The 121,896-nt window shown below is 49.9% G+C and overlaps 3 protein-coding genes across 12 annotated transcripts; 2 read left to right on the top strand and 1 right to left on the bottom strand.

The window, feature by feature from the left end:
• The first annotated feature begins 430 nt into the window (after window positions 1-430).
• Window positions 431-39,475, top strand: ABCC3 (ATP binding cassette subfamily C member 3). 2 transcript variants are annotated; one of them, XM_028521089.1, is made up of 31 exons: window positions 431-545; window positions 9,238-9,414; window positions 9,778-9,903; window positions 10,123-10,260; window positions 11,038-11,163; window positions 11,362-11,423; window positions 12,075-12,206; window positions 13,374-13,565; window positions 16,515-16,692; window positions 16,791-16,952; window positions 17,491-17,583; window positions 18,752-18,955; window positions 19,070-19,216; window positions 19,631-19,718; window positions 20,078-20,144; window positions 20,374-20,500; window positions 20,576-20,752; window positions 25,217-25,384; window positions 25,708-25,900; window positions 26,944-27,061; window positions 27,248-27,395; window positions 27,496-27,703; window positions 27,922-28,232; window positions 29,327-29,526; window positions 29,678-29,804; window positions 30,802-30,903; window positions 32,530-32,676; window positions 32,866-33,024; window positions 33,634-33,800; window positions 36,318-36,512; window positions 38,616-39,475. In XM_028521089.1, exons 1-31 carry the CDS (start codon window positions 501-503, stop codon window positions 38,722-38,724), a joined length of 4,593 nt encoding a protein of 1,530 aa, XP_028376890.1. In that variant the 5' UTR covers window positions 431-500; the 3' UTR covers window positions 38,725-39,475. The 2 variants fall into 2 exon arrangements, with proteins under 2 accessions (XP_028376890.1, XP_035889629.1); XM_036033736.1 differs by having other exon boundaries at window positions 455-545; window positions 13,380-13,565.
• A 1,259-nt stretch (window positions 39,476-40,734) lies between these two features.
• On the bottom strand, window positions 40,735-51,580 carry ANKRD40 (ankyrin repeat domain 40). Of its 2 annotated transcripts, XM_028520519.2 has the most exons (6): window positions 51,308-51,377; window positions 51,006-51,266; window positions 46,185-46,333; window positions 45,329-45,808; window positions 43,643-43,824; window positions 40,735-43,155 (listed from the first exon to the last, which is right to left on the bottom strand). In XM_028520519.2, exons 2-6 carry the CDS (start codon window positions 51,137-51,139, stop codon window positions 43,009-43,011), a joined length of 1,092 nt encoding a protein of 363 aa, XP_028376320.1. In that variant the 5' UTR covers window positions 51,140-51,266; window positions 51,308-51,377; the 3' UTR covers window positions 40,735-43,008. The 2 variants fall into 2 exon arrangements, with proteins under 2 accessions (XP_028376320.1, XP_035889630.1); XM_036033737.1 differs by lacking the exons at window positions 51,006-51,266; window positions 51,308-51,377 and adding an exon at window positions 51,429-51,580.
• A 4,434-nt stretch (window positions 51,581-56,014) lies between these two features.
• Window positions 56,015-80,266, top strand: LUC7L3 (LUC7 like 3 pre-mRNA splicing factor). 8 transcript variants are annotated; one of them, XM_028521849.2, is made up of 12 exons: window positions 56,015-56,272; window positions 64,849-64,915; window positions 68,119-68,158; window positions 68,677-68,821; window positions 69,189-69,263; window positions 70,292-70,396; window positions 71,570-71,731; window positions 72,338-72,621; window positions 73,259-73,419; window positions 76,780-76,920; window positions 77,026-77,125; window positions 78,479-78,979. In XM_028521849.2, the coding sequence occupies exons 1-12, from the start codon at window positions 56,174-56,176 to the stop codon at window positions 78,510-78,512; spliced, it is 1,413 nt and encodes a 470-aa protein (XP_028377650.1). In that variant the 5' UTR covers window positions 56,015-56,173; the 3' UTR covers window positions 78,513-78,979. The 8 variants fall into 8 exon arrangements, 6 of the variants coding, with proteins under 6 accessions (XP_028377650.1, XP_028377651.1, XP_028377652.1 ...); XM_028521850.2 differs by having other exon boundaries at window positions 77,583-78,976; XR_003685112.2 differs by adding an exon at window positions 66,017-66,102 and having other exon boundaries at window positions 56,024-56,272; window positions 77,026-78,976.
• Window positions 80,267-121,896: the final 41,630 nt, after the last annotated feature.

The raw sequence follows: 121,896 nt of genomic DNA, 5'->3' as shown, positions 1-121,896 counted from the left end.
AGATAAGGAGACTGAGCTCCGGAGATGCACGTGACCTTTCCAAGGATCTATTCCCAGAGAGTCTTGCTAGGTCCCTCTCAGGTCTCAGTGACTCATCAGCCCCCACAGAGCTGTGCATGGTGGGAGTGGGTGTGAGCCCCTTGAAAACAGACCCTGTTCCGGTCCTATCCATCTCAGTACTTGGAGCGGCATCTCTCCCATGTGGCTCAGTGGCCACTCCGGGACACAGTGGGCACAGTGGCCACTGTGTCAATGACCTTTCCCCACCCACCTCGTCTAAAGTGCCTCCCAGAGCTGCAGGTTCAGCGGGAGCTCTGTAGCAATTGCTGGGACCGGAGAATTAGACCCAAGGGCCTGAGGGTAGGGCTTGGCGGGGCGGGGATAAGGGGAGGGGGCGGAGTGAGGGGCGGGGGAAACTTCTGGCCCGCCCACTGCATCCCAGGATGCCCTGCGATTGACTGCTTCGGTCTTCTTCGCCGCCGCAGCAGAGCATTGGGCGGATGGACTCCTTGTGCGGCTCCGGGGAGCTCGGCTCCAAGTTCTGGGTAAGGAGGAGTCCCAGGACCGAGGTCACGCACCAGTGAGCCCCTGAAAAGGCACCGGGGAGGGGGCCATGCGATACCGGGAGGGGGTCATCTCGCGCCCAGAGCCGGGTGGCTAGAGGCAGGCGGGAACCGACCTGCCCTGCCCTTCCTCCGTAGCGTGAAGGAGCTGGGAAAAGACTCCCTAGGTCCTCCCGACACAGCCAGTGGCGTCCCAGGAATCGGAAGATGCTCCCGCTTGCTGCCTGGCCCCGGCCCCTCTCTGGGGCTGACCGCAGGGTGCAGAAGGGGCGTTCCCCATTAACTGCAGGCTCAGTTAAGCACTCCTACAGCTCCCCTGTGGTCCAGGGCACCCGGAGTTGTTCAGCCAGGTACTCTTGGAGGTTTGTTCCGCTGGACTCTGCTGTCTTTTGAAAGGGTCCCTGCCACCTTCTTTTCTGGGAACAAAGGCAACAGGAGAGCAGGTGGCCCTCACTGCCCTGGCCTTAGGAGGGAGAGGCAGACCTCACTCTGGAGGCAGGCCCCTACGGGTACAAGGATCCCAGAATTCCCTGGCGTGGAAGAAGAGGGGCCACATATTGACCTGACAAGCTTAGGGGAGGCGTGCAAGGCAGCCTTACAAACTCTGAGACTTAAAGTGACCACAATGGATGGTCTAAAATGAAAACTTATTAACTAAAAGCAGTTCATGGCGGATAGTCATGGTCCTGGACCGGTATTTTTTCCTAACAAAGGTCAACCTTTAACTAAGCCTGTCTGTTGTCTTTTCACATCTATGGTAACATAGCTTTGGAATGTTAGGGTAACTTCCCTCTTTCCCCCCAAACCCCTTGGGCACAAGCTGAGACCACAAATCCCCCTCATTGTTATTGTTATGTTAATTGTTGATTGTTAACTATCCTTTACCCACCTATGTAAAAGAAGTATGTGTGCATCATTTTACCTTTTATCCAATCCCAGAGGTCCCCCCCCCACCTTTGCTTTCTCCCACCTCCCTAATCTGTCACCAGTGGACTTCATGTAACCCCCTTGTGGCTTCTCTTTTGATTCTAATGTATAAAGTAAGTTGCTAAACTGCCATTCCGCGGAGCATTTCTCAGTCCGTTGAGATGTTGCTTCCTGGCGATTGTTGTCAGTTTGGTTCAAATAAACTCACCAAAAAAATTCTCTGCAGGTTTGAATGTTTCTTACGGACTGATACACCCAACCCCCTTTCTCAGACATCAGGGTGCTTTCCAGGTTGCCCACTGCAGCCCCCGGCGCAGCTCAGGTGCACTGGCTGTGGGCAGCCCCAGAGCCTTCCTGCAGTTTTCAGAACCTCCTCCCAGCAGCTGCCTTGATTCCATGGCAGCCCGGGGAGGCAAGTGGTAGTGTCTCCATTTCACAGATAGGCTCAGACTTAAAAGGCTTGTCTGTGGTCCTCCCGCATAGGCTGGTCCCGAATCCAGGGCCTCGAGTATTTGTACATATGTGCTTAGCGTGTGTGTGCCCATGATGTGTTACCCACGGGTGTGTACATGTGTGTATGCACACCAGTGTTTCAGCAGTCAGAAACCCCGCTCATGGGCTGTGTTTGGAATGGGCCGTGAGGGTTACATGGATTTTTGAAACCCGGGGTAATGGAGCACCTGTAAAAAAGTATCTTTGGGAAATTTCTCTTTTTCTCTGGGTGACTAAAGGGTTAATCAGATTGTGTAAAGTTTTTGAAGCTTCCCTCTTGCCCAGCCCCGAGTCAACACCATCCATCATCCATCCTGGACTGGTTACTGGTCACCAGAATCTGGAGGTTGCACCTTTTGCTCATGAGTATACAGTTGACCCGTGAACAATGCGGGGGTCAGTGGTATCCACCGCCCATGCGGTTGAAAATCTGTGCATAACTTAAGTCATCTTCCAAATACATGAATTTCCAACTGCCAGGTGATCCTCAGACAATGTGGGTTTGAACTGCACCATTCAATTGAATTGAGTGGGTCAAGTGAAAATAATCTATCAGTGGACCCATGAAGTTCAAACCCACATTATTCAAGGGTCAACTGTATTTTCTTTCACTGTCCACTTGAGCCTGGCTGGTGTGTGGCTGTGGCATGGCCATGATATCTGGGAGACCAAACAGAGGGCTTGTGCATCAAGGGGGCAGATGTGTCCAAGTGCAAGGGCCCTCTCTTCCTGGGTGGACAGTTGACCCTGAGCGCTTAGGACTGTACAGAGACAGGCTTCGAGGAACTTGGAGTTGGGATACTCAGGGTCCCCTTCTTGTTCCAAGCTGAGATTTCTTTTGGCTCCACCCTTCATGATATTGGAGAAGTCAAGAATGTCAGAGCGTGGGAGCTTGGAGGAGTTCGCCCAACCCCTCATGGTGGACCTGGGGAAACCAAGGGCCGGGGAGGGAATGGGCTTGTCAAGGTCGCACAACAATCAGTTGCAGGGTGCTGGGCTGGAAAGCGGGATGCCCGAGATGTGGTTCCAACTTTGCCATTGCCTGACTGCACCATCGGGCTTCTGGGCACCCTTGTCCCTGAACTTCGTGTGGCTCGTGAGCTGCTACCTCCTCTGAGGACCTCAGGGTCCGTGGGAGTCGACGCATCTATATTAGGTCTCAGCGATGTAGTCCATGTGGGGTGTCTGCTTGGATAACTCAAGGGGCCAGGAAGGTTCCTCTTCCTCTCCCCTGTCTCTACACACCCTCCATCTTCCGATTATCTTCTTGGCTCTTGAAAGTTGTTCCAGGCTGCACCCAGTGTGGCCCGTAACTCGGGGTGGGGTAGTTAGAAAGCAGGAAGGTTCCCAGCTCATCCCGGGAGGTTTGCACAGCTGAGACGAGGGAGGAGCTGGGGCCGGCAGGCTGGAGCTAGAGCCTCAGTTCTAGCTCAGTTCCCCAAAAGGCCTGGAACTTGGGGCTACTCTTTCAGTGGTGTGCTAGTTTGCATTTCATTTGCATTGTATGTGATTCAGGTATACCTGCCCCTGAATCTTTTATCTTAGGAGCCTGTGGTTGACCTACCTTGTGGGAAGTAGTTTAGGGCAGCCAGGAAGTTCCTGAGCCTGGAGTGAAAAAGTGGGATGGGGTGAAGGGGGGTGGGGGGGGAGGCGTGGTTTAGGCCCCTCTGAGCCACTTGGCTACCAAGTCTTTTCATGAACTTAGTCTTACAGCCACAGTTTCTCCACCTGGGAAATGGGGGAATAAGCCATTTCCCAGCCGCCTCACAAGATTCTTGCGGAGATCAAAGGAGACAGAGAATGTGAAACGATACTGACAGCTGAAAAATTATGGCTGACGGGTCAGGCTGTTCCTGGGAAGAGAAGTGAAGAGAAAGAGAAATGAGGTTAGAAAGGGGTGTCAAATCTGGCAAGACCTATGAGAAAGGGGCTGGCTGGGCCGTTGGGTCAGGGGCTCCCTTTCCAGCTACTTGGTGGGGATTTTGTAACTTCAACCCCCGATGAACCTGAGGGTAGCAGGCTTGAGGGGACCCGTGACCCCTGGACATGTGTACACACACACTGTGTACCAGATGAATGATTTAGCTAATTTTTTTTTTAATCTTTCTCTCATCTCTACCTGGTCTGGGTCAGATTACCAACATCTTTGAGCCAGACTTGGGAGTAGAAATAAATTCCAAAAGAATAAACTATGACCAAACTGCCCAGGGCCCATAAAGCTAGGGATACCTCTAGAACCAAGGAGATGGGGTGTTCCTTTACTGCACCCTGTTGTCCCTTGCCTGGAGGGTTGCTCTCTGTTCTGAGCAGCACCCAGGCGGTGAAGACAGGGTATAGAGAAGGGCCCAGGGCTGCTACCGTCAGGACGTCCTGACCTGTTGCAGAATCAGCCTTGATCTGAGGGCCCCAGGAAGCTCCCGGGAGGCTGGTGATGGCTCAGAAATCGGAAGGTCCTGCCCAGGAGAGCCGTTTAGAAATGGCAGTGATTGCCTGATGAGTAGTGAGCTCCCCCATCACTGGGGGTATGCAAGCACATGGTTAGTGACCACTTGGTAGGGATGGTGGAGAGATGATTCAAATCAAGGAAGGAGTTGGGGGTCCCACTCTGAAGTTCTGTGGCCACCTAGGGAGAGGGAAGATGTGGCCAGTGGGAAGTTGGCTGGGCCCTCCTCTGATTTTCCAGACCTCCCTTCCCCTGGTGCTCTCCTCACTTTAGACTTGGAATTTACCTAGTGGCAGCTCTTAGTAGAAGCCTGTGGATCTCTCACTGCTCAGGTGCCAGCACCTCCACTGCTCCCTGGACTGCTTACTCACCCTGGGTTGGGGCCGAGCCCTAGTCCCTCAGAGGCTCAGCTCCCCGAGTCTCCTGCTCTGCTCTGACCTGCCCTGTTCTGTCACTCACTAGCCGTGTGACGGAGCAAATCTGTCTCTGGGCTCCAGCTGAATTTAGGTGGGCTCTGGGACCCTGTTCAGGTCTAGTTGCCCCGTTTGGGAGTCTGGGCCTCAGGCTTGGGGAGGGGGGCTGGCAAAGCCGGGACCAGGGCCTTCTGAACTCTCTGGCTCCTGGGTATCACCGCCTTCCCAGGCTCTTCCTCCTGGCTTGCTTCCTAGCTTGAGTAGGTGACCACTGGAAACTTATGAGTAATGGATAAGACTCTGATGTTGAAACCGGAAAAGACACCACCTGTCATGTGCCAAACCCCATAGGCAGAGACAGGGATTGAATATGGGCCCTTTATTCTCAGATGGCCGGCGATGTGAGAAGATGGTCGGTTCATACCCGAATGCAGGGGTGTCAAACTCATTTTCACTGGGGGCCATATCAGCCTGGCAGTTGCCTGCAAAGGGCCACATGTAATTTCACAACTGTATACATGTAACTGCTCCTTAACAGCTGAGCAAGAGTTCAGCGCTGCCCCTGAGTAGAAACAGGGTGGGCCCTCGGGCCTTGTGTTTTGCACCTGTGCTCTAATGGACCCATCTTACGTTTTCTTTCTAAGCCAGCGTTTTTATGACAGGAACAAAGTGTGGTGAGGGGTTTTGAAATTCAGGGACAATTAGATTAAAAACTGCAGTATGGTTGCCCTGGGCAGTTAACTGTTCCCAGGGGTGGGTGGTCCTCTCTCGCTCCCTGGAACACAAAGGCCCAGATGCCCCCACTTGTCCCCAGGCGGCAATCTTTAGCGGTGCCCCAGGAGGTCGGCTGTTTTCCCAGGAGCCAGGAGGGGCGGGCCTTATCTGTAGTTTCTGAAACAAAAGCTTTAACAAATGCATTCCTTACTAGACTTATAACTATTTACCTTAAACTCTGATTTCCCAACTCTTGAGTCCCCTATCAATTGCAACGCACGTTGGTTCTCGAATAAACACGGCGACACCCGAAGCTATGGGAAGCTGGCAGTGGCAGGCCCCTGAGGTAGCCAGTGGGCACCCAGGCTCCTCCATCAGGAACCAGTCCTTCCTGCCAGGCCAGGGCCCTTAGAGCCTCCTTCCTCTGGCCCATCTGGGGACAGCGAAGTTGGTGCTGGATGCCTTTAACCTCTGAGCTCCTGGCTCCTGGCGGGAGGATCTGGCCCCTGTCCTCCTGGGCTGGCTCCTTCCCACCCTGCTGCTCTCGCGTCTCACAGAAGGAAGTGAGGGGACTTTGCCAAGCCCACCTGCTGGCTCCCAGTGGGGACTGCCGGCTCACCCACCCAGGAGGCAGGGTCGCAGTGCCTGGGCTGTACCCACCCTGCCCTGCTGGGACTGTCCCAGAAGCAACAGGCAGAGTCAGATCCCTGGAAAGGGCTGAGACCTGGGTGTGCCGCTGCTGGGTGGCAGGGCCTCTCCCTCTTTGACTCTTTGACTGGGGCTCATTCCCACAGGGCTTGGTGCTGGGGGAGGGGACTGATGGGAGCTTACTCCTCAGTTGGATTTCTCCTCCTAAGTGATTAGTCCAAGGGTTCCCAGAACCTCAGCCACTGTTACTCTGGGGCGGCATGGCAGCCCCTTTGCCTCAGCTCTCTGAGAAGAGCCTAAGCAAGGAGGCGCTTGTGGGCGGGTGGGCTGCAAGGCTGAAAGGAGATTTTTCATGTTTCTTGTGACCTGGACACGTATGTCCCATCCCCAAGGTGGGGTGTCCTGCTAGAGCCCTGCAGGGTATAGAGAAAAGAACTCTGTGGTTTGGGGTGGGCACTCTGGAGCCAGACTGCCCAGGTTCGAGTCCTCACATCAGCCCACTCGTGGGCTGGGGCTGGTCACTTTCCAGCCATGAGTCTCAGCTGTCATGAACATTAAGTGATAATACTGGGCCCTGGCCGGGTGGCTCAGCTGGGCAGAGCATCGTTGCGAGCGCCAAAAGTTTGGGGGTTTGACCCCTGGTCAGGGCACACGGCTAGGCTGCATGTTTGATCCCCCAGTCAGGGTGCGCATGGGAGCAACCAATCAATGTTTCTCTCACGTCCGTGTTTCCCTCTCCCTTCCTCTCCCTCTAAAAATCAATCCTCAGGTGAAGGGGAAAAAAAAAGATAATCCTGGAACAATGCGGTGCTGAAATAACCGAAGTTGTGGGCTGGCCTGTGTGCTCCAGGCTGGCCCCCACCCCCACCCCTGGCCCCCAGGCCCTTCCTTCCAAAGGCCGCTGTTTCAGCCCCCTTCTTGGGGAGGTCAGTGTAGGTCAGTGAGTGGGAGCTGGGCCTTGCCCCTTCTGCACCTCCATTTCCGCTGAAATAAACGAGCATGTCATGAGCGTGTCCCTTCTCCCCTTCTCCCCACCCTGAAGAATTGAGGAAGTCATTACTCTTATGTCAACAAGTCTGGGGTGGCTGGGAAGCTGCGAGGTCACTGACAGAGCCGAGGCCTCGCTGGGGCAAAGGGACCTCGGGCCCTCACTCCCACCTGCCTTTGCGTGGGTCTGCAGGGATTTTAGCCTTCATGCCGTGAGGTCCTTTGCGGGCACCAGAACTTACCGGATCCATCCAGCTGTTTAATCCCATTACTCAGGAAGCTGTTGTTGCTGTGGGAGCTGTGCAGGTGACAGCTGTGGGAACTGTGCGGGTGAGGGAGAAGACTGGGGGAAATGAGGTCAGAGAGGTGCGGGGAGGCAGGTAATGAGGGTGTCACGGGCCACGTGGGGACTTCGGCTTTCACTGAATGAGCTTTGAACTGGTGCAGGAACAAGGGAGCGTGGTCTGGCTTAGATTTCATTAAGATCTGCCTCTCGCCTCTGCGCTGGGAAAAGATTGCCAGGGCAAGTGGCAGGCGTGGCAGCAGGAAGACCGGGGCAGGGAAGTACAGGTGGGAGAACAGGGCACGGAGAAGTGGTAGGATGCTGTGTCCATCAAGGAGAACGAGCTGAGGTTGCCTTTTTGTAGATAAGAACGGTTGAAAGTAGCACTCTCGTCTAGCTCCGCCTGATCATGTGAAGGCAGAGGGATCGGGGTTGGAAGGAGGGTTGGATGTGGCGTGTGAGAGACAGAGAAGAATTAAGGATGACTCCAAGGATTCTGGCCTGGGAGAGGGAGAGAGTTGCCATCCATCAAGGCGGGCAGGCTGGAGAGGAGAGGAGGGGGTGGGTGGGCGTTCTGTGCTGGGCCTGCCGTGCAGGTCCTGTCCCGTGGGCATCCTAGCTCTAGAATAAGTAGTCTAGGGACGTGGGCATGGCTGGTGCCCGCTGCCTCCCGCAGAGGGCTCGGCCCAGTGGAGACGTGCGTGTCTGAAGGAAAGAAGCCAGGGCTGGACTTCCCAGCAGGTCAAAGCGGCCACCCGAGTCCTCACACCCCCGTCTCTTAATTTTTTTTAAAGATTTTATTTATTTCTGTTTAGAGAGGAGAAGGGAGGAAGAGAAACATTGATCAGTTGGCTCTCAGTTGTTTATATTTTCCGAGCTTTCTATAAAGAACATCTAATTCTTTGCAAAAAAAAGGGAAGAAAGATTAGTTGATTGCGGGTCTTGGAGGCAACAATCTTAGTAAAATATGTGTTTGAATGTATTCCCCCATCTTTTCCAAAAAAGTTCTTAGGTAGAGTTATAGTCAAAGACAAGGGAGGGGTGGCTTGTCTGGACTCACGGGGTCCCCAGGACGCCAGGCTTTTGGTGCAGGACCAGGACAGCTGCACACAGACTGAGGCAGCTGGCGCCCGAGGCTCGGCGACTTACAAAGCTCTCCCCATCCTGTTGTGCCTCGGAGCTTACACCCCCGGTGAGGTGGGTGGGGTGAGGGATGACCTGCCCCGTTTTCAAACAGAGGCATGAAATCTCAGGGAGGCTTTCTGTCCCTTCCTGGAAGAGGCGTAGAGAGGAAGTGGCCTCTTCACCCATGTGCACATATTGTTTTGATAAAATAAAAAATTACTTTACACAAAAAAGAGTAGGAAACTAGAATGACAGAAAGCAGACCAGTGGCTGCCCAGGCAGGACGGGCTGTGCAGGGCACGGGGAGCTCCGGGAATGATGGACACACTCGGCCCCTTTCCGTGCCCGTGGTTTTGCAGGCGTGTGCAACCGTCACCCCATTGGATCGTGCGCTTTAAGTGGGTGCAGTTTGTTGTGCTTAAATCACACTGCAGTTGAGAGAGAGAGAGAGAATATAGGGAGACGGGGATAGCCATGTCCTCCGAGGAGAGCTCACACCTGGAACCACACCTGCTCGTTTGCCCACTTACCCTCTGACCCCGTGGCGCGTGGAGCGTCTCTCCGGCCTAGCCACTTCCCTTGAGGGAGAGCCCGGTTCTGCAGCAGGCGGCCACAGCACTGATTTGTGCCCTCTGTCCCCAGGACTCCAATCTGTCGGTGTACACAGACAACCCAGACCTCACTCCATGCTTCCAGAACTCCGTGCTGGCCTGGACCCCCTGCATCTACCTGTGGGCCACCCTGCCCTGCTACCTGCTCTACCTTCGGAGCCGCCACCGAGGCTACATCGTCCTCTCCCACCTCTCCAGGCTCAAGACGGTCAGGGGCCCAGGGCTTACCTTGGGGTGGGGCTGGGACTGAAAGGTGGGGGTGGGGTGGGGGTGCTTTTCTTAATGAGTCCCTTCCCCCACCCTCAGCAGCTGGACAAGGTTCCTTAGCCTCACCAGCAGGCCCTGGGGCCATGGCAGCTTGCCAGCTGGGTTTGCAGCCAACTGAAGCATTCCCTTCTTGGGGAGGTGCAAGCAAATTTTCCATCAAGGTTCTCCCACCCTTGAGAAGCTTCTCGCCAGCGCCCAGCCCAGCTCTCAGGGCCAGGCTTGGGCAGGTCTGGCAGCCTCAGGAGCAGGAAGGGACTGTCCCTTCCTCTGGGGACAGACCCTCTAACATGCACCTTGTCTGTAGGCCGTGGGCGTCCTGCTGTGGTGCGTCTCCTGGGCCGACCTCTTCTACTCCCTGCATGGCCTGGCCCACGGCCGGGCCCCTGCCCCCATCTACTTCGTCACCCCCTTGGTGGTGGGGGTCACCATGGTCAGTGTGGGACCCGGGAAGCTGAGTGGGGGAGGGTCTCCCATGGGTGTGGGATGGTGATGGGGGACCCATGGGCTCGGAGGAGAAGACTGGGCACCTCAGCGATGGGAAGGAGATGGGGGTGACCCCACAGACATCCGGCCGCATGGGATGGGGAGGAACGGGGGCACGGCCAGAGGTGCGTGCGCTGGCCCAGCTTCCCCCGCCCTCCCTGCACAGCTGCTGGCCACCCTGCTGGTCCAGTGTGAGCGGCTGAAGGGGGTGCAGTCCTCGGGGATCCTCATCATCTTCTGGTTCCTGTGCGTGCTCTGTGCCATCATCCCCTTCCGCTCCAAGATCCTTTCGGCTATGGCAACGGTAAGGGGGAAGGGGCACCTGCCTAGTCCAGCCCCATGCACGGGGTAACCTCAGGGCTCGAGGTCACTGCTGGGTCCCAGGCTCCTCCCCTCTGCCCCTCCCAAGGTTCAGTTGTGGTGTTCTCTCCTGGCTGTATCTCTGCCGGGAAGCAGAGTGGGGCGGGGGTGGGGGGAGTGCTCAGGCTGAGCACCAGTGTAGTTCCGGAGAATGGGGCCATTGTTGGATGTTTGCAGGAGTGCAGGGGGCTTTCCATAGCCACCCCCAACTGCAGGGTCTGACGGGGTTGCCCAAGGTCTGTAGTGAACATGTGTTTGCAGACATGCATGGGTAGGTCTGGCTCACCTGGACTTTCCATGATGTCATTTTGCCCGCCCTTCTCACCTTCCTCGGTTCCCAGCCTTCCTTTTGATCTGTGGTGAGGCTGATAGTGGGTGGTGGGAACACTGGGGGTCAGTCCAGCGTCTCCCCATTTCTCCATCTCAAGGGGAGGTAGTCAGATAGACTCATGAGAGCCGAGGCTTGGGATAGTCCACTTATTCTGTGTGATCCTGGGCAAATTCCTTAGTGTTTTGGAGCCTCATGTCCTCAGGTGCAAACTGGGCGTCAGAGATTTCCTACCTCGCAGGGGTGACAAGGAGGGTCAGACCAGGCAATGAAGGCAAGCCCTCAGCACAGTGCCCGATGCAGGGCAAGTCCCCCCGGGACAGTGGCCTCCTTATGGCCCACCCCGCTCCAAGGAGCCTGAGGTTCTGACACTTTTCCCCGTGGTCCCTGCAGGGTGAGATTGCGGACCCCTTCCGATTCACCACCTTCTACGTCTACTCCGCCCTGGTGCTCCTTGCCTTCGTCCTGTCCTGCTTCAGGGAGAGGCCGCCGCTATTCTCCCCGAAGAACTCGGACTCGGTGAGTTTCCCACGGAGGCCGCTGGGAATGGAGGCTCCACGCCCACCCCTCGGCTGGCCCTCACCTGCATTCCCAGGTCATCTCCACAGCGTGCCCCCTGGAGCTCGCAGCTGGAAGGCAAGAGGGCCTCCTCCCTCTGCTCTGCCTTGAGAGGGGGTGGGCATTCCCGATTTCTCCCTTTCCACTCTCACCTTCTAGAACCCCTGCCCAGAGGCTGACGCTGGCTTCTTCTCCCGCCTGACCTTCTGGTGGTTCACAAAGTGAGTTGGCTCTTCCTCCAGCCTGGGCCAGAGGGAGGGGTCCGGGAGATGGGGGTAAGGGGAGGAGGGGGAGCAGGCTGGAAGTTTGGGGGCCTGAGGAGCTGGGCCTGGCTGGCCCCTCTGCTGCAAACCCCAGCCCCAGTGGCCATGGGGCGAGAGAGGATGGAGAAACTTAGGCTGGAGGCTGAGTGCAAGGGCCGGGCAAGGCCCAGCCCTGACCCCAGGCCAGCCCTGTGTCTAGCAGGTGGTGCGCAGAGGCCCAGGGGCTAGAAGAAACCCGTAATTAGTTCTACACTCTTCTGTCACCTCCTTGGCCACCTGTCAGAGAGGCTTGGGCAGGATAATTGTGTGTCTGACCTGGGTGACAGCTCAGTAACTGTGCTGCACATACTGAAGAGGGCCCCAGCCCGTGTGAATTTCATTGCTAGGGCCCAGGGGTCAGTGGGGCATCAGGGGAAGAGGGAAAGAAGGGGCCTGAGATGGGAACTTGGGGTGGGAGGCAGTGGCCTTCAGCCTGTTCTCACATGGCAAATAAAGGAGACCTCTCCCTTGGCCGCAGCACCCTAGGGAGACCTTCCTTTCTGGAGACCTTTGTTCCAGCTCCAGGCCACTAAACTCTGACTCCCATTTGGGGCCATCTGCCTGCCTCAGGTTGGCCATTCTCGGCTACCGGCGTCCTCTGGAAGAGCGAGACCTCTGGTCCCTGAACAAGGAGGACTCCTCCGAGGTGGTGGTGCAGAGGCTGCTGGAGACCTGGAAGAAGCAGCAAAAGCAGGCAGCACGGTGAGGGTCCCCCGGTGCCCACGCCTCTCTACCCAGCCCCTTCATGCACCTAGGTCTCCTGCAGAGGAGGCTGCTGACTGAGGAGGGCTCCAGGGCTGGGGGTAGGGAGAAGAGCAGGTGCAGGGGGTCCTGAGGTGGGAGGCTCAGGCCTGGGTGAGGCCAGCTCTCTCCAGCTGCCCTGAGGCCGGAGGACGGCTGCTGCTTTTGCAGCGCTTACTCCACCCGAGGCGTGGCCCTGAGCACGGAGTGAACTCGGTCTCCAACCCCCTACAGTGTATACCCTGCTGTCCCCTTGTTGTAGAAGGGGACATAGACATTCAGTGTGTACCCAAAGTCCCCCAGTTGGGGGTGGCACAGCTGGAATTCACACCCAGTTGTCTGGCTCCCCTGCTCTTACCCTGCACCACCTTGCCCAGCGTGGAGGTAGATTCCAGGGACGCCCCTTGGCGGGGGGCAGGGTCTCTAGTCCTGCCTCGTCCTGTTTGAAGGCAGCGGCTGGAGCAGACAACCCTCCAGCCGAGGGGCCTTCCCCCGGGCAGCCCCCCATCAGGGACCCCATCTCCGGCTCACTGCCAGCCATGAGAGACAGGGCTCTGAGTCCTCCTCTCCTCCACCTCCGACCCTGGGGCTGAGCCCCCCACCAACCCAGGGCCCGGGACTCCGGTGCTTTTTCAGTCAGGAGTCCCTGACACCAGCCGGCTTTCAGAGGAGCCTGGCACTTGGGTTTGGTCAACAGCGCCTTCGCTTCCATAACGTGGAGCCTCTGGGAAGCCCCGTAGCTCCCCAGTCTGCCTGGGCACCCCTTCTCTGGCCCTCCACATCGCCTCTACCCCCTCCCTGCACAGCTCCCCGTGACGAGGCTGCTAGCCTTCCCTGCCCGTGTGTCCCTTCCCTCTCCACATCCTCCCTGGGCAGGCCAGGGCAAGCCAGTGGTGGGGCATTGCTGGGTTATAGTCCTCAGATGTCAGTTAGACACGGCTTACATACCCTCTGGCACCTGAGGACAGTATCTCTTGCGGCATTCACCTGGAAAGTCATGTTGTCCATCCCCCCGGCCCCGGCCCCCAGTCCTGAGAGCCCAGAAAGCAGCGCCCCTCTCCTCCCCACCCATCCCAGGCACTTGGCTGCACGGGGCCCATTACCTACTGCTCCTTCCTCCCCGACCAGACACAGGGTCGCAGGGGCATCCGGGAAGACAGTCTCCGGTGAGGATGAGGGGCTGCTGGGGAGCCGGCCCAGGCCCCGGGAGCCGTCCTTCCTGAAGGCCCTGCTGGTCACCTTCGGCCCGGGTTTCCTCATCAGCACGTGCTTCATGCTGGTCCAGGACCTGCTGTCCTTCGTCAATCCCCAGCTGCTCAGGTCTCCGCACGCTCCCTCTCGCTGCAGCCCTTCCCTGGGCGGGCGGTGGCTGGCTGTCCCTGAGGGCTGAGCCCAGAGGAGGGGATGACGAGTAGTGAAGAGAGCCCCGGACCAGGAACCGAAGGGACTCTCTCCACTCTCTGTGTGCCCTCGGGCAGTGGCAATGGCTCTGCACCTCAGCTTCCCCAGTCACATCCAACTTGTCTTTACCATGCTGTGTGCCAGGCTTCCTTGTGGATGTGTTAAACAAACATTTTTTCTTTTTTTTTAATTAATTAATTTATTTTTAGAGAGAGGGGAGATAAGGGAGATGGAGAGGGAGAGAAACATCAATGGGTGGTTTCCTCTTGCGTGCCCTCCACTGGGGACCTAGCCCGAAACCCAGGCATATGCCCTGACTGGGAATCGAACTAGTGACCTATTGGTTCACAGGCCCACGCTCAATCCACTGAGCTATACCAGCCAGAGCACAAACATTCTTTCTTTAAATCCCACAGAGAAGTGTCCCTACTCCCATTTTACAAACAAGGAAGCAGAAAAACTAAATTAAAAAATAAAAATAAAAACAAGCGAGGAAGCAGCAACTCAGAAAGGTGAAGTGACTTGTGGGGGAAACCAATGAGTCAGTCCATCAGGGTGCAGTGCAGGTGGAGGTGCACTCAGGTGTCTGGACCCCAGGAGGGGCACAGAAGCCAGTGTGGGAAAGAGCAGGTATGTTTGCCAGCCAGGGAGGGTATAAAAATTGGGAGCACAAGCAGGGGTTAGTTAACCAGGGGAGGAAGGAGGGAAAGGTGCAGCCGAGCCAGAGTCACAAAGGCCTGAGGCAGCAGGATCCGGGCGATCCAGGCATTCCCGATGGCGGCCGCGATGCTGGAGGGAAGCATGGTCAGAGGGAAGGGCAGAAAGACAAAGGGAGAGGGGGAGAGCGAAGGAAATCCTTGAGAGATTTGCAGCCAGATGGGGCAGCTGGTCTGTATCTTGGAAGGATCCCCTGGCAGTAGTAGGTCAGGGGACAATAGAATAGGTGGCCAGATGAAAGTGGGCCGACCGGGGCAGATGGGAGCCCAGGCCAGGAGTGAGATAGGATTCAGAAGCTACTCTGGAGATGAGGGGTGTGCCAGGAGAGGGAGGGGTCCAGGGTGACTGGAGGACGAAGGATCTTTTGCTGCGATGATGAACTCAGTGGGAGGAGGGGGCTGGGTAACAGACAAGGTAGTGAGTTGAGTCGTGGCCACATGGTTGTATAGCTCAGCTGGGCCCCCCAAGGTGAGACTGCCAGCCAGCTGAAGGTCACATTTCAGAGCCATCGGTGGAAGCCCAGGGTCTCACCCTGTGGCTCAGCTTTGCCATGCAGAGGCTCCAGACAGAGCCCTGGGGAATTCTGATGGGTAGGGGGTAAGCGGAAGCCTGGCGGGGAGCAGCAGAGATGGAGGAGCAGAGCGCTTGCAAGGCGGCCAGTAAAATGGAGCCCGAGCAAGGCCACGTGGGGTTGGTTGGTGACTTTGCCAAGAACAGAGACTGGGACCGAGGGAAAGGCCCTGAGAGCAGGGGGTCTACAGGGGAGACAGGGGCCGTGGAGGTCTAGAAACTTCCTGTACAGAAAGATGCATTCATTTCCTGTGGCTGCGGCAACAAATTACCATACAATGGGTGGCCTGAAACAACAGCAGTTTATTCTCTCCAGCTGTGGAGGCCAGAAGGCTGAAATCAAGGTGTCGGTGGGGTCGGTTCCTTCTAGAAGTTCTGAGTGAGAATCTGTCCCTTGCCCCCTAGCTTCTGGGGGTTGCTGGCACTCCTTGGTGTTCCTCAGTCTGTAGACGCAGCACTCCTGTCTCTGCCTCTTCCTCCTCCTCCTCCTCACAGCCCTTTCATGAGTGTATCTGTGTTTCTGTGCAAGCCTCTCCTTACAAGGACAGCAGCCATCGGATTAGGGCCCACCCTCGTGATCTCATCTTAACTTGATTCTGTCTGCACAGACCTTCTTTCCAAATAAGATCACATTCACAGGTACCAGGGCTTAGGACTTGAATATATGGTTTTGGGAGACACGTCCAGCCCTCAGAAGGAGAGGCCTGGCTGTGGCTATGGAGGTAGATCCCCATGGTCAAGGGGAGGTGTGTCCCATCGTGGAAGAGAATTAATTGGTCACGTCAAAGGGAAAGGTACAGGGCTGCCAGCAGAGATGAAGGTATTGAAGACCAGGAGAAAGGGGGGCGATGATGGAGCATGTTCCCGAGGAGGTGGATGGGATGCAGAGCTTAGCGGGGCAGGGGCAGGCTGGGGGAGCTGCTCCCTCTCTCCTGAGGCAGCAGAGAGGGAAGAAGGCAAGTGTTGGAAGGAAAGTGTGTGGTCGGTGGGGGGTTTGTAACAGGTGAGTTAAGTGGGAGGACTCAGTGGGCAGCCGCTCAGAAGGTAAGAGAAGAGAGGTGAAGCGGGTGGTGGAAGAGGAGGTGACGTAGGGCCCGGGGGCAGGTCACCAGTTAGCACTGGCGCCGGCTGATGTTGGAGAGGATGGGTTTGAGGGGTGAGAGCCTGTGTGGTCAGGCAGGACACTCAGCCCTCAGCAGCCTGGGAGAAGGCACAGGAAGTTCTAACCAAGAAACATGTAGCATCACTTCCTGCCGTGTGGTCTAAGCAGGCAAGAAAGGCAGGCAGATGAGGCTGGTGGTGAGAGAGCCAGAAGGGAGGTGTAGCCGGGGGCGTGGCAGACAGAAAAGGAGGTGAAGGCAGAAGGGAGCCAGGAGGGAGGGTCAGGGTCTTGAGGCAACAGTGGGCTGGGTCCCCCTGGGTGGGGGCCGGGAGGAGGGTTAGCAGCTGCCACCCGCCCCCTGAGAGGTTTCAGGGGAGGGGGCAGAGTGGAGGCCGAGGGTGAAAGGGGAGGGAAGCAGGAGAGGGAGCAGCCTGAGGAGCCCCCCCTCACACCTTCATGCCTCTCTCCTGCCCTTGCAGCGTCCTGATCAAATTTATTTCAAACCCCATGGCCCCCAACTGGTGGGGCTTCCTGGTGGCCGGGCTGATGTTCACGTGCTCCATGATGCAGACGCTATTCTTGCACCAGGCTAACCGTTACATCTTTGTGATGGGGTTGAGGCTTCGTACGGGGATCATAGGTGTCATCTACAGGAAGGTCAGCTGGAGCAGGGCTTGGCGGGGCCAGGGAGGCTGGCCCTGGGGAGCTTTGGAGAGTGTCACTGGCCCAGTTCGTCACCCACTGTCTACCTGCAGGCTCTGGTCATCAGCAATTCAGTCAGGCGTGAGTCCACCGTGGGGGAAATTGTCAACCTCATGTCAGTGGATGCCCAGCACTTCATGGACCTCACCCCCTTCCTCAACCTGCTGTGGTCAGGGCCATTGCAGATCATCCTGGCCATCTACTTCCTCTGGCAGGTGATTCTCCGGCCCCTTCCTCTGACCTTGACCTTGCTGAGGAAGGGCAAGAGAGGGTTACTACTGGTCAGCAGAGGTGCGGCATCATGGACACAAGAGCTTCCCTAGATGCTGGGGTGGGAGTCAGGACTGCAGGGGTGCTGATGCTGGTGTGTGCAACCGGGTTGTCCCAGCCTGGGGGACTGCCCTTCGCCGAGGTCCCAGGGGAGGAAAGGGGGACTAAGAGGCAGGTGTGTGTGACTGCCCGTCACTGTGTCTGTATTTGCCCTCCTGTGTGTCTGGACACCCCTCCTCGCCTGCCTGTTTGTGCCTGTTTGTGCCTGTTTGCCGTCACTGTCAGATGGCTGGTGGCCTCTGCAGATGTTTTGGTCATTTTGGCTTTCTCTATGTGTCTCCTTTTCGCTGCCTATCTGGCTGATCATTATCGATTGCTTCCTGTCCATCTCCGTGTTTAAGATCGATAAGCCTCTGTCTGTGGGGTTCCATCGATATACACACTGGTTTAATGTGTCCTTTCTGACCACCTGTGCCTCCTCAGAACCTGGGTCCCTCCATCCTGGCAGGAGTCGCTTTCCTGGTCTTGCAGATCCCACTCAATGCAGTTGTGGCCATGAAGATGCGTGCTTTCCAGGTGGGTGCTGTCACAGGTGCACTGTGTCTGCCTGGAGCACCTGGCCAGGTGCCTGGGAAGGGCATTCACTACCCTGGGGCCCCTCGGTTATTTTGTTTACTAACGATGGGTGGCTACAAGCCACTTTCACAAACACTAGCTCACTCTATCCTCACAACAAGGCTGAGAGTGGTTCTTATTTTGCACCTGAGGAACCAATGCCCAGAGAGAGGCATGGCAGTCCAGAATCAGGCAGACTTGGGACTGGAACCTGCATCTTCTGGTCTCTTATGAGTTTCTTCTGCCACACCATGCTGAGTGTGAATAGCCAATCACCTGGTCCCTTTTTTTTTTTGCAAACATTTATTGTCTTCAGTAGCTTCCCACTGTATGCAGAATGAATGACAACGTCCCTAGGTCCATACACCAGGCCCCTGCTTACCTTGTAAGCCCTTACCCCCTGCGGTGTGGCCAAATTTCAGCTGGTCTGGCCTTCTTACTTTTCTGCAAAGTGCTGAGCTCTGCCTACCTCTGGGCCACCACCCACACTGTTCCATGGAATGTTCTTCCCTTCCTTGCGTGCCCAACTCCTTCCCTTGTCCCACCTCCCAACATAAACTCTGATTTCCTAGACTCACAGAATCCTATGGTTTCCCTCAGGATACACACGCTGATTTATTAAGTATTTATTTAAGTAATCGCTCACTTCCTACCTGCCTACCCATCAGACTAGATGCTAGGTGGCATCAAGGTGCTGAATGATGACCGGAGCCTTGTTTGAGTTGGTCACGGCTATCTGCCCCACGCCTGGCATGTGGCCTGGCACACAGTAGGCACTCCATAAGTGGGTTGAATGAATAAATTCATTTGGCGTGCTGCATCATGGATTAGGGTCAGGAAGCTGTCAGTCTAACTGGGGAAGCACATTGTGCCTTAGAGACCCAGGGAAGGGGGCAGGGGATGCTGCCTGGGAGGGACCATGACCCTGGTGCTGAGGTTGAAGCTAGATTTTTGGGGACAAGGGGAGGCTGAGCTGGGCCTTCCAGGCGGAGGTGCGGCACAGGCCCAGAGGGGAGGAGTGGTGAGCAGCCCCGGTGGCTGCAGTGTGTGCCCGTGTGGAAGGTACCAGCCCCCGAGGGTGGCAGTCTGAGGAGGAGAGTGGAGCGTGCCACTGCCACTCTCTCTGCAGGCAAAACAAATGAAGTTCAGGGACTCGCGCGTCAAGCTGATGAGTGAGATCCTGGGTGGCATCAAGGTGCTGAAGCTGTATGCCTGGGAGCCCAGCCTCCTGCAGCAGGTGGAGGGCATCCGGCAGAGTGAGCTCCGGCTGATGCGCCGGGCTGCCTACCTCCACGCCATATCCATCCTCATCTGGAACTGCACCCCCTTCCTGGTGAGGCTCTCCTGCCGGGGCTGGCCTCCCACCTCCCGCCCCCTGCCTCCCACCTGGGCAGCCCGGGTCTCTGGGCCCAGCATACTCCACCCTGACACTCCCACCGCTACGCAGGTGACCCTCATCACCCTCGGGGTGTACGTGTTCGTGGACCCAAACAACGTGCTGGATGCCGAGAAGGCCTTTGTGTCTGTGTCCCTGTTCAATATCTTAAAGAACCCCCTCTGCTCACTGCCCAGTTTAATCAGCAGTCTGACCCAGGTAACCGCAGGTGGGGCTGGGGGTTCTGCTGGAGGAGGGCAGGTGGCTGGGGTTGCTCAGGGTCAGGAGATAATCAAGGAGAGTTACTGGAACCAGGAGAGGGTCACCTGGCATTAAGAAGAATTGTTCAAAGTTGAATAAAGTCATTAGAATCAGGGGTCATTTGGGGTCAGAGGAGGTCAGGTGGGGGTCCCTGAAAACCTGAGTTCTGGAGGCAACCTCCTCTTATCAACCTGGACTCTGTCTTTGGCCATGGATCCAGGAAAGACAGTCCTACAAGGGGCCCCCAAACCAGTGTCTGGGCCTTCAGGAGGCTCCGCCACACCCAGGAAGTTGGGGGCCATCAAGTGTAAGAGGGAACGGAGGGGGATAGAGCATGCACGGCTTCCAGGGCTGACTCATACCCTCCTGCAGACCAGCGTGTCCCTGAAACGGATCCAGCATTTCCTGAGCCAAGATGAACTTGACTCCCAGTGTGTAGAAAGAAAGACCATCACCCCAGGTCCAGACACCGCTACCTGGGCTGCTCTTGCAGCGGCCCCTGCTCCAGAAAATCCTTGTTCCAAGCTTTTAACTTTCCTCTTGTGACCCCTTTTGTTCTTCCTCTTTCATACCTTTAATTCTGTGCCTGCCTTTGTCCTCTCTGGCTCTCTGCTCCCCGCTCCTTCATCCCTCCACCGCTCTCCTTCCTTCCCTCGGCCTCCCCACGCCCCTGTCCCAGGCCTTCCCGCCCCTTTTCCTGGTGCGCCAAGCTTCCCTGCCTTCTCCCCTTGACCCCTTCCCAAGCTTCCCGCCCCTCTCCCTCCTAACCTCCCCCAGGGATCCTGGCCCCCCTGACCCTGTATACCCTGACCCTTCCAGACCATGCTGTCATCATAGAGAATGGCACCTTCACCTGGGCCCAGGACCTGCCCCCAGCCCTGCACAGGTACCAGCTTCCCCTGTGCCTTCCTAGCTGCCTAAAGTGGGTCAAAGTTCAGATCAATAGCAAAACCTGCCCCTAACCCTTACTCCCAAGTCTCTGGCCTGGAAAGCAGGAAGAGACAGCCTCAATTGCCAGGGTGGTATCTGGCAGGGAAAAGGGCTTGGGTCTCCGGGTGGGAGGTTGGGAATCAAAAACCTGACCTGTGTCTTTGACTGGGCTCCTGGTCTCCCAGCTTAGACATCCAGGTGCCGAAGGGGGCACTGGTGGCTGTGGTGGGGCCCGTGGGCTGTGGAAAGTCCTCCCTGGTGTCTGCCCTTCTGGGAGAGATGGAGAAGCTGGAAGGCAAGGTGTATGTGAAGGTGAGAAGGGTAGGGACTCCTGGGAAGGGAAGCTTGGCGAACCCCAAGGTAACTCTGGGCTTCTCCTATGGCCAGGGCTCCGTGGCCTATGTGCCCCAGCAGGCCTGGATCCAGAACTGCACTCTTCAGGAAAATGTGCTATTTGGCAGAACCCTGGACCCCAATCGCTACCAACGGGCCCTGGAGGCCTGTGCGCTGCTGGCCGACCTGGAGGTGCTGCCTGGAAGGGACAAGACAGAGATTGGAGAGAAGGTACATGGTCCCCTCCCATCCTCTGGGGAGTCAGCATACACAGCTGCCCACCGTAACCCAGCCCGGGTTCCTATATGCACTCATTCACACATTCATGTAATACCATGCCCAGCTCTGCGCTAGGCCCTGGGGAAACGGGTCTGTTGCCGGGGGTGGGGGTGCTAAGCCGTGAGCAGGTAGATGCTGAAAAATGTCTGCAGATCAGGCTGAAGGCCTGTGCAGGGACAGGGAGGGCAGTGTAGGCAGGGGAAGTCTACATACGGAAAAGCGTCACTTTGGAGCTACATTGTAACAGCCGAGGAAGAAGGGCTCGTCATTCATCCATTCATTCATTCCTCAGATTTTACTACACACCCACATCCCAGACAATGCTATACAGTAGTGAGTACACGAGTCTTAAAATCTCTGCCTTTTTCTCTCCCTGTCTTTCTCCCTTCCTTTTCCTGTCTCTGAAAGTAATAAATAAAATCTTAAAAAGAAAATGCCCTGACCAGCCTGGCTCAGTTGGTTGAGCATCGCTCCACAAAGGGAAAGGTGTTCGGTGCAATGTCCGGGCAGGGCACTTGCCTGGGTTGTGGGTGTGGTCCCTGGGTAGGGCACTTAGGAGAGACGACCAATTGCTGTTTCTCACATCAGTGTTTCTCCTTCTCTCTTTCTTCCTTCTTTCCTCTCCTCTTAAAAACAACACGTAAATAAAATCTTTAAAATCTCTGCCTTCAGATAGCTTACATTCTAGTGGGGGGGGGATGATAAGCAAGATAAATACATGTGTAGTATATATGAGATAAATGCTAAGGGGGAAAGAATGGAACAGAGAAGGGACATAGGACTGTGCTTAGGGCTGTATTCTGTATTGTTCGGGTGCCTTGGGAAAGCCTCACCGAAGGTTGCAAAGGAGGCAGCGGGCCACTTCTGGGGACACGGAGCCTTGCCTGGGAGAAAGGCCCCATGAGGCAGAGAGAGCAGTAAGTGCAAAGCCCCCGAGGCAGAAGTGTGATTGAGGCATTTAAGGACCAGCTGGGAGGCCAGTATGGCTGGGGCGCAGTGAGCTGGAGGAAGGGGAAGAGCTGAGGCCAGCGAGGTGTCCAGGCAGCCATTTCCCATGCTGCCTTGCAGGCCACTGGAAGAACTGGCTTTACCAAGAAGGATGGAAAGTCTTTGAAGGTGTGAGCTGAGGATGGTGGGTAGACTAGTTAGGAAGGGGCCGGAGGGTACAGGGCAAGGCAGAGCCTGGAAGACCTTGGTTAAGGTTTTGGCATGTACCCTAAAAACCATGAGATATCAGTGGAAGTTTTTGTTTTTTAGTTTACTTATTTGTTTTTAATTGTTGTGACATGTGCACAACAGAATTTACAGTCGTCACCATTTTTAAGCGTGCAGGTCAGGGTGTTGAATACACTCGCGTTGCTGTGCATACAGCCCTCCATAACTCTGCTCAGCTTGCAGAGCTAAACCCGTGTGCCTCTTCAGCAGTAGCTTCCCATCCTCCTCCCTCCCCAGCTCTTGGCAACCACCTTTCTACTTCCTGTCTCTGCGCACTTGACTCCTCCAGGCGCGTCATATAAATGGAATCACATATTGTAGTATCTTTTTTTGGTGACTGGCTTATTTCGCTTAATATAATATCCTCCAGGTTCATTCATGTCATAGCATGAGTCAAAAGTTCTTTCCTTCTTCAGGTTAAATAACGTTCCATTGTGTGTGTAGACCACGCTTTGTTTATCCCCTCGTCAGTGGGCACTTGGGCTGCTTCCACCTTTGAGCTGCTGTGAAGAGGGCAGCTGTGGAGATGGGTGTGCAAACACCTCTTCAAGACCCTGCCTTCAGTTCTTCTGGGCGCATGCCCGGAAGTGGAATTGCTAGATAATACGGTGGTGCTGGGTTTATTTGTTTTCTTTTTTATTTTCTGAGGAACTGCTGTCCTGTTTTCTGCAATGGCTGCACCATTTAAATGCCCACCAGCAGTGCACAAGGGTTCCAACTTCTACACACCCTGGCCAGCACTTGTGGGGGTTTTTTGGGAGTGGGACAGTGTTCATGTTTCTGACAGCAGCCATACTGATGGGTGTGAGGTGGCACCTCATTGAGGTTTGGGTTTGCATTTCCCTGGTGATCAGAGGTCGGGCATCTTTTCATGCGCTTATTGTCCATTGGTGTGGACAATATCCTCAGATAAAGGTCCATTGAGTCCTCTGCCCATTTTGTGGTGGAGTTCAGCATTTTCCTTGTTGAGTTGGAGGAGTTCTTTATATATATACAGCAGGTCCCCAAATAACGTCATTTCATTCAGTGTCAGTGCATTATAATGTGGTGACATGCTGTAGGAACTTAACTCTTATTTATATCAGTTATATCCATTGGTTCCGTTATCCATCATTTAGCTTGAGTCACAATGACTTGCAGTAAGCGAGGACTTACTGCGCTGGACTTGAACCCCTTATCAGACATATGCATTGCAAACATTTTCACCCAGTCTGTAGGTTGCCTTTTTTTTTTTCACTCTGTTGTGCCCTTTGATGCACAGAGGTTTTAAATTTTATGTGATCCCACTTATCTATTTTTACCTTTGTTGCCTGTGCTTTTGGTGTCATTGCCAAATCCAGGGTCATGAAACTTTTCCTCTCTGCTTTCTTCTAGGAGTTTTAGCACTTTTGTTTTCCATACTGAAGACTTCGGTGTACATTCCCTCAAAACAATGACATCCTCTTACATAACCACAGATGAATTGTCAAAATCCAGAAACTGAACGTTGGTACAATATTACTATCTAAGTCACAGTCTGTGCTCAAATGTCATCATTTGTTTCAGCAATGTCTTTTTTTAGCTATTTTCTTTCCTGGGCTAGGATCTAATCCAGGATCATGAGTTGCGTTTACTTGTCATATCCCTTTACTCTCTGTCAATCTGAATGATTCCTCAATCTTTGTCTTTTAGGACCTTGGTGACACTTTCGAAAAGTACTTTGTAGAATGTCTCTCATTTTGAACATAGTTAGATGCAGATTATGGTTTTGGGGGGGGAATACCAATGAAGTAATGTTGTGTCCTCCTTGGTGCACGCTCTCTGGAGGCAGGTGAGGTCACTTTGTGCCTTGTTAACACTGTGAACTTTGACCACTTGATTGAGGTGGTATCTTTCATTGATCATTTTATGTCATGACTTTCATTGATGAGTCTCGCCTGAGTCAGTGTCTGCTATGATGTTTGCCAAGTGGTAATTTTCTGCCTCCGTTCATCCCATAGTTATTAGCTGGCATTTTACTCTAAGAAAGAGCTTTCTCCTCCTTCCCCTTTTTTACTGATTCATTAATTTCTTTATGTCACATGGGCTCATGGATTCTTATTTGATCCAGTGTGTTATAATCCTGTACCATCATTATTTATCTTGATGTTCAATCTGTCAGTGCTGAGCAGGGGCAGCTGTAGAGCTGCTCTGGCTACAGTGTTGGGGAGTCCCAAAGGCACAGGCCCCCAGTGAGGAGGCTCTCGTGGTGGTTTGGGGGATGATGGCGGCCTGAGCAGAGGGCATGAGGGGAGTAGGAGTCCAAGGTTGTAGGAACCCCGGGAAGACCTCCCCATGTATGACATGACTTCTCTCTCGGATGCATGCTGACCTCACACACAAACCCAATGAAGTGCCCAGCACACAGTAGGCACTCAGGGGAGATGGGTTGGTTGAATACAGGCATGCCCACATGCCTCAGTCACTACACCTGATTCTTGCCAGCAGCTCCCACTCCATCCCACGTTTGCCCTCCCCAGGGGTCAGCCTCTCAGGGCACCCCAAAGAGTGGGCTGTGTTCCTGAGGAATGAAGAAAGCTGGTGGGAGGAGGGCAGGCTACACCTCTGGCCTCTGCCCTCTGGGCCAGCCCTGCTGCTATGTGCATCAGTTTCCCCGTCATGGGTTTAAGGAGAGATCTCCCCTCCCCTCTGATGCCTGAACGATCTCAGAGTTGATAAATTCAGGGGTTGATGCTGGGGTTCTGTCTTCACTTTGGACCTTCGTAGTTCAGGACCATGGACAAAGTCATCAACATCTTGGGCTTTAGTTTTGTGATCTAGAAAGTGGGGCTAATGGTACCTCTCTGGGAGGACGGACGTGAGGACCAAATGGGGTAATTGCTGGGAACATCATCTGCAAACCGTGCGGGTGATGGACGATTCAAAGGTCAGTTAAGGACCTCCTTTATCCTCCCAGAGGATGAAGGTGGCAGGCAGGGGGGCCAGTTGGGCCGGGCGATGGAGCAAAGGGAGCGGGATGTCCTCACGTGTCCCAGGCGGACTCCGAGAGCCACCACCCATTCTCCATGGCCTTACAGCTTCACAGAGACAGGGCCAGGCACATGAAATGTGAATTCAGAGGCCTGTCGTGCTGAATGATGGTGGACAGGGCCTTTACCCCCCTTGAGCCTGTCTGACCCCCTTCTACCCAGTACCTACTTCCCACTTCTCTCCTCCGTCCAGGGCATTAACTTGTCTGGGGGCCAGCGGCAGCGAGTCAGTCTGGCCCGAGCTGTTTACAGTGACGCCGACGTTTTCTTGCTGGATGACCCACTGTCAGCTGTGGACTCCCACGTGGCCAAGCATATCTTTGACCAAGTCATTGGACCAGAAGGTGTGCTGGCAAGAAAGGTGAGGCCTCCAGGAGGCTAAGGGGCTAAAGCGAGATCTAGGGCCCCGGGAGAGAACTGGTGGGAGGCCAAGGGGTTTGGGTGAGACCCGGAGGTGTGGGAATCTGAGAAGAGGAAGGAGAGGATGGGTGGCTAGGGAAACCCATGCAGAAGTCACAGCCCAAATGCACTGAGCCAGCTGCGGAGAGCATGGGGCGCGTCCCTGATGTGCCCATCCATGCAGCCTGGCACACAGGCTCCTCCCACTTGCCCCGTGGCCCTGTGCCTGTTACAGGGGTGTGTGCTGAGGGCGGTGGGGGTGACAGTGTGCTGCCTTCTCCCCAGACACGGATGCTAGTGACGCACAGCATCAGCTTCCTGCCCCAGATGGACTTCATCATAGTGCTGGCTGACGGACAGGTGTCCGAGGTGGGCACCTACTCAGCCCTCCTGCAGCGCAGTGGCTCCTTTGCCAACTTCATCCACAACTACGCACCCGATGCAGGCGAGGAACCCCCAGAGGAGGACGGCAGGACGGGTATCCCTGGCTTTCCGTATTCCTGTGTCCCCTGTCTTGGCTGGGGAAGGCATCTCTGAGTATCTGTGGACAGGCCCAGTGTTGTACAGGGGAGGTTCTGGGGGTCCCGGACCCTCTGTGGATGGTCAAACAACACCAGGAGGGAAAGGGCAGGGGGTGTAGCCAAGTCCCTCCCTCTTCCTCCTCCTCCTCCTCCTCTTCCCTAACTGCCACCTTGGAGCAGCAGCTCCTTTCTTAGAGCCTCAGTTTTCCCATTTGTCAAAAGGGCATAGGGCCCAGGCCCAGCTTGTACAGCCAGGCTGTTTCATAGACGAATTCTTGGGCGTATATGTAAGCCCTTAGAGAGGTCATTGATTTATCAACAAATATTTATCAAGCAATGGCTGTGGCCAGGCACTATTCTAAACACTGAGAGAAGAGCGGACAAACAGACAAATCCCTGTCCTCGCTGAACATGTGGAAGTCCTCGGGCTTAGGAGACACCCCTGCCCCGCCCGCGGCTTGCCGTCCGGTCCCTGCTCCCCAACCCCAAGCCCTGGGCTGGCTCACTGACCTGCTTCCCGGGTTTCTTACCTGCTGCTCTGTGTGCGGCCTGCACGTCTGCAGCGTCTCCTCAGGGCCCTGTGCCTTGCCGAGCACTTGACACACGTCCGTTTCTGTAATGCTCACAGTGGCATGATGAAGTGGCACTATTATTATCCCCATTTTACATGCCTGCCTCACGTCGCGCCGTGAGGCAGCAGGATTGAAGCTCAGCCAGTCTGGCGTCAGGGCCCAGGCTCCTGACCCTCATACTGGAGTCCCCTGCGCCATTGCTCCTGATGGGAAGTTTTCCTTCTTTTCTAACCTCAGCCTTTCTGGCTGCCCTTTTCTTGTGCCGACACAGAGTTGGTCACTGATCTTTGTCATTATGGTCCTTGCTGCCCCTTCAGCCCTTGTCATCTGACTTATCTCATGCTTGTCCACTCGGGCTCCTTCACTAGAGTGGGCACGGGGGCTCGCAGGGAGCCAGCTGACCTTGCCTCCTTCCTCCCGCCCCGCAGCAGCTTTGGACAATCCGGAGGGTGAGGAGGTGCCGCTGATTGAAGACACGGTCAGCAACCACACAGACCTGATGGATAATGAGCCAGTCACGAACGAGGCCCAGAAACTGCTGAACAGGTAGGCTCCTGAGAGCTCTCAGCTTCCCTCGAGGCTGTGTCAGGGCTCCCTACGCCCTGCCAGCTGGGGTATTCCCCCTGACACTCGTACCCCGGGCCTCCGCTGCAGCCTGCGCCCTCCCCCTGGGCCCTGTCTTGTGAGTGCACCGGAGGCCTCCGCTCCAGGCCTGACCAGCTGCCTCCACAGGCAGCTGAGTGCCATGTCCTCGGATGGGGAGGGCCAAGGTCAGTCTGTGCCCCTGAAGCACCTTGGCCCAGCAGCAAAGGTAGTGCAGGCAGCCAAAGGGAAGGCAAATGGGACGCTGATTGAGGAAGAGAAGGTGGAGGTGGGCAAGGTGAGTAAGGTGGACTGGGTGGGCTGGATAGGGTGGGCAGGTCCCCAGCAGTCCTGGGGCTCACGGGAGTCCTCTGCCCCTGACCACCATGGCCATGCAGGTGAAGGTGAACGTGTTCTGGGATTATGCCAAGGCTCTGGGCCTTTCCATCACCCTGGCCATCTGTCTGCTGTACGCGGGTCAAAGTGCAGCTGCCATCGGAGCCAGCATATGGCTCAGTGACTGGACCAACGAGGCTATGGTGGATGGTGGACAGAACAACACCTCCCATAGGCTGGGTGTCTATGCCGCCTTGGGAATTCTGCAAGGTGAGGCTGCAAAAATACCTGGAAGGGGTTCCAGCGGTCCCCTTTCTCACCTCTGAATTGCTGAGTCCCCCAAACCATGCCCTTCTCCCCACCATCGCAGCTATTGCCCCACCTCGAAGCCTCCCTAGCCCACAGTAGCGGCCCCCCTGCCTCTGAGCCTGCCCCTGAGTGCCTGCCACCTGGGCCAGATGAGCGAGCACCCCCGCCTCCTCCGACAGGGATCCTGGTGGTGCTGTCATCCATCATGATGGCAGTGGGCAGCATTCGGGCCGCGCGCTTGCTCCACCAGGCGCTGCTGCACAACAACATGCGCTCGCCACAGTCCTTCTTCGACACGACGCCCTCGGGCCGTATCCTCAACCGCTTCTCCAAGGACGTCCAAGTCATCGACATGCTTCTGGGCCCCGCCATCATCCTGCTGCTGAGCTCCTTCAGCACCTGCATCTCCACACTTGTGATCATTGTGATCAGCACGCCGCTCTTCACGGTGGTCATCCTGCCTCTGGCTGCCTTCTACATCTTCGTGCAGGTGCTCAGGGGGCGGGTGGGCGTGGCTCTCTGGAGGGGGAGGGCCGGAGCTCCTGTGAGCAGGACCAGGGGTGGGATGCAGGGAGGGCAGACTCAGGGGCTTCGCAGCTGGGCTTGGTTAGGGACAGTGGTCCGTTACTGTCCCTCTTGGAAACTTATTTTCCTCACCTGTAGAGTAGGGAGAATCATAAGGCTGTCAGTAGGATGAAATGAAGTCCTCGTGAATCGTGGCTGGACCCAGAACTCCTTCCTACGGGCTATTTTTTTAATACAATATTGTTCACAGTCTGAGACACATTATCTTTTCCTTCACTTTATACATTTCTAAACACATATGTGTATGTACGTTTTAAAGATGGGCTGACAACTTTCAGTATAGCCAGCGATAAAAGGCGGTTGTGTTGCCAGGCCCCCGTCCTGCCATGAATCAATCAGTAGATGAAGGTACGCACAAGGTGGCCAGAAGCCCCGCTGTGCAGAGACTGTGACGTGGGCTGCGCTGCGTGCTGGGACAGGGGACTCTCAGATGCACGTCGTGCACCGCTCTGGCCATCTCGGGTCCTCAGGGCAGAGGAGGGGAGCTGGAGGCAGAGCCATGGTTTTGTGGTGCTGAAGCTTGAACGGCTGGATTGGGGCATGGGAGGAGGAAGAGGCTCTTTAAGAAAGAGTTACAGAATTATCTTATTTTTGCAAATTTTGCAAAAACATTCGACCGTGTGAGCACACCGCTAAAGCCCCTTAGTGAAACTAGGCATATTCACGGACTTAGAAGGCCAAGCAAGGTCTGTGCTGTAATCTGGGCCCCTCAGTGAGTGAGCGGGGTCAGGAGCTCAGAGGGAATCCGGAAAGGATTTGTGGACGAAGCGGCCTTTTGGGCACCTCCTGGGCAGTGCCGAGCAGGGGGAGGGGGTGGAACAAGTTCAAGCAGCCACATTAGGCCCCTGCGTCTTAGATGCTTCCAGGCAGGGGGAGGCAGCAAGGTCTTGTGGGGGAGTGGGGAAGGGTGGGAGGAGCCCGGAGGGGTTCAGAGGGTATGCAGGACTGAGCTGGCGTTCCACAGTCCTGACCCCAGGCTTCTCCTCCACCCTCCGTCAGCGCTTCTATGTGGCCACATCACGGCAACTGAAGCGGCTGGAATCTGTCAGCCGCTCGCCCGTTTACTCCCACTTTTCGGAGACGGTGACCGGCTCCAGTGTCATCCGGGCCTATGGCCGCATCCAGGACTTCGAGGCCATCAGTGATGCTAAGGTGGACAACAACCTGAAGAACGCCTACCCCAACTACTTCTCCAACAGGTCAGAAGGCTCCTCCCCACCCCAGGCTCCTCCAGGAGCTCCCATTAAGGTCTCTGCAGGAGAGACCTTGGTGTTCTGGGTCCGAGCCCCTCCTTCCCCCGAAGCCCCCTTCCTGCACCTGCCCCAGTTCCTCCTTGTCTGATCCCTGCAGGTGGCTGGGAGTCCGAGTGGAGTTCGTGGGGAACTGTGTTGTGCTCTTCGCTGCACTCTTTGCTGTGATTGGGAGAAGCAGCCTGAGTCCAGGGATGGCGGGCCTTTCTGTGTCCTACGCCCTACAGGTATGCAGGCGTCTGGACCCCAGGGCAGGGCCACCACTGGGGCAGAGGCCACACAGGTGTCACGAGCACCTCCCGAGCACCTTGCTCTGCTCACTGTGGGACCAGCCACAGGTTCCGCTCTCCAGCATCGAGAGCTCACAGTCAAGCATGGAGAGACACTCCCACCAACAGGGGATTGTGATGCCGGGTGAGCAGGTCTTGTGGAGGGAGGAGCAAAATGCAGTTAGACCCGGAGGAGATTCTCCACTTTGGGCAGTTAGAGAAGTTATCTTGGAGCTTGGCCCTAACACACAAGCAGGACTTGTCCTTTCTGTGCACAAGGTCCAGAAGGTCCACCCTGACAGTTCCTGGGGCAGGGAAGTGTAGGGCTGGAGTACGCTGCATTTCAGGTGCCTGCAGAGCAAGTACCTGAGCTAGAGGGTGGGCAGGTCAGTGGCCGCAACTGGAATTTTGTGAGGCAAATCGCATTTTCAGCACCTTGGGAGGCTCAGGTCTTGAGAGCTTTGGCAAACGAAGGAGAGCCCAGGCAGATCAGCCTTCTCAGCCTGCCAGGTGCACATGGACCACCTGGAGGTCTGGTTACAGTGTGGATTCTGGGGCAGGAGGCCCAGGGTGGGGCTCAGGGTCCTGCGTGTCTGTCGAGGCTCCTTGCTGCATGAAGTGTGGTCTAGGGACCCACTGTGTCAGCATCGTCTGGGAGCTTGTCAGAAATGCAGGATCTCAGGCTCCGCCATAGACATGCTGAGTCAGAAGTGAGGTTCTCTGGGAAATCTTATATACATTAATGTTTGGGAGACTCTGGCCTAGGGGACCCTTGGTTGAGTCTGCATTGTCCCTGCCTGAGGTGCAGTTGTGACCAGAGCCCCAGGTGGCACCGCTGTCAGCTTGCCCAGGCCCGCGTGGCTCATCGGTGTGATAGGAGCATAACCAAGGGGCCACTGGGGGAGAGGAGCGATCCCCCCACTTACAACCCAGTCCCTTTGGTCCCTTTGGCCAGGTGACATTTTCTCTGAACCTGATGGTACGAATGCTCTCAGAGGTGGAATCTAACATTGTGGCTGTGGAGAGAGTCAAGGAGTACTCCAGGACGGAGACTGAGGTGGGTACTGGGATGGGCCTGCGGTTGGGGGAGTCTGCCATAGCTGGGGAAGGGGGCTCAGTAGCCCACTGTCCCGATACCCCAAAGCCGTCTACGCAGGGGGCTCTTTATTCATTCATTCATCCATTCAGCCCTAACTGAGCATCAACCAGAGGTCTATGGTGAAGTGTAGAGGTTTCCCAGTTCGGCAAGACAGGGTCTGCCCTCCTGCAGATTCTGATGGAGTGGCAGAGGTGAGGCACACGGCAGGGTGCTGGGGTGGAAGGCCAGAGCTCGGGTGATGCACCCAAAGGGGATCATTCAGTTGGGGTGATCAGGGAGGTGAGCATCCAGCCAAAGACGTCAGCCTGGTCAAAGGAGCAGCGGTAGGACAGCCTGCCCTTTGCTGGGGAGACAGAGTTGTCCTCTGCGGGGAGATTTCTCCATTCACACCCTCCCGTGGTCGGGCTCAATCCATTGAGCCACACCAGCCAGGGCTCTACTTTTTGAGGAACCTCCCTACAGATTTCCATAGTGGCTGTACCAGTTTACGTTCCCACCAGCAGTGAATGAGAATTCCTTTCTCTCGCCAACCTCTCCAGCCCTGGTTATTACTTGTGTTGTTGATAACAGCCACTCTGACAGGTGGGAGGTGGCATCTCATTGTAGTTTTGAGTTGCCTTTCCCTAATACTGGTGACGTTGAGCCTCTTTTCATAGGTCTGTTGACCATTTGTGTGTCTTGTTGGGAGAAGTGTCTGTTCAGGTCCTTCCAGTTTATTTTAACACCCTTCCACCTAGTCCTTCTGTTTCCACTCCCCCCTCTTCCTTCACCTGGTAGCAGCCAAAGGGGTCCTTTAAAAGCATCAAATCATGTCATTCCTCTGTGCATGGTCCTCTAATGGCTCTGCATCTTAGAGTAAAAGATCTTAGTCTTTAAAATGGCCTTCAAAGCCTTACATTACGGGGCCACCCAATACCTGTCCCTTCCCTCTCACCTTTGTCACTGTGCTCCAGAACACACCTGGAGGCATTTGCATTTGCCACTCCCTTTGCCTGATGTGCCCTACCCCCCAGATACTTACTTGGCTTGTTCCTTCACTTCCTTCAGGTCTTTATTTATACATCACCTCCTCCAGGAAGGCTTCCCTGACTACTCTGTACAGAACAGCAACACCAAGCACTTCTCAGCACTCACTCATCACCTTCTTACATTATGCAGCTTTTCCTGTTTGCCGATCATATGCCCCTGTACCAGAATTGAATCCTCAGGGGAGCAAGGACTCTGTCTTGTTCACCACTGTGACTCCAGCACCTGTCACGGAGCACACAGTCAATAATAATGAATGGCGATGGGGGGGGGGCTAGGGCAGGGAAGGAGGGACAGCTCGGAAGTGGGGAAAACAAGGAGAGAATAGGAGAGGGTGGGAGTGGAGGGTTTGGAGCAGCATGCGGAGAGTGGAGGCAGAGGGTAAAAGATTCACTGAACCACCGAGTGGGCCGCAGAGGCACCGGTGACTCTCCCCCCAGCGACTGTGGCGGGTGAGGACGGAGGGAGCCTTAGGAAACAGGGAGGCTGAAAGTGGGAGGGGCCAGGCTGGTGAAGAGGTGCCACCCTAATGCAGAACCCATCTTCCCCCCACGCCAGGCCCCCTGGGTGATAGAGGGCAGCCGTCCTCCTGCAGGCTGGCCCACCCAGGGCGAGGTGGAGTTCAGGAATTACTCTGTGCGCTACCGGCCGGGCCTGGATCTGGTGCTGAAGAGCCTGAGTCTGCACATGAGCGGTGGCGAGAAGGTGCGCATGGGCTGGGCTCGTGCCTGGGACATGGCTGTACCCCTCGTGGGGAGTGTGGGCCTTTGGGAGAGCAGATGCTCCATCCTAGTCGTCTGCTTGGCCTCTCTGGGGGAGTCCAGCAGATGTCCCCAGCAGATGTCCCCACCGACCCCTATGCCTGCCCCTGACTGCCCTTCCCCACCCCTCCAGGTGGGAATCGTGGGCCGCACTGGGGCTGGCAAATCATCCATGACCCTCTGCCTCTTCCGCATCCTGGAGGCCTCAGAAGGTGAAATCCGCATCGATGGCCTCAACATAGCAGACATAGGACTCCATGACCTGCGTTCCAAGCTGACCATCATTCCCCAGGTATGACCCTGACACGGACTGGACACTCTGGCCAGTGACCCTGGGGGTCTTGGCCAGTGACCCTGGGTGGCAGACCCTACCCCTGTTCTGCTGCTTGAGGTCCCAGACTGGCTGGAGAGCCAGACCATAGGAGCAGAGCCGCAGATCAGCCACCTGTTATGGATCTGGAAGGGTCAGGCGTGCCTTGGCCCTGTCAGACCCTGCCCTGCAAGCCCCTGGGCCAGCAGACAGAGCCAGGACCATAGGACCCCAGCAGCACCCCACTCCAGAGTCATTCCGTCCTGGCCTCCTTGTTCCTCAGCTCCGAATTACATTTCACTTTTTCTGGCTCCTCTGGGGGTTTCTTTTTTCTGCTGACTGGACACTTTGGAGTCAGATTAGCGTTCAGGCCTCTGCTTTAAGCGGAGGACATTGTGATTGGCAAAGCTGAGGTTTATCATTTCCCCACAGACATAGTCTGTCTCCTTGGCCATTGCCTCCCTCCTGGAAGGCTGGGGACAGAGTAGGAACGCGTCCACCCCAAATCCCGTTATTTTTCCCTGCCTCTGGGGCCCGTGGCTCCTCATGGGGACCAGGCTGCCTCCCTCTAAGGCCTTGTTGTATTCCCAGGAACCCATCCTGTTCTCGGGGACCCTGCGTAAGAACCTAGACCCCTTTGGCAGTTACTCCGAGGAAGACCTGTGGCATGCCTTGAAGCTGTCCCATCTGCACACGTTTGTGAGCTCCCAGCCAGCAGGCCTGGACTTCGAGTGCTCTGAGGGAGGGGAGAATCTCAGGTAACTGCTGGGAGTGGGCGGGTCAGAAACAATACCCCGTGGAGCCAGGGGAGCTGGCACCAAAGGACCCGGAGTCCAGACCGGCTGTCTCTCGTCCTCCCCACCCCGACCTGAGCCCGGGTGCCCTTAGGGGGTGTCATCTGTCTCGAACAGACTCTGTGTGCCTCTGTGTGCCAAGTGCAGAGCACCATCTCACTGACTCCTCCCACAAGCTCCAGAGATGGTCCATCGTCCTGCTTGGAAAATGAGGAAACTGAGGCAGGCCCAAAGTCATGTCCCTGGGAGAAGGCATGCCTGGGATTTGAACCAGGTCTGGGAGATTCCAAAGCCCTATTCAGAGTCTTATCCTGTTGGCTTTCAACGCCACTCTGGCCTGGGGCTTGTGGGAGCGTGGGCTGCACCTGCAGAGCAGGTGAAAGGAAACCGCCAGTGCTTTCGGCAGAGCATAGGTACTTTCCAAGATGGATGCGGTCTCATCTGTAGTTGAGGAATGGGCGAGGGGCGCTCTCTAGGCTCTTCTTTGCCTTCTTACCGCCATAGACTCTATGTGCCCAGCCTCTGGGCTGTGCATCAAGGAGAGCCAGGAGTCTCTGCTTACTGAGTCTTGAGGCTTCAGAGTCCCACAGCAGTGCTGGCTGTGTGATTTTGGGCAAGTTGCTTAGCCTCTCTGTGCCTCCTGTTCTCTCACTTTAAAATGGGAATAATAACAGTCCTATACATCTTGGCACCATGCTGCCCAGTACAAGTTTAATGGGAGCCATGTCATGTGTAATTAAAATATTTTCTAGTAGTCACATTTAAAAAAAAAGGAAAAAGAAACAAGGTGAAATAAATCTTAATAGTGTTTTTTATTTAGCCCAATATATCCAAAATATTATCTTTTCAACATGTAATTGATGTAAACGTTATCAGGGCAGTTTACAGTTTTTCTCACTATGTTTAAAACGCCGTGTGCATTTTTCGATGGACAACATGCCCGAGTTCAGAGGGCACGCCCGAGCACTCCACAGCCACAGTGACCAGGGACCGGTCACATGCTCTGTCACATGGGGCCAGAGCAGTCTTAGGGTCGTTGTGACTGATAGAAGGGACTTAGCCAATATATACTCCTGAGAAATCCAGCTGTTCTTCTTTACTCATATTCTTCTACTTGGTTCATACCCATGGACTCTCTCCAGACCTCAAAGACGAAAACAAAAACCTTTACGTTCGCTCAGGACTTTAGTAGTGCTTGAAACGCTTTGGCCCCCACTATCTTGTTTAATCTTGACTGCAGTCCTGCAGTCCTGTGGGCCAGGAATGAGGCTCCAAAGCGTGCAGTTATTTGCCCAAAGCTGCTCAGCGAGCAAGGGGAGGGGCAGGAACTCAGGCACGTGGGGTGTTTTGCCCAGATCTTTCTCTGCTGCACTATAGCCACCCGTGGGATGCCCCTGCCTTGTGAGACTGAATGTGCATTTTAATAGGATGTTACTCCCACAACTGTGTGGAGGATAGCTGGCAGACAGGCCTAAGCATCTAGATCCTGTGCCCCAGAGTTGTTTGGGGGCCCATTTTCCTGGGCCTGCTCGCCATCAGCAGCACCCCCAGAGCACCCCTCCATCCCATGCACACCAGGCTCTGAGACAGAAATGGGCTCCCCTCCTCCCTCCCTGAGCTTGTTGCCTCTTTAAGTATAACCTGTATCCTGCACCAGTCCCACCATAAATCAGCCCTGAATTCTATCTGGCGGCTCATTCTGCTGCCAAAACCTTCATTAGTTGCGGGAATGGGCCGGGGAGGGAGCCTGGCCTTCACTCCGGCTGTGGTGACTCACCCCTTTGGGAAGGGCCGAGGTATTTGTCCTTGGGTGTGGGGGTGCTGCCGCCTCTGTGGCTGGGAACACAGCCTGGCTTTGTTCACCCGCTCTGGCTCCCAAGGTGAGAGGTTGAAGGTATGCATCCTGCCTCTCCTCCACCTCCCTAGCGACCTGACCAGACCGGACTCAGGGAGTCCCCCTGGGTCTTTCCCTGCCCTGTCTCTTCTTCCCATGGCCCTGGCCTGGATTTCCCAGGGGGGCCGGAGAAGACTCTGAATTGTGTGGTGTGAGCCTCAGCAAGACGGCATAATGTGTGCAAATACCCGGGAAGGGCTGTTCAAGCGTGTTCTCGCTAAGGTGTAAATGACAGAGTGGAGCAGCAACGTCCCGGTGCTAGTTGAGGAGTGAGGAGTGAGGAGTGAGGAGGGGGATGCAAGCAGGAGAAGGGAGAGAAGGGGAAGCTGGCGTGCCAGAGGCAGACGGAGATTTTACTGTTGCCGAGCACTGGCTCTGCCCTCGAGGCCCCTCGTTCAGCCTGCGGTGTCCAGACCCCCACTCGACCCCCGTTCCAGCAGGACAGGGCTGAGGGGCCGTGAAAGAGCTGAGACGGAGAGCCGGTCCTGGGCCACGGGGAAGGAGTAGAGACAGAGACAGTTGGGAGGGTGAGGGCCGGGGGCAGGTTGGGGGTCCCGGTTGGAGATGTCTGCCTTCTCCGTTCTCAGTGTGGGTCAGCGGCAGCTCGTGTGCCTGGCCCGAGCCCTCCTCCGCAAGAGCCGAATCCTGATTTTGGACGAGGCCACAGCTGCCGTTGACCTGGAGACAGATGACCTCATCCAGGCTACCATCCGCACCGAGTTCGAGACCTGCACGGTGCTGACCATCGCACACCGGCTCAACACCATCATGGACTACACCAGGTGGGGCACTGGGACCCAGGCGGGAAGGGACCTGGGGGGGGGTCCCCTGGGCCACTGGGGAGAGGCAGGCAGGTGAAGGTCATCTGGGCACGGGACAGATGCGTGTCCTTGGGCAATGCGATACACCTTTCTGAACCTCTGACTCTCAGGGTTACAGTAAACTGAGTCGATGAAATGAGATCCTGGGAAATGCCAGCTTCCTCCCCAGCTCCTTACCATAATCCTCCCTATACCGGTTTTCTCAGAGGATCAGGGAAGGGGCCTCGCCCTCGGGACCTTGAGGCTTCTTTGGGGAGACAGTGCACTCAGCCACAAGGAAAGACTGTGACCTATTCCCTCATTGTGCCCAATGTCAGAGGGTGGTGTTGGGGAGCGAGGGGAGGGGCCGGGTGACTCAGAAGCCTCGAGGAAGCGAGCTGGCGTGGGCCCAGCAGGCCGGCCCCCTTGGGGACATGGAGCTCAGAGTGAGAACGAGGAGGCAGGACACGGCCACAAATCCACGCTGAAGCAGGGCGGCGAGAACGCACGGACAGGCCTTCATTCACAAGATAAATGCCCACAGGGCATGCGGACGCAGGGCCAGGGCCGTGGGTGTGGCAGTGTGCAGCCCTCGGTCCTCTCTCTGCAGTGTCCCCACACAGCTCCCCGCGGCTTGGGCAGCAAGCTGAGGATGCCCTGTGCTGTGATCTGTCGGTTCCACCTGCCCCACTCCCCACTCCCCATTCCCCACTCCCACCCAGGACCCCACTGGGGGAAGAGAAGGGAGGGTGGGCAGGAAGGGCTTGGCTCTGGGTCCAGATAAAGGACGGGGTTGGGCTGAGAGGGTCGGTTTTCAGGCCCAACTGGAAATGGCTTTCACCAGCAGCCCTGAGGGGAGAAAGCTCAACCTACCAATGGGGTGGGGCAGTATTTATTCTAGTGGGGCTGACAGACATTAATCAAATAATCACGCAACCCAGTGTGTAATGAAAGCCCACAGGAAGGAAGCGGGTCTGTGGGAAGGGGGCAGGGCGAGAAAGCCAGTTTACCCAGGGCAGCCAGGACACCTCCTCTCCTGAGGAGGGGAAGCCCAGCCAGGCCCTCAGGAGTGAGTAGGAGTTGGGAAGTGGCGGGGGGGGGGGGGGGGGGGGGGGGTGGACACGGGACGGGGTAGGGAGGGAGCTGGAAATGTCAGGCAAAGGACACGGCCCATGCAAAGCCCTGAGGTAGGAAGGCACGTCAGGCTGGAGTGCAGGGGTGAAGAGGGCAGCAGAACCAAGGGGAAGGGGAGAGAGGGGTGGGCCCAATTACGCTGTACTTCGAGGACCAGGGTAGAGCACCCCATACCCCACATGCAGTGAGGGGCCCCTGAGAGGAGGGCGCAGTCTCCTGGGCTCCAGTGTGGGAGGTGTTCAGGCAGTGATGTCCACAGACACGCTCCTTCCCGGGACATGCTTCGGGCACCCCATAGACGGGGAAATGGTGTGGTGTGCACCCTCCTGGCCGGGACATCTGCCCAGGCTTGGGAGAGCCCTTTGCACTCCTGCCTCACCCTGGCGGCCAGCCTGTTGGCCTCGTACCAGGTGCACCCTGTGATTAGTCAGTCGGTGGGATCGGCAAATGCCAGGCCTACGCTACGTGTGTGGGTGGGGGAAGATCGACCCATCAGCAGCAGCCAGGTTTGCAGCCAAAGCCCCAGATTCCAGTGTCGCGTTTACTGCAGCCCGGTCTCCTGCTGGGTGCCTTTGTGAGTCGGCACAAAGCAGATGGAAGCACACAGGGCCCAGCGCACAGACCGTGGCTCCCCACGCACAGTCCTGTGACCCCGGCTAGGGGAAAGGCTCATTAGGGAAGGTTTTCGGATCCCTGACTTGCAGAGATGAATAGGAACCTTGCGTTTGATCCCAGAAACCGCCTCATCTGCCAGGAGAGCAAATGGAGCGGCTAAAATAACCAGGCTTGCAAGTGTGCACATGTGGCGTAGCGGCCGTGTTGGGTGGGTTGGCTGAAGTGGGAGGGTTGGCATGGCACTGCGGGGCCCGAGAAGTACCCAGAAGGGCAGGGTTGGGCTATGATGCCAGGGCTGGACCGACAGAGACCTGACCACTCCTTTTCTTTGGCTAGGGTCCTGGTCCTGGACAAAGGGACAGTGGCTGAATTCGATTCTCCGGCCAGCCTTATTGCAGCCAGAGGCATCTTCTACGGGATGGCGAGGGACGCTGGACTTGCCTGAAACGTATTCCTGGGATTTCCTGTTCTTCTTCAGAAAGGGAAAGGACACCAAATATGTCTGCAGAGTGGACTTGACAGCAACTGCCAGGAGCATTTGCTAGATTTTTGCCCTTGGAAGCACTTCTCAGGATAACTGTGCTACATGCTTTAGAAAAGGAAGGGAGGCCCAGGAGGTGCCTGGCATGCCCAAGGTCACAGACGGTTTGAGGCAGAGCCCGGACTAGTCCTGGGTCTCCAGATTCCGAATCTCGTGTTTTCCCACTACAGTGCTTGCAGACATGTCATGGAATGACCTCCGTATCCCTGTATGATTCATCGTATTTTCTAATCTGAAGGGGGTTTTTTTGTTTTTTGTTTTTAAATTAAGCTTTTCCCTCCTGGAACAGAAGATTGCCAGGTCAGACTGTCCCCAGGAACCGAGTCCGGTACTCTGGAGTGCTGGCCTGAATCCATTAAAAATGGAGCACTGGTGAAATGAAGGTGGCTCGTGACATACCTCGATGCAGGCTCTCTCTGCCTGGCCACAGGTGCCAGGACCAGGGCCTTTGGGACCGGCGGGGAGGAGGGGAGCGAGGAGGAAATGGACTTTCATACACATCTGCGTGGCTGGAATTTCTGAAGACTTCAGACCCAAGAGCTTTGGGCTGGAAATACTGTCTTTACAGCCAAAATGCAGTGGGTTGTTGCCAGCAGTTCCTGTTCTGCTGTGCAGATACTATAAAAAGGTGAGAAATAAAGCCCCTGCAATCTGACCCGGGGCCTCTTGGGAGCACTGCCGTGAACACCTCCACGCTTATGTCATCCCTCAGACCTCTAAGCTTGCCTCCCCAGGGGCTGAAAAGTGCACGGTGCTGTATTTCCTTGCTCCCGTAGCCGTCTGTTCCAGACAGGTCCCCGTAACCCGTGAGGCCTCCGAGTCATTCATTGTCCTCAGTCCGGTGAAGCTGAGTGCGGGAGGGGCACGGAGCAGCCCCAGAGGCCACCCTGCAGGGACAGCCCCAGGCTGGTAAAGGGGATGGGGGTGAATTCAGTTTGCTCTCTTGAGCAAGCCAGCTGTGTATCTCCTGCCGGCCTGTCTACCTGCACAAGACCTTGTATTTGGATCGGATCTCTTCTCTTTGTTACCTTCCGGAGTGTTCTGGTCTCCTCTCTCATTTCTCCAGTCTTTATTCTGGGCGTGATGGGACCAGCCGTGAGGGCCGGTTTTTCCTTCCCCCACCCAAAATGGTTTGCCGTAGGGGTGGAGATGGCTCCTTTGATCCGGTTTGCCGAGTGCAGAGGGTCAGCCTATGCTGCGGGACCATTTGTTAAAGGTTAATCACATTTTTTTTTGGCAGGCTCTTTTGGCTCAGGGTGTTTTATGAGTGTATGGAAGAAGACTTCCATCCCTGTGATAAAACAAGTATGAAAGCACAGATGCCCAAATTATTCTTCCTCTGCTTGGTGCTAAGAAAAGGTCTCTGCTATATGCTCCCTGATTTATTAGATCAATTTGGCATGACACCTGCTCTGAGAGGCTCTAGCTGCCCTCACCCAACAGAAACGCAGATTCACTCAGCAGCATTTTCGGCTGAGGATCCGAGGGTGGAAAGCTGTTATTTCCTCCCCGATCTTGGGAGTTTGCCTCTGAGCTCACTGAGGCCCTGACAGGTGCTGACAGCCCTAAGGAGAGGCTCAGTTGTGTAGAGGAAATAGGATAATCAAAAACTGTGGTTGATAGAGGATGACCTCCGTCTAGCTGGCTCAGCGACTCCGGGGAGAGGAAGCTGACAGCTGTGAAACCGGGGGGAAAGGCACCGCACAGGTATCTGTCGCCGCTGCCACTGACGGGGCCTGAGCCCCAAAGCTGCAGCAGGATGGAGGTGGCTCGGATGGGGGACGGGTAGGGGACGGTCCCTTTCATCCTTCCTCCAGAGCATCTTGCCCCTGCGACTGTCCGGTGGCTTGTGCCCCCTGTGATAGAGATGCAGTGCTGTTTGGGAGGCCGGCCACAATGAAAGACTATGGGCTGGGTCAGTTAATATTTAATTTTAATAATACTTATTATATTTGAACAGTCAGCGATGCACAAAGAAAATTATCTTCAGTGAATGTTTACGCACAGTGTGAACACATGCTTTAAATATGCAGTGGAGGGGGAGGGGTGAATTCACAGTTAACAAAGCTAAAAAAAATCTTTGTTATAAATTACACAAAGCATATAAAAATATTTCTCTGAATGCATAGATTTAGACTTTAAACTCACCCACAAGCAACTGCGCAGTCGCATCCTACTGCCACATATAGGAGCCACTGGACTAGAGAGGACTTGGTGCAGGAGAAGAGAGACCAGTGTGGGGTCCGTCTCTCACCTGAGATGCCACGCGCCTGGCTCCCAGGGTTTCTGAAGCCCCCGAAATGCCCTGGGTGAGTCCTCCGTAGGCCGCCTCTCAGCCGGGGGCCCCCACTGCTTCTCATCGCTAACTGATCTGGACGGCTGCAAGGGTGTTAACCCCAGTGATTAGACATGAATTAATACTAAATTGATTTCCTTCAAGATAGAATGAATCTTAATTTTATCATTTAAACTAACTTTTTTTTTCAAAGGTAAGGGGATAAAAAGGTTAGTAAGTCTGGATAAGCTAGCTTCTGATTGGTTGGAACACAGGGGAGGTCTCTTTAAAGGACTTCAGAGAAAGGGAGCAGGGAGTCACCTTCACTCCGCCATGTAGACACTGTACAAGGGTAAGTCGCCACCAGGAATTGCTGGGACACACATTAAATCACTGAACAGAGCGACTCCGTGAAGCTGGCCTTGAAAACACCTCGACCTCAGCTCGACATCTGGGCAGCAGCGGGAGGCCGGCATCTTAGCGCCACATTCTCTTCCCCTGACATCTTCTGCACATTCTCTCTCAAGTCGTGTTCCAATAAAATTAACACCGGAGGTTGAGTTTCTTTGGAAACTATAGGCACTATGGGAAAAATCTTCTTAAGACAGCAGGGGTGCCCTGCAACAGCTGGCTTCAAAGCCCTGCTCTCCTGTCTGCCTGTGTGCTCGTCCTTCTTTCTAAAGTTAAACTGTTTATTTCAACAAGACAGTGGCTTTCCTTTTCACATTAATGACACTGAAGGGAAGGAGAGGAATCCTTGAAAGCATTCTTTTCAAAAATTCTTACACCATGTTCAAGAGTTTAATCAGGTGTGTATTTGTTTTTTCCAGGACAAGCCCGGCAGACTCACAATTGACTTTGTCGGGGATGGTAGTAGATTGGCGGGGATCGTGGGGGAGTCCTAAGATCAAACAATTTGTTTACAAAAGCAACAGATTTCAGAGTTGTAAAAATCCTAATAATTTCAAAATAACCTTTATCTTTGATACAAAAATAAGTGTGTTAACTCCTTTAGCTCAGTTTCCCACAATAACCTCTAAAACAGCAACAGGTTCAGTCTCAAAAACTGCTTTTCATTTCTAGTGGAAAACGAAAGTGCAGAACACGGACAGGCAATGTTTGTGCTCTTCTCATACAAGTAAACCCGGGGGTGGCAGGAATCACTTCAGTGGAAAAAAAAAAAAAAAGTGGTTGCTCTTTTGGAAGGCATCGGAGAGCCCTCTAGTGGCCACAAAGGGAAGTTATGCAGAGGTGACCGTCTAGGCGATGGCTGGCTGGAGACAACGGAGAAGCAGTCATGAGTGTTTACAAAGGGAAAAGTGAGGGAGGGCAATCTCTTTTGGTTAACAGCCTATTTACAATTAGGTAATTGTATTCTTAAATACTTTGAACCTGAGTAACATTTATAAATATGTTATATGAAACCTCACAGCCACAAGTCACACTGAAACCCACTTGTCCAGTACCTGTGTTTCGCAGTTTTCCTCCGGAACCAGTTCCCAGTTCGGGAGAGTTGTGAGCATGCGACACGAAAAAAGCGCACCCGGCCCTTCAGGTGCACTGTCAACAGGGTGACTAGAAACAGGCTCGCCCTCTCTCCGCTCCTGCTCAGACAACTCCCTCACGTGCTGCGTGTAAAACACTACGTACAGAACCGTCAGCTTCTGCCTCTCCAGACCACTTTGCTGTCACAGCTTCGAGCAATAAGTTTATTGTGCACCAAGAGGCGTGGGAGAATGGCACCACTGCTTGGGGGTCAGGGGCTTCCTACCTTGGCAGAACAATGTTAGTGTGTACTACTCGGTGGCACTGGGGGCCTGCAGGGCGCCCAAGGCGTGTAGATTGATGGCTTGTCCTTGGCCCAGAGGGGACGCGCACTGTCACAACACTCGGTGGTGAGAGTCCCTGCTGCATCAGTAAGTCAGTTTGGAAGCTCTCCTGTTGTAGCAAGGCCTTTCAGGCAGTGTGGACGCAGCACTTCTGAACAGAAAAGTATTTTCACTTATCGTGAGAACCAGTTCCAGCTCTTGGAAATCTTGGAGTCGAGCAACGTCTTTGTCCTGAAACAGAAATAGGCTAATCAGATTAAGAGAAGCCACTCGTCTCTATATATTTGATATGCTGTGTTGAGTTGATATCAGTGTCTTGGCTCATTTTAAAACCTAAGCAAAAAAAAAAAAAATCCCCATGGCAGGCTGTCTGTGGTAGTACAGGGAAGTCCCCAGGGGCGCGAGGCCCGTCCCAGCAGCTGCTCTGCGATCTGCAGACCTTGAAGGGAGAGGCAATGCAGGTCAGTTTCCCTCGGCTGCTCTGAGAAGCCTGTTCAGAGAGTCCCCTCTGCTGTCCTTCAACTTTCAAAAATGCGATGTCTACAGACCCAGTAGAGGGAAAGAAAGCTCAATGATTACATTTGGAAAACCACCCTTTCCTCCTTTTCTATTATCTATTCATTTCTTCAACTATGGCTCATATGACCAAGAAGGAAACGGGGTATTTTCCAAATGCAAAAAGCAACCAACCACGCACGCTTAACTGACCTTTCCTTACCTTTCTTACCAGAGTATTGGGCAACTTTCTGATCTTCTCCACCTGATCCGGGTTAATGCCCAGCTCACAGCAACTCACTCTGAGCAATTCTTGGTAGGTGAGCTCCTGTCGGTCCAGCTCAATTTCAATGAAATCGTTTTCCCGAAGAGATGGGTTTTGAATCCGTACCTTGAGGACCAGCTCTAGAAAAAAAGAGGGAGACATATTAATGAATGGTACTGGCATAATCAGTTTATGTAACGGAAGATCTTTTCCAGAAGATGGTTATACTTAGTCATGTCTGTGCCACCCAGTGAGCAAGACTAAGCGCCATCGGTAAGATTTCCTCATGCCCAATTCTGGCTTTGCTGCCACAGCCTCCTGCATTGTCTTCTCCACACCTAAGACTGTGTGTGGTCCACAAAGTAAAAAGGGGGTGGCGGTGGGTTGGGGAAGGGACAGCAATCCCAACTATATAGAGGATAATTTCTGCTGCTAAAATTAAGAAGGTAAAGGCTTAAGTATGGGTTTGGCAGTTTAACTACATATAAGCAGGAGGAGGAGGAGAGAGATAAAAGATATGGTATATGGATTACTCTAAAAAGACTTAGCAATTGTGGATCTCAAGATATTTATGAAATACAAAATTCTTTGCATTAAACACTTAGTAAAGGGCAAAAAGCCATTAATAAAAATTAAAGTCTAATTATAATTTGAATACAGGACACCTTCATGAGGAAGGAGTTTTGGTTTGGGGAGTAAACATCTTGCTGGACAAGAAAGTAAGGTAGTGCTTGCCCTGGCCAAGTAGCTCGGTCGGTTAGAGCGTCGACCTGATGTGCCAAGGTTGCGGGTTCGATCCCAGTCAGGACACATACAAGAATCAACCAATGAATGCACAAGGAAGTGGAACAACAAACTGATGTTTGTTTCTCTCTCTCAAAATCAATTTAAACACAAAAAAGGTAGTAAGGCCAAGAGTGATGGGACACGCCCAAGGGACACAAGAACTGGCTTGAAGAAGCTCCCTCTGGGCAAGCGCGGCATAATTTGAACATCAAAATAACAGTAATGAACTATAACCCAATAAATAGGAATCTGCGTTTACACTGATATAAATGGAGTGGGGAGAGCCCTTCTTTACAGTAGAATACCAACTAATAAAGAATGGCAGGAAATCATATTCCACAAAATAGTTGCCCTAAACTCCTTAAAAATATTGAGGTCCAAAATGATAAAGGCTGGGGAAATTTCCTAGATCAAAGGGGACTAAAACAACATGGGAACTAAAAGTTGTCAGTGATTTGGGGCAAGGGGCAGCGGTGGGGCCAGTGAAAACAGACACGAAGGACATCGTTGGGACAACTGACAATTTAAATAAGGACTAGGGATTAGAGAGCAGCGTTATATGTCAAGGTCACCTTGCCTAAATCTGATCATTGTACCGCAGGTAATTATGTTAGAGACGCTCCTTGCTCTGAGGAAACACGCACACTGTTCAGGGTGAAAGGGCAAAGGTTTTAATAAATAATGTGTGAATCTGAGTAAAGAGAGCTCCTTATTACTGGTCTCGCAACTTTTCTGTAAATCTGTAATTACTCAAAATGAATCAGTAAATCCCGCACCTCCCCCAAACCAGGAAGTAACGCGCTAGGCCGCTGGGTATTGTCTGCGCATGTGCAGAGGCTGTTTGGGGCGAGGGGTTACCTTGCATATTAAATGGAAATGCTCCGGTGAAGAAAAATGGCTGGAACGCTGGCGCCGGTCCTGTATATGTCCCATTTTGAGGCTCCATCGACACAGGTGGCTTGGACGGGACAGAAGAGAACAGAGACCGACTCTGACTCACTGGGGGCTGACGGACAGGACCTGGTTTTGTGCTTTCTGGTGTTCTGAGGATGGCAGAGGGGGCAGACACATCCCCATTCTGAACCAGCGCCAAAGAGGGGTGGTCCCGGGGAAAAGCCCCTAGCAGGGGCGGCTCCTCAGGGGGGAGCAGCGGAGGAGAGCCATCTGCAGGGGGTGAGGCAGGAGGCAGGGACGGGCCCCCATTCTGCAGCAGGGCCGAATCTTCCGCCGCAGGGGTGTAGATGAAAGGGAAGGCCGGGTTGGCCAAGTAGTTGGGAACGAAGGGCAGTTCTGACTCCTTCGTCTGGGGGAGGTTGTCGCCATCATCCTCATCTTCCACTTTAAAAAGAAGAAAACACAGAACCTTCACATAGCCCTTTAAAAATTACCAAGAAAAGGGTGTCTTGGGAAAGCTACTGTCCTTTGGTATGTAAGTCCTTTGGTCAGTGTTTAGTGCCTTTTCAAGCCAGAAGAAAAGGAGTATTTTATCAGGTTTATGACTACCATTTTTATCATCTTAAATTTTACAGATTATAAAAATGAAACCTTACAATGCCTACCTTTCCAGCAACAACACAGAATTACTATCTTGGCACAATAATTCAGTCTTTGCTTTTAGAAACAGACTGCTTGTCTGGCTCCGAGAATGCAGCCAACACCTCAAGCCTCAAATCAGCGTGACAACACCCAAAGCTGCCCCCAGACCCTGACTCACCTCCCATGATCTTTCTGATGTCTCTCCTGGACGTCAGCTGGGCTGGCATTTCTCCTTTCGTGGTGAGAATCTCCTTGTCCGCTCCAGATTTTAACAGGTAAGAGACCACCTGGCCATGATTGCGTTTACATGCCCAGTGTAAACAGGTCCTGTCCCAAAGAAAAGGGGCGAGAAGGAGGGATTTATAAAGAGGAGAGGTGACTTGGGATTTAAAATTCTACAGGTTAGTAAATAAATATATGTGAAAGTTCAGCTAGAATCGGGAAACCAAGCTGGTAACCTCAACTTTTTTCTTTTCAGAAAGTAGATGATCAAAATATTTAGCATGCTTAAAATTTATTTTTGAATTTCATTTCTGGCCCTTGGGAGAAACTAATTTGTCCTGAGAGCCGGGATTTCAATGGCCTCCAGGAGGCTGACAGGCTGGCTGGCTGGATAACTCTAATGGTACTGCTGAGTGTTACTCTAGCAGTTATTGCTCATTAGATTGTCCCAATCTCTTCACAATATTTCTTCATAGTGCCACACTCCTTTTTTAGACACTGTTGATGCTTGCTTCGTGTGCACCAGTTCCTTGAAGACTCAACATTATCAGGCAAATACCCATCTCTTATCCACAAGTTGCTCTGACACTAAAATTATTGTTACTACAGAAGATATTACTATCTAAATCTCAGTAGCTTACTCCTTTCTCCTCTTTTTTGTTCCTTTACACTCACAAAAAAAAAACGGTTTCCACATTTCCATTTTCAAAAAAGTTGGCTTCTCGTTCTCTCCAGAAGGCTACAAACATACCTTCATCTGCTTAGACGCAGGGCGCTGCACAGGCCTTAATTTCTAAGGTGTTTTAAAAATGTACATCAACGACCGAAATTTCAAGAACTCTTCTACCATACCAGACTCATTCAAGTAAAACTGGTTATTTAAGAGTGTACACATAGGGGCTATGCATGCACCGAAGGACAATTATTTTAACACCGGCTAGAAATATAATTAGTGCGCCAGCAAAAACTCCGTTTTAATAACTGAAAGGAATCAGAGCTACTAAATTCATCCCCAGTTGCCAGAGGTGAATGACATTATGGACGGAAAATCTTTATCCCAACTCTGTTTTGAAACGTCCTCATTCATCAACTCTAAGTGAACTGAGATAAGTATCTTCAGAGCTTCTAGACAAATGCAGATATGGCAAAGACTAGAACATGTGTTCCATAGTGAGGAGGAGGCCATTCACCTGGGAAATGTAATATCTAGAAAGGTCATTTGGTTTCAGGAAAAAGCTGATTTCACCCTGGGTACCCTAAAATTTATGACTTACAGAAAGCTAGCTTATCTGGCTGGCTGGCTGGCTGGGAGCAGTCCCACTGATGTTTCAGAGTGACATTCCACCAAATTATTCATTAGAATCAGACTATTCAGGTGTCTTTACGGTGCACTCTATGACAAAACGACTGCCCATTTGGGAAAAATAAGGGAAGAGTCTTGATCGAGACTTCTACAGCATAAGCTCCATGAAGATAAGGAAGTATCTGCCTGGACAAACAAGTGCTTAATTAATACTCGCTGAATGGATGAACCAAGAACAGGTTGGATGTCGCTAGGAGTAGAAAGATCCAAGACATACTTGATTCTAGGCCAGCTGCAACCAAGAGTGTGTTTGTGTGTGGATGTCTGTAGCATAGGCTTGAAAAATAAATAATTGTAATAAGCCGGGAGGTATTTCGCACCAGAGGCCCTGGGCATCACTTGTCAGTGCTGAAATTGTGGTTACTGAGCAGCTAAGAACTGAAAGTGATAATCCTCCTGCTTTTCTATGCTAGAGAGTAAGTTTTTCAAGGGTAATCTTCCTACCCTATCAGCCAGCACACTGCTTATAAAATAAACAGATATAATGCTTTCCATGCTGGACATTGGTCTCAAAGCAATACATATATTAACTTATTTAATCCTCTAAACAACCCATGAGCTAAGTACTGTTATCAGTGCTCCCTCCATCTCACGAGCGGAGAAACTGAGGCAGTCAGCAAACAAAGAGGCAAAACAAACCGTGTGCTTGGTGGTTATGAAGTGTTGTCAAGTGTTCCAGGCACAATACAGCAAGGAAAGGAATTAGGGGATGCCAGAAGCAGAGAAGGACATGGTGTAACTTATTTTATTTTATTTGCTTGTGCTGTCTCTCCCCCCACCCCAGCTTTGAGATACAGTGGTGCAATTTTAAATTGAGCTCCAAGGAGAGGCTCAGCCAGGTGACATCTAAGCTAAGACTTGAAGGAGGCGAGAGAGCAAAAGCATTTTAGATTGAAGGAAGAGAAACCACATAGAGCTTGAATGAGTTGTGCCTGATGTTTCAGGAAGAGCAAGGAGGCCAAGGGAGCAGAATGGAGAAAGCAAGGGGGTAAATCCAGAGAGGCACAGAGGTCAAGAGAGAGGATCAGGGGACAGGAGTGGAAACTGTAGCGTCCTGTGGGCTTTTATTGTGTGAGATGGAGCCACTAAAGGGTTCTGAGCAGAGCAAAGGGATCCCTCTGGCTGCTGTGTTGAACAAAGACTATCGGGCACAAGGGTGGAAGCAAGGAGACCAGTCAGGAAGCTACTGCTCCGACCCAGGTGACAGACTGATGGCGGCTCTGCCCCAGAGGTGGAGCAGTGGAGCCAGTGAGCAGCAGGCAGATTCTGACAGTAGCTGAAGGAAGACCTGGCAGAATTAGCTGAGTGGCTGGGGGTGGGGTGCAAGGATGGCCCGAGCATGGGTTCTGGCTGGGGCGCCTCAGATGCTGCAATGAGGAGGACACCCAGGAGCAGGCTTGGGGCAGTTAGGGGGTGGAAGGAGACCAGGAATTCAACCTTTGACACGTTGAATGCATGGTGCCTACTGGATATCTGTCCCACTTAACCTGTGAGAAGCCTCTTCAGGTTAACTGAGCACTGTTAAAAAAAACAAATTCAACAGAGTAAACCTGAAGGTCTAATTGGCTTCATTAATTTATGAATCACACACCATCCCATCTAGCAAACAGAAGGGAGCTCTGAGAAGTTGCACAGAATGGAAGGTTTTTGTAGGCAGAAACTGGCCAGGACAAGGAAGTTATTAGCATAAGGCAAGAAAGGTTTTTTTTTCAAGCAGTGAACTTTTCTTTGGGTGCAGCAGGAGTCTTATTAGGTAGAGAACCTCACTAGTGTTGATCAGGAAACTCCTGCTCTGATTGGTTTAAGGCCACATTTCTGGGAGAGGCTGAAAGTGCAATAAAGTCTTGGTCTGCTGTACTTGGGGCCTTGGGCTGGCAGTTCCTTTTTTTTTTAACAGCACCTATTATGTGGCAGCACTGCAGTTCGGGAAGGGGCCTGGGGTCCAATGTTGGGTTCACGCCCCAGCTGCTCTAGTTATTATAATTTACAATAACGTACTTAATCTTTCTGGGGAAATCACTTGATCTTTCTGGGTCTCGGTTTCCCCATCTCTAAAACGGACAGAATAATAAAAGCTATGTCTCTGAGTAGTGAATAATACATGTAAAGTGCTTGGAACCTCATTTGTGCTACTGAACAAGCTCAGTAAATGTTAGCTATTTATATTATGCTTCATCTCATTAAGTGCTCACAACACTTTTCTGAAATAACTGGAAAATAAAGTGACTCCAAGGAAGTTCCACTTAGGCAGGAATGGAGAAGAACCTGCGAGAAAAGACCAGGCTCATTCATCTACCCAATACTGCCTCCCAGTGCCACAACAGTGGTTCACAGCTCGTGAACCACCCAACAAGGCTCAAAAAAGAAACACGCTGAACTGCAAATTTGTTTGCAAACATTTTTAAGCAAAACAGCAGTATCTCCTGTTTCCTGGCTTTCTCAAGTGCTACTCAGGCTTTTTTCTTTTAGAGTAAGGAGAGGAGAGAATTGTGAAGAGTCAGAAAATCACGGTTCTGGTCCTGGCTATCATATTAATAGCTGTGTGACCTAGGGCAAGGTATTCTCTGGAGTTGAAACCATCTGCAATGTCCCTTTCAGTTCCAAAGGTATGATTCCACTTAAAAAAAAAAAATAAAACACTTGCAAACTCACTTTAAGTCTAAGCTAGCAAAATTAATGTAAGTGGAAGAGGGCGGAATAATACTGCATTCGGTAACTTAACACTAAAATTTTGACCACCAACACATCTTAAAATGAGACTCCTTAATTTAATTGGGGAGGACTCAATTGCAGGTAGGCATCTAAAGCCTTGGCTCAAATCCTCTATTGAAACTGTAACAGGAAAACAAAGCAAAACTCTCTATAGCATCAACGAATGCATCTTCCCTCAACAGGCTGCTGTAGGCAGCAGCAACCACTGCTGCAGAGACAACAGAAGCAGAATAGTGATGCAAGTGATTTCTTTTTTCAGATCTTGAGAAAAGAAATCGTGCTAGTTTGTAAGAGTCACCTTTGCTCAGTTGCATATGATTTTTGCTCTACAGATATGTTGTTCTTCAGAAGCACCTATAGCAAAATAACTCAACACTTGAACTGTGGTGAGCTCCAAAATAGCGTGAGAACCACTGCCAGCACCATTCAGGCCAAGTTAGCCAGGGGATGCAGAGGCGGCGGGGACGCCAGGGGTCAGGTGGGCGCTGCCAGGGGAAGCCCACGTGGGCCAGGATTTCGGCATTTCGGCAGGTCGCGTGCCTGACTACACCAGGCGGGGGCCTGGACTAGCCTCAAGAGCGCACAACCTTGGAGGCCCCAGGCGCCAGGCCACGCCTTAGCTGGCGTCGCCGAGGTCACGGGCGACCGCCCCACGCTCGGGCCGGCTGCTCTGACCCTGGTCTTCCCCCGCTCCCCACTTACCAGCCGTTGACCTCATTTTGGGAGTTCACATCCACCCCGCTCTCCACCAGTTTCTGCACCTCCCGAATGTCCCCCAAGGCCGCAGCCTCCCGCAGCCTCTCTTGCTGCTCCTTCTGCTGTAGGAGAGCGCTCATCTTCCCCTCGGCCCCAGTCCCCGCCCGCGCCGCCCCGGGCCTGTCAGCGCCGCCGACGCCGCGGCCCGCTCCGGGCCATGGGGGTAGAGCGCCGGGCTCGGCCGCCCTGCTCACGCCGCCGCCCGCGCCTGGCCCGGGGCTTCGGCTCCCTCCCGCCGGCCGCCCGCCGCTCCCCTGTTGCTGCCGGCCCGCAGGCCCAAGCCTCCTCCCTGACCGCGCCTCCCGCCGGCCGGCTCCGGGGGACCCTATTCAGAGTGACAACCCTGACCCAGATATTTTCCGTTCCTACCCTCGGTCCGGGCGCCCGGGCCGGCTGTTTATGTAACTGCTGCACAATACGATCTGCCGTGATTCATGGACTATTTTTAGATCTCCCCATCCCACAGCTTCAAGGGAGGACAGACACATGGAAAGAAAAGAAAGCATATCGGAGAGCCAGAAAAGCCTCTGGCGCAGGCTGTTTACCAGGCATCAAAAATAATTATGGGGTGTTTTCTTTTTTCCTTCCAGTTCGTTTGCCTTTTTTTCCTTATCGGAGCCAGGCTTTGCCCAGCAGGATGGGGAACTGAGCTGAAAACCATCCTATTATTATATGCCCATTATTGCAGAGATAGATTACACTGTCCTTTTTCTTTTGACAGGGCTTGGACCATTCAGTTCGAATACTTATTTCCATGGCTGTTGCTTTACATCTCATTTCTTCTAACAGGGATTTCTTATAACTTGGCTTTCAGGGGAAATATTATTATCGTGCCTAGAGTCTTTAAACTGTTTTATTGATGCTTATAAATCAGAATGAATGACTCTTCATGAAGGTCATGTAAAGAAAAAAGAAAGAACCCCAAAGAGGCTTCTTGGAGCTGTCCCAGTCCTGATGGCAGGATCTCCAGGGGGAGCTATGGTGTGGATATACACAGCATTTCGCCTCTTTGCCTAGTCAGTCTAGTGAGGTTCAGAGTCTGGTTGGCACTGAAAAAAAAAAAAAAAAAGAAAATACTGTTTTGCTGAGCTCAGGTGCCTCTGAGAGGTTTTCCAATGTGGCACGGAATGGAACTTGCAGATGGGGTCAGGAGGATTAAGGAAATAACCCTGCAGTGAAAAGGAGGAAGGCCTGAACAAAGAGAGGAGATGAAATAGGAAGGGACAAATCTAGGCCTGGAGTTTTCGTTTCCCTCTCTTGGGGCTGCCCAGGTCCTGCACAGCAAGCATTTTTCTTGCTACTGTTTAAAAAAGCCAACACATCTCTGTTTATTATGATGGAGTAATCCACATAGTACACAGGGCACACCAGGTGGTGCTGAATATAAACTAACTGCAAACTTAAATTGACCCCCAGGGCAAATGGGAACTCTGAGCTTACATTTTTATTTTCCGTCAATTTAAATATTAGTTCTCAGACCCAGCATGGTAATTCATGTGCATGAGACTGCAATTGGGTCCCTTAACACAATTTGAATGATGTGGAAGTAGGTAGTAGCCTCTTAAAAAAAAAAAAAAAAAGCAGTGTTAAAAAATTGGTCCTGGTTGCACTCGAAAGCCTGTGAGTTCTTGTTATAAGAATTTGTTTGTCAAATTTCCCTTCCTTAAAAGGATTATAGAATGTGCCCTCCGATAACTGTTGAACCAGTGAATATTAATATCTTCTTAAGCTCATCCTCTACTTAGCTCTGACTCCATTTTTTTTTGCTTGTTATTCCCACATATAAAAATAAAAACAAAAGCAAAGACGTTCTCTACAAACAAAATCTCTACTCTTGGCCATAACTGAATGCAAGCCAATGGCTATTCTATTGCTTCCATTTATTCATACTTTGTCTTATCTCTAGGGAATTATCCGATTCACTGGGTGCATTAATCAGGCACCTTTTGCTGGGCACTGATTTAGTCACTGGAGATGCTGCTGGAAACAAATCAGGGTCCCCGACTTCAAAGAACACACAATCTGGCAGCGGGGAGGACGCAAACAACAGAATGCGATGAATATTACAATAGAAACAGTATGGCATATGGCATAGTGGTTTCGAGCAAGGAGATTTAAACCAGATTGCCTTTGTTTGTATCCCAGTTTTCCCTTTCATATAATCTTGGATGAGTTACTTAATCTTTCTGTGTCTCAAATTCTGTATCTGCAAAATAGGGATGGTAACAATAACACCTATTTTGCAGGACTGTTCTATGGGTCGAATGAATGAATATGTGTGAAGCTTCATTACTACTATTATCAACACATTGTTAGGCACTATGCTCAGTGCTATACATGAATTATCTATGAATTATCTTATTTAGTACCCACAACAATCCCATAAGTATCACTATCATTATTATCTGAAGCACAGAGAGGTAAGTAATTTGCCCAATGCCATGCAGCTTAGTGAGGGAGAAAAACTTAAAAAAAAATTAATTTAATTTAATTTTTATTGATTGATTTGAGAAAGAGAGAGAAGCATCGATTTGTCATTCAACTTATTTATCCATTCATTGGTTGCTTCTTGTATGTGCCCTGACTGCAGATCAAGCCTGCAACCTTGGCATATCAGGACTATACTCTAACCAACTAAGCTATCCAGTCAGGGCAGGAAGCAAGGCTTTGAACTCAAGCAGTTAGACTCCAGAGCCTGTGCTTTCTTTTCTGATTTTCATTTAAGTGGAGATGCCGAGTAAACAGCTGTATGTATGAGTGTGACCTTTAAGAAGGAGTTCTGGGCTGGTGAGTTGGATTTGGCTGTCATCAGCAAAAGGTGCTAGCTGAAGTCATGGGAATGGAAGAGGTGGCCCCAAGACAGTGTGTTGAGTGCTGAGAGAAGACAGCCAAAAATAGAACCCCAGAGAATACCCAACATTTTAATGATGGACAGAAAAGGAGAAATCCTCAAATGAGACTGAAGAGGAGCAGTTGGAATAGGAGGAAAAGCAAAGAAGTGGGAAGGCTTGGAGAAAAGAGGGGGATCCACAGGGTCAAATGCTGCAGCAAAGACAACAAAGAAAGGACTAAAAAGTATAGAATGGGCTTATCCACAGGGAAATTGCTGGTGGGCTTGGAAAGGAAATTTACAATGGAGTAGTAGGGATGGCAGCCAGAAAGTCAATAGGGTTAGGAATGAACTGGAGCTACCTCCTACATGTTTTATACTATGTGGGAATCTGGGTATACAAGGATGAATGAGAAATGATACCTGACCTAAAGAAACTTTTGCCTAGTTCTGTAGGCTGAGAGTCCAAGATCAAGATGTCAGCAGGTTGGGTTTCTCCTGAGCCCTCTCTCCTTGGTTTGCATATAAGTTACCTCCTTGCCACATCCTCACACAGTCTTTTCTCTTTGTTACTTATCCCTGGTTTCTCTCTGTGGGTCCAAATTTCCCCTAAAGACACCAGTTAGATTGGATTGGGGCCCACTCTAAAGGCCTCATTTTAACTTAACTGCCTCTCAAAAGGCCCTGTCTCAAAATAGAGTCACATTCTGAAGTACTGGGGATGAGGCCTGGAATTCTTTTCTCTCCACTTTCTTGGCTGGAGCCTTGTCATCTTTTAGGTCTTAAGTCATTTCCACAGAGAAGCCTCTCATTTACTCTTTGACAGAGCCCTGCTTTTCCTCTTCATCATAATAGCTGATGATCAAATGGACTCAAAATGTGTTGGGCCTGTTCTTCACACCTTACATTGTATCAATTCATTTAATATTCACAATAACTTTGTGTGTGTGTAGGGGACATTATTATTATAAACCCCATTTTGCTGTTGGAGAAAGAAAGAATGGCAGAACTGGGATTACTAACCCAGGGGATCTGGGTGCAGCATCCATACCCTTACCACGATTTATATTGACATATTTGATATTATTTCCTTAGTGACTGTCTCCCTCACTAATCCTCAAGGTCTGTGAGAACAAGTACTGTGTCTGAAAAGTTCACAGCTTAGCATCAAGCTTCAGGAGCTTACCTGGCACATGTTAAGTACTCAGGTAATTGTTGAATAAATGAATTAATACATATATATTTTTAAGACTTTATACATTTATTTTTAGAGAGGGAAGGGAGGGAGAGAGAGAGAGAAACATCAATGTGTCATGGGGGTCATGGCCTGCAACCCAGGCATGCACCCTGACTGGGAATCGAACCTGCAACACTTTGGTTCGCAGCCTGCACTCAATCCACTGAGCTACGCCAGCCAGGGCCAATACATATATTTTTAATTTGAGACTGGGAGGCATAAGGTACAGGACTGAATCCTCATACTTTGCATGACTGTAGAAACTGCCTTATGGTAGCCTTGATTTCCCACCCCGTGAATCACAGGAATCTGGGTGGGAGGACCAAGCCAGGTAGAAGATGCTCTAGAGCAGTCTAGTAAAACGGGGTCTGGCCCCAGCCCTGTAGTCCAATTGGTTAAAGCATGCCTCAGTATGCCAAGGTTGCGGGTTGGGTCCCAGTTAGGGCACGTACAGGAATCAACCAATGAATACATATAAGTGGAACAACAAATGGGTTTCTCTCCCTCTATCTAAAATCAATTTTTAAAAAATGGACTCTGTATATGGAATGAGTTTCTTCCACTGGAAGATGGCACTAAGTGAATTGCGTGGGACAAAGGGATACACCACTCCTTCCTCCATTTTGGAGCGGTGTCAAAGCTTCAGGACCTAGTCTCCTCTGACTCCCTGTGAAAGAGCTCACGAAGACCCTTCCGTGCTCAGGTGGACTGAGTCAGCACGCTGCTTAACCTCTGGTTCCGCTAGGCGCGGAGTAGGGCGGTGCCACTAGACAGGGGCGGAGCGAGGCCCAGCCGGCAGGCTCCGCCCCTGGGCCGGCGGAAATGGGCTTGACCTCGCCTTCCAGACTTGGGCGTGCCCCGTGGGCGCACGCGCGTGCACGGCATGCTGGGAAAGCGCCCGCGCAGCGGCCATTTTGTCTTATCGGCTCCTTTTTAGAGGAGGCTTTTTCGGCCCGCGAGCCGGCCGAAGAGGTTGGCGACGGTGTCGCCGGTGTTTTCTTCGGCGGGTGCCAGGGCTGGTGGGAGTAGCCGCCCGAGAGAAGCACCATGATTTCGGCCGCGCAGTTGTTGGATGAGTTAATGGGCCGGGACCGAAACCTCGCCCCGGATGAGAAGCGCAGCAACGTGCGGTGGGACCACGAGAGCGTAAGTCCCGCGGGCCTTGGGCCTGTGCCCGGGCGCCGTGGGGGAGGGGAGCGGCGCGGGCTTGGGCCCGCCGTGCCCGCTGCGCGACTTGGTGCCAGGGCCAGGATCGGGACACTGTGGAGTGTTTGATCCCCGTGGCCGGCGGGACTCGGGAGCATGGCCGGGGAGGGAGGAGTCCACCGTATCCTGGAATAAGGGATGATTTGTTTTTGTTGTTTTAGTATCGAGGAAGCCTAGAGGGCCCTTAGATTTGAAAAGAACCTTAATGAGGCAGGCAGGGAAACGCGAGAAAGAAAGGAGTGTTTTATTATGTCAAAGGCTCCAGAGTTTCCATCTTATAATGAAGTAGGGAAAAGGACACATTTTTCCGTTATTTGGGTTGAGCGTCGTATTCAGACCGAAAATTCTGGTTGGAATTAGTGGTAAAAGTCACGGCAGTATATTATTTCAATAACGGGCCAGTTTCTGAATGGACGCTTATATGGGGAAATAAATCTTTATAAAGAGTTTATAACTTGGTAGATTTTATACGTCGTGATTTACAGATATTGTTTGATAGGAGTACGTTCTAGTAAGCCCTTCGTGTAGATGGTTGTCAGGACTTTTTCACAGAAACTTACTTGGTTCTCTTAACCCTGCGAGTAAGGGTAAATATTACAATCCCAGTTTTACAGATGAGACAACAGAGGCTCACCCAAGCAAGATCTGTGGGCAAGTGGCGAAACTAAATCTTTGTGATCCTGTTCACTTTCAACAACTCTATGCAATTGCTTCTCTGAAAATACCGTAACGTATTTCAGGTGTTTTGAACCTGCACCGTAACGTTTATTTTAGGTCTTAACCTTACTTGGCTTGCGGTTATAATCAAACAACATGGTAATTTAAAGGCAGTTGTTAATCAAAACATGGAGGAATAAACAAATATACATTTTATAAAAAGTTAGTTGCTTCCTCTTTAAACATAGGCTTTGGTCAGAGTAAAATCTTTTTTGCAATACATGAAAACAAGATAGTCCTGCACGAGTCCTTTCAGCGCCTTGAAAGATAAGTGTTGTTTTTAAAGTATTGGGATGCTACCTGATTCCAAAGTAGTATGAAGAGTTAGGGTAGAATTCATTGAGCGGGGTCAGATTCACATATTTGGCATTGACCTCAAGGGAGGTGAAGCTTTGAAAAAGTTTGCAGGTTTTTAATATTTCAGATTCCCCTCCCCCCATTTGTCTAAATTGAAAACGGTAATTGTGTTGCTTGTCTTGACTCTCTTTTCTGTAGGCATTTCTTTGTCACAGTGAACTTTTTTTTTAACATTTAGCTCAGTAATCTTTTCACCTAAGGTTTGTCAAAAAAGAACATTATGATTTAATTGATGTGCAAATAGGACATTTGCCAATTTTGAATTGGCAAAGAGAAAATTGCTTTTGATTGCCTCATCAACTGGAGCAGCCTATGCCTGTGCCTCCTTGGTTTTTTGAACGTGTGTTGTGGAGAGACTTTGTTTTCCTGGTGGTATTTATGGCCACATTGCATTATGTGTTATGGGTTTATAACATTAGCAGTGAGGTGCTCAGAATAGCAGTTAGGTTTTATGTCATCTCAGCTGTAATAAATCTGCTTTCCTTTCCGTTTTAGTGCTGCTCCCTGATTTAAACTTCCAGTGCTTGTCACCAAAATATTTTATACCTTTAATGACAGATTGCACTTCATTGTAGATTCAGGGATTTAAAAAGTCAATTACCGGTATTTCAGATTCAGGGCTGCAGGGGAAGGGTTGGCATTGACTAGGAAAAAAGCACATGGTCTCTTTTAAATAAATCCTACAAAATTCCTGTTGCCTATTTAGATGGGTAACAAGCTACTAATAAATTACTGTGGGATATAAAAAGCTGGGGAAGTTTATGGAATCACTTCCGGGTCATTTCTGTATTTTATGCTGTTGGCAGTTGGTGCTGAAATCTTGGGTAATGGACAGCCCGTGTATATATTGTGACCTGATACTTCAAAATATTTTTGTATTCCAATTGCATCTGAAATTTTTTCTATGCCAGACTTACAGTAGTTAGGAAAAGCAATTTCAGCGGGGTGGGGTTCTTTTGTTTAACAGTTGAAATGGAAACTTTAGTGTTCAATGTAGTTCCAGGACATCTGTATCTGAGTTGTGGAGTTTGTTTTAAAATGCAGATTGTGCATTCTAATTCAGTAAGGCTGGGGGAAGGCCCCAGAAATCTGCACGTTTTAAAATGGACCCTTAACTTGTTCTACTGCTTCCTGACACACCTCTTAGTCCTAGGTTCTTAATTTTGAGTAGCACTTGGAAAGCTCATTTTTAAGTGAAGGATGTATTTGTGATACAAAGTACCCCAGACTGGGGTACTTGGGAAAGGCCTCTTAAAGTGACCCTTAAATACTGGGACCTAAAGGATTAGTAGGAAGTAGACTGAGGGAATGGTAGAGAAGAGGGATTTACTAGAGGCTAGAGAAAATCAGGCCTTTCACTTGTTTGTAAGGATATATATATGAACCACTGTCAAAGTTGAATCTTGGAAAGTACCTTTCTGAGGTTAGTATTAACAGGCGTTTCCAACCTTTTTGCAGATTGCTCTGGATCTGAAAGTGGTTTTCAGCTGAAGTGAAATATTCCAAGGGTTCATTGGCACACCTTCCTGCCTCCTTTGTTAATATTTTACTCTTTGAGATTATTAGTATTTTGCATTAAGCAGCTTGTTTTGCTTTATTAAGTTCTAACGAACCACAGCAATGACAAAAGCATATGATTTTAACTGCCTAGTGTGAGCACCTTTCAGTTAGTGTCCACATAAGAAAATTGCAGCGTTTGCCAGATGCTAGAAGCTTGTTACCCACCTAAGTAGGTAACAGGAATTTTGTACTTCAAATTGAGGATTTTACATTGTAGATCTCAACCCATACGTGAAATTATATAACGATTGGCTTAACTCTAATTCTAATAATACCTAAAATGAGATTTCTTTCATCATTTATCAAATTCAAGTATGCTTTCTGTTCACTGGAAGTTTAATGATTTATGAAGGGAATTGAATTAAACGTTCTTTTCTAAAATCCTCAGAATATTACCAAATATTGTCACCGACACTGGAAGTTATTTAGAGAAGAAAAAAAATCTGTCGCTTCTCATCCTTTTGGCTAAGATCAAGTGTAGAAAAGAAACAGTTAAGGTTTCTGTCCACATTTTCATTTTTGAACTTTTAAGTATTTTACTATTTTAATTCAGTCCCAAAAATGTTCTTTCTGTTGGAAATGTAGGTATTTCCTGCCCTGTCCTATAATACATAGTGAGTGTTAGGCTTCTCAGAAGTTCTAGCAGTCAGTGTTAATATGTATATTTAACTACTGTTGCTTTCTCTCCCCAAAACAAACAAAAAGTAGGTGAATGGTGTAATGAACTTTCCATGTACTCATACCCAATGCAACCTTATCAACACATGGCCAATGTTATTTTTTCTATATTCCCTGCTCCTTCCATTATTTTGAAGAATTCTGTCACTTAGACCTTAAGTGGCATCATTACCCCCAAGTACTCCCTTAATATTTGATTGCTTTAGCAGAAGAGTGTGTGTACTTAATTATCTTTAGACTTGATTTCTTTACAAGGGAAAAAAGTAGCTTAAGTTAGTAATACAGTGCTTTTATTTTGCGAAATGTTTACTTTTTTTATTTGTTAGGTGTAAGTTGGGGAAATTCCTGTATTCATTTATTCAACAAGCATGTTTCACTCTGAAGCTATAGTAGTATAGCTTAGTGTGGATGATGGCACTTGGCCTGAGAGCGCCACCAGTGTGGTGGCAGATATGAAGGAGTAAATGTGCTTTTATAGCATGATGTGGTGGTAAGTGCCACAGTGGGAAAAGGGTGTATGAGAGGTGCACCTGACCCAGACTGGGGCACTTGGGAAAGGCCTCTTAAAGTGATCCTTAAAACTGGGACCTAAAGGATTGGTAGGAATTAGACTGAAGGAATGGTAAAGAAGATGGATTTACTAGAGGCTGGAGAAAATCATAGGCCTGATTAATGTGGTGTTATAGCTGGGGCCCTTGTGTGTTTTCATTGAAGGAGGGGGGATGTGGCTAGATGGGCAGGAATATGGTTTTGAATGTTTTTTTAAGTTTTACTAAAAGTTGTGGCTCAGTTACATTGGGAAACAATTGAAGGTTTCTAAGCAGCAGAGAGATTTTTACTTTCTGACTACTATGGGAAATTGATTAAAATTTTACCAAAAGTTTGTGGAGGCAAGAAAAAGACTGAGCTGCGATTGCAGGGGTGTGTGTGATAGAAGGCACGGAAATGCGTGGCGGTGGAACGAGCGGTCCTGGCCGTAGCTGAGACAGGAGACTGGGGGGTGGTTACTGAGGACTGAGTACTTTTGTTATGAATTCTTACAGTACGGTCTTTCTCTTTTGTATTTTATCTTTTTTTAATCAACTCTTTTAGCTAAGAAGAAACATTTGTTTCTAGCCTGTTGTAGTCAGTGAAATCAGCACTTTCAATTTTTTTTATCTCATGGCACACATAAACTAATTGCTAACTCTGTGGCACACCCAAAAACATATTTTTTGCTGCTATGACCAGACAGCCTGTTGGTTATTGTCATTTTTATTTGACAGTCTAAGGGAAAAGCTATCAGTCCCTGACTAAATAGTCCGGTATTAATTATATTTTAAAAAATTCTTGCGTCACAGTGGTTGAAAGTCGCTGAGTTAAACTATTAATGGTGCAAGTAACTATAAAGGTTACAGAATGAAAGGTAATCCTCCTTTTCCATTAGTAAAATTTCCGGGTATTCCTGGATTTTAAATGAAAAAATGTATGTGACAGTTTAAGTCCCTGTCATCAAATACTAGGTTGACTGTTGCCAACATGGTAGGTTTGTTTGTTTTACTTAATTTTATAGGCACCCTCGCTGATCTTAGGGGGACGTGGAGGGGGGGGAGAAATATGGATATGAGAGAGAAACACGGAGTGGTTGCCTCTCTTGTGCACCCCAACCTGGGATTGAACTGCAACCTCTAGTATGTTCCCCCACTGGGGGACTGGGGGTGGAGCCTGCAGCCTGGTTTACAGGCCCATCCTCCACATACTGAGCCACCTAGCCAGGGCCCACCATGATACATTTAAAATGGGGGTAGATTACCAAAAACAGAAATTGAATAATAAGTTATCTTTATATTGTTTATAAAATGGAATTTGGTACCTGGTGAAACCAATTACTTAAGGTTATTAATAACTTAAAATACTAAAAGAAGCTCTTTAAGTTATCCACAGGGTTTTAGCTAGGAACCTGTGTTTGTAGGTGTTTGTAAAGACATCCATATGTGTTTTAATGATTTGAGGGCTTTACTATTTGTAAACAATATATAGCCAACCTGACCATTGGGGTGAGAAACTAGGCATTCAACTGGTTTGGGGAAAGCAGTTTAGTAAAATAATGCAGACAGCATTGAAAATACTTGGTTAGCTCAGGGAGAAATATGCTGCTTACTGTTGGAAGCAAGTAGGAATAGGAAGACAGAAATATTCGTAGCGTACTTTTGTGATTGAAGTGATCTAAATTGATGTCCAGAATTGATAGTGCCTTGAAGAGGTAGATACCAAAATATAGGATGTTTTTGTGAAGGTGCAGGTTTTAGCTAACATTCTCTTATTAATATATTTGGAATTGCTTTTACTATTTTGTTTTCCTTCTGAGTTTAGAACCATTAAAATTATTTATGAAAGTAAACATGCTTGCTTGCTATAAAAGATTAAAATTGAACATAGAAGTAAATAGTGAAAGTCATCCTGGCCTCCCATCCCCACAGCCAAACCCTTGAAAAAAAGTAAAAATTGGTATGTTTTCTAATCTTTTCTAATAATTTACAGACACATATACCTATAAGTGAAAGTTGTCATAGGTACACTAATATATTTAAGAGCTTTGACTTATTCTGTGGAATCTTTTGGTTGGTATAGAAATCGACCTTAATTTAATTAGCTCTTCGTTTCCTGGTGGATATGGAGATTATGTCTAACCCTATTGCCAATACCAACCAAGCTGCAGTGAGTATTCTGGTACATACAGCTGAGTCACTTGGGGGATAGGTTCCTAGAAAGATAATTACTAAGTTAAATGCACATTTCATGCTTTGGCGGTTGCTCCCAAATTGTCCCACAGCCCTCTATTATTGTGTGGAATGTCATTTTTCCCAACGCTATCTAATGTCAGATACGTTTTAATTTTTTATTTAACTTTGTTTGTATGAGGAAAATTTACAATTAAATTTTTCTAGTCAGAGTTCCAAGATTGACTGTATTTCTGCATTCTGTTAACTGGTAGTGAATTCACTAAAGTATGCTATTGGGATTGACCTCCTCTGTCACTGGTGTTGCCTTAAATTTATCAAGAGGATAGGTCACAGAATTCTCCCCAACACACCTTTGGGTGTCAGATTGTAAAGTCTTGCAGAATAAAAGATTGTGTTAATATTTTTAGTTAAATATCCTCAATCCCTGGGAAGGGTGAAAGGAAGCAGTCTTAAGTAGCCACAGTTTATTGGATAGAAGTTTATAAATATTTTGATGTACCATTACATTATAGTAGTATTGTAAGGAGAGTTGGAGTGGAAATAGCACACACAACTGTGTTAAGAAAATGGGTTCTAATTTAGATTCTGTAAGTAGCTAGATTCTTTCAGGACAGGTCATGTGATTTGGTCTCAGTTTTCTTGTCTCAAACCGGGTGATTAGATTAAATTATAGGTAACACCTGCTTAGCCCACAGGCTGGTCTACATAGTGCCTAAAAACTTTTTTTTTTAAGTGTTGGGTCGTATTTTAAAAATCAGAATAACTTGCCTGTTTCTACAAATTTAACATACATAGTTTATTTTTTTCTAAAGATTTTATTCATTTCTTTTTTTAATATTTTATTTATTTATTTTTAGAGAGGGAAGGGAGGGAGATAGAGAGAAACATCAATGTGTGGTTGCTGCGGGTCATGGCCTGCAACCCAAGCATGTGCCCTGACTGGGAATCGAAGATTTTATTTATTTCTAGACAGGGGGTAGGGAGAAAGAGAGGGAGAGAAACATCAATGTGTGGCTGCCACTCATGCACCCTCTACCGGGGACATGGTCTGCAACTCAGGCATGTGCCCTGACTGGGAATCGAACTGGTGACCTTTCAGTTCTTAGGCTGGTACTCAATCCACTGATCGACACCAGCCAGGGCTAATTGTTCTTTATGACCTTAGTTTTTCTGGAGACAGCTTATGGAACCACATTGCTTCAAACGGATATAAAACAACTGGCCTTTGAGACAGAATGCAATATTTCATGATTAACATCTATTTCTAAGTAGAAAGAACTCTCAATCATAAATTTAACATACCTTTTCTTTTTATATGTCATGGTTGTACACCGATAATTCATCCAGGAATAATGAAGTTATTAGACGAAGGGAGTTATTTTTTATTTTTCTTACCAGGTTTTGGTTTTCAGAGTACAGAATTAAATACAGGGTAGTATTAGAATACATCTGAAGGAGTTACAAAAGCACCACTGGGAGAGAATTAAAAGTTGGTTTCATGTTAAGTTCCTATATCATAGGAGCCCATCAAGAGTCATTCAGTAGTGTCCTGGCTGGTGTGGCTCAGTGGGCTGAGCACTGGCTGGCAACTTGGTTCCAGGTCAGGGCACATGCCTGGGTTGCGGGCCAAGTCCCCAGTTGGGGGCATATGAGCGGCAACTGGTTGATGTTTCTCTTGCGCATTGATGTTCCTCTCTCTTTCTTTCTCCATCCCTTCCCCTCTCTCTAAAAAAAATAAATTTTAAAGAATCATTCACTAGTCCTGGCTGTTGTGGCTCGGCTGGAGCATCTTTCCCAAAAGTGGAAAGGTTGCGGGTTTGGTTCCTGGTGAGGGCACATACCTAGGTTGCAGGTTCAATCCACTAGTTCAGGCTCCTATGGGAGGCAACCAATCAGTGCTTTCCTCTTATATCTTCTTACCCTTCCTCTCTCCCTAAATGCAATGAGAAAATGTCCTTGGGTGAGGATTTTTTTTTTAAGTCAGTAAAGTGCTGGTATATATGAAAATAACCAATACATTTTAGGGCAGGTTACAGGATCTCTCAAGTGAAAATACTGAACCAGATTGCTTTAAATGAGTATTACTTGTAATTTAGACAGTGGTTCCCAAATCCTAATCTATAAATTGGTTCTGGTCTTTAACATAATGTTAGAATGCTAAGAACAGTGTTAATTTTTTTAAAGTAAAAAATCAAGATTCCATCTTTTTCTTCCCATATTTGCTGTCGCTATTGAGGGTATGGTTAGTGATTTTAAAAGCTGGTAACTCTTTGTCAGTCTTACCTATCTTTTACTGAAATGCAGGAGTCTGAGAGGCACTGGTTGACCTAATGCGGTCTAACACGTGAAATTGTGCTGACTCGTACTTGGTTGAAAGATGAAGATCCAGAAATGAGAACTTAGTTATTTGGCACCTTTCCCAATATAGTTTTAAAACTGAACAATTTTAAAAGTTTAAGTACCTCTGTTTTTCTTTACTAGGTTTGTAAATATTATCTGTGTGGTTTTTGTCCTGCGGAATTGTTCACAAACACTCGTTCAGATCTTGGTAAGTGAATTTTCTGTGTAATTTATCAAATTTGTGGCTTTAAAAACTGGTACTTTATAATTCTGAAAAGCTTTCTCTTAAAAGATTTGTGGACTAATTAGTTTCTTTCCTGGCTTAGAATTTTGAATGTATTAAGTAAATGTCAGTTTAGTTAAATATACAGTACATGTCCATTTACATTCCCTCCTAAATCCCCTCCACTAAAATGAAAATTTAAAAACAAACCAAAAAAAAGGTGTAATGGAAGAGGAGATAACATTAGAGATATCAACAAATTTTTGGAAGATGACAAGTGGATGGAAGAGTAGCAGCAGACTCAACAGAGCAGAGCAACCTGTACCCTAAAAGCCTACAGAATGGGATGTTAAACAGAAGCAAGTGTTTTTGATCAGCAGAACCCTGGACAGGCTCAAGATTTGGAGGCATCAAGGTACCATAGAAGGCAGTTGAATCATGGGACAAAATGACAGATTAGTTAAGGGTTTCTTAACCTTGACATTGTGAGCTGGGTAATTTTCTTGTTTTAGGGGTCTGTCCTGTGTTCTGTAGGATGTTTAGCAGCATCCCTCTATCCACTAGATGCCAGTAGTCCTCCCCCCACCCCAGTTGTGATCGTGATAGCCAGAACTGCCTCGAGGCATTGCCACGTGCCCGGGGAAGGAGGGTGTGCATGATTCCTCTCTGTCAAGGACCTCCAGTTTAGGCGACCAGACTCTTAAACCTGTGTGTGTGGTGATTCTGTCTCTCTCACCCTTGTACCCCAGGAAACTAGAGGGTTCCTTTCTGGAGAAATTAGACTAAAGAGACTCTAGGTCAACTGAACCACAGAATGTAAAAAAATAATTGAGAGACTGTGCTCCCAAAGGTGGTACATAACTAGTATTATTTTAGAATCATAAAAGAGAAGTCAATTCATTAAGCACAATGCTTGTCCTAGAGCATTAGGAACTCGGTAGGGCATTAGGGCTGGAGGAGTCTAGATATTGGGATTCAAGATATAGCACAGGGCAGTAAAGAGTAAAAATGAGACTGTAAGAGATTAATTGAGTCTATATTCTTAATAGTGGGGTTTTCCCATTCCCTCCTCTGCCCTGTTCCTAGAAGGATACAGCCAGATGTTTTTCCCCAGGCAGAAGAGAAGAGGATTCTTTAGAGAAAGTGAACAGTTCCAGAGAAGTGATCTACAGGTACTGACCCTTGGGGAGTCTCCTAAAAGAAAGTCTTGCTGCCTCATTTTCCAATAGTAAAGCTCATAGTAGTTGACAAACTCTGCACATCAGCTTCCAGTCAGATTGTGGAGTGTTTTGCCAGCCAAGGACACCAATCAGACATTTGAAGAAAACCTTCAACATGAAAGATTAACCAAAACCAACAGTTAAAAAAAAAAATTAGTGGAGTTAGAGATAATGGGATAAGCAGAAGAAAAGTTTTAACTAAATTTAGTATCAGAGAAATAAGAGAAGATATCAGGAAGAATAGGATGTTACATAAAAATGGAACTTTTGAAAAACCAAAAAGAGCTCTTGAAATTAGAACTGGAGAAATCTGAAATGAAATCAGTGGAAAGGTTTGAGAATAAAATCAAGGAAATTTGCTGGACTGTTGGGTAATCAGACAAAAAAGATTAAAATATCAGCCTAGTATTCTTGATAGCTGAATAAGAGTCTAGATAGAGAAAACAAAAGGGGGAGAAATTTTTAATATGCAGTACTGTTAGTCTCTAGATTGACGTGTTCTTCAAGTACTCAGCGCAGTGAGTGAACAAGATCCACACCACGATACACCATTGTGAAATTTCAGAACACCCGGGGTGGGGGGCGGAGCACACAGGACTGAATCAGACTGGCCTCAGATTTGTCAGTAAACACTGGAAGCTGGAAGACTTTGGAGAAACTCCCTGAGGATTCTGAGTGGAAAATATTTTACCTAGGTTGGCTATATCGCCAAACATGAAAGTGGGTGTGAAAGACAGACTTTCAGACATGCAAGGTCTCAACAAATTTATCTCCCATGAACCTTTCCTCTGGAAACTTCACCAACACATGGGCATAAACCAAGAAGGAGAAAAACAAGAGATCCAGTAAACTATATTCAATGCAGACCAGAAAAGGAATTTCTCAGGATGACAACTCTTAGTGAGCTTAGAAAATAAGCAGCCCAAATTGAAGGTGTCAGAAAGCTCATGGAAGAAAATGAAGCTGATTTTCTGATGTGTGTTGAATCTTTTTTTTTTTTTTTAATTTACTTATTTGTAGAGAATGGAAGGGAGGGAGAGAAACATCAATGTGTGGTTGCCTCTCACACATACCCTACCAGGGACCTGGCCTGCAACCCAGGCACGTGCCCTAACGAGGAATCGAACTGGCAGCCCTTCCATTTGCAGGCTGATGCTCAATCCACTGAGCCACACCAGCCAGGGCTGTGTGTTGAATCTTGAGAGAATTTAATATTCAGATAGCTTCTGTAACTGAATTAAAGGGTTTGCAAAGAATTTGGAAGTAAATAGAAAACTAAATAAATGAAAAATTTCAACAAAGTATGAAGTGTTTTCAGTGTCATCATAATGTACCTTTTGTTAGCTTGGCAGTTGATAGTACTTGCATAGTCAAAATATAAACATTGGATATTATATTTAACCTAAAATTGTGATGCCCAGTATAAACCAAGAGAAAGCAAAATAAGTATAGAATTTATAAATATGGAGAACTTATAAATATCCAGAAGAATAGCTGAAAGGGTTAAAATTGGTAGCCTTTTAGAGGTGGGAGGGATGAGACTAGGGTGCTGGTCTTGTACTGTGTGACTTCGTGTGCAGATATTCAAAACTAGTACCATGCAGTAGTGGTTCAGACCAGTGTTTTTTTGTCAGTTTTTTTTTTTTTTTCTTGGGTGGCAGTAAGGAAAAATTTTCTCTTTCCTCCCACACCCTCTTCCCTTAACATACATTTGCTCTCCATTATACTGATCTAGAAGACTAATTTCGTGTGCTTACTCGGGCCCGTTGCTCCATGATTTCGGTAGGCACAGTGCAGGTGTCTACATACAACCTACTCAGATGAGATGATACAATGGATCTTGTTTCTTTTTTCTTTCTTTTTTTTTTTTTTCTTTAAGAAAGTTTCCTTTTTGGCAAAAATTGAAAAGTTGTTAAGGTCACCAGTACTTCATATACATTCATATTTTGCATTTTTTTTTTCCTTCAGGTCCATGTGAAAAAATTCATGATGAAAATCTACGAAAACAGTAAGTTGTGGGGTTTTTTTGGGAGGGGTGTTTTTTTTTCTCCCTACCCCCACCCTTTTCCTCTTGATCATTGTTTGGTTTAAAGGGGACAAGGATTGAAGAAATAATTTGGAATTGATGTAAAATGAATGCCCGATAGAGGTCCTGTTTATTAGCTGTGGTGGTAGAAAGTCATATAGTAGCTTCAGCAATGCTACGTCATGGTTGCTTATTTCACAGCCCCGATTTTATAAATGAGACTTGTCCAGGGTCACAGACCTAGTGTAGTGGTAGAGCTGGTGTGGGAGCACCTGCACTTCCTGATCATAAAAGCTATGCTCTTAACCAAATGTAATGCTGAATGCTACCTTTCCTGTACCAGGTGCAGGGACAGCTAGAAATTCCCTTCTTAAACATCTCCTTTACCCTTTAGCCTTAATGTAACTGCCCATGAGACAACTAGCTAAGATGGAATATGTGAGTTATAATGGGTGAAGATTTGGAAAAATGTAATGCTTGTTTATTTTCACTTTTATCAGGTATGAGAAGAGTTCTCGTTTCATGAAAGTTGGCTACGAGAGAGATTTTCTGAGATACTTGCAGAGCTTACTTGCAGAAGTGGAACGTAGAATTAGACGAGGCCATGCTCGTCTGGCATTATCTCAAAACCAGCAGTCCTCTGGGGTGAGTATGAAATTAATTTACAGTCTTTGTAAAGTGTCCTTGATCTCTAGAGACCTGTCTGGTATTGAAACTTGTGTTTAACTTCATTCATTATGTGTTCTTTCAGAATGACATAAGACTTTAAAAGGCATTTTTTTATCTGTACTTGTAAATGTAATACTGATTTTGCCAATTATAAGATTTTTGTCTTTAATATCAGTAACTGACAATATGCAATCAACTAACAGAAATTGAAGATAACTAAGTTATTATCCTTCTGATTTGACATTTTAATTATTAAATACAAATATTATGTACAGTTTGTGAGAGTTTGAATATTTTGGGGTTTTTTTTGCTTTTTGATAATACATTTTATTGTTTTCAATAGGCAGCTGGCCCAACAGGCAAAAATGAAGAAAAAATTCAGGTTCTAACAGATAAAATTGATGTACTCCTGCAACAGGTAAGAATTGTATGCATTACTGTCAGAAAATACTTGGAATAAACATTTAACCAAAGAAGAAATAAAGATGGCAAATAAATATATGTAAAGGTGCTCAGTGTCCTTCAGGAAATACAAATGAAAACCACAGGCTTGTACACCTATCCAGAATAGCTCAAATTAAAAGACCGGCCATACCAAGTCTTGATGAAGATGTGGGCAAACTGGAACTGTCGTACACTGCTGGGGGGATGTAAAATGGCGTGACCACTTTGGAGAAGAGGTTTTTTTGTGTCTCAGAAAGCTAAAAGATATACCATGAGCCAGCCATTCCACTCCTAGATATTTACCCAAGAAGAATGAAAACGTGTTTACACAAAGAGTTGTATAAATGTGTATAGCAGCTTTATTTATAGTAGACAGAAACCCTAAATACTGGGAACAAATCAAATGTTTATCAACAGGTGAATGGGTAAACAAAGTGTGATGTATCCTTGCAATGGGATATTACCCAGTGGTACAAAGAATTAACTACATGTAACATAATGGGTGAATTTTAAGATAATTAGGCTGAGTGAAAGAAGCCAGGCCACCCCCTTCCCCCAAAAGTGCATAGTTCCATTTATATAAAATATTAGAAAATGCAAAATAATCTATAGTGAAAATAAGTAGTAGATCAATGGTTACTTGGGAAGAAGTAGTACAGAGGCATGGGGAAACTTTTGGGGGTGATGGATGTTTTTATTATTTAGATGAAGGTATTAGTTTCATGGGTGTCAAAACTTACCAATGTTGTGCACCTTAAAATGAGCAACTTACTGCCTGTCAAGTACACTCTCTTAATGCTGTAAAAAATCAAAAGGGTAAATTAAACACACAGAGGCTTCAGCGAACAAAACCAAACAAAAAGACCCCAAATAACCACACTAATGAAGCATGGTGGAGAGGGGGAGATATCTGGCTAGTCTGGTTAGAGAAGGAGTCCCGACTGTTGTGGGGTTTTTTTTGTTAGTTTGTTTGTTTGTTGTTGTTGTTTTAACCTCTCCTAGATTGAAGAATTAGGATCTGAAGGAAAAGTAGAAGAAGCCCAGGGAATGATGAAATTAGTTGAACAGTTAAAAGAAGAGAGAGAATTGCTTAGGTCCACAACATCGGTGAGTAGCATCCTCATTTTGATTTACCCAGGCTGTTTGCTATGAATTACTATGACCTATTCCTATTTGAGAACTTCTGTAAACAATTTTCTAGTGCCTCGAGTAAAGAGTCAACAAACTTTTACTTTTTTTATTCTTAGAGAGAGGGGAGGAGAGGGAGAAAGAAAGGGAGAGAAACATTGCTGTGTGAGAGAGATACCCACTGACTGCCTCTTGCACACCCCCACGTGTGGGACGTGGCCTGCAGCCCAGGCATGTACCCTGATCAGGAAGGAATTGAACCAGTGACCTTTGGGTTCACAGGTTGGCACTCAGTCCACTGAGCCATACCAGTTGGGGCCAAAATAAATATTTTAGATGTATAAGTCACGCTATTCTAGGGCAGCTACCTAGCTCTGCTTTTATATTATGAAAGCGCTTTAGACAATACATAAACAAATGGTTGTGGCTTTGTATCCAATAAAACTTTATTTACAAAAACAGGCATCTAGCTGCTGGTTTGCCAACTGGTGCATCATGAGTATTCGTTTGGACCTTGTATGCACCAGTCAGAATAGCTAAAATTAAAAGACTGACCGTACCAAGTGTTAGTGAGGATGTGGGCAAACTGGAACTAATGATTTTTATCTTTTTGTTACAATAAGCTACTCAGTACATATTAATCTTCAGTATTGGTATACTCTTAAAATACTTTTCTAAAAAACCTTTTAATTAGAGAATATCTACGGATATTGATGGTAGAATATAATTGGTCATTGTTTTCCAACTATTGAATAGGATATGTTCAGACTATCCTCAATTAGTTCCATTAATGATTTTGAAAAACATTTTTAGTATGGAGGTGATACCTTAGCCTGTTCAACCTAAGCAAGAAGTGAATTTAGAGTAAAATAGGTAGCTTTCTAAAAAACAGTTTAACTTTTTCAAGGTGGTGCAGGTAGCTCAGCGGTTACAGTTGTGTGGCAGGGACTTGGCACTCCTGGAGGAGACGAAAAGTTGGTTACTGTTGTCCTTGCCTCTCCAGAGTCGGCCAGGTGCTGCTCGGGATTGTGGCTGGGGGGAGTGGAGGGAAGCAGTTCACAAAATTGGAAATCTGTTCTACATGTTAAATACTCCTGGGATTTGTTTTTTTTCTCTTCCTCAGACGTTCTTATAACTGATTTATCATTTTAGACCATTGAAAGTTTTGCTGCCCAAGAAAAACAAATGGAAGTTTGTGAAGTGTGTGGAGCTTTTTTGATAGTAGGAGATGCCCAGTCCCGGGTAGATGACCATTTAATGGGAAAACAGCACATGGGCTATGCCAAAATTAAAGCTACTGTAGAAGAATTAAAAGTAAGTTTCTTTTAAACATGTATTTTAGCTATAGCTAATACTTTATTTTATTATGTTTAAGAATTAATTGCATAGCTATAAACCTCTTACTAATATTTGGCTGGTTTGCATTCTTTGAAGCAGTGATAATCCCTATAAAACTTTGAAAGTGAGGTAGACTACCAAAGCACTTTATTACCTTCACTCTTTAGTGCCAGGAATTTGGGAGCATTCCTGAGCATTTAGTCAAGTAGTGATATCTCGTGTACGTATGTGGTGTTGGTATTTCCTTTTAGGCACAGGTGGGAAACACAAGCCCGAGGGCCAGCCAGCCCTCCACCTTGTTTCATCCGGCCCGGCACCTTGTTTCTGCCTGGCGGCAGTGCCGAGCTCTCGCTTAACTGTTAAGGAGTAGTTACATTTATACAGTCCTAAAATTACATTTGACCCTTTGAAGGCAACCATGAGGCTGATGTGGCCCCCAGTGAAAATGAGTTTGACACCCATTTTTGGGCATAAAATATTGTAAATTAGTCTACAAATGCTTCACAGTAGGGAACCATTGTTTGATGTTGTATTTAAAGGTCATAAACATAGCTCAATAAAAATTGAACTTGATTTCCTTAGGAAAAATTAAGAAAAAGAACTGAAGAACCTGATCGTGACGAGCGTTTAAAGAAGGAGAAGCAAGAACGGGAAGAAAGAGAAAAAGAGCGGGAGAGAGAAAGGGAAGAAAGAGAAAGGAAAAGACGAAGAGAGGAGGAAGAAAGAGAAAAGGAAAGGGCTCGCGACAGGGAGAGAAGAAAGAGAAGTCGTTCACGAAGTCGACACTCAAGCCGGACTTCTGACCGAAGATGCAGCAGGTCTCGGGACCACAAAAGATCACGAAGTAGAGAAAGAAGGCGAAGCAGGTACGTAGGACATGTGAGACCGTGCTTGGTACACAGTGAGTGTGCAGTAAACTGGAGTAATTGCTGGTGTTATTCCTCGCTACTTGAGATGGTCTCAACAGTCATTAAGCACTGGGGTGGGTTGTGAAAGTTGAATCAGTGAACTAGTCCCTCTTCAAGGCAAATTCTTTGCTGTTTTCCACCAGTCTGGCGAGGTTTGATGCAGTCTTGCTAGGGACTGAGTGTACCAAATGGTCTTTTAAGTGCTTCTTTTCTCATTGGTCCTAAGAAGACGTTCAGATCATGAGTTACTGTAGTTAAGGTTACCTACTTTTGCTTTGAACAACATCAGTCATAATTAAGAACTAAAACATCATGTAACTAATTCTTTAAAAACACAACATGAAATTAACTGTTTATTTAATTAGAGTCGTTCAGAAAGGGGGTCCTCAAGAACATAATAACTGTCTTTTTATTGAAGTTACAAAGATTTTTAGTTCTTAAAATTTCTAACATAAATGTGTTTTAGTAGTAGATTGTGTTCATTTGCCTTTTAAGGGTTTTAGTTTAATCTTGTTTATTCAGTGGTATATAATTCTTGATTTTTCTTATTGTAATATCAGCTGAAATTGCTTTCCTTTTATTTTAAATTATTAAGAAGTAGAGATCGCCGAAGAAGCAGAAGCCATGATAGATCAGAAAGAAAGCATAGATCTCGTAGTCGGGATCGAAGAAGATCAAAAAGCCGGGATCGAAAGTCATATAAGCACAGGAGCAAAAGTCGGGACAGAGAACAAGATAGAAAATCCAAGGAGAAAGGTTAGTTTATATGAGAAATTTCATTTATTAAGAGACTATTTCATACTCTTCTCACTCTTCTTTGTACATAAGCAGAGTTTCATTTCAAGTTATACTCCTTTTCACTTAATAGTGAGCACAGTTCAGCGGGAGACGGGCATTATTTTCTCCTGCTCTGATTTGTGAGAATGACATTTGACCTGGTATTTTCATAGAACACATTCAATGAATAACTGGAAGTTTTATCATCTGGATTCTTCCAAGTATTACATTACTTTTCAGGGCTTTCAGGCTGTAGAATATGTTAACTTGGTTATTGCTGTAGTGTTCCACAATAACATATTGCAGCATAAATGTACATTGTTGCATTGGTTCTCATGTATAACATTCATTTTACTCAGTAATTAACTTCTAAGTTCACAAAAATTGAGTATCTTAAGTGTGTCTTCACCATGTTTTCTACTGAAACATCATGCTGTTTCCCCTCTGCCTTTTTTCTTTGGTTTTCTGTGCACAGTAGCTGGTTTACTGTGCACTATTACTGGACTTTCTCATTTTGTCTTTGGCATGTTTTCACAAGGGCATTCCCACCCTTCAACTTAGCCTTTACTGAAAGATCATTCTTTTAATCATCAGTGTCTTCTTCCTGCGTTTCCTTCAGATTCTTTGAGCATCTTTCATTTTTGTGTTAACTGGGCTGTTCTGCTTTGCATGAATTTTAGGAATGAGAGAAAGGGCCTGTTCCTAATTTTCTTGGCTCTGTTTCTTCCATCCTGTTTACCTGTCTGTCCATGTGTGATCACCAGCCTAATATGTGTGCTGCTGTTTGAGTTTATTGTACTGGACTTTCATGTGATGCTCATTTATTATTTTCTTTTGTGGAATTACCCTGTGGTGATTTGGGGGTTATTGTGGGGGCACAGGCTCAGGTTTTTGATAGGTTGAGTAAGAGAACTAGCAGCACAATTTTTTGTCTTCTGCTTTTATTTTTCCTTAAATAAGTGCACTTTTTAAAAATGTTTTTCTGCAACATGGAGCAAATGTTAAAAAGTAGGAAATGGATAGTTTTTTAAAACTTACTCTCACAAGCTGTTTTATTTGCCATTAAAGTTTAGAAATTACTTCTGAATTGATTCAAAAGGCTATAAAGGATTAACCGATTTTCATTAGTTTTAAGAAAGTTTCACCCAACATTTATTGTTATTTTTCATTGTTGACACTATTACAGATATTCCCCATTTCACCCAACACTTTTGCAAGGCTTTCTGAATAATGTGTTTTTGAGGTGAGGGGTCAACACTTAAGAGGCAGATATTGATGTCAGAGATCAAATTACTTATTCTTTGAGAACTAAAGCTGTTTAAAATAGTTAAATTGGTTCTCAGGGACAAAAAGTTGGCTGCTTTCATAGCTACCTGCCAACAGAGCTGAGCAGTGAATGCCACTGGCCTGACTGAAAAAACAAAAAACAGCGGTGTTTGTGTAATTTCTGGAGAGAGGAAGGGAAAAAAAAAAAGACGTCTTGAATTACTTAGCTGTAATTCTAATTGTAATAACTACATCATGGAATGTTAATGACACTTAGGTAAAATAAGATGCAGTGTGTTTAGTTCATGGACAAACAGGGATTTTCCTGTTGAGATAAGGAAGGAGAGAAGACTTGATTCAGAGAAAACTCGGCATCATGTCCATCTTGAAAGGCTGGGTATACTGTTACAGATTTATCTTAAACTTTGGGCTGCCTTTTAGAAGTGATGTTATGATTTATTGGCTTTTGGAAATGCCATGTAGCCACTCAGGCTCTCCCTGGTGTATAAATGACCAAAGGCCTGAACTTGGAGGCCGTGTATGAGCAGTAGCAAACATTTGGTAATGGCGATGATGCGAGGGGGTTCACTACTGCAGGTGCTGTGACGGAAGCACTTGCGTCTGACTCTGCAAGTGAAAAGTGGTTTCTCACACAGACCTATTTTTTTCTTACCACCAACCAGTTTAGGGTGCTCTCTTAGTCAAGAGAGTTTCCTTTTTTAATCCGTAGCCCTAAAATCCACCACACATGTGGATGTCCTTAGGACTATTAAGATCTACCATATTTACATAGGGCAGAAGATAAGATTATTGGACTGACTACTAGTCCTCTACGGGGCAACAAGACGACTCCTCCTCATTGAAGCCACCTGTGCACCGGAGACGCCCATAAGGCACAAAGGGAGGCCTTTCCCACCAGGTCAGTTAGAGCACACTGTACTGGCCCGGTTCTTATGAGTGGACAGACAGACGTGAAGCAAGTCCTGCAGTCAGCCACTCGGGCGTTGCTTTGTGCATTCTGCAAGTGTTATGAGCTGAAGATGCTCCGTCACATGAGATCTTCAGTTCTTTGAACGAGTGCTCCTGGACAGTGTTTTGTTTTCATTACCAGTCCTCTCCCAGTTATTAATGTTATGTCTTAACACCTTTATCCAGATTCTGGAGAGGATTCTGCTTCTCTTAAAATGTCTGTCTTATGAACTGCTCTGCTAGACCAGCTATTTTTAATTTAGTTGTAAGGAGAAAAAGGTAATTTTTCCAGAAAGTGTAGTTTAACATTTTCTGTGGAAATCTTTTGTTAGCAATACTTGGAACTAGAAAGGCTAGCGTATACTTGTTCTGTGTACCACTTTTTTATCTCTAGTCTGAGGCTTCAGCATTCCAGAGAACACAGTAAAAGAAAAACGTCAAGCTTCACTTTTTTTCGTTCTGTATTTGTAGCTGAGTTGAACTTTAATTTCTCCTTTTGGAAAAACAACTCTGAAATGGCCTATATATTACTTAGTGAAGCATAAAAGTTCAGTACTCGGATTGGGATTTAAGGTCTACTTTCTTTCATCGGGCTGGTCCCTCTTGGGCATTCAAATATATAGATACATAAGTAATCTTTTGCATTTAAAAAGATAGTTGGAGAAACATGCCTATTAAAGGGTCAACTTTTTTTCACCTTTTGCGGTAACTATTTTTATCTTTTTAACTTAATAAATTTACTTCATGTGAACACAGCTTCTGTGTACTGTCTTTCATATCTTTCCCATTGCTTTTGGATTTTTTTTTTTACCCCAAATAAAATTTACTTAAAATTTTAGATTCTGCAGTGATTTGGAGTTGCCTGTACTTCAGTTTCTTACTGGTTTGAGAGAATTTGCCCACTCTTTTACCTTTTGCTTTCTCTGATTCCCCACTCCTCCATAATTAGAGATTTGTACTTCTTTAATAGATTAACCAAACTGTTACTTGCAGTCTGTGGGAAATGATTGTCTTTTTCTCTCTTCATTATTTCACTTTTCAAAGTATTATGCATGTTTTGTATTTTACTTTAAAATCCATGATCAATGTCTTCTTTTATGGCAGAAAAGAAGGGATCTGATGATAAAAAAAGTAGTGTGAAGTCCAGTAGTCGAGAAAAACAGAGTGAAGACACAAACACTGAATCAAAGGAAAGTGATACTAAGAATGAGGTCAATGGGACCAGTGAAGACATTAAATCTGAAGGTGACACTCAGTCCAATTAAAACTGATCTGATAAGACCTCAGATCAGACAGAGGTAAGTGTATTGTTTCTCACTTTGATTAGGGCTTTTTGTTACTGTTTGACAGTGCAGCGTAAGTATGCACAGATGAAGATGGAACTAAGCCGAGTAAGAAGACATACATCTTCTGAAGGAAAAGACAGTGTAGTCCTGCAAAACATTTTGAGGTACATTGTTTTGTCTCAGCTATTTTGTAGCAGACTCGTGCCCCATTAGTGTGCCTCTTTGGAAATTATCGCCCACATTTGTAATATAGTCGCCATTGAAAAGTTAATTATCCTTTTTTTTTTTAGGGATTTTGCTGTCATTTCTTTTTCTTTTTTTTTTTTTTTAATAAAAAGGTTGAACTGTTTTTTTTTTTCTTTTTGGTATTAAGTCCATCTTGTGTTGGTACATTGGCAGAGACATATGCTTTAAAAACTTAAATATTTCTGAGGCACATGTTGGACTACTTTGTTTTAATTAAACTGCTAGTTATTTCTTTGTCAAGGATGTTTCTAGTTTTTTGCTTTATTGCCTTGCATTCTAATGCAGTTTGTTCTGTAACTCGAGAGCCAGTAGCATTGGATTGATGGAAGTGTAGGGTTTATGAATTATTGCAGCTGACTACCATACCTCACACAGCGTTGGTGTTGTGAGCGGCCCATGAAAAGCCAAATTAAAAATCAAGGATTCAGTCAAACTAAGCAGGTACTCATGCCAGGTACTCCTTTCTCTACCCACATCCATGTTTGAATGCTATTGCCTGTGATCTTTACGCTTAACTGTTGTGTATCTTTTTTGTTCTTTACAAGAAGCACAGAGGGGTTTTTTGTGTATTGCGTGAAATTTATAAATCAAATGTTAACAGAATGGAATTTTTTTTCAACTGTGTGTAGGGATGCAGTGGTGCCCAGAATTAGATTTCTTTAAAGAATTTTAAATACAATAAGCACTTCATATTATTCGCCTTGTTACACTCAATGCAATTCTCAAGTCTTTAAGAGGTATGTGCTTAATATTTCCTACTGTGTAGGAGAACTTTTCAGTCAGCCCTAGGAATACAGGAATAGTCACTGGCTGATGCATTTAAAGCAGCCGTGAATAGCAAGAATAGACTTCAATGTGTGAAATAAACAAAGGACTGATGAACCATATAGAATGAATTTGGGTTTTTTAAGAACTATTAAAAGTCAGGTTTTATAAGAGTTCTTAAAACCTGTAAACCGTTCATCCTTTGGGCTAGTGGCGTGGGATAGAATATTCCTGATGAAAGGAAGTACCAATTAGTTGGTTTGTCGATGGCATTCCTTTTTGAGGGCAGCCACGTAAGGTGATGTCTGTGTGCACATTCCCATGTAGGCACGCACTCACAGGCACACGCGTTAAGACCACGTTGATGCCTCGACAATGAAAAAGGATGCAAAAAGCACTCCATGTACATATTATTAGCAGTTAGTGACTGGGCCAACACTTAGTCATAAAAGTTTGCCTTTTACATGTTGTCTAATTATCATTTTTCCCCAAATTTTGCATTATAGGACTACTGTTCGAAGATTTTTGGAAGAAAACTGAAAACTGCATAAAGCGAAGACCGACATTAAAATGAGGTGAAAGAAAACTATAGTGGCATAGAAAAAGCTCAGTTAGTTGTTTGTTTGTTTTTTTATTAAAAATTAATTCAGGACTGATGTGACCTACCAGATTTCAGAACATGTGTTAATATCGTATATATGCCACTGAAAACTTAGGTCATGTATCATATTTTTTTCTTTGAGACTTTTTAAGAAATATTACCTAAACATGTGGCTTGCTCAGTGTTTAATTGCAAGTTTTCATTCTTGGACTTTGAAAACGGGATTAAACGTTAGTATTTGTGTGAATCAGACTAAGTGGGGTTCCATTTTTACATCTGCTATACCTAGCCTTTGGATTTAGAAGTGAAAATAAAGTATCTCTGACTTTCTGTTACAAATTTGATTGTCTCTGTCATTGAAAAGTTTTAGTATTAATCCTTTTCTAATAAAGGTATTGACTCTGAACTAGTCCCTTGTTTTAAATATAAGAGGTACACCGTTGCTAGAGGTGTTGGTGTACAGTTTTACCTGGTTCTGTTTTCACAGAATTTCCAGTTTAAGTGTTTTTAATAATGGTGCTTCAATTTGGGGTAGTTAATGAATAAATTTGAATTTTGCTTTTAAATAGCAAAGATGTACAGTGAATTAGAATATATTTTTACATCCCTGAAAGATATCTTTAGTAGAAAACTCAAAACATCCTTCTGGTGAACGCTGTGATCCTCTAGCGGGGACACAATGATGCAGAAGAGCATTCGAGAACTTTTAACTCGTTTTTGGTCTTTAAATCCTGTACCAAGATTTCTTTTCCCTGATCTTGTCAGGTTACAAATGTATGTATTTCTGTGGGATGTGTAATATGTATAACAAGGGTTTTTTAAAAGTAAACTAATGGTTAAGCAGATGGTTTCCCCCCTTTTGTCACATATGGCAGATGTGGTAGCAAGTTTCTGCTGAGAGCCTCCTTTGTCAAACATTGTGTAAAACTGTTATCTCCAGCTACATATATCATAGCAGTACTTTGTGATTTATAACTTTCAAATATTGCCATTAGTTTATAAATCAAGAAATTGAGTAAGCAGGTTAAATGACTTACCCCAGGCCGTCCGGCTCCATGTTGGAGCCAGCACAGGGAATCGAGGCCTCGCTGTTACGCCACCGCATGCATTCAGTAGGCACAGTGAGCTGCTCCAGGGTTTACTAAAATGCTGTCCACCAAACGGTGGAAAACAACGAAGCTGCTGGTTCAGAGGCTCTGTGAGGTGCTCCTCAGAGGGCAGTGCTTGTAGTTGAAGCTGAAGATGCAGCGAGGGGGCTGTCTTCGAGTCTGTCAGGGTGGCCCGTGCGTCGAGGCAGAGAAGGTGGGGAACCAGTCCCACACGCTCAGCCACCTCCCAAGCACTGCTTTGTGCAGTGTGACAGGATCTCGGCTGTAGGGATAAAGAATTTAAAGTGACAACTTACCCTATTCTATTACTAATTTTTAAGAAAAACAGAAGTTTACTGAAGTATTAAGGTACCAAATTATTAAGGTATTAAAACACCAGATTTATTCTGTTTTGCCTCATCTGGAATTAACTAGCTAACTTATTTGAACGATGTTCACAGTTGATCAGTTCATGAAAAGTCTTCATCTCTACAAACACTTGGATCAATATTGACGTTATGTGGGACTCGAGGGGGAGGCCTGGCTCCTTAAAGTGTCCATAGTTAATGTCTGGCCTTAGCTGTGGCGGTCTAGAAGTTGGGTCGTCCCCAACACCCAGAGTTTACCAGGCTCAAGAGTAAATGATTCTTCGTAATCGAATTCACGAGAATCCCATATAGGGAGGTTCTGTATAAAAAATGCACATTTCTGCCTTGCAGACCTGAACGTTGTTAGTTGGTTAATTTGCATTTCCTTTCTTAAAAGCCTTTAAGGGGAGCCAGTTTTTATTAATCAGAAGACTACTTGATAAGATTGGAATCAAAACAGTTGGTTTCTTTTTATTTTGGGAAATTTAAGACATACACATAGTAGAACCAGGATCATTAACTTCTAGTAAAACTCATCGCCAGTAAGACGCAGTGGTCAGTCTTACATCGGTAGTGTTTATCCCCTGCCCCTATTATTTTCAGGTTTCAGACATACCATTTAATCTGTAAATATTTCAGCATGTATCTCTGAAAGATAACTGACTTTTAACAGTTCACTGATTAAAGGAAATGGGGTGAACTTTCAAGTGTCCAGTCACGAGCTGGAGTCTGGTTTGGTAACTTGCTTCCTCTCGCTGTGCCTCTCGAGAGGGCCCAGTCACTGAGTCCCCTGCTCTGGCATTCTCCCCGCCTCACCGCGGGGTCTCTTCCACATTGTGTCCTGCCCCCTTGGTTAAGACTTTTTTCTTAAATCACAGTGCAGTCATCTTGTCGGTCTGAATTAAAACTCATTTCTTACCTTCTTAGGCTTATAACCAGCTAGTCACATCACCCAGTTTTAGGTATTTGTGTCCTCTCCGTACACCGCCACTCACCAGCAGGAGGTCTCTCTGGTTCCCTCTGTGTGAGTAGTGCCAGGGCAGCCGACCCACAGCCGCGGTCCCAGGGCACTTGGGCCACGTGCTCGTTGAAGTCAGCCATCTTCTGATTAAGTTTCCAGAGATGTTAAAATTAATCTAGGATAGAAGTTTTGGGGCTTGTGTCCATTCTATGCGTTTAAAAATGCACTGTAGATGAACTGTGTGATTGTTTTCAAACATTTTTTTCTAAAATGCATGAAACGGAAAATATACTTGAGAATATATTGTGTACATTTTCTGTGGAATGGAAATCATTCAGGTTTTCAAGTTTCAGTTCAGACTGATTTTTAGTTTATGAAAGAACCCCAGTTGACTACTTTTTAAAAATCTTGTATTACTATGCTTGTACATGGTTAAAAAAACAGTAGAAAAATAAAAATTTTTTTAAAATTCTAAAAAAGAATAATACATCACTGAAAGTGTTTAGTGATCCATGTCTTCCTTCTCCTGTCCCTTTCTGCTCCCTCTCCAGGGGCCGCGACTGTTAACTATTGCTCTTTCAAGCGGGTGTTCTGTGGGGAGGCGGGCCCTGGGGGCTGTGAGCACGTGTGTATGGCGTAGACTTGGAAAGTCTGTGATGGCGCACCACATGTGCTGAGTACTGCTGTTTCACCCGTATTTTGAAACATAGCAAAGTACATTTCAAGTAAACCAGCACCGAGAAGTAAACGTGCTTTTCATTGTTGTCAGATTTTTAATTTTTATTTTTGAAATGAAGTTTGAGAGTTTCATAGTTGATCTTTTTCTTCCTCCTCACGCACCCCGAGTGAATCGGTTGTCAACAGGGATGAGGATGTTGGGGACGGTGGGACACTGTCTGATGGAAGTGGCTGTGCCGTCTCTTCATTCGTGGCTCTTCGTCCCCAGTACTTGGGAGGAGCTCCAGGGGCGGGACACGCGTGTGTGCCAGGAGGTGGGTGTAACGTGCTGTAACGGCAGTGTTTGTCATGGGAAGAACAGAAAAAAGCAAAAAAACTGGAAAGACCCCAAATGCTCATCAGTAGGCCACTGGGTCAACACTGGGATGTGCTCCTGCAGGGGACTACTCCACGGAAGTCAGGCTCAGCGACAGCCACACGTGGGAATGCGGATGAAACCTCTGGTCAGAAGAGCACATTACAGAAGAACACATCCACTAGGGTTCCATTTCCGTGAAGGTCAAAACCAGGCTGTGTTTACATGGTCCATGGAAGAAACACATGGCAATGATGAACAAGTTCATTGTCATCCTTGGCGCTGCAGGGGGCCAAGCCCAGGAGCAGCCTGCAGAAGAACTGGTGGCGGTCGGTGCTCTGCGGCTGCTGCTGTACTCTGTCTGCTTTTGTTTGTATGCTCGCTCTTAATAAAATTTCAAGTTAAAGGGACAGGTTTTGGTGAAGGTAGTGCCTAATAAAATGTTATACACAATATATTTCATGGAATGAACCCTCTTTTAATGTGTGAGACTGGTTTAAATTCTTGTTTTCTAAGTGCAAAATTTAGGGTCTTAACTGTAGTTCTTTTAAAGCTAGAAACGGCCTTTCACCTTGATAGAATTTTCACTTGGGTGCCAGGGAAGGAGCCCGGCGCTCTTGTTCAGCTGTTGGAGCAGCTTCCCAGGAAGCTTCCCTTTCAGGTTTGTGCTGGGCCCGGGAGGGGAGAGCCGCTGGGCAGTGAAGAGCTGTGCCCCAGCCACTGGTCGGCCCCGCCTTCCCTGTGTTCCCTACATGGTCACCTGGGCGCCTGCTCCTTTTTGGCCTGTTCTAGTAGGGGTACCATGAAGTGTGAGATGTGCATCATTTGGCAGTGGCCCTCTGACCCCAAATGGGTCCCATCTGTGAGCCCAGGTTGTAGCTATCAGCTTGTGCAAACATCCCTGACTGCTGTGACTCGGGCGCCCGTTCCTTAGGGACCTCAGCTCTGAGTGACAGATGTGATGTGAGCAGTCCCCAGTCACTCCACTGCAAGTTAACGGTGGGAAAGACCAAGAATTCTAGATAGTTTCACGTTTTATTTTAACCTAAGTATGTGTTAACAAAACTGCAGGGGTGTCCAACCTGTGTCCAGGATGGCTATAATTGTGGCCCAACACAAAATTGTGTTTGCTTAAAATGTTAAGATTTTTTTGTGATTACATACATGTTGCGATGTATTTTGTGTGGCCCAAGACAATTCTGCCGGTGTGGCCCAGAGACACCAAAAGGTCAGACAGCCTTGCAAGAGAGTATTCTGATATTTGATTCATGACAGTGTTTTAAAAATCTTAAAATGTCCCTGGCTGAGGTGGCTCCATGGATTGAGTGTGGGCCTGCAAAGCAAATGGTCACCAGTTTGATTCCCACTCAGGGCACATTTCTGGGTTGCAGGCCAGGTACCCTGTATGGGTTGCGTGAGAGGCAGCCACACATTGATGCTTCTCGCCCTTTCTCCCTCTGTTCCCCTCCTAAAATAACAAATCTTTTTAAAAAAAATCATAACAAACTCCCAGTGGAATTGCCCTTACTCAGATTAGTTTTCATAGTCTGGGTGAAGTGAAAACTAGAGTTACTACTATTGAAGCACCTCACATTTTCATTAATCTGCAGCCTTAAGACTTCATATTTATTACAGAAAATTAAGTACTTTGAGGCTGTGTATAACAACTTGGAATTGGTTTTGAATTAGCTGATCCTTGCATTGATTGTATTGCTGCCCTTGCTGATCTTACTGTAATTAAGCGCTAAGCAAAACCTGTGTAATGTTCTGCTAGACCTAAGCTTGGCTCCCAAAAGCAGTCTTCCAAATTCTGACATAACCTAAAACCTCCCTTTTGCACAACGATGATTTCAGGCCAATAATGTTACCAACCCTGAGCCCCTGCCTAACTTTACACATTGAGAATATCTCCCGAAAGGGGCACTTGGGAGTTAACCCTTGTCCTTCCGCATCACAGTTCTCCGTACCACTGAGCGTTGTGTGGAATTGGCTGGTGTCGGGCCCCACTGTCCTTTTGAAAAGGTACCTTTGTGTGACGGTACACTTAGTGCAGAAGTGCGCCAACTCTCAGAGGCCTGTGGAGGCTTCACCCATTGTGCCCTCCGCCCGAGCAGGTGGTTGAGTGGAGAACTTGCCTTTGGGTTTACTTCCCAAATCATCTCGCCAGGGCGACGGTTGAAAAACGTACTGACTTTGAAGGAGGCTAGGCAATGCAGTTAAGAGCGTCAGCCTGTTTTGCCAAGGTGTGGGTTTGATCCCTGGTTCAGGTACATACCCAGAGTCAACCAATGTATCAATAACTGGGCAATAAATGTTTTTCCTTCCCCCCTAAAATCAATTTTTTTTGAGGACCTTACACATACTGCAAATTGCAGATTCAGGTCTCAGGTTCACTCATTCCATTCCATGGAGTGGTACGCTCTGCACCCACAGTATTTATTTAGAACTATCCACTCTGGCTCTGACCGGCATGGCTCAGTGGTCTCAGCATTGTCCCGCAAATGGAGAGGAGTCTGGCTCGATTCCTGGTCAGGGCTCATGCCTGGGTTGCAGGTTCAGTCTGGGGTTGGGGCACGTGTGAGAAGCAGCGATCCATGTTTCCCTCTCTCCTTTCACCTCTCTCTAAAAGTAATAAAAATAAAACTTCCACTCATTGGACGGTTGGGTGAGACAAGTGTTCATGTGATGCCTTTGTGCCCTTCCCCCAACCTTAAATCTGAACTATCCAGAATTTGGGAATGAGGGACGACCTGTTTCTTGAGCTGCGGGAGACCTGAAGGCATCGTGCCTGCCCAGAATTCCCCCGACTACAGGAATAAGGGGTGTGGCCAGAAGACAGCGTGCCATGTTGTTGAAGTGGGAGTTGTTTGCACTTGGGTTTCGGGAAGCTCCAACGAAACCCAACGAAACGTGTAGCTCTGGATCCTTGAGAAGCCACTGTGCCGAGCTGCACTTCACTCCCACGTGGCTCCTCCCACACCCCCCAGGGCTCAAAGGTGAGAGGCAGGCCCTGGGAAATGGATGCTACTATGGTGTTTGGGGGCAGTGGCGTGGAGTCTTCAAACTTACTGTCCTAAGAAGGAGTGATACTGAATGAAGGTGGAGAAAGCCATTGCTGAGTTGGGGTTTGCAGTCTGGGGAGGGGCTGGAGACCTCACCTACACAGGTGTCGTCAGGTTTGGTATCGCCCGGATCAGTTGGCAGCTGTGGACTGGACCTTCCTGTAGGTTCACCTGAAAAGGTGCTAGCACAGGAAGGAGCTGAGCATTCGGCTCCCTGCCAGATGCGCCAGTGAAACCGGGACAGTGATCTCCACCGCCTGCCCTGCAGCTCCTCCTCAGGGGAAAAGCAGTAATTACTTTCCAGCTTGAGGAGTAATTTTCCTTAATCACAGCCCAAATCATCAACAGGAGCTGAGACAGTATTTTTAAGTGGCACGTAACATCGGGGAGAAATATTTGTAATCTGTTGTGCTTAGATTGCTACTTAAATATTTTCAGCTCTGAGTGCTTTCTGTCCTCGCTTCTTTAGCAGTTACACAGGAGAGTTCCTTTATAAGGAGAAATTTCTGGAGGGGAGGGGAAGGGAGGAACACGACAGAGTACTCACAGTCTCCATCCCCCAGTAGGTTGAAAGCCTACTCTGCACAAGGCCACGTGCTAAACCCGGGAAATGACTCACACGACAAAACCCAGGTGGTCTCCATCCTGGAGTGTACAAGCTAACGAGAGACGTACCTATCAAGTGGCCCAAAGTACATGTGGAACTACAATTGTGTGGTGTGGGCAAGACACACAATGTGGTGAAAGCATGGGAGGGTGTCCAGAAAGGAATCTGCAGTCTGGGGATTTGAACTGGCAACACAAGGATGAATGAGCTTAACTCGATCCAGAAAGAAGAGAGATAAGAGCTTTCCAGGATCCAGGCAGGACCCCAAGTCAGGAATGACGGGACCCCACGTCAGGAGAGGCAGTGGCACTTTTGATGAAAGGAAGGCTCCAGCGTGGCTCTAGGGACAGTGTCAAGACGCAGGCAGCAGCCGGACGGTGGGAGAGCTGACCTGTGCTGTCCCAAGAGATGAGATACACTCGAGGTGTAAAATACACACTGGGTTTTGGTGTTTGGGTCAAGCAGATATGAAATTAACCTGTTTTTACTTTTTTAAAAAATATGTTTATTTTTAGAGAGGGAGGAAGGAGGGAGGGAAAAGAGAGGGTGAGAAACTTGGATGAGAAAAATGTCAGTCAGCTGCCTCCCACACGCCCACCCCCAACCAGGGACTGAGCCTACAACCCAGGCCTGTGACCTGACCAGGAATCAAAGCGGTGACCTTTTGGTGTTCAAGATGATGCCCAGCCGATGGAGCCACACTGGTCAGGGCTGCTTTTACTTTTTTTTTTAGATTTTATTTATTTAGGACTTCCGGCCAAGATGGAGGCGTAGGTAGACACACAGCACCTCCTCGCACAACCAAAATAAGGGCAACAACAATTTAGACATAAAAAACCAGTACTGACAGAAAACTGAACTGTATGGAAGTCTGACAACCAAGAAGTTAAAGAAGAAACACTCACCCAGACCTGTAAGAAGGGCAGAGACGGGTGGCCGGGCAGAGAGGACTCTGGGCAAGGTGGCAGCTGGCAGACCTGGCGAGGCGGCGGACTGGGGAGGCACGCGGTGCACAAGGCGGCTGGCAGACTGGGTGGTCCCATACTCTTGTGCAGATAAATCAGGAGAAACTGGGGAGCGAGACAGACCACACAACCCAGGGTCCCAGCACCGGGAAATAAAGCCTCAACACACTCACTGAAAACAGCTGCAGGGGTTGAGGTGCCGGGAGAGACTCCCAGCCTCACAGGAGAGTTCGTTGGAGAGACCCACAGGGTCCCAGGACGTACACAAACCCACCCACATGGGAATCAGCACCAGAAGGACCCAGTTTGCTTGTGGGAAGCGGCGGAAGTGCCTGAATCCAGCAGAGAGCAGAGCAAGCACCATTGTTCCCTCTCAGACCCCGCCCCCTCATATAACGTCACAAACCAGAGATGTGGGTTGCCCCGCCCTGGCAAATACCTAAAGCTCCGCCCCTCATACGTAACAGGTGTGTCAAGACCAAAAAAATGGTCCAAATGGAAGAACAGATCAAAGCTCCAGAAATAATACAACTAAGTGATGAAGAGATAGCCGACCTATCAGATGCACAGTTCAAAGCATGGTGATCAGGATGCTGACAGAATTGGTTGAATTTGGCTGCAAATTAGATGAAAAAATGAAGGCAATGCTAAGTGAAATAAAGGAAAATGCACAGGGAACCAATAGTGATGGAAAGGAAACTGGGACTCAAATCAATGGAGTGGAGCAGAAGGAAGAAAGAAACAATCAAACAGAAAAAAGGAAGAAACAAGAATTCAAAAAAATGAGGAGAGGCTTAGGAACCTCCAGGACACCTTTAAACGTTCCAACATCCGAATCATAGGGGTACCAGAAGGGGAAGAGGAAGAACAACAAGTGGAAAAGATATTTGAACAAGTAATAAAGAAGAACTTCCCCATTCTGGCAAAGGAACTAGACTTCCAGGAAGATCAGGAAACTCAGAGAGTCCCAAAGAAATGGGACCCAAGGAGGAACACACCAAGGCACATCATAATTACATTACCCAAGATTAAAATGAAGGAGAGAATCCTAGAAGCAGCAAGAGAAAAGGAGACAATTAGCTACAAAGGAGTTCCCATCAGACTGTCAGCTGATTTCTCAGAAGAGACCTTGCAGGCAAGAAGGGGCTGGAAAGAAGTATTCCAAGTCATGAAAGACAAGGACCTACATCCCAGATTGCTCTATCCAGCAAAGCTTTCATTTAGAATGGGAGGGCAGATAAAGTGCCTCCCAGATAAGGTCAAGTTAAAAGAGTTCATCACCACCAAGCCCTTATTATATGAAATGTTAAAGGGACTTATCTAAGAAAAAGAAGATAAAATGATAACAAACTCACAATTGTTAACAACCACACCTAAAACAAAAAGAAAAACTAAGCAAACAACTAGAACAGGAACAGAACTATAGATCACATGGAGGGTTAGCAACAGGGAGGTGGGAGGAGGAGAGAGGGGGAAAAGGTACAGAGAATAAGTAGCATAGATGGTAGGTAGAAAATAGACAGGGGGAGGGTAAGAATAGTATGGGAAATGTAGAAGCTAAAGAACTTTTAAGTATGACCCATGGACATGAACTAAAGTGGGCTAATGTGTGTGGGAGAGGGTGTGCAGGGTAAAGGGGAGTGAAAGGGGGGAAATGGGACAACTGCAATAACATAATCAATAAACTGTATCAAAAAATTATTTATTTATTTTTAGAGAGCGGAGGGAGGGAAAGAGAACCCAGGGATCTGGCCTGCAACCCAGGCACGTGCCCTGAACTGGGAATCAACCAGCAGCCTTTTGATTCGCAGGCCAGTGCTCAGTCCACTGAGCCACACCAGCCAGGGCTGCTTTTACTGTTTTAATGTGACTGCTAGAAACGTTTGACTTACACATGTGCCTTACACTGTGTGTTTGTTGGAGAGCCTTGGTCTAGGGGAAAGGCTTGTGTCTTTATTCTAGAGCAGCCCCAGGCTGTTAGGCAGGTTACAGCAAGGTGGCCGTGATGATCAGACTTACATTTTGGGATTTTCTTTGGGGTATGTGTGTGTGTGTGTGTGTTTAACAAACAGAAACCTCGCTGTCTTCAAAAAAACAGCTGTGGGATGCACACATTCCGATTTTCTGACCATGAACTGGAGGCCCAGAGGTAGAGTGACCGGTGAAGCCTGCTCTGTTAGTAAATGGCAGGACCTGGGTGTGACCGTGGTTGGCTACACAGTCAGTGCGGCCCGGCACACAAGGAACATGCAAAGTGGCTTTTTACAAGCCACCCCGCTCAACCCAGGCCGATGGCTGACCCCGAAGGCACTGCAGCCTCCCCCAGGTGAACAGGCTGGCCCCTGGCGGGGGCGGGGAGGTGAGAAGCCCCCACCTTCCTGTGCCCAGGTGCCTCAGACCGTGTCCTGCCTTTCCTGCCTTGACTGCTCAACTCACTGCTCTTGTGCAGGCTCTGCACCAGGGACCGAAGGTGACAGTGGAGTGAGGGATGCTGGTGGAGGTCACAGCAGTCGTGGGGTGGGGAAGGGACAATGGGCCGGGCAGGGTCCACACACATGACTTTACTCACAGAGCAAACTTAAGGATAAAATTGTTAAAAATGTTAAGACCTTGACCACAGAGCACCCAGTCCCAAGTGCCAACGGTGGGGCCTGTTTGAATGTGGTGCCTATACCAGTGATATTCAACCTGGGCGCCGCAAGAATTTTTAAAACATGCAATACCCGACTGTTTGGTCAGGGGTACTGACCCCTTTGTCAAATAAAAAAATGGATTGTCAAATAAAAAAATGACAACAGCTGTCTGGTGTGAATGAATCAAAATTATGCCTATTTTTTGGGGTCAGATCAGCTGACCAAATATATGTATTTGTGATGTGCCGTGGAATTTTAGTCGTGTGTGTCTGTCATGAGATGAAATGGTTGAAAACCGCTGCCCTGCATGTTGCTCTGATCGTGGGCCCATGACACTGGTCCTGCTTCCGGCCCAACGCACGCCTTTCCCTTTCCCACGCTGCTGAGTGCCTCCCCGGAAATGAGACGCTCCTGCCCCACTTAGCGCCCCAGGACGCAGGATCCTCAGTCTGGTCGTTGCCCTTCCGTCTGGGCCATGGAGGGGGCTCAGCCCTGTGGCCCCTGCAGCAGCTGGGCCTCAGCCCCCCTGGAGACCCGGCACAACTGCCCCGCCCTGCTGCTGCCCCTCTGACACAGCCTCCCGCAGGCCTGGCCCACCTCATTGAAGAGCATTTTACTCTCCCATCAAGCTGTCAGATGAGGCTACCCTGTGGATGGATGGGGTCTCACAGAGGTCAGGAAACATGCCCTCTGACCAAGCAGATTTGGGTCTGAATTTTTTTGCCTGCCACTTAGAAGCAGGGACGACTCAGACAAGTTACTTAACCTGTCTGAGCCTTGGTTTTCTTTTCTTTTAAGATTGTATTTGTCTATTTTAGAGGAAGGGAGGGAGAAAGAGAAGGAGAGAAACATCAGTGTGTGGTTGCCTCTTGCACACCCCTTACTGGAGACCTGGCCAGCAACCCAGGCATGTGCACTGACTGGGAATCAAACCAGTGCCCATTGGTTCGCAAGCTGGCACTCAATCCACTGAGCCACACCAGCCATGGCTGGAACCTCAGTTTTCTGATCTGGAAATGGGATTAATAATCTCTACATCTCAATAAAATGGAACAATGATAACAAATGCTGTAATAAGAGTTATGTGACTGGGGCATGAGTAAGTGAAATAAGGGCTACCTGCGCACAAGCACTGAGACTCCTGGGCAGGTGGGTCTGACAGCCACGTCAGCTGAGTGAGTGACTGTGGGTGGGGGCGGGGAGCATGCGCGGTGTGGGTGTGCTGGACACAGAGGGCGGCTCCTGTCGGGCAGGGCCAAATGGCCTGGTGGGAGATTCTATCACACTCCTCAGAACTCGCAGTTTGAAACTTACGAATTGTTTATTTCTGGAATTTTCCATTTCATACCTTGCAACACTGGTTGCCCAAATGTAACTGAAACCGAGGAAAGCAAAACAGTGGAGCCAGAGGGAACTACTGTAGTTCCAGAAACGCTCGTTTGAAAGAAAAACAGGCTCACCACATTTGTACACATGTGCATTTTTGATTCTTCCTAGTCCTTGTGTACATACACCACACACATGTATGCAAAACATTGACATGTTGTACATAAAACATTAACATGTTATATATAAATATAAATTTATGTTTATATTTAGAGCCATGTCTTTTGACCCTTCCAGCCCTTCTTTGCTCTCCTCTGTCCTCTGTAGGGAACTCATCTCCTAAGTTTCTGACTTATCCTTTCAATGTTTCTTTTTGCAAAATTAAACAGCGAGATGTATATTTTCTTATTATTCCTGACTTACAGAAAAGGTAATGCATCTTCATACCCCACAGCTGTGTGAGCATTCTGTAGGGTTTGGAGAAACTGCCTACATTCAGGTACTCAGCATGCTTCTAATAGGTTGCAACTACAAACGATGCTGCAGTGAGTAATCTCGTGCCTGTGTATGTGTTTAATTGTGGGAGGTGTATATTCTGGGTGAATTCCTAGAAGCTGGACTGAGGGGTCGAAAGGCAAACACACTGATAGTCTCTTGTGCCACATTTCTCCCCGTTACTGTGCAGCCCTTTAGTGTTCCCAGAAGCCACGGACGAGAGCACGTGCTTCCCCACAGCCTCCCCCAGAGGGTATGTCGTCAGCCTTTGTGATTTTTGCCCATCAGATAGTAAGAGGTGGCGTGTTAAAAGGCAGGATTTATTATTATTAAGGCACGGTGAGGCCAGCTGATCAGGAGACAGCTGACACTGGCAAGACAGTCTGTTGCTCACAGTTCCCGGGAGCAGGGGGATGTGGCAGGCCACCTCACGGGGACCACAGCGGGGAGGGGGCACCAGGGGCGGTCAGGAGGCAGAGGCAGTGAGGGGACATGCAGACCAGAGCCCGTATTTCACGGGGAGAGTGGATGAGACTGCGTGATGGGCTAAGCAGGTCTGGCGTGGGCTGGTTTGAATGGCATCCCTGGACTCCGGGTCACGGGGGCTGCCCCTCGCGGTCTGGCACTGGCCCTGGGGTTGATCCGGGCAGGCTGCTAGCGGCCCCGAGGGTGAGAGCTTTGTAGCCTGCCCTGTTTGCATTCTTTTATCATTTTACCCTTATCATTTACAATGCCTTTTTTAGGTGTCGGGAGAAAATTCTTTACAGGTCTCTTGGGGCTTGGGGCAGAGTCACAGGTCGTCTTTGGACTGTTTTTTTCTTCTGGAATGTTTGTGTGGTGAAGGACCTGGGAAGTTAGAGACCGGGTCTCTCTCCAGAGCAAAGGGCAGTGTGATGAAGGTAATCTCTCTCTCTGGGGCAAAGGTCAGGCAGGCCTGCTGCCAGTTATAAAAGATTCTGGTGTCCTAAGCTTGAGGTTCCTCCTCTGTAAGCTGTTGTATTAGTATTCCTTTGTGCAAGTATTTGCACATATTACTTTGAAAGAAAGATAAAATACTTGTAATGGCTGAGGAAGGTAAGTGGTCCAGAAGGCAGCCCCAGGGATGTCCCCACCGCGGCCCCACATACATCTGTGGGGTGTGGAGAAGGCAGCTGAGAGCCCCTGGCGCCCCAGAAGGCCAGGGTGTTGAGCCCACCCAGGCCTGAGGTTGCCGTGAAGAGTGGGACTGAGACCCACCCTGTCTCCTGTCCCTGTGGCGAGCGTAAACGCAGGGGGCAGGCCAAAACGGCGTGGCGGCTTGCTCCAGCAAACGCTTGCTCCTGGGAGGTAGGACCGTGAACCCGCACAATTGCGCTCGGTCCTTAGCTGGCCCTCCTGAGCACGTGGGCTGGATCAACGAAGAGAAATCCACGCTGGCCTCTAGGACTGGAGGTCCAGCTACAAATCCAGTGTGGCTCCGTAATAAAAAAGAGGGCAACTCTGGGAGAGGGCGGGGGTCGGAGGAAGAGTCCTGCTCTGGTAGGTGTAAGCGTGGGGCCGTTGGCAGTTTGCTGAACTTCTCCCTGAGCCCCGGTTTCTTCATCTGTACCAGGGGTGATGATAATGACACCACCTACTCTACTTCTAGGGACGATTCAAGGATGGAATATACAAAACAGCGCTCTGTGAAGTAAAGCTCTGTACCTGTCGGCTACTGTCCTTGCTCGCTAGAATCCTGGTGGCCTTGGAGCAGGCAATTCCGAAGAGGACCTCGGGCGACCACTAGGGGGCGGGAGAGGACAGGGGCTTCCGTTTCTTCAGGGACAAGTCTCTTACCAAAGTGCTTTCACGTGCTTGCCTCTCCCTCCCTCACCTGTTTTTTGTTTGCTTCTGGCCTCGGAGGGAGTTGGGTGAGGCAGGGTGGGGTGCTCTTGTAGCCATATAATTTTTTTGTTTGGTTTTGGACTCAGCACAGACATGCTGACTGTTGACCACATTATGGTGCTTGAACTACAAGGGTGGGCGGAAGAGCAGCCCCGGGTGGTTGCATACATTGGGGATTTAAACTGAGGATGAAGGGAGCAAAGGCAAGTTCAAGAGCTTAAGCTGGGCTGGCAGATGAGCTGTGTGTCGCAGAGCCACGCCCCTACAAAATTTAAGCAGGAAAGAATACCATCCACTTGGCTCCTCCCGATGTCACTGCAGCTGGTTTTGTTGCTCCGGGGTTGGGAGAATCTTCCTCACCCAGGAGATTCAGGCAGGCAGGCAGCTGGGAAGAGCCCTTTGCTGAGTCCCATCACCTGCCCTTTGAACTCTGCTGCTTTGAACTCTGCTTCTTCCTGCCCTGCCTCCTTTCTTCCCATCTGTATCTATGAGCTTGTTGGTGTGATGGTATTTGTTGTTTTTTATTTATAAAGTAATGTAATGTTACTTTTTTAAAAAAAGTCAAATCCTCAAAAGCCTGAAAAATAGAAAATGAAGTTCTCACCTTGTTTGGTGTGGCTCGGTGGGTTGAGTGCCAGCCAGCAAACCTGCAAAGGGTCACCAGCTTGATTCCCAGCCAGGGCGCATGCCTGGGTTGCAGGTCAGGTCCCCAGTTAGGGGGGCACGTGACAGGCAACTGATAGATGTATCTCTTGCACATTGATGTTTCCCTCCCTCTCTTTCTCCCTCCCTTCCCCCCTCTCTAAATAAATAAAGAAAAGAAAAGAAAAGAAAAGGAGAAAATGCAGTTCTCCCAGTCCCCTCCCAGGAGTCCCCGGAGTACTCACAGTGGCAGAGGCCTCTTCTGCCCGTTCCCTGCTGTGTGCCCAGCACTAGAACAGAGTAACACCTGGCACCACCGGTGCCCAATGTTTGCTGAATGGATGAAAGAATCATGTGTGAATGAGCAGTTCTGTATGACTTTTCTGATACCTTTTAAAATGTGTTTGTGTGTTCGCCAGCATAAATATATTCAGAAAAAAGTATGGCACCATGGTGTAAATGTGGTTCTGAACTTCCTTTTTAATAGGGGGGCTCCATGTTAGTTTGCACCAGGATTTCTCAACTTTGGCACGATTGCTATTCGGGGCCTTTGCTATTCGAGGGTGTTGAGCAGCATCCCTGATCTCTACCCACCAGATGCCAGGTGCATCCCCATCATACAACAATAAAAATGTCTCCAGGTGTTGTCAAATGTCCCTCTCGCATGCCCCCAACTGGGGACCCCCAACCCAGGCATGTGCCCTGACTGGGAATCAAACCGATGACCCTTTGGTTTGCAGGCTGGCGCTCAATCCACTGAGCCACACCAGCCAGAGCAATAACAGCTTTATTAAAATGTAATTCAGTGCATAAAGCTTACCAGTTTTAAAGTGTACAATTCAGTGGTTTTTAGCATACTCACACTATTGTGCAACCGAGACCACTATCTCACAGCAGAACATCTGCATCACTCCAAAAAGACACCCTGTCCTCGCCAGCCATCACCCCTCACCCTCCCTTCCAGGCCCTGGCAACCACTAATCTACTTTCTGCCTCTATGGATTTGCTTACTCTGGACATTTCTTATCAATGGAATCATGCAACGTGTGGCTTTTGTGTCTGGCTCCTTTCACTCAGCATAATGTTTTCAGGGTTTATCCAAACCCTGTAGCATGTATCAAACTTCTTTGCCTTTAATTCCCGAATAACTCCATCTCGAGGATATGCCACATTTTATTTATGCATTCATCAGTAGTGGATATTTGGGTTGTTTCCACTTCAGGGTTGTTATGAATTATGCTGCTATGAACAAGTACAAGCCTCTTATCCTTGAACAAGTGTTTGTGTGGATACGTGTGTTCTCATTTCTCTTGAGTGTACATGTGGGAGTAGAATGCCCAGGCCATAGGGTGACTGTGTATAATATTTTGAGGACTCTCCAAACTTCTCCAAGGTGGCTGCGGCATTTTATAATCTTACTAACAATGAATAAGGGTTCCAGTGTATTCATAGCCTCCCCCATATTTGTTAGTGCCTGTATTCTTAAAAAGATTTTATTTATTTTTAGAGAGAGGGGAAGGGAAGGAAAAGAGAGGGAGAGAACCATCAATGTCTGGTTGCCTCTCGCACGCCCCCTGATGGGGACCTGGCCTGAAATCCACGCATGTGCCCTGACTGGGAATGGAACTGGCAGCCCCTTGGTTAGCGGGCCTGAGCTCAGTCCACTGAGCCACACCAGCCAGGGCAGTACCTGTCTTTTTCATTTGAGTCATCCTAGTGGGTGTAGAGTGGTCTCTCACTGTGGCTCTGAATTTCCCCAATGACTAATAATACTGAACATATTTTCATGTACTGATAGGATTTGTACATCTTCTTTGGAGAAATGTCAACTCAAATCCTTTGTCCATTTTAAAATTGGGTTATTTGTCTTTTTATTGTTGATTTGGAAGAGATTGTTTTTACATATTGTGATGCAAGTCCCTGATCAGGTAGGTGACTTGCAAATATTTTCTTCCATTCTATGTGTTGCCTTTTTACTTGCTTGTTTACTTGCTTGTTTTTATATTATTTGGTGCACATTTTGTCTTTTGAGGTTTTGAAGAAGATTAAAAGATGTCCTGGTAATTAAGAGTTTTGAGACCTTCTCTGTCCCACATAATTTTTCCTGAGTTGAATTCAACTTTTTTTTTTATCTTTAATTCAGCTTTGATCTTCAGGTCATGACCTCAGTTTTCTTTTGGTTTCCATGTGCCTGTGTATCTTTGCCCATTTTTAACTATATACCATTGTTTCCCGTATGTCTCTCCTAAGCATTTGGCCACCGCTCACTGAGGGTCCATTTCCTTCCTTCTGTCTCTCCTGATGGAACGCTCCTTCCCAGAAAGGACCCTGCTGGAGCAGTCTCTGCTGTCCTGGGGCTGAGCTGCCAGTTGGGACGACGCACCACACGTGGCCCCTCCCATCGCAGCGCACCTCTGAGTTTTGCATTTTTCCATCTGGGGCCCTTGGCGAAGCTGAGCAGAGCCCCTGAGCTGCCATTCTCTTCATGTCCACCAGGGGCCGCCTCGCCCCTTCCTGAGTTACCGCCAGAACCTGCACTTCAGTTAATCTCCTTGGAGAAACCTCCCTTCCCTCCCAACACCACCTTCGGGTTTAAAGCCCCAGAGCAGTGTTCCGGTTTACCCAAGGAGCCCGTCTTTGCAGTCACCGCCAGTTGAGCTGTGGGACATCAGCTCAGGGCATCCTGGCGCCCCTATTCAATACCTCTGTGTCTCAGTTTCCTCGTCTGCAGAATGGACATGATTTTCCATCTAGTTCAGGAGCAATATAATTAGTATTTGGCATGGTGCCTGGCACACAAGCAAGGCTTTAGCACGGCTCCAAAGTCCTGTAGTATCTCACTCCACAACTCTCCCCAAAGCTGTCCAGGCCCCAAGAAGACTTGTCTCCCCTCTGTTCTTTTGGGCAACAATGGTGGCAGGGTTCCTTGGGCTGGGAGTCTTTTGCAGCAGGTACAAATTTCGCAGGCAACAGAGGCAGATGTGTGGACATTTGCCATAACTGACTTTCATCCCCATCTGAATCTGCCCTGTTGCATGGTGCGGGGACATGCTCTTACAGAACTCAGGGTTTCCTTGGTTGGGGCTCGCTTTGCCCGCCTTTCTCCCCGGGCTTCCAGCTAGTGCTGTCCGTAGGGAGAGGGCTCCTGCTCGTGGTCATGCTCACATTCTCTGCTGGCTCCTGTGCTGATGGTCTCTGGCCTCACTGGCTGTTATCTGCTGGCGTCTGTCCGTGCCAGAGTCCACCCCACTGTGCCCACACCTGCCAGCACTCACCCAGGGGGCCTCTCGGCCTTCCCGCCTCCTTTTTTGCATCATCCCTACTGTCCTCCCCCTCTTCTCGCCCTAGAGCCCTCTCCCAGATACTTTTTTATTTTTCTAAAGATTTTATTTATTTATTTTAGAGAGAGGAGAAGGGAGGGAGAAAGACAGGGAGAGTTCGAGAAACATTGATGGTTGCCTCTCACACACCCCCAACTGGGGACTGGGCCCGCAACCCAGGCACATATCCTGACGGGGAATTGAACCAGCGACCCTTTGGTTTACAGGCAGGTGCTCAATCCACTCAGCCTCACCAGCCAGGGCTCTCAGATAGTTCTCTAGGAAACTTGGGGGAGGGGCTGTCTCAGGCCCTCTCTGGCCAGATGAGCCATGCTACCACCTCTGATTTACATGTAAACACATGGAGGGTATTCCGAGAGGGTGACCCTACACACCCTCACCCAGGAAGCAGCTCCTCTGAGCTTTCTGGTGCCCCCTCTCCAGCCCAGAGAATGGGATGGGAGGAGGCAAGAGAATGCTGTTGCACGCTTCCTGCTTTCACTGAGGCAAAGACCTCAACTTGGAGCTCAGTGTTGCAGACCTAGCTCCTCTTGCTTCTCTCCATTTCTCCTGGAACATCTCTGCGTGCTCCTGGGCACGTCTTTGACGCCATCCGTGTCGGGGTAGAGAGGGATGACGGCGTTCTAGGAAGGAACCCAGTGATGTTTCCAGATCTCAGCCGGCCACACCTTTTCCCCTGCTCTGAGTGCAGGCTGACTCACAGCCGTGGTCCCACCCCAGGGAAGCTCTGGGCTCTCGCTAATGTGTGGGGTGGGGCCGAGGGTGCCAGCAGAGGTTTTCTAAGGGCTGGGGCTCAGCCCCGTGGGAGGGTAGACGAGTCAGAGTTCCTGGTTACAAACAACAGAAAACAACTCAAGTTAACTGCTGCCTGAAAGGAATTTTCTGGAAGGATAGGTGGCCCACAGAATCACAGGGTAAGCTTCGTGAGACAGACTCATCAACTGGGCGAGAACCCTGAAAGCTGGGAGTCAGGACCGCAGGCGGGGATGGGTGAGGCTGGGCTTGCTGACTTCACTGCCACAGCTGCCCCTTGGTGGTACCTGCTGGGCCCCTGACACCAGAGGAGTGACATCTCACAGTCCCAGCTTCTCTGTGACCCTCCCTCAGTGTCAAAGCCCCGGGCAGAATGGGCCCAGGTTGAGTGTGCAGCTCTCTGCAGGGCTCCGGGAGAGGGAGTCAGGCTGGGTAGGTCGGAAACGGCCTCTCACCATCTAGGGATTCAGCCCCTCCCGTGGGTGTTTGGATGCTAAGCAACTGAAAACAACAAACGTCTCTCTCACATTTTCCTGAACATGCATGTGCCGGAGGCGGTTTCAAACCTGCCTCATCGAGGCGGTCTGGTACCTGGAGTGCTGCTTATGTATTTCACTGGAAGAGCTTGCAAAACCCAGTGAAGTCATGTAAGCAGACTAAGTGCTTCTAGGTACTTCTCGCACCAGCCTTCTTTCCGTGGCTGGCATCTGATCACGCGGTGTGCCAGGTGCTGAGCTCAATGCTTCACGTCAGCGATCTCGTCGGGTCACGCCCTTGAAGTGACCGGCATTTTTCTGAGGAGGAAACTGAGGCTGGACGGCTCGGTCGCTTTCCCAGTTCATTGGAGGGCAGACTTGAACTCAGGCAGCCTGTCCTGGGAGCTTGGCCAGAAAGGGGCCTGCTCTCTGGTAACCCAGTGGGGACAGACATTCAGCCCTGGCGGTAGACACGGGACGGTCCGTTGTTGCAGTGAGCACTGGAGAGGGAAGGGGGGGGGCAGTAAGAGAAGGTGCAACAGCGCAACAGAGAAAACCGTCTAAGGGGCGAGGGGAGCGAGGGTCCCAGGAAGGCCCCTTTGGGTTCTTCTCCTGGTGTGAAGGGAGGGTGCAGACAGAGGGGTGAGACCACTCAGGTTGTATTTTCGAAAGGCCACCTGGAGGGGAAGCGGAGAGCCGCGTTAGGAGGTCGCTGCAGTCGGAGGAGAGAGTTGGTGGTAGCGGTGGGGGCGTGGGAGGCGGTCGGTCAGGAAGTACCGTGGGGGTGCACTGGGGGGCAAGGCGGCAGGAGTGGAGGGTGGCTGGCGCGTTGGCGTGAACAAGCAGACGAACAGAACTGCTATTTGCTTAGGTGGGAGCATCCGTCGGGGGCTCGGTTTCAGACCAAGTCCTCCGGGAGGAGAGGGTCTCTGCAACCCAGGGGAGCTGGGGAGGCTTGAGGGGCCCCACCTTCCACCACGTGGGGGGAGCAAGAGGCTGTCAGAGTGTCGCTCGCCACTTCATTCATTCATTCACTCACTCATTCATTCATTCATTCATTCAGCTACGTGTGAGTGTCAAGGATAAGCCAGACATGTTTCTGGATGCTGGAGAAACAGCCAGAGAAGAGAGACAATGTCGCCCTCTGACTTGGTACCTTACCTTCTAGAGCGGGAGACAGGTGACAAATAAGCAACCACATGTCAGAGACGAGACCATTTCGGCGAAGGATGTGTTACAAGGAGGCAGTGGGGAGTGGTGGGGAGTGACAGGGGGTGGTCACGACTGGGTAGGATGGTCACCAGGCAGCCCCAAGGACCAAACCCAGGCTCCCCAGAAGGACCCCAGCCTGGTTTGGTTTCTTTTTGTCCCCCAAAGTGGCCGTGGTGTCATCAGGAGGGGTGGGAGGAGGAGTGGGCCCACAGTGACCTTCAGGGGTCTCCGGGAAGGGCTTTGCCTCGCACAAGTCTCTGGAGGCAGGCTGCCTCTGTGAGATGGCCCGGTTCTCAGGCTCGGGGACCCAGGGGTCTCCCACAGACGTGACAGGTGGAAACGGAGAGAAGGGGGCAGGGCAACACGGATCTGCCCACAGCAACATTCCTCTCCGAGGGCGTAGAAAGGGGCTTCCCTTGTGCTGGCCTGAGAGCTCTGCTATGCAAAGAATGTTCTTTGTGCTTCCTGGAGCTTTTATCCTGCAAAGAATGGGGGAGTGGAACACAGCTCCTAAACCAGAGTTTCCACCTCGATTCTGATTCTCCCATTGCGTAGGGGGCTGACCTCAGGAGATGCCAGCAAGTGGTTCGTTATAGGCAAGCAACTGAGGCCGACTGGGTTTTGAAGAAGCTGCCTCAGTTGTGTGTGGGCTTCAGGGGTTAGGAGGCTAATACAAGAGCTGGCAGGGTACAGGGAAGTGCGGGTGGGGGATCTTCAAGACCCTAAGTGCAAACACACTTACAAAGCATTGGCTATGGAGCAGAGGGAATGGGACGGTCACGGGCCATCCTGGGGTTTCTAGTTTGCGAGCTTGAGAGAATGATGAACAAATACGTGAACCATGAACCACAGACAGAGAAGCAGGTTGGAAGGAACAGGGAACAGGGCTGAGTTCTGTGTGTAGACATGAAGTGTAAGAAGTCCAGCACGTTGTTAGAAATATGGATCTGGCGTTTAGGGAAGAAATCGGACCCATGCGTGCTGAGACAGAAGTCGCCAGGGCCTGTCTGTGGCAGACTTTCTGTAAAGGGCCCGAGAGCAGCCGGCCTGTGTGAGCCAGCCATCCCCACTGTCACCGAGCCAGCCTCTCGTGGCAGCAGGAGGGCAGCCGGAGCACCGCGTCCCACGAGGCTGTGTCTGCAACACCAGGCCAGGCCCTGCTCTGCTCCCTGCTCCCCGCTGCCTGGGTGCTGACACCCTGGCCGCCCTCCGAGGCTGTGCACTGAAAATGGCGCAGCCTCGACCCATCTGTCCCTGAAGGACTGCAACAAACAGAGTCCCTAATCCCTCGTGCCCACCTCCCATCCTGCCTTTCTTCACAAGGAAAAAAAAAACAAACTTCCAGTGTGTTTAGTAGACAAAATTTGGGAGTTTGTTTCTTTTACATGCCAGTTGCTTTAACTAAGACAGACATTGGTATGAAAAGGGGAACGTTACCGTAATGAAAATCTAAAATGTATGGTCTGGTCCTGGCCAGTGTGGCTCCGTTGGTTGGAGCTTGGTCCTGTAGATTGACGGGTTACAGGTTCGAGTCCCAGTCAGCGCACATGCCTAGGTTGCAGGTTTGATCCCCAATCGGGGTGCATGTAAGAGGCAACCAGTCGATGTTTCTCTCTCACAAAATATTCCTGTGGAGTATTATTACCCCATTTTACAGAAGAGGAAACTGAGGTACAGAGACATTAAGGTTATATTTTATATAGGAAAGACAGGCTGTGTAGAAAAAAATGACAAGAAAAGTCTTTTGTTTTATATAGAGTGGCCAGACAATACCCACAGAAAATCTCTTACAAGAGAAGCCGGAAAGGGGTCTCCTTAATTGTTCTTGGGACCTCTGTCTGATGAGTCAGATCACCAGGGCGCTGTGGAGTCCCTGAGCTTGTTAACGGTCTTCAGCTTTTCTCGTTAGCACAAAGTAAGCGCACTGTTTTAGTAACCACAGTCCTTCTTTTTGGGGCCAAGGGAATTCATGGTCTGCTGTTCCCTCCTAAAGAAGACAAAACAAAAGAGATTTCTATCATTGTCATTCTGCACTTCTCATCTCAGGAGGAAGACTCACACTTTCTGATTTCACAGCTTTCGGGGACCAAGTGGGGAGGTGGCCCATCAGACAAAGATCGTTGTACTGGGATTGGGGGGACCCACCTTGGAGGTGTCAATACCCAGTTCAGTGTGGGAGGTGCCCAGGCGGACGTGGCAGGCCCCAGAGGCCTACATTTGGGAAACACCGGCCTCAGGCCCGGCCGGCTCAGAGGCGCTGCTGCCCCAGCCTGTGACTCCTCCCACCGAGGCCACGGTGGGCAGCACCCAGATAGGTTCTCCAGGCTGCCATGTTCTCCCTGCAGCGTCCCACTGGCTACACATGACATGAGGGGGCGCCCCACAGCCAAGGGCGGATCGCCGGTGCCGAGCTGTCTGAGGAGTCCCTGGAAAGGTGTCCTGCGTCCCTGAGCCCCAGGTCTCGGCAAGGTGGCATGTGCCCGGATCGCCTGCTCTGCGAAGACAAGCTCCACGCAGTTCGTCCAGAAATTCAAAGTTCAGCGAAATGTCCGGGATCCCACAGTGCCGTTACGTGGAGGCGGCGGTGGCCTGGGCAAAGCTGGAGCCCCCCATTTTCTGCACGTCAGAGAGCTCCCGGCCTTGTGGTGGCAGAGGGCTGGTGCCACCACTGTGGGGGTTCTTTGGTCTGAAAGGGACAGACATCCAATAGGAAGTAGCTTAGGCAGAAGGAAGAATTTTCCGGAATCAACCACCCAACTGCAGGAAAAAAGCCTTGCTCTCAGGCACGGGGGCGGTGGCGGTGGCAGCGTCTGAGACCCGAGTCCCTGTGGGATTCTCTTCTCTCAGACGTTTCTCTCTCCCCACGTGGCTTGTCCGCTCCCTGCAGACTCAGTTCCCCCGCCCTGGGGGGAAGCACCGAGAGCTGCGGAGCCCTGTCTCAGCTAGGACTCTGGGGTGGCTCTGGGGTGGCACGGCGGCCCCCTTGGACCGCAGGGCTACAGGAAGGGAGGAGCAGTCCCCTGGAGAAGGCGGACCAGCAGGTGGGTGTGCACTTCCCTAAGGAGCCTGGGCTCCCGGGCCCCATCTCCCTTCACATTGGACTGGGGTCAAGCCCTGCTTGGCTTGGCAGAGAAGCTCAAGGACGAGGGGCAGCACTGACTGCCCCACTCAGGGGTGATGGAGGCAGGGTCTGCCCCGTGTTGGGCCCCCAATTCCAGCTGGGAAGAGCTGAAAGCAGAAAACCACCCAGAGGTCCGCCCGCTGGTGAGTGGATAGATCGAATGCAGTGCGTACAGACAATACCACATTATCCAGCCATAGAAAGGAATAGTGTGCCGATACACGCTATGACATTGATGAGCCTTGGAAACAGTACGCTAAGTGAAAGAAGCCAGACGAATGAGGCTGAAATATGTGATTCCTTTGAGAGGAAATATCCAGAATAATAGGCGAGCCCATGGAGATAAAAAGCAGGTTAGCAGTTGCCAGGGGCCAGGGGAGGGGGATACACAGATAGACCGGAACTAGGTAATGATGTGAGTTGCACAACATTATGAATGTGGTTGATGCCTCCGATTTGTACATTTTTAAACGGCTGGAATGGTAAAATGTATGTTGTGTATATTTCATCACAGTAAGAAGAGGAAGAAGATAGGCCTCCTTCAGACAAACACCGTGGAGCCCCTTGAGTTGGAGGGTGTCAAGTAGGGAAGGTGAGGCATCCACGACCCAGGGGGCCTATCGCAGGGTGAATGCGGGGCGGGGTTGCTGGCGTGCCATTTGGCCGGGCCTTAGTATTTCCAGAAGGCCTTGCAAGGAGGTTCCGGTTGCTCCCCCTGAGCAAGGTCATCCAGGCGGCAGAGCAGAGAGGTGCCGGCAGGCCAGGGAGGCTCTCGCACGGCCTCGCACTGACGCTTGGTCCCTAGACCATGGCACCTGCACGAACGAATCACGTGCGCAGGTCCTGGAATGACCTGAGGGCGGCGCTGTCCCAGTCTGGGACAGTCAGAAAGATTCAAGTCTATAGACTAACAGTGTGTGGAAGGCTGGATAACAGTTCCCGGGGAAATCAGGCCCTACACCTCGGACCTGTAAGTGTTATCTCACACGGCACAAAAAGTGATTCAGACTTGGAGATGGAAAGATTACCCTGGATTGCCAGGATGGGCTCTGGATGCTACCACGCGTGGAAGGAGGCCCGGGAGTTGCTACCGCGGAGGAGGAGAAGGCCGTGTGGCCAGTGGGGCGGGGCCTGGAACGATGGGGCCTGGCAGCCCGGAGCCCAGAGAAGCTGGAAGAGGCGAGGAATGGATTCTCCCCTAGAGCCTTGCCCAGAAAAACTGATTTCACACTTCCAGCCTCTGGAGTGTGAGAGAATAAATCTCTGTCGTTTCAAAGCCACCAGGCTGGGCATGACGTGTTGCTGCAGCTGTGGGAAGCCATTACCCAGTGGCACAGTCGCCCGCCGTTAAACTGTAATTAGTAGAATACACTGTCTCGTCGCAAATGCAAAACTAATGTAATTTCGCTGCAAAAGTTCCGACATCTTGCATCACTCAAAGCCACATCGATTTTTTTAATGCATTTACGGGCAGAGAAATAAAATATCATTGCCTGTGTGTGTGTGCATCAAAAGTACTACTTTAATAAATGTCACATTTAAAATATGCCACAGTTTTAGAAACCCCGTTTTATAGGTTTTGGAAAACAAAACAAAATAACCAACGGACTGGGAGCCTCAAGGAAGGATGCGGCCTTGGCCTGGGCCTGGGAGAGGCCCTGGTTAGTCAATACCTTGTGCCCCCACCCCTGGGAGACCCATTTGAAACTGGCGCACTGATGACTGTCGCCTAGTGTCCTGTGCACTGCGAGGGACCACCCCCCAGGGCCTGGCTGGGCTCCTCCTGCCACAGCTGCACGGCCAGCCCATGAGGACCCTTCCCGGGCTTTTTGCAGCTGCACAGGTCAGCAGCCCTCTTGCTCTCTGTCACTTGCTCCCCTCCTCTGTCACACGTGCCCGATTCTCCAGCTTCAAAGGTTCTGTTTATTGCCTGGGGGTGAACAGGGATCTGCAGAGCTGCTGGAAGAACCTCTCGCACACTCAAGAACGAGAACCTCCGCCTTGGGTGTTGGAGGAGGAAGATGCCTAGACTTTGCGGACTCCAGCGGATTCTCACGCCCAGAGAGGCTGTTGGGTGAGCAGCGCTGTGGAACCGGCCGGGAGGGGCCCTTCCTGGATGGGGGCACCCACTGCTGTCTCGGATTAGGGTGCTGAGACTCAACAACGTTCTTTCCATTCACTGGATCCCTTTTCTCAGCCAAGGGAACTTGGCAGGTTCCTCGGGGCCAAAGTCCGCACGTGGGGGTGAGGGGAGGACGGGGGCTCATGTCTCTCCAGGAGCTCAGTGAGTCTGGGGCGGAGCTGCAGTCTGGGCTGTGGGAGAAGAGGGAAGATCCGAGCCTGCAGGGCAATGAGGCCGAGTGCCAGGCTCCGGTAGGACAAACAGGGATTGAGAACCCGGGAAGGTGAGGCAAGCCTGATGGTTCCGAACAGAGACTGTGAAATGCCAGGCTGTTGGGAGGCCTGCTTACGAGTCGTGCTTGCCGTGTGGTCCACCAGCAGCGTTAGCGCTTTCAAAGGAAGGGCTCAGACTGCCCTGCTCTGCCTCTCAGTCCTCCAGGCTCGGGGGTGAGATGGAGGAATTCTCACTCCAGGGGTGCTCCAGGGGGTTCTAGTGTCTGTGCCTGAAGAGGTGTGTGTGTGTGTGTGTGTGTCTGTCTGTTAAAGCACATATGCATACATGTCTGTGTGTGCAGTTTGTGTGTGGATGTGCCTGTGTGTGCCTGTGTGCATGCACCCATGTGCTAATATGCGTGCATGTGTTTGTGTGTGTGCTTGTTGAAGTGAATATGTATGCATGCATGTGCATGCTACTTATGTGTAGACATGCCTGTATGTGTGTGCTTGTGTGCATGTATGTTTGTGCGTATGTGTTTGTGTGTGTGTGTGCTCCTAGGTGGAACTGGGGGAGCCGTGGCTGGCTGGCTGGTGGAGAGGGAAGAGGACAGTCAGGATGTCTGATGGGTGTTACCTGGGCACTTGGGGACTACAGAAGGTTCCAGGGGACTGACTGACCTGCACTGCACGCGACACCACACAGCTAAGCAAACGTGCCGCTGTAGTGGTTGCACAAAGTAACCAGGGGCCGCTTGGGTCTAAACTCCAAACCCTTTTACCAAAAGGGCCATTGCAGCCCAGCGGAGGCACCTGAGGGGATGCCCCTCCAGGCCCCGCTTTTGGGGCCAGCCCCCTGGGGGCTCCTCTCTGCTTTGTCCCTGCACCACCCCTAGCCGGAGGAGGAGCTGTGTGCACCACCCTGACTTATGGCAGGAAGAGAACAACTTTCCAGTCCAGGGGCAACTAAAACAGTCTCCCCATTGCGCGGGGAGCCACCAGCTCCAACTTAGTCCTCCGCCCCGCCCGCTCCCTGCAGCAGCAGCCCCAGCTCACCCGCTTCACACCCGGTGTGTACCCCTGGCACCTGCTTTCTGGGGGGCTTCCCTGTGGCTCCCCCTGCAGGAGTCCGACAAGAGAAGGGGGACTCTGAGGGCAAAACCAGCGTGGGGTGGGGGCTTTTGCTGGCAGCGAGGGACAGCAGCTGCCGCCTGGATGCACAGAGCCACAGGGATCCGAAGGCCACGGCCGAGAGCAACAGAGCGGAGAGCAGAAGCCACCAGCAGAGCAGTGAATCAGTGAGCCCAGCCTGGGAGACAAGCCCGGAAGCCTGGAAGGAAGGCAGGCCCCAGGCTGCTAAGGGCAGCAGCCCTCCGATGCCGGAGAACATGGGTTCAGTGTTTGTCTTCTCTGTCCCTCCTGGCCGGCTCCCCTTGCTCCCCGGATGGGCTCTGCCATGTGAACTTCCCCTCAATTCAAAACTTTTTTTTTTCAAGAAGAACCTGTGGAGTGTTGACTGTGTTCCATGTACTGTTAAAAGTCCCGGGGACGTACTGATGAGGAAGATACACAAGATGCCAACCCCTCAGAGCATAAGATCTAGTGGAACGTGGGGACTGGACTAATACAGTGGTGCCGTAGAATGTGTCACAGAAGAGGTGATCAATAACTCTTTGTTATTAAATACAATGCAAATGGACACAGGAGCTCATAGGAGGTTTACGTAACCCAGTTTGAGAATCATGGTAGGCTTCCTGGAAGAAGTGGCATCTAAACCAGTAAGAGTTAGCCAGGCAGGACTGTAAGAGCTGCAACCACCCTGGGGTGAGTGAGAGTGAGGAAGTTTCCAGGAGCTGAGAGATGTCCAGTGTGGCTTGGAACTGATGCTGGAGCAGGGGTGGGGTACAAAATAAGGCTTGGGAAGTAGGCAGGAGCCAGCTGGAAAGCCTCTGGATTATACTAACATTTGTTTGCATAGGTATTCCTTCTGCCAACAGCACCCTAAGTTTCCTTTAGGGAGTTAATTCCTCCCCCATCCTTAGCCATGTAGTAGAATAATCAGGAAGTGTCGACCAAGACTTGAGTATTTATTACCTTTAGGTGAATAACATTCACTATAGATAGATGATGATGATGATAGATGATGATAGAGACAGCTGATGAGACAGCTGATTGTTAAACATGTACCAGCACACCACTGCCTACAGAGATAAAAAGGTATGCCTCAAACCTGACATACAAGGGGGGACCTCAAAAAAAACCCTGGAATTATCTTCTGGAAGGTAGGCCCCTTGTAGTACAGGCTTCCCCTGCTAGGTGAGTGTTCTAGGAACCCATCTGTATCCGTGTACAACTGGCGTTGTTGTGACAGGCCGCGTTCATCTTCAGTGAATTTTTTTTTTGAAGGCTCTTTCAACACATTTGCTTATTTCGCGATGGGTGATTTACGAGTGCACCTGCCTACACCGAGCCGAGTGTTGAGTGGTTTTCGAGGGAAAACGGCATGACCTTGTGCCCTACTCTTCCTGTTCACCCAATCTAGTGCCCCTAGCAACTTTCTTTTGTTTCCCCGGATGAAAAAAGTCCTCAAAAGGGAAACGTTTTGCCAATGTGGAAGAGGCAGAACAAAAAACAGCAGAAGCCTAAAAGCCATCAAAATTGACGAGTTCAAAAACTGTTTTCAGCAGTAGGAAAAAAGTCTCAAAAGGTGTATTGCATCAAATGGAGAGCACTTTGAAGGTGACTGAAGTTTAAACATGGAAGGATAAATACACAATTTTTTATAAATAAATTCTGGATTTTGGTGGGGGGTCCCCTCTCATAAAGACCTGCTTTGCACATCTTTCTGGATTCCCTGGGTATCCCTTCTCAGCCAACACCGAAGTTTCTGTTGAACCAGGAGAAGTTCCATCCCTCCCTCCCACCGTCAGGGGCTCAGAGTCGGGGGTCTGTCGGGCATGGAAGGGGGCAGTCCCTCTCTCCCTCGTGTCAGGGGGCACTGAAGGGCCTGCACTCTGGGGGTCAGGCTAAGGGGAAGTCAAGTCAAGAATGCACTCAGTTTAGGAAAGTGTGTAATTGTGGTTCCCGGCCCCAGCCGTCAGATGGGCTTCAGGAACATTCCTATTGCTCCCGGAAAGTGCAGGTCACTGTGGGTGGGACTGTTCAGTGCCTGGGCCTTGCGTGCCCAGAGCCCCTGCATTCTCCCTTCGTCACTCAGATTGTTTCTTCCAGCCTCCCAGGAGAGGCAGGAGGCCTCCCTGCCCACCAAAAGATGCTGCGGGATTGGGGAGCCCCCTGTAGGTTTTGTCTGCAGCATCCACTGGTGCCCACTTGGGGTTTCCCCTCCCCAGCAGGAGGTGCGGGGGCAGCCTGGTTCCAGGAAGCTGTCTCCTACCTGTGCATTTTCTTGCTCCGATGTTTTTTTCCTCGGTTCACTCCCCAATATTTGAGTGATGGAAACTTTGCCCTTGGGGAGTGCTGGACTGTCTGCAATGCTGGTCTGTACCCGGCGGGCGTGTGGACAGACAAGTTCCCCGTCCCGGTGGGATAAGGACAAGTCTCACCAGCCCTCCAGGTGATTCTCCCGTGTGCCGGGCTCGGGATGCTCTACAAGACCTTCCTGCGAGTTCACGCCCAGAGAAGAAGCATGTGGTTCCTGCAGACGGTGTAGGTCTGCCTTCCAGCTGCAGCTTCTAGGCTGAGAGCGCGTAACCCCTCTCTACGAGTCCATTCAGGAGAACCAACCAGAGTGGCGGCCTTTTCTGTGAGCTACGCCTACACAATTTCTTTCTCTCATTCGTTCGTTCATTCAACAACTTTACCCTATGCCAAGCACCATGCTAGGCATGGGAGATACAGTGGTGACTGAGACATGGCTCCTGCCTTCAGAGGCCCTGAAGTCCGGCCGGGGAGGCAGTGGAGTCCAGCGTGATGAAGGAGACTGGTAGGGCGCACAGGGCAGTCTCCCAGGTTGGAGAAGCAGGAAGGAAGCGGGGACTTTTTTTTTTTTTTTTTTTGAGAAGCAGAGAACTAAACCAAAGCATTGTAACTTGGTCATAGGCATTTTAGCATTCCAGATTTTATTTTCCTTCACGAGGCAAGGAATAAAAATAATAAACTTGTTTCTGGAAACGCTGTGAAGGTCTTTCTTAGGCCAGAGAGAAAATGCCGTCCTTAGCTCACCTATTTCAGAAATGCATAGGCAGGCCCCGACATGCAGCAAAAAGGAAGAGCTGTTAGAACAAGCACGTTAGATTCTGGAACGGCTCCTGCGAAAGCCGAGAGGAAAGGCTGCGTCAGCTTCCAGTGTGACGTGACATCTGACTCGCGGCCTCTGGGGAAGCCGAGGTGTTTCTGGATGTCTCCGAGTCTGCAGAGGAGACTCTGAGAGCTACTGGTGCATGCAGGCTTGGGAGAGAGGTCGCCCAGGGCCGTGGCTTGAAACCCTGGCTGTACCGTCAGAATCACCTGGGATCTTTTAAAGCTGCCACATCTGGCCCCACTCTGTTGACTCTGATTTAATGAGGGGAGCGCCCAGGTGCTGGCACGTTTTAAAAGCTCCCCAGCTGATCCTAATGTGCAGCCAGCGTTGAAAGCCCCTGGCCGTGAGGGGGAGGGGTCACAGCTGCAGCCTTGACATCCCCCTGTGGACAATGTCTGGGGAAAGGAGAGGGGAGGAGCTACCAGGGATGTGGGTGGAAGCCAGGAAAGGAGCGTTTTATAGAAGCAGCGGCCAACATGTCACGTGCTGCGCAGAGATGGAGAAAACCAGGACTGGATGTGTCATTTAGGGCCATGCCCACCCCTGGTGGCTTTAGCAGCAGGCGTGCTTGCAAAGGGAGGTGTGGGAAGCTGGGTCAGAGCGTGAAGAACAGTGAGGTCTGAGTTGCACTTGGGAGATGAGGGCATGGACACAGAGAATGCAGGCCGCCTTTGAAGGCGAGGAGAGAGGAGGGGTAGTTAGTGGAAGGGACCGTGCCATCGAGAGAATGATTTTGTTATTTGTTTAGTATGGGAGAGACTTGAATGTGTCCAAACACTAATGAAGATGATCCAGCTGAGAGGAGGAGGGGTGTGTTGCAGAGAGAGGAGGCATATCTGATGGGATCGGGTCCCTAAGAAGGTGGAAGGGGAGGGAAGTGTGGGCACCCAACACACCGGGGGCGGCACTGACTACCAACCAGAGACACGGCCTCAGGTGTAACGGGATGGAAGATGGAGAGGATGGGGCAGGAGCGAAAGGGCGGCTCATCTTACTGCGTGGGTTCCACGAACATTCACTCATCCCTAGTTCACTCACGGATGGGGTAACTTTTCTTGACACACGCCCTCTCTCCATTTCCTCTCTCCCTTGAAAGCAGTCCAGCCCTTTCTCTTTCTTCTCTTCTCTTCTCTTCTCAAGGCATCCAGGTCTGGGGCCATGGACCCAGGCATGGATGAGCTGGTGGGGGTCTGGCTGTCCTCTCTTCCTGGTTATCTTCTCCACCTGGGCGTTGGGCTAGTCAACCTGCGTTGACCCCACGGCTTGGGCCCTGCAGAGGAAGCTGGGAGGTAAAGCCTGCCCTGAGGCTTGTGGCCTGAGCTCCCTTCTGCATCAAGGTCTGCCTTCCTGGAAGTCTCTGCAGTGGGGAGGCGCTCAGATACTGCGATCGATATCGACGAGAGCTGTACTGTGCTAGATCCTGTTGGCCCGAGTCTTTTGTGTGTGCCCTCCCTCTTTGGGAAAACCCAAGGGGAGGAGGATTAGGCACTGAACCCCTTCACCCCAACACTGTAATGCCCTCTAACCTCAGGGGTGGGGTCTTTGCCTCCCCTGACCCTTGCAAACCTGAGGCCACACTGAGCAGGTGGGGTGATACAAGGTCACTGCCTGTGGGTTGAAACCTGAAGGTGTGGAGGGCTGACTCCCTTGAACAGGTGTCTCCTGCTTGCCTTTTACCTTCCAGCTCAGCTCACTCCCACTTGCCTGCTGCCGAGACCGAGTTGGGAGGAAGCCCCTCCCGTGCCCTCCGCACCACCAGTTGAGCTCAGCGTTAAGGAGGCACCTTCCCCCCAGCCCCTTCCTTCCTCATTGGCAGGAAGTCCTCCTGGTGGCTCCTGACAAACGGGCACGGCCCATTTTCTAGCCCAGTTCTTTGTCCAGCAGTGTCCCCAACCGTCTCACCATGAAGGGGCACTAGCTTTCTACCACGTACCTGAGAGGCCCGAATACTGACACAGTGGTTGGGTCTTATGTTTTTGCTGGATGCAAGCCAGAACAGTGCCTCACCAAGAGATCTCCTGTGTCTCCTCTTCCCTTAGCTGTATATTGGGTTTGTTTGTTTGGTTGGTTGGTTTTCTCAAATCTCTACCCTAACACTTGCTGAAAAGCAGAACCCACAGTGCAAAGGAAACATGTTTTTAAACGGAAGGTAAAATGAAGGCCTCCTCCCTGGGGCTGGTGTAGGCCTGGGTCAGGGATTCTCTGTGAGTGGAGTTGCACTTGGACTTGTGTGGACTTGCTCCTCTTCAGTCACCCTGGCCGTCTTCCGGTTCCTCGAGTGCTCTGTGACACCTCCCACCTCACGGCTTCTGCTTGCGCTCTTCCCTCTTTGCCTGGCTACTTCTAATCCGCCCTTCAGGGCTTAGTGTCGACATCTCTGCCTCTAGAAGTCTTTCCCTGACCCCTGCTTGATGCTGGGAACAGGGCTCTAACCCCAGACACGCTTCCCCGGAATCCCAGCCACCCAGGTGTTCCGAGTCTCCTCCAGCTAACTTCCGGTCCTTCGCAGGTGCAGGAAATGGGCCGGGGCAGGAGGGCGGCCTGGCAGTGTTGCCTGGTGTCAGGCACCCTCTCTGTTTCCTTTGGGCGCCCTCCAAACCCTGTCATTTATATTCATTTTTGTGTTTGGCCAGTATCTGTAACCTGCACCAAAATTGCAAGTCCATGGCAGTGGAGGTCACAACTGTCTTATTTTCCACCAACTCCCCAGCTCTAAGTATAGAACAGGACACACAATAGCTCCTGAAAAATGCTTGCTGAGTAAGTCCGTGCGTCATCAATTGCCCTCAGGTTTGGGATGTTAGATCCGTTGGTGGTGCTTTCATCCGAGCCCGCCCTCCGGGTCCCTCTAACGACCTTGCCGCAGGCACAGACCGGAAAGTCCCCCGCTGCTCCGTCTCACCGTCTGAAGGCAACTTGGCCGCATCCCTGTTTCCGCTTCCGATTATCATTAGCTGAGCGGCTGAAACAGGCCCCCACACCGTCCCTACTTGCCTCTTCCATTTACACGTTGCTCGGTAACAAAATCTCCAAAAGTGAGTGACATCACACATTTTAGTTGCTCGTGATTCCCTGGCTCAGGAGTTTGGGAAGGGCTCAGCCAGCATTTCCTTCCGCTCGGCGTGGCGTCGCCTGGGATACTCGCTCCGCCCATTCAGCGGGTGGCCACTCCGGAAGCCCCAGAACAGGCACGCACACTTCCGGTACCACGCTGCCCCTCCAGGTGTCCCCCCTCCCGCTCTCTCCAAGTGGCTATGTCTGTTTCACTTCCAACTCCAGTTGTCCATTCATGGGATGAAGAAAAGTGATTGGCTTTTGTATATTAACCTTGTATCCTGCCACCTTAGTCTTCTGATGGAGACAACAGAGGCCCCCCAGTCCCTGACCCTTTGTGGTTCCCAGCCTTCCCGAGTGATCGCCACCTTTTGGACTTCTGAAGACAGCACCGCATGGAGAAAGGGGAACTACTACTTTGTAAAATTTTTGTGTCAGTTATGCCTTTGAATATGTGTATGGAATCACAGTGAAAAATATATTTCTTACAATGAGTTGTTGTCAAAACATTTGAGAGCTCCTACCACAGAGGGGTTTCTTTCCTCAAGAATCACCAATTAAAGGTGGGCTTAGCTCAGCTCAGACCCTCCTGCAGCACCTGCCTCCTAAAACTCGGTCACACACCAGCAGCTGTGCTGCCCTGGGCGGCCGAGCCAGGCTTCCAGCTGCTGAGTTCAGTTCTCCACTGCCCCGGCCTCCCGAGCCCTGCTGGGCGTCTTTCCTTCAAGACCATCTTGACCATCAGTTTCTGTTCAACAGTAAAACAGCGAAGGGAACACGCTCTGGGGAAGCAATTAACTGAGTAGTTTGGGAGGACCTTGAAGGGGTAGGTCGTGGCGGTTGTGCTAATTAAGCACTGACCCCTGGCCTTCAGGATTAGGTGGAATGAGTCCACAGGGCTGTACAGGGTTGATAAGCCCCCCTGTCCACTGGGCAGAAAAGTCTTTGCTGAGGTTGGGCAAGGAGGGCCTGGCCTCTGAGTCACTCAAAACCCGTGGTCCTTTCTCCGCCTCAGCTGCTGGGAGGGCATGGTGATGAAACCCAACAGTCAGTTTTGATTCTCCTAAGCAAGTGCTGCCCTACATGGAAAATTTCTCTTTTTCACTTTCTGGGGCAGCCGTCTATCCCTTCTCACCCTCTTGCTTCTCCTCCTTCCCCTCCCCTCCCCTCCGTATGTACTGTAATTTTCATTAAGGGAAACGAAGTGGAGGGCAGTCACTAGCCTGCCAGTCAAGGCTTCTAGCCATTTCTCTGCCAGCCTGCAGTCACTTCAGGACACAGGCAAGGCCTCCGTGTCCTCTGTTCTCCGTTGCCCTCTCCAGCCTCAGCCCACGAGCAGAGGGGCCTGCCCCCCCCCCCCCACATATGACAGGAACCCAGCGCCGACCCGAGCGTGCTCTGCTCCAGGCACAGTGGCCTCAAAAGAGGCTTCCTGACCTCCTACCCCTTGATGCTTTCTGTGTCTGATACTTATCAACTTTCAGAGGCTTAGTAGCAAAGTCCAGCCTTAAAATTAAGTCAAAACTCACCATAGTGTATGAGCCCAGCAGGGTCTGGCCTCTGCCTACCTTAGCCACCTTAGCCACTGGCTACTTCTCCCTCTTTCAGCACCTCAGGCACATCAGCCTTGCCTTTGCCCTGGCTAAGACTCTCGTCACCTCAGTTAGACCCTGTTTCCCCTGCTCGGCTCACTCTTCCCTCCCTGTATGCCCTGGCTTCCTGGCTTTCTTCCTAGCATGCATCAGGTTCAACTGGATCCCTGTGTATACAATGAGCTGTTCTGTACCTTGCCATCCACCTAGACTGTAGACCTTCTGAGGGTAAAGACTATAGCTCAGAAAATTTCCACCCTTTTCAGCTCATGGCACACATAAACTAATTACTAAAATCCTGCAGGACACCAAAAATGCATATTTTGCCAACCTGACAAAAAAATAGGTATAATTTTGATTCATTCATACTAGATGCCTATTGTTGTGTTGGCGGTTGTCAATATTTTATTTGACAATCTAAGGGAAAAGAGGTCAGTGCCCCTGACTTGTCATGTATTGCATGTTTTAAAAGTTCTTATGGCACCCTGGTTGAAAATCACTGCCATAGCTGGTGATTTGTATCACCAGTGCCTCGTACAATGTTTGGCATAGAACAGGTATGAAATAAATTTTTATTGAGTGAATAATGATTGAATGACAACTCTCTCTCCCTGGGGCTGACCCAGCCTCCCCTAAAATTGTCTCAGTGTTTGGTATGCTATGAACTGTACAGTGATTTACCTTCCCACCTAAACATTCTTTCCAACACTTGCCTCAGGATCTGGGCTTCAGTCTTGACCCAGACTTGGGGCTGTAGACTTGAATTCATCCCCAAAGCTCCGGCCTCACTTGACACTAGCCTCCCTTCTTTCTGTTGGCAGTGAAAACAGCACCAGCTGTTGGACCGGTGGAGTCAGACTGGACCTTGGTTCAGCAACCTCGGTACTTGAGTTCTGGCTAAGAAAGATTTCAGAGCTAAGACTCGAACTATATGAGAAAGTTTACTTAGAAAGTTGCAGAGGTAGAGGAAATGAACTGTAGAAGAAATGAGGTCAGGAAACAAGTTACAGAAGGAAAGAAAGGGCCTTGGAGCCTAGGAGAGAGAAACATAAAGCACCTGGGGGAAGAAAAGGAGGAGGGGAAAGGCTCAGGCTTGCTCCCAAGAGGGAGAGCCCCACTGGATCCTCTGTCTGGAGGGTTTTTATTTGGAGGCCCAGGGGAGGATCCCAGTAGAATATTCATCAGCTTTCCAGGTGTGCCCTTTGAGGGTCATGGTCTCCACTGATTGGTCAGCACCAGGGCTTATTAGTCAATGCAGCTGGTCCCCATGTCAGCCATGGGGTCGATTGTCTGGTTTTGTTGCTTTTCTGGGTCTGGAACTGAAACACAACTGAGGCCTAGACATATTTGAGGCTGGTCAGAACCTCATTGTCCTGGGGACTTAATGCTTAAGGGCTATTTTCCAGCCCCCTCATTTGTTCCCTGTCTAAGGGAGTCCAACCCATGTGGGTTGACTGGCATGACTGGCGACATGCCAGGAGAGCAAAGGTCAGGGCGTCTAAACTGCACACATGACCAGCAATGTGCCAGGGGAGAAAGGGTTACCCTGGGGAACAAGGTCCTTGTTTTCCAGTTTTGCCTGTTGCTAGACATCCGGGGCTTTGTGCCCTGGTGACCTTTTGTACCTGGTCTATTGCCCTTGTTGTGTTCATGTCTGTCTAACTGCCTGCCACACTTCCTTAGTGCAGGGTTCAGTTTGTGAGATGTTCACTCTCAATTTAGGAGAGTTAAAGATCTCTTCCCAGGTACTTCTTTTGTCCAGCATCTCACCTGGGATTGCAGTCATCATCAAGCTCTGTTTCACGAAGCTGATAATGTCCTCTATTGTGTAGAGCACCCTACCAATTTCTTTCGGGGGCTGATGGGGCTGGCTCAGTCCAGGTTTATTGTAGCTTACTGCTATCTCACAGAACCACAGAGATCTCTGAGACTCCTCATCCATCTTTACCTAGCATTATGTTGTCCTACCCATGATTTGAATCTGATTCTAGAAGCAGAAACCAGTTCACAGTGCAGAGAAGACAGGGGCTGCAAAAATGAGATACCATCCTAGCCAATGGGTCCTAGGGAAAAGTCGCTGTGGCAGATGCCGTGAATTGCCCACCCACAAGCCAAACACAACTCTTTTCTTCCCTGTTGTCAAGTTACAGCCATCCCCTTTTCAGACTCCCTTGCAGCTAGAGTCATGTGACACAGTCTGGGCCAGTACATTATGGCTGGGAGGCTCTCAGGAGGTCTCCCCTCCCTGAATAAATAGACATGGTTCCAGGGGCTTTGGTACCTCCCCCTGATCTGGATCGGGAAGGAAGAAGTAGTCTCTAGGGGGGCAGCCATCATCAGTATTAAGGACAAAAGCCACATGCTAAAGGTGACAGAAGAGAAAAGATAGGAGTCAGGCCCCTAAGGAATTAGCCAATTGTTTTTGTTCTGTGAGAAAAGTAAACTCCTAATTATTTAAGCCACAGCTGCTCAGGGTTTCTGTTACATGCTGCTGAATGCACTCCTAATTGTCAGCTATTTTGACTGCTTATTTCTAACCCTCAGGATCACTGGACTCCTCCTGCCAACACACCTGTGCCCATGCCATCCCCTTATCTAGAGACCATGGTAGTGACCCCCAACTACAGCCATCCCCTCTGGACCACTGTCTCAGTTCACTTGCTCCAATGCCAACTGCAGCGCTTACCTTGCAGCTTAGAGCCACACTCCAGCCGCCAACTCATCCTGGGCCTTTGTCGCCCTTCACTGCTGCTGGTGCCCGAGGCTCTGTTGCTGGCTGACTCTGGGTCCCTGGCAAAGAGGCTTGGGTTTCCTGAGGTGTAGATGGCTCACCTCTGGCATCTGGACTGCCCTGCCAGCACCTTTTCTGGTCTGGTCCTGCAGTGGAGTTTCATGGACACTGTGGGCAGAGAGAATAGCCTGAACAAAAGTATGGGGTGACCCACTGTGCTGGTTTGCCCAGGACTAAGGAGTTTCCTGGGATGCAGGAGCTTCAGAGTTAAACCCAGGATGTCCCAGGCAACCCAGGACAGCTGGCCACCTTACTGGTATGTTCAGAGAACATCAGAAATTCTGTGCTGCTCGAGCACGCAGGGTGAGTGAGCAGTGAGGCTGGAGAGGTGGCAGAAGCAGGTCTCAGAGGGCTCTGTGGGCCATTTGATCCTGACCAGGAAGGGCCACTGAGGAGTTTTAGGCAAGTGTATTAGTTTCCTGGGGCTGCTGGAACAAATGATCACAAACTTGGTGTCTTAAAACAATAGAAATTTATTCTCTCACATTTCTGGAAGCCAGGAGCCTGAAATCAAGGAGTCAGCTTGGCTGTGCTCTGTCCAAAGGCTCAAGGGGAGAATCCCTGTGTTGCCTCTTCCAGCTCCTGGTGGCACAGCCACTCCTGGGCTCATGGCCCTATCACTCCGTTCTCTGCGTCCATCTCCACATGGCCCCCTCTTCCGTGTCTCAGATACACCTCTGCCTTTCTCATAAAGACACTCGTCACTGCAATTAGGGCCCTCTTGGATCATCCAGGGCGATCTCTTTTCAAGATCCTTACTTCCACCTGCAAAGACCCTTTTCCCAAATCAGGTCACATTCACAGGTTCTGGGGGTTAGGACATGGACGTATCTTTTGGGGGCCACCACTCAACTCACCGCAGCAGGGAAGCAACCTGCTTGGAGTTTGGAAAGATTCCTCTGGAAGCAGAGAGGAGCGGAGCTGAGGAGGGCATCTTCGGCGGCCAAGGCATCACGGGAGGGCTGGGGAGAAGCCAGGGACGCATACATGGAGAGCAGCATCGTGGCAGAGGTGGTAGATCCCCCTGGGGCACCTTCCTTCCACCTCCAAGGCTGCCCATGGGATGCCCTAGCTTCTCCAACTGCCACAGTCCAGGCCTCGCAGACTCCAGGCTCCTTCTGGCTCCGTCAGACCCAGGGATGGGCGTACCACCATTGCCTGCCTAACGCTGGGCTGCAGAGTTCTGGTTCCCTGTCCCAGGACGAACTGGTGTCTCTCACGTACAGCTGATACCACGAGTGTTCACCCCAGCCCTCTGGGGCACCGTCTCCTTGACGGAATCATCCGTTCATTCGCCGTGCACCGGCGGAGTGCGTGTCCTCTGCTGGAGCCGGGGACCAGACACAGCCCGTGCCACCGGAGCCCACAGGCCGCTCTGGGCGATAGATGAGGCATAAGTCCCTTCAACACCACGTGAAGGACACCCGGTGTGCCACCAGCAGTCCCACCAGGGCTGTCGGGCCGCCCTGTGCCCGCTAAGGGCCTCAGATGTGGATTTCTTACATTATTCCCTCCCCTGCCGGTTTGTACCCGTCGGCACAGAGATGGGTCCTGACATCACGGTGCTGAGGGTTTAAGCCTTGCCACAGGTGGGTAACCCAGTTTCGGCCTCTTGTTTTGTTTTGCTTTTTCATTTTATTTATTTATCTTTTAAATTTAATTTAATTTTGATTTTAGAGAGAGGGGAAGGGAGGGAGAGAAACATCGATTGGTTGCCCCAGCCTGGGACTGAACCCTCAGCCCAGCCGTGTGCCCCGACCACGAACAGCACTGGCGGCCTTTCGGTTTGTGGGGCGATGCCCAAGCAACTGAGCTGCACCGGCTGGGGCGTCACTTTAAAAACTATACCTAGAATCCCCCCGTGAGAAGTGGCCTGGGACTTCCTCAGCCTCTGAGGACAGCAAGGCCTCCTAACAGACGCAGCTTCTACAACGGGCCGGGAAGTCGCCGGTCAGGAGAAGACAGGCCTGGCCCGAGGCACGGAGTGTCGGCGGCAGAGGGCCACGTCTGCCAGGGGCTGCCGGGGAGAGAGTGTGCAGCGAGACTGAAGATCAAAAGGGCAACGTGGTGGCTCCCAGAGCACAAGAGAGGGAGGAACAAAAGATAAGGCTGGAGAAGTAAACTGAGGCAGAAGTTTGTGGTGGTCCAGGTCAAATGCTCCAGCCTTCATCTCGAAGGTGTGGGGAAGCTGTCTTTTTTTCTTTTTTTTTTTTAGAGAGAGAGGGGGGAAGGGAAGGAGAAAGAGGGAGAGAAACATCAATGTCTGGTTGTCTGCCATTCTGTCATGCGCCCCCTACTGGGGACCTGGCCCACAACCCAGGCATGTGCCCTGACTGGGATTTGAACCAGCGACCCCTTGGTTTACAGGCCGGTGCTCAATCCACTGAGCCACACCAGCCAGGGCAGGGAAGCCATCTTTAAGCCAGCAGACAGACTGGAAATACATGTCAGTCAAGAAAAGGCCTGTTTCTCATCTCCCTCCCCTGCCACCGTTGTACATTTTGAACTGTAGACATGGGTATTCGGGGTGCATTTGTTTTTAGAGAACATGTACCCCTCTGCTCAGCAGCACTCGAGGAAGCAGGGGGACCCAGGAGTCTGAGACCTGCTCATTCCTCTCTCATCTGAGGGGCGAGAGCAGTGAGGCAGAGAGGGCGGGAGCTCCCGTGTGGAGAGCTGAGCAGCTAGGGGAGGCGTCCAGCGTAGGGGAGGCCGAGCGGGAGGGAGGCCGGGCCCCGATCTGTGGTAGTCCCGCTGAACTCCCAGGCCTAGGAAAAGTGGGAACAGGGCCCTGGTCTGCCCCGCCCCCTGCAGAGTGGAGCTGAGGACCTGACATCGGCCGCACCCCCACAGCCTTGTAACTTCCTCCCTCCCGTGTTTGTCTTGGCTCAGAGCTGCTTGGGGCTGTGGGAAGCAGACTCCATCAAGGCAAAGCTGGAAGAATCGGGACATGGAGTCGCAGAGGAGGGGGCCGAAAGGGGCCTCGGAGGGGGATGCAGCAGTGGTCGTACCACGGGTTGATGGCAGACCGTGATGAGAACCCGGGAGTCCTGACTCCTGGCACACGGTGCCCAACCCAAGCCCCACGGAGCTTCCCAAGTGGGTGGGGGGCTGACATGGGGCTGAAATCCACCTTGATACCCACCTTGCCAGGAAGGCTTCTGGGGACTGGAGGTGTCCAGAATTGTGCTGAACCAGGAGGCATGTCTCCAGCACTCGCTTCCTAACACATGGATCTGTTCGGACGCTGCGCTCCAGCTTCAGCCACAGGCCCCACCAGCAGCCCTGCTCCGCTGGCTCAAGCAGGCGTCTGCAGGAGGCCCTGGGGCCCACGGCCCTGGGCCATGCCCCACCACGGCCAACCCCAGGACTCTCAGATCTCGATTCAGTGCTGCCTCCCCCGGGGCTCAGCGTGGACCCTCCCGTGTCCTGCTCTGCACAGATGCCGGCGGGTCACGTGTCCCACAGCTGAAGGCCTCCCCCGTCCGTCCGCCTCCACCATCTGCTGAGGCCCCATAATTATTCCAAGGCCTGGTGCCGTCTCACTCCGAGGGGAGAGTTCACACAGCCCTGTAATGTAACCCAGGCCCGCGGCTGCTCTGGCAGGGGGTCCCCAGCTGGGTAATGAGCAGCCAACTTTATTGAATTCCCTGGCTTGGGTCTGACTAATCACTGCCCTTAGCTGAGGCAGCCCAGGCCTTCTGAGAACCCTTCTGGGCACCCTCACGAAGGACTTCTCCCCAGAACCTCAGCCCCTGCTTCTTAAACCCTTCCTCCGCCCCAAATACGTTTAAATGACAGGGTTGGAGCAGGGAGACTCCCAGGGCCTCTCCCACCCATTTAGGAGACAGCATGACCGCCTCGGGTCTGGGGGCCCCCACAGGGTGGACAGGAACGGGCTGCCCCACGCAGAAGCGAGGCCTGCAGCTCCCCCCCTCCCGTCTCCCCTTCCCCATCTCCTAAACCTGCTGACTCCTCCCTCTCACCTCTCCTTTCTGGAGGCCTGGGCCCCAAGGAGGCAGGGCCTTGGCTGTGTGCTGTGGGCCAGGCCTTTCCAAGGAGACGTGCAGGAAACCACCCTCTCTGCTCTGTCTTCTAGACCCCTCCTAGAGCCAAGACCCCCCAGGCCATGGCCTCGAAACAGGAGCCCGGGCCTCGCTCCCTCCTCGTGCTGCCAGCGTGTGATGGCGTGTATCCTGCGTCACGCTCTTGCATGCTGGCTCTGTGGCCAAGACCACGCCTTCTCTGTGAACAAGGACTGCATCTATCTCTATGTACCCAGAGCTCAGCACATAGTAGGTGCTTTCAGAAACATCAAGTAGGAAAAGAGGGAGGAGATGCTTCACAGAGGTGAGAGGTTTGGACCGCGCACCAGTGACACGACAGGTGAAATGCGGGCATGGCATCTCCGCGGGTCCCTGGGCGTCCCCACCCCGTGTGTGGCTGAGGTCTCCGGAGCAGAGGGGCCTGGACAGTTTGGGGAATGGTGTCAGCTTCATCGTCCTGTCGAGGCCCTAGTGGCTCAGGCATTGTTACATTAAGAGTGAACCTAAGGTCGAGGGTCACCCAGAGTTCACTGTCCAGGGTGACTTCCTGCCTGCTGCACCTGGACTGGGCCTTGAAACCACCCCGGAGGGTGTGAAGGGTCTGTGGTCCCTCCACTTCTCCACAGTGGCGTGGGCTGGAGGCTCTTCTGAGATGAAGTCGGAGCCCAGCCCCCTTTCTGGCCGAGCTGTGCCCAATGTCCTTGAGGAGGATGAAAAGCAAGGACACCCCCAAGGTCAGGCCCACCCAGCCCAGGCTCCACTCCCCCGAGACCAGCTGGTGGACCGTGAGAGTGGGCACCTGGGTCCCAGAGGGTTGGTGAGGGTTCGGTCCGCACCGCCCACCAGAGAACAGTTTGAGGGAGACAGAATCAGACGGAGCCCAGTCCAGGGGACTGCGGGAGAGACGGGCCCAGGAGGGGGAGACTTCAAAGCGCCTCCAGAACAGCTTATAAACAGGCAGGGCTGGCAGGGGGCCAGCGGGGGCCTTTCTGGAGGGGCTGGAAGCTTGCTCAGGCTGTGGAAAGAGCCCAGGACGGGGGTCTGCGAGAGGAGGCCGCCAGCCCGGGGGGTCCCGGCAGGCCCAGCTAACCTCGCTGTGACTCGGTTTCTTCTGGTACGCCGGAGCTCACAGCAACCGCTCAGGAGCTCCCCCCGCCCCGGGGCTGGCGGGAGGGTCAGTGGCGATGACGTTGGCGAAAACGCTGTGTGGGCTCCAAGCCCTGATCAGATGTTATTTATTATTCTGAGCTGTGTTTCGGTGGGAGGCTTGGAAGGGCTGAGAGGGAGAGCTGCGGAGTT

This window comes from Phyllostomus discolor, chromosome 8, assembly GCF_004126475.2.
Source record: "Phyllostomus discolor isolate MPI-MPIP mPhyDis1 chromosome 8, mPhyDis1.pri.v3, whole genome shotgun sequence".
NCBI lineage: Eukaryota > Metazoa > Chordata > Mammalia > Chiroptera > Phyllostomidae > Phyllostomus > Phyllostomus discolor.
This window is presented reverse-complemented; position numbering and strand designations above follow the sequence as displayed.

Excerpts from the sequence above, each read along its gene's own strand:
- ABCC3 (XM_028521089.1), top strand. The coding sequence starts at position 501 with ATGGACTCCTTGTGCGGCTCCGGGGAGCTCGGCTCCAAGTTCTGG. Across the intron at positions 25,385-25,707 it reads AAGGTGTGCTGGCAAGAAAG|ACACGGATGCTAGTGACGCA; the intron begins GTGAGGCCTCCA and ends CCTTCTCCCCAG. Across the intron at positions 30,904-32,529 it reads ACTCCAGGACGGAGACTGAG|GCCCCCTGGGTGATAGAGGG; the intron begins GTGGGTACTGGG and ends CCCCCACGCCAG.
- ANKRD40 (XM_036033737.1), bottom strand. The coding sequence starts at position 51,565 with ATGCTTTCTTTTCTTTCCATGTGTCTGTCCTCCCTTGAAGCTGTGGGA. Across the intron at positions 45,809-46,184 it reads CATCAGAAAGATCATGGGAG|TGGAAGATGAGGATGATGGC; the intron begins GTGAGTCAGGGT and ends TTCTTTTTAAAG. Across the intron at positions 43,825-45,328 it reads ATTTCCATTTAATATGCAAG|AGCTGGTCCTCAAGGTACGG; the intron begins GTAACCCCTCGC and ends CTTTTTTTCTAG.
- LUC7L3 (XM_028521848.2), top strand. The coding sequence starts at position 56,174 with ATGATTTCGGCCGCGCAGTTGTTGGATGAGTTAATGGGCCGGGACCGA. Across the intron at positions 56,273-64,848 it reads TGCGGTGGGACCACGAGAGC|GTTTGTAAATATTATCTGTG; the intron begins GTAAGTCCCGCG and ends TTTCTTTACTAG. Across the intron at positions 68,822-69,188 it reads AAAACCAGCAGTCCTCTGGG|GCAGCTGGCCCAACAGGCAA; the intron begins GTGAGTATGAAA and ends TGTTTTCAATAG.